Below are 144,179 nucleotides of genomic sequence, written 5' to 3'. Positions count from 1 at the left end.
AGATCACCTACCTACCTATATATATATATATATACATTCAAACCTTGGTTTTTGAACATTAGTTCCAAAAATCTGTTCTAAAACCGAATTGTTCGAAAACCAAATCATAGTTTCCCATTACAAATAATGTAAGAGACTAATTCGTTCCCAAGCACCAGATGAATGCTTATTTACCTAATTACACTTTATATATATAATAAAACATAAAAGTGTAAATCAAACAAAAAACATAACAGAAGTAAATTTAATGACAAAGCAACACTGTACAGTTATTATGTATGTACTGTACATTAAATACCTGGTGGGGGAGAAAACCTTCTTTCTTTATAAAGTCACCAAACTCAACCACAATTTTTTTCATAATTTCCTTGTTTGAACTCACCACCTCACCATGCCTAACTACACTGTGAATTTCATTTCTATTCTTAAATTTTGCAAACCATCCTTGACATGCTTTAAATACAAAATCATCAGAACTTGTACCAGAGCTTTCCTTTACTAGATCATTGTAAATTGCTAACACTTTCTCAAATATAAATGCTTGAGATACTATCACCTGCTGTTCCTCATTTATAAAAACAAGCAAAAATTTTTCCACTTCCTCAAGGATTTGCAGTCTTTGTTTACTAATGATGGTCACTCCTTTTGCAACATCAGCAGACTTTATCATGTCTTTATTCTTAAGAATAGTGCAAACTGTAGACTTTGCCATACCATACTGCACAGCAAGATCAGATACATGAATGCCATTTTCATGTTTTTCGATAATTTCTTTCTTCACTTCGATTGTTTTTCTCACTTTTCTTTTTCCTTGACCAGTATCACTTTTTGCTTTCTTTGGAGCCATGACTGAGGGCTAATGTAGGAAAAATAAATGCTGAATGCAATAAAATTGATAAAAAAAAAAAAAAAAAAGCACAGCGCAACTATTCAACTCGGCTGTCAAAAGAGAACTGTTTATGTTTCGTCAGCAGCAATGTGTCAGCATCGTTTGAGAACCAAATTTTTTTTTTTAAACAGGTATTTCTAGCTCGAATTTTTCATTCGAAAACTGATTTGTTCGAGTTCAGAGATGTTCGAGAAATGAGGTTTGACTGTACATATATATATATATATATATATATATATATATATATATATATATATATACACACCATAACCTTCACAAATTTGGATATGATAATGCTGACATCAATACTTTTGCCACAAATTGGAAGTCCCTCACCCTCGATATCCCAAGCGACCCAGATATTTTTTCGCATGTCTGGCAGCGAGACCAAGGTTGGCTGCCACCAGGGCATGCAATGTTTCCAGGTTCATTGTTGAGATTTGACAGGGGGAGTACAGTATTATGTTTCTGGGGCTCCACGCTTTCCCTTCAATCTAACGTAAATTCTCAGTGGTTTGGCGTCCATGTTGCCGGCTATGGGTAGTGGACATGAAATCGAATGTGACAAAATTGCTGCCATAGTAGCCCTGTTTAAGGCGGGGCATTCTGTAAAGGAAATCTCTGAAAATACAGGAGTTACAGTGCGTTCAGTGCAACGCTGGTTGTCACATTTCAAGGAGGGTGGGAGGGGGGTAGCATTGCACTACGTGAAGAGACACACCACCTAATAACCTACGGTTTTCCTGCTGAATTTGTTTAGCAAATTTATGGGGAGACTTGTCTATCTCACATTTAATAACATTTAAAGTGCACGGTTTGAGTTTTCTGAGTCTGCCACAGTGATGACATGGGGTAGGTAGTGATGCCCCCCCACCATCCTAGAAACATAACAACCAGCATTGCAATGAACGCATTGTAACTCCTGTATTTTCAGAGATTTCCTTCATAGAATGTCCTGCCTTAAACAAGGCCACTATAGTAGCAATCTTGTCACATTCATTTTCATGTCCACTACCCATAGCCGGCAACACAGATGCCAAACCACTGAGAATTTATTTGAAATCGAAGGCAAAGCACAGAGCTCCAGAAACATAATCCTTATAGCATGCAGCAATGTGTTGGCTTTCGGTCTGTTAATAAAGCAGTGAGTGATATGATTATGGATATGCTTCTGGAGGCTGGTGTCTGGTGGTTGTGGAGGAAGAGTAGACAGTATTTATGTGTGATATTAGGTATTTGGGTGTTGTTTTGACGTTTCTTGGCATATGTGGGTGTTCTGCTATGTAGTGTAGTTGGTGGGCTATGTATGTGGAGGCTGTGGCAAGTGTTTTTGTGCCTCTCATGTCAAGATGATCCTTAACTTTGAGGACTTTTGTTTCATGGTGTGGATGGTCTCTAAGTATTGTATTTTTGCAGCCTGTAATTATCTTTTGGGCTTTGTTCTGTGTTTTCTGTAGTGTTGTGGAGTATCTTAGTGAAGTTAGGGGCCCATGCAGGACTCTCATAATTCAAAACTGTACATATATATTATTTGTATGCACCTATGCCACTTGCCAACTGCCACTTGTGTACATGGGCCCAAGACATAAATCTACTTCAGGAATTGGTAGTGTTTTATGTCCTGGGCCAATTCCTAAAGTAGGTTTATGCTATGGGCCCAAATGTCTGCACAAGTGTCAGTTTGCAAGTGTTGGTTTAAGAGACCTAGGTGTACTGTAGTGGTAGTTTCTCTGTTGTGTCCAAATGTTGTACTTGTAAGTGATTTAAGTGCTTTGAGTCTAGGTATGCATTTTGTCTTTATGTTTGTGATGCATTCTTTGAATGACATGTATGTATCATATGTTATGCCAAGAATCTTTGGTGAGTGTGTGTGGTATGAGTGTGTTGTTGATAAAGAGGCATATGTATTTGTGGTCTGTTGTCTAGTTGGGGAAACGTGTGGCTGTGGATTTGGTTGGGGCTATTTTGAGTCCATAACGAACCAGGTGTTGAGTGTGATGAGGTATGGCTATAGTATTTCTATAGCTCTATCTGCTTTATGGTGTGACCATGTAAACCTTGGTCTCTTAATCCAACACTCGCCAAATGCCACTTATGCAGGCATTTGGGCCCAGGACATAAACCCGCTTCATAAATTGGTGTTGTTTTATGTCCTGGGCCAACTCCCAAAGTGGGTTTGTCATGGGCCCAAATGTCTGCACAAGTGGTGGTTGGCATGAGTTGGATTAAGAGATGTTGGTATAACTGTTAAGCCCTCTGGGTAAGAAGAGAATCATATAACTGTGGTGTGAGGTGTGAGTGTTGTTTTATGTCCTGGGCCAACTCCCGAAGTGGGTTTATGTCATGGGCCCAAATGTCTACCCAAGTGGTGGTTGGCACAGGTTGGATTAAGAGATGTTGGTGTAACTGTTATGCCCTCTGGGTAAGAAGAGAATCATATAACTGTGGTGTGAGGTGTGAGTGTTGTTTTATGTCCTGGGCCAACTCCCAAAGTGGATTTATGTCATGGGCCCAAATGTCTGCACAAGTGGTGGTTGGCACGAGTTGGATTAAGAGATGTTGGTGTAACTGTTATGCCCACTGGGTAAGAAGAGAATCATATATCTGTGGTGTGAGGTGTGAGTGTATCATGTATAGATTAAAGAGTGTGGGGGATAAGACAGAGCCCTGAGGCACTCTGTCCCTAAAGTTTCTGATGTGCGATGATTGGTCATTATATGAAACATGAATTTCTACCTGCCAAATAAGTGGCCAGCCATCTTTTGGTATTATTGTGCATGTTTGTTGTGTGGTTTTCTGTTGCCTCTGGGGTGTATTGTGTTTTGATGGTAATGACAACTGGAAGCTGTTTGGATTGGATCCAAGGGCTCCAACCACTTTCCAAGAAGTTGTTGGGGTTAAACAGGGGGAACAGAAGGTGATGTCAGGAGAGGAGGGGGTATAGAGGGCTTAATGAAGGATATGTATGTGATTATGGGTGTTGTTTATGATTATTAGTGGGTCAACTATGTCTGTAACTCAAGCCCTCTGTCTGTGTCAGGGTTGTTGACATACCAGGTCGATGACCTGGCATATAAGTCATCGCCCAGGATAAGGTTGAGGATAGTGGTAAGATGGTTGAGAGTGTGCTTGAAGTTGCTGGGAACTATGAGAGATGATTGGTGGGAGATGTATATGTTCACTACACCATCTCTTGAGCCAACACTCACCAACTACCATTTGTGCGGATGTTTGGGCCCAGGACATAAACCCACTTAACAAATTGGTGGTGTTTTATGTCCCGGGCCAATTCCCGAAGTGGGTTTATGTTGTGGGTGCAAATATCCGCACAAGTAGCGGTTAACAAGTGTTGGATTAAGAGACCTAAGTGTATTGTGATTGTGGATTTGTTACCTGTTCAGATTTGGACTGACTGGGTTTTGGTGGTGCTGTCCATGGGAGGGAGTTTCGGTGGAACTTGCATCCACATCATCAGCAAATAAACTTGCATACCCAGTAGATGTTTATTCCTTTCATCATATATATATATATATATATATATATATATATATATATATATATATATATATATATATATATATATATATATATATATTGGTGAAGCGTGGCAGGAGATTCTCTCTGAGGCATATTCTGTTAAAAACAACAGCAAAAGAATGATTAACTTTTTCTGTGAGCTCTCAAGCTTGCGAAAAGTAGATTTTTGGTAGGGGGAAAGGGAGAAAATCAAATTTCCAAAACTCATAGGAAACATATATATATATATATATATATATATATATATATATACACACACACACACAAGGAACATTACAGAATCCAAAACTGAGCCCTGTAGTACATGGCTGGTTATTTTAAATTCTGAAATTTCATTTCTCACTACTGTTCTCATATATCTATCTTCTAAGAAATATTCTATCCATTCCAGTAATATTTACTCTGAAGCCTGTTTTCCAATTTCCATATAAATTTCTTATGTGACACTTTGTCAAAAGCTTTTTTGAAGTCCAGATATCAGTCCATCCATCTCTCTCATATCACTCTTAAGTAAAAGTTTGGCAGATTGGTTACACAGGATTTTCATTCTTTAAATCCAAATTGAATGTTAATATTCTTTGCTTCTCAAGATGTTTCATCAATGTTTTACAATTTCTTTATATCTTAGCTATTGTACTAGTCAAGGACACCATAGTTTGGCAGTACTATGTTACCTTCTCTGAAATCTTGTATCACATTTGCAAAATTTCCAGTTCATTGGTGCCTTTCCTTCCAGCCATCTTGTTCTTAGATTTTTTTTTCCAATTGTTCTTTGCATTTTCTCAGTATCCAATTGGAGACCTCATCAGGTCACAAGGCCTTTCTTGTTTCCAGTTTTACTAGTAATCTGTCCACATCTTCTATTTCCACTGCTATGTTATTTATAGTGTCTATATTTTCTTCATTCTTTTCCCTCTCAAATTCTTCATCCATATTGAGAACTTGTTTGCATTTTTACGTCTTCATATACAATTCCTTCAACTCATAATTTTGATATTCCTTCTTTATGTTTTAGCTTACCATTTACAAGTCTATAAAATAGCTTGGGTTGGTTTTTGTATTCATCAACATCATCCTTCTGAAAATTCCTTTCTTCTTTTCATTCCTGTATATTCATTTCTGGCTTTTTTTGTAATTTTTTCCCTTCACTTTCCCTATGTCTCATCCTTTTCATTTTGTGCCAGTGCACATCTATTGAACTTTTTTCTTTTCTTTTTGGTATGTATGCACAACTGCCCAGACAGTGGGAGGGCCTGGGTTTGATTCTTGGATGGTTCCAGCTTTTCAGTGGCACTCCCTATCACACATGGCACATTGAGTAGGATCCCTGCAGCAGTGCACATTCCCAGACTAGAGGAGGCCCAAGGAAGGAAGATGTGCAAGTGGTCACTGGAGGCAACAATGGTGTAACTGGTAAGTACACCTGCCCAGACATTGGAAGGTCCTAGGTTTGATTCCCAGGCGGAACCAGCTTTTCAGTGATACTATCACATGGTCCATATTTTTCTTCTCATATGTTCTATCCTTTTTTAAGATAATCTAGTTCTTCTCTATACCCGTAGTTTCATAAAACTTCCTCAAACTACATTTTTAAAATATTTTGTTAATCTAACAAAGTCTGCCTATGAATCATTTACATCTTCCTTGCCTTAATACATTTCCTTTCTTCATTCTGTCTTCCCCACTTCCAGTACAAATGACAGAACAAGAGGATCACTTGCCTAATGGACAGTGCAAATTCAGCAATACAATCACTTCAGGTTCTCTTCTTAAAATCAGGTCCAGTGTTATGGGTATCACCCCCTCTATATCATCTTGGTTCCTTCATCCACTGGGTCATTATATTGTTCATTGCTATGTTCAGTAATATGTTGTTCTATGATTACTCAATGCCTTCTGTTGTCAATTCTTCCCTAATTACATCACAGTTGAAGTCACACATAAGTTATATTTACATTTTTCTTAATAATCCTTTCTAAAAGTTCATTTGTTATGTATATTATCTGTATTCTACCTCTTTTCACAATCTTGTTTTGAAATTATCATATTTAGATTTCAATTTATGTATTATTCAACATTTACTAAATTACCTTCTAAGTCATTCCAAGTATTTATGCATCTGAATGGAAAACTGTATTTTTTCACATTCTTTATACATGTAGTCTTTCTTAATTTGATTTCATGTCCTCTTAAATCCCTCCCATCCCTATTCAAGAAATATCTTCTGTCAATGTAGTCTATCCCCTTTAGCAACCTTTTGCTCCCCCTGCCTAATCCCAACAACATCATGGAGAGTGGTCGGAACCCTTGGCTCTGACCACCTTCCAATCATCATCACCACCAAAACAAGATGCACCCCAGTCGGCCACAGACACACTTACACCAATTACAAGAGAGCTAACTGGGAAGCTTTTACTGAAGAGACAGAACAACATTTTGAAACACTTAACAGTACACCAATCACAAACATAAACAATGCTGTGCACACTTTTAATACAATCATACAAAATGCAGACAAGAGATACATCCCTAGAGGCAACAGAAAATCACACAACCCCAACTTCACACCAGAAATCCAAAGCCTCATCAGACAACGTGACACACTTAAACACGGTACCCCCACACCTATCCCTCAAAACATAGCAGACCAAATACAAACACTAAACACTGTGATTGCCAATAAAATACATGAACAAAAAACACAAAATTGGCAAAACTTTATCAATACACTTGATCACAAAACAAACACCAGCAAATTGTACAAAACACTCAACAGCATTACACTATCCAACAGTAACACTACATGCTCTCACACAGCAATAATCACAACAACAGATAATCTACCCTCAAACAGACAACAAGCAAACGCACTCATACGTCATTTTGCACAGACAAGCCATCTCACTTCTCACCCTGACGACCGACGCACCATTCGACGTAAGAAAGACTTTCGCACAGACTCAGACTATATACCCTTCATAGACAGTCAGACAAAACTCATAATACATAGTCTCAAGCACTCATCTGCCTGTGGCCCTGATAACATAAGCAACATCCACCTAAAACACATTGGACCACAAGGTATACACGCACTCACAAACATTGCAAACTACAGCTATTCACACAACACTATACCCGACATCTGGAAGCATGGTAAAATAATCACCATTCCAAAACCGAACAAAGACCCAACAATCCCAACATCGCACCGTCCAATCACACTTCTCTGCACCCCCTCTAAAGTCATTGAACGCCTAATACTTAAACTTGTCACACCACATATTCCCCTTGCTGACTCACAACACGGTTTTAGGCCACTACACTCCACAAACACTCTTCTGACAAACCTCACACAAAGAATTTTAGATGGCATCAATTCAGATAGGCCCCACCAAAGAACACTTCTTATAACATTAGACATTAGTAAAGCATTTGATGCTATCCCCCGCCACAACCTAACAAATAAAATATATAACACAGACATGCACAATAACACCAAAAGATGGCTGGCCAATTATCTGGCAGGTAGGAATGCTTACGTGTCATATAATGGCCAATCATCGCACATCAGAAACATTAAGAACGGAGTACCACAGGGCTCGGTTCTATCCCCCACACTATTTAATCTATACATGCATGACTTACCCACGCCAGACACCTCAGAAATACAAATCTCTTCCTACGCAGACGACATAACAATCACATGCACACATCGTAACACAGACAAAGCTGCAGAAATAATCCAGCCATACCTTGACACACTCAACACATGGTTCATCACAGACTCAAAATAGCTCCAACCAAATCTACAGCAACACTTCTCACCAACTGGACAATAGAACACAAATACATACCTCATCTCTACATCAACAACACTCTAATACCACACACAAACACACCGAAAATTCTTGGTGTAACATACGATACATCCATGTCTTTCAAACAACACATCACAAACATAAAAAACAAATGCACACCCAGACTTAACGCACTTAAGTCAATCACTGGAACAACATTTGGACAAAACAAAGAAACTAATATAACAATATACAAACAATGCATACGCTCAGTGTTAAATTATGCGAGTCCTGCATGGGCTCCTAATCTCAGTGAGACACGCCACAACACCCTTCAAATCATACAAAACAATGCCCTAAAAACAATTACAGGCTGCACAAATACAACACCTACAGACCATTTACACCATGAAACAAAAGTCCTCAAAGTCCAGGACCACCTCGACATGAGAGGCACACAAACACTTGCCGCAGCCACCACAAACACATTACACCCACTACACTACATAGCAGAACACCCACACACACCAAGAAACATTAAAACAACACCCAAAGACCTTTATCACGCACAGATACTCTCTTCTCTTCCTCCACAACCACCAAATACCAGCCTCCGGAAACATATTCATAATCATATCACTCACCGCTCCATTAACACACTGAAAGACAACACACTGCTGCATGCCAGACCCCCTGATATCCACCCTTCTGAATCCTCTCTCCCACGAAAGGACAGAGTCCACTTGGCCAGACTGCGGTGCGGTCACCACCCAGCACTTCTAAGCTATCAGAAGAGGCTGGATGACCGCGTTGTGAACAGCTGTCCAGGATGTAACACTTCACCCCATACCATACAACACATAATGGAAGACTGCATTATACACAATCATGCACGCAAACAACACAACATACGCTCTATAAAGGATTTGTGGGAAAACCCAGTTTCGGCTATGGCATTCCTTGGGGAGACGGGACTGCTCGGACAGACAGTCTAGGGAACGACAACAACAACAACAACAACAACCTAAATAATGTAACCATGACACCTTTCTCTTCAATTTTTCAATGTTGGTAGAAACAGTGCTTTATGTCTCCTCATATGGTTCATCTGCCAGGCTGGCAACCAGTTTGATTGCTGTCCTTTGTATTTTTTCCATCTTGCTTATATCCTTCACTCTGTGTGGGGACCACATTACTGATGCAGTCTTGGACAGATTTGGGTTTCTACGAGATTTTCCCATCATCTCTTCATCCATATAGTGAAAAGCCACTTTAATCTTCTACAAGACTCTATATGTCTCTCCCACCACTTCTGCTGATATGTCTATAAGATAACAGGTTGTCTTTCATCAACATTCCCAAATCTTTCTCATTATTTGCTTTTGTAATAAGATTCACTTCCATCAAAAACTCTTTCTACTATTCCCCTGGTTACCATCATATAGTCCATTAAAGCCCTATCTACCATCCTTTAATCAATCACCCTCTCCCATGTGTACTTATGCTTGACTGTCTTCCTAAATGTTGTATTTGCTATCATCAACTCTCTAGACACATCTCCACCATCAACTCTCCACTACCATTTATTCCTAGAGCTCCGCACTTCCCAACCACTCCATCTATTGGTTCATTTCCTACCCTAGCATTAAAATCTCCCAATACCACTACATTGACATTTCTCCCTAAACAATATATGCATTCATTTAAATCTATCCAAAAAGCCTCCCCTCTACAATCTTCTCACTACCAGGCCCATATGCACTTACAAAAACCCACATCTCCTTTCCTAGTTTCACCTTCATCCACATTAACCTTGAAGAAACCTCCTTCCACTCCAACACACATTTACACATCTCTTCACTTACTAGTATAGTCATTCCTTCTCTCCCTCATCCTCTCTTCACTCCTGACACCCTCCCAACTACACTACCAAACTCAAACTTGCCCCTTCCTTTCAACTTAGATTCACTCAATGTCAACACATCCATCTTCTCACATGCATACTGTTTCCCTTTTACTCTTATCTGTACCACATCAATGCACATTAAAAAACCCAAACTTTAGGGTTCTGGTTGGATAACTCCCAGACCCTCTTATGCCTTTGCTTTTTTTTTTTTTTTTTTTTTTTCTTTTAGGAATGTCCCCTTTGAGGCTACAGAAAGAATGATGCCTAGTCCTATTTCCAACCCCCTTTTGTTGCCTTTTATGACTCAAGTGGGAATCCTTAGTGGCAGCATTCTTTTCCCCCACTACAGGGTTTGGCAAAAAAAAAAAAAAAAAAAAAAAAAGGAAATGAATATTCAAATAAGTGGTACAGGACAGTATCAAGAGTGGGGAGCCAGTATAATGGAGGGACAGTCGCAGTATAGATGGAGGAGGAAAAGGAGAGAAGGTAGGGAGGTGCTTACAGTAGACTGCTTAAATGAGAAAGAAAAGGAGATGGGGTATAAGAAGCTGAAAGAGGAGTGGGAGGGAGCAAAGGATAGAGTAGAACTAGGAGTGGAGGAGGAATGGGGATGGTTCAAGGAGGGAGTCACAAGGTGTGCAAAGTTGGTGTGTGGAACAAGGGGAACGGGAGGAAATAGAAGGACGGATAGTGAGTGGTGGGATGATGAAGCAAAGAAGGTTGTAGAAGAGAAGAAGAAAACATTCACAGATTGGTTACAAAATAGGATGAGAGAATCATATGAGAGGTACAAAGAAAAGAGAAGTAAAGCATAAGATAAAGGAGGCATAGAGGTGAGCAGATGTGAAATGAGGTAGGAGTATGACAGGAATTTTTTTAAAGTAATAAAAACGTGCTTTGGAAAGAAATTAAGAGAGGAAGAAGAGGCAAATCAAGTAGAGAAGAAAATGTATAAGGTGCAGATGGAGAGATGATAATGGAAGAGAAAGCAGTAAGAGGAAGATGGGCAGAATATTTTAGGGAGTTGCTCAATATGAAGGATAGGGAGGGAAAGGTAGTTGCAGTGGAAAGTGCTAAGAAAATAACAGTGAGGAGTGAGGAAAATGGAGGAGAAATAAGGAAAAATTAGGTGAAAAGTTAACAAAATGATGAGAGCAGGTAAGGCACCTGGGTTGGATGGGTGTCATGCAGTGTCAAAAAAGGGAAGTACAGTGATGGTGGACTGGCTGGTGAGGTTGTTTAATGTTTGTCTAAAGGTGGGTAGAGTGCTGGAGGACTGGAGGAGTACTTGTATAGTTTTACAAGGGAAAAAGAGGACAAGTGTGAGTGTAGTACTTTGTGAGGGATCAATTAGCTGAGTGCAATTGGGAAGGCTTATGGGAGGGTTTTGATTGAGAGGATTAGGAGATGAACAGTGTGGGTTTAAGACTGGTAGAGGTTGCATGGATTAGATTTTTGTGGTAAGGCAGATATGTGAGAAAGCTTTGGGAAAAAGTAAGGATGTTTTTTGGGCCTTTATCGATCTGGAAAAGGCTTATGACAAGGTAAACAGGAAGCCACTGTGGGAGGTATTGTAGATATATGGGATAGGAGGAAAGCTGTTAAGAGTCAAGAGTTTTTACAAGAGTAGTAGAGCCTGTGTTAGAATTAGAAATGGAGAGAGTGGTTTGAGGTAATGATGGAAATTTGCCAGGGATATGTTATGTTACCTTGGCTGTTCAATTTATACATGGATAGGGTGGCACAAGAGGTAAATTCAAGGGTAATAGGTCAAGGATTGGGGATGGTTAAAGAAATTGGAGAAAAGTGGGAGAAAAGACAGTTGTTGTTTGCTGACGTCACTGTGCTTGTGGCAAGATCAGAGGAAGGATTAAAGTTAGTGACAGAGTTTGGGAAGGCGTATGAAAGAAGGAAGTTGAAGACAAATGTGGGTAAAAGTAAGGTGATGAGATGTACAAGGGGAGAATGTGGTGACAAATTGGAAGTGAGTATTAAGGGAGAGAGACTGGAGGAAGTGGATAGTTTTAGGTACTTGGGTGCGAATGTGGTGGGAAAGGAGTGGAGGTAGAGGTAGAATGTAGATTGAGAGAAGCAAGTAAATACCTTGGGGGATTAAAAAGTGTAATGAGAAATAGACATTTGGGAATCAGTGCTAAGAGGAGATTGTATGAAGGAATGATTATGCTGACAGCACTGTATGGGGTAGAACCATGGCACATAAGAGAGGAAGAGAATAGGAGTTTGAATGCATTTGAGATGAAGTGTCTGAGAAGTATGACAGGCAGGGCAAAGTGAGAAATGAGGAGGTGAGGAGAAGAGCAGGGGTGGAAAGGGAGTTGGGAGACAGGGTTGATGAAAGAGTATTGGGATGGTTCACATGGAAAGAGTGAAGAAAAATAAGTAAAAGAGGTGTGGAAGGCAGACGTGGAATGAGTGAGCATGAGGGGGCAACCAAGGATGAGATGGATGGATGGGGGTAAAAGGGATGTTGGGAAAGAGGGGAATATCTGTTGAGGAAGGAAAAAGACAGAAGATATGGGTGAGTGGAGAATGGTTCTGCATGGATGATGCTGTCATGCATGGAAGGGAGTAGGTTGGGGATGGGGGGGGGTTTGGGAGTATTTCTCCATGTCTTCTCTTTTTCTGCATGAGGGGCCGGAGAGGGGGGGGGGGTCACCTATTAAATGAAGTGGCCTTGCTGTGGATGTGCTGTATTTTGCCACACTGCTTCTGACTCAAGGCAGTGAGTGAGATGCAGGGGTGACCCACCATCCAGGAGGAGCCAAGAGGGAGGGAGGGAGGGAAGGAGGGGGGTGAATAGGAGTGGAGTATGTGGGGATGGAATGAAAGTGGATTTTATGCCTTTGTTTTTGGCTACCCCCCTTGTAAGGTGGAAATAGCCATTGGTAAATATATACATATGTATTATAAGATTCACTTTCCTTTACTGACTCCATGCAAAAATAGAGTATACATTTTTTTTTGCAACAGCCTACAGTCCTCCCTGTTATTTACTCATGATTTTTGCATCATCTGCAAACATGTTGGCATATTTTGTTGTATCTTTCATTGTGTCATAGATAAGAAACTGTATTGGTGGAAGCACTGATCTTGCAACATTTATTGGGAAGTGACCAGATGAACGATCTTGAGAACATTGTTATATCAGGTATGTTGGTTGTCGATTGTGCTGGAGAGGTTGACTGGTGGGATTTTTGCTGACATTAACTATGTTTAGGCTAGGGAGTTGTTCAAATCTTTTGTGACTTTTTAGATCTGCTGTTTCTGTGTTAAGCCAGACTGGATTATGTACATTCAGATCATCTGCTAGTATGTGATTTGTTAATAAATTAATCGGTTGGGGTTGAGGGATGAAGCTTCATGGGTTTGTAGTTGGTGGGTGGTAGGTGGTGGGGTGTATATGTTTGTGATAGTGATGGTTGCTTTCTTTATCCCTAAATTGTGATTATTTCAGTGACAGTATCTGAGAGTAATTCTCTGGTATCTCTTGTTTTGTTACAGAAGAGTGTGTTGTTGTGTACTAATGCTATGAGGAATTAAAGTACAATCCTATTGTGTCAGAGTTGGATGATCCAATGACATCACTCATGTGGATGACACTGCTACAGTAAAGTTAGCAAAGGTGGAACTTTAGTCCACTGCTGATAGATAGAATGATGTCCTACTTAGATATAACATGAAAATCAACACTTCTCAATCAGAATTCATGCTGATAGCAAGAAAACCAGCAAGCATAAACATTTTTATTGATGAATATTAGGTTCCCCAGGTGGAGGGGATTAAGAATTTAGGTGCCACAATATGTACTGATGGAAAAAATTATCATTAAATTAATTCAAGGATCTGACAATATTCCGATAACTTTAATTTTTTTTATCCTCTACTACATAATGAATATACCCCTTGTTATGTAACAGTTTTAATATACAAAACAATACTATGACCTATTCTATAGTTCTGAAGCCTGGACTACTATGACTAAAAATAAAAAATCCAAGCAACTGAGATGCTGGCCCTAAGGTTGATTTCTGGTATAATGCAGGTGGCTTCCCTACCTGCAGTGCACATTTGCATTCTGTTGGGTCAGGTCAGCCAGCTCTGGAGGCAGTGTCAGGTCATGCCATGCATATGACCTCAGGGAATCTGTTCAGCCAGCTCCACAGGCATTGTCAAGTCACGGAGTCCACATATCCTCACCAAATATATACAATCTCACTGAACTCCTGGATACCACAGCCCACCACACTACCTACTACAACTCTGTAGCCAATGGCATTGGTCAAACAAACCCAATAATTCTTAGAGGCATCTCTTATAAGACAGAGATGTATGACATAGACATGCACAATAATACCAAAAGATGGCTGGCCAATTATTTGGCAGGTAGAAATACATGCTATATACCTGTAATGCCCAATCACTACACACCAAAAACTTTAGGAATGGAGTACTTCATTGCATTTTTTGGTATTGAATTTCATTTTCCATTCTTGGCTCCATGTAAAAATAGTATCTAGATCTTTTTGCAATATTCTTTCATCCTCATCTTTTACTCTTCTCATGATTTTTGCATCATCTTAAACATGTTGGGATCGCTTGTTGTTCCTTCCATCATGTCGTTAACATAGAAAAGGAACATTATTGGTGCAAGCACTAAACCTTGTGCAGGAACAGTTTCCCACACAGAGCAATAAATACATGGAACAAATTAGACAACAAAACAGTATGTGCAAACACTATACAAGATTTTAAGATAAAACTTGATGCGGAGAGATACAAAGACGGGTCACCACGAGCATAGCTCCCCACCCGTATATTACAACTAGGTAAATACAACTAGGTAAAAAACTCCACTCATTACTGCTCTCCAGCTTGACATCTTGTCCTTTACTAGTGTCCTTATATACCTTTCCTTCAAAATGTCTCAGTCCTCTAACATGCTCCAATTTCCACATAAGTCAAACTATGCCAAGGAAACATAGAATACACAGAAGATTTAGAGATGGCCGAAGTCATGAACAATCACTTTAAATCTGTTTTCACCAGAGAGAAAATACCGAATTGTGACATAGACAAAAACAAGAAATCTCCCCTCATGAATGAGTTTACAGCATCACTAAAGGAAATATCAGAACATTTATCAAGGCTGGATGTCAGAAAATCACATGGCCCGGACGGTATTGCAAATTGGATTCTAAAGGAGTGCAAAGAAGAACTAACAGACAAAATACACATCTTAATAAACAGCTCACTCAAAGAAGGAAAGATACCCGAGGACTGGAAAAACGCTAACATTGTACCAATACACAAAGGAGGAAACAAAGAAGAACCCACCAACTATAGGCCAGTATCACTAACAAGCACCATTGCCAAAATTTGTGAGAAAATAATCAAGAATAGATGGGTAAAACATCTGGAAGACAATGACATATTAAACCCAAGACAATTCGGATTCAGACAAGGAAGATCATGCTCCACAAACTTAATATGCTTTTACTCAAGACTAATAGACATAGTGCAAGAAAGAAATGGATGGGCTGATTGTGCATTCCTAGACTTGCAAAAAGCCTTTGACAAAGTACCACACAGAAAACTACTAAAAAAACTGGAACACATAGGAGGAATACAGGGAAACCTACTAAAATGGATAGAGGACTTTCTGACTGGTAGAAAGATGAGAGTAGTGCTCAGAGAAAAATATTCAGACTGGAAAGAGGTGATCAGTGGAGTACCGCAAGGATCTGTGCTGGCACCAATAATGTTTGCTATCTATATGAATGACATGGATGAGGACGTGAACTGCTACATGAGCTTCTTTGCCGATGACGCCAAACTGCTAAGGAAAATAGAAACTGATGAGGACTGTGAAGCACTGCAAGAAGACCTAAATAGGGTATGGAACTGGAGTCAGAAATGGGAAGTGGACTTTAATACTAAGAAGTGTAGCATAATGGAGTTTGGAAAAAGCAAAAACAGAATATCAGGAAAATATACAATTGGAACCAAAGAAGTAAAGAAAGTAGGATCCGAAAAAGATTTGGGAGTAATTATCACGAACGACTTGTCCTATGATATACAGATTAACAAAATTGTCGGGGAGACTTACAACTTGCTAAGATCAATAAAAGTGGCGTTTACATACTTGGACGAAGACATGATGAAAAAAATATTGGTTACATTGATAAGGCCTAGATTAGAGTATGCAGCGACATTGTGGTCCCCCAGTACCAAAAAGAATATAAAGAAAATAGAAAGAATCCAAAGAGCAGCTACAAAAATGGCACCTGCACTTGCAAACCTATCATACGAAGAGAGATTGGCTAAACTGGAGTTACCGACACTGGAGCAAAGAAGAGAGAGAGGTGACCTATTGACCATCTACAGAATCATGAAAGGCACAGAGGTACTCGATAGTGAGAACTTACTTAACTGGGACAAAAGAAACACAAGAGGACATGGAAAGAAAATAAAAAAACATAGCTATAGAAGAGAACTGAAGAAAAACAGTTTTCCTCATAGAGTTTTGGACACTTGGAACAAACTGGACAATGAAATAGTATGCGCAAAAACCATTCATGAGTTTAAAAACAAACTAGACACTGCAAGATACAAAGGCGGGACAACACGAGCATAGCTCCCCTTCCCGCAAAATACAACTAGGTAAATACAACTAGGTAAATACATAAAAGCTTAAAAGGTTCAACACACACGACTTTCCAGATCTAAAGCCAAACTGACTGTCAGAATGTTCATCTTTTCAAAATATATGGTCCATCAATCTTTCACAATCCTTTCATATAATTTCATATAATGTATTTACCTAGTTCTATTTTATGGATAAGTGTGCTAAGCTCGTGGTGTCTCGTCTTTGTACTTCTCAGTGTCTAGTTTGCTTTTAAATTTGTGTTTGGTTTTTGCACACACTATTATTTTGTCCAGTTTGTTCCAGATGTCTACTATGTGTGGAAAACTTTTTTTTCAGGTCTTTTCTATAACTATCCTTTTCAATTTTTTTTTTTTTTTTTTATGTCCTCTTGTGTTTCTCTTGTCCCAATTTAGAAAGTCCTCTCTATCAAGGACTTCCATGCCCTTCGTGATTCTGAAGTCAGTAGGTCACCTCTTTCTCTTTGTTCCAAAGTCCTCATTTTCCTTCCATACAAGAAATCCTCCATCTAGTTCAGTAATTCACATTGTATCCCTCCTAGGGTTTCCAGTTTTCTTAATAATATTTTATGTGGTACTTTGTCAAAGTAAGTCTAGGAAAGCACAATCAGTCCATCTGTCCCTTTCTTATATTATATCTACTAACCTTGGGTAGAAACAAATCAAATTTGTAACATATGATCTTCCCTATCTAAATCCATACTGTCTTGGGTTTAGTATATTGTTTTCTTCCGGATGTTTTATCCATCTGTTCTTAATCACTTTTTTACAATAGCGTGTGTGTATTTACCTAGTTGTATTTTATGGGAAGGGGAGCTATGATCGTGGTGTCCCATCTTCATATCTCATTTTATCTAAACTGTTTTTAAATTCATGTATTGTTTTTCCACACACCACTTTCTCATCTAACTTGTTCCAAATGTCTATTACTCTGTGAGGAAAGCTGTTCTTTTTTCAGATCTCTTCTATAACTGTCTTGATTTTCTTTCCGTGTCCTCTTTTATTTCTATCATCCCATTTTATTAGATCCTCTCTATCAATAGTTTCTATGCCTTTCATGATTCTATAAGTAGTTATCAAATCTCCTCTCTCTCTTCTTTGCTCTAGTGTCTGTAGCTCAAGTTTTGCTAGTCTCTCTTCATATGATAGTTTTGAGAGTGTTGGTGCCAATTTTGTAATTGCTCTTTGTATTCTTTCAAGTTTTGTTATACATTTTTTGGTACTTGGTGACCACATCATTGCTGCATATTCCAATCTTGGTCTTATCAAAGTGATTAGTATTTTCTTCACCATTTCTTCATCCAGGTATGTAAATGCCACTTTGATTGTTCTTATTACATTATAAGTTTCTCCAAAAATCTTGTTTATATGTTTCTCAGGTGACATATTATTCATAATAATGACTCCCAGGTCCTTCTCATTTTCTACTTTTTTATTCCTTCTTCTCCCAATTTATATGATCCTGCTATTCTTTTTTTGCTTCTTCCAAATTCCATTATACTACACTTCTTAGTATTGAACTCCATCTCCCACTTCCTACTCCATTCCCATACTTTATTGAGATCACTCTGTAGTGACTCACAATCTTCTTCCGTGTTCACTTTTTTCAACAGTTTTGCATCATCCGCAAAGAAGCTCATATAACTTTCAATTTCTTCATCCATATCATTAATATATATAGCAAACATTATTGGGGCCACAACTGTTCCTTGTGGAACACCACTTATCACTTCATCCCAATTACAATATCTCTTATCACCACTCTCATTTTTCTTTCTTGCAAAAAGTCTTCCATCCATTTAAGCAGTTTGCCCTGTATTCCTCCTTCAGTTTCTAATTTCTTAAGCAACTTCTTATGTGGCACCTTGTCAAAAGCATTTTTTAGGTCTAGAAATGCACAATCAGCCCATCCATTTCTTTCTTGTATTATATCTATTAGCCTTGAATAGAAACATATTAAGTTTGTGATGCATGATCGTCCTTGTCTGAATCCAAATTGTTTTGGGTTTAGTGCATTGTTTTTTCTAAATGCCTTACTCATCTACTTCTGATAATTCTTTCACAAATTTTTGCTATCGTGCTTGTTAGAGAGACTGGTCTATAGTTTATAGGGTCTTTTTGTTTCCCCCTTTATACATATGTACTATATTTGCTCTTCTCCAATCTTTTGGAACTTTTCCTTCTTTCAATGAACTGTTTATTATGCTATGTATTTTGTCTGCCAGTTCATTTCTGCATTCTCTCAAAATCCAGTTTGCTATTTCATCTGGTCCATGCAATTTTCTGACATCAAGTGTTTCATTATTTCATTCCTTGTTACTTCTATTTCTTTCATAGGAGGGACTTTCTCCTCCCATTCAATATCACTAGGTTGTATGTTCTCCTTTGTAAACACTGATTTAAAATGTTCATAATTTCTGCTATTTCTATTTCCTCTGTGTATTCAACTCCTCCTTGTCGTAGTTTCTCCAAATCTTGTTTGTTTTTCACTTTGTTATTTACAAATCTGTAAACTAGTTTTGGTCTTTACATTTTTCTGACATCTTTTTCGTATTTTCTTTTTTCTTCTCTGCACACTTGTACATATTCATTTCTATAACTAGTATATATTTTCCATTTTTCAGGTCTTTTGTATTTTTCCATTTTGTCCAAGCTTTGTCTCTTTTGTCTTTTAACTCCCTACAACTTTTGTTGTACCAGCACTTTACATATTCTTTTTCTTGCTTTTGTCTTGGGACATACTTTTCCACTCCTTTTTAAATTATTGTCAAAATATTCCATTTCTCTTCCACTGTTGTTTCCTCTTTGTATATTCTTTCCCAATCTTCTTTTTGAACAAATTCTCTTATTTTCTAAAAAAAAAAATAATAATAATAAATAAAAAAAATAAATAAAAAATCATACATCAATTTTCCTTTTCTATATTGTTCATTTCTTTTTATGTATTTTTCCTCATTTAGTTCCATTTCAACCAATATGTGGTCACTTTTACTTATTGGTGTCTTATATTCAATCTTTTCCACTATTTCAGGTTCTGATGTGATTATTAGGTCCAGTCTTGATGGTTCTTCATTTCTATACCTAGTGTTCTCTTGAATCCATTGCGTCATTGTGTGGTCAATAATCATATCAAATAGTACATTTCCCCATGAGTCTTCTCCGCTCTTTACTGTCATCTCTTCCCAGCAGACTTCTTTACAATTAAAGTAACCCATTATAACTATTATTCCTCCATCTTCCATTATCTTATTTAATGTTATCCTTGTGTCTTCTAACATACTTTTATGTTCTCTATCATCCCACGAGGCTGTTTTAGGAGGCACATAATTTATTACAAACTTTCTGCTCTTCTTATCTTTGTCTTCCACTTCCACCATAATCATCTCTACTCTATCATTTCCATATGTGACATTCTTCACATTTATATCCTTCTTAGTCAGGAACATAACTCCACCCCCTTGTTTTACCTCTCTGTTTCTAATCCAACAATTATATGCACCATGTCCTACACTGTTGGGTGGTAGTGGACCTTTCAATTTTGTCTCTACAATTCCCATTATGTCCGGTTCTTTTTCTTTCAGGTAATCATTCAGTTCGTTCAAGCCTGTTATTAAGCCATCTATATTTGTGTAAGACATTTTCAATTTTCTGCTACTTCCATCGTGTTTTCTGTTCCCCTTCCATTTTTCTCTGTTATGTACCATTTTCTCACTTTCATATTCACTACTTTCCAATAGAATTTCTCTTTTTCTGTCTCTGTTCTTCTCTCGTTTTTTTCCTTAGCTTCTTGTCTTTTTGCTTTCTCATCCTCTCTTTCCTCTTTGTTCATTTCTCTTTTTATCCATATCTGTTTAAATTGCTCGCTGTTTGCTAGTTTCCCTGTTTTTGCTAAAATATTCTCTGCTGTTGTTTGTGACCTGAATTTGATCTTAATTGGTCTGGTCTTATCTGTATTGTATTTCCCTAGTCTATATATTTCTTCTATTTCTTTCCCTGTTTCTGCTCCATCTTCTTGAACTACTTCCAATATCTTATTTACTTTCTCCTTCTCCTCCTTTATTCTTGTAGTCCAATTTGTATTATATTTCTCTTCCATTCCCAATATAATTATACATTTCTTTTTATCCGCTAAGTCTCTCACTATATTCTCTTCCTCCCTCATCACTTTAATAATTGTGTCTTTAGTTTGATCTTTCATCTGTTGTGCTACTATATCCTTAAATACAATTTTGTTATTCTCTTGGACTTTTTTTCCAACCCTGTACTTCTTTTGCTATGGATTCTTTATTCTCTTTATTATTCCTCTTTAATTCTTCATTCTCATCTTTTACTTCTTTTAACTGTCTTTTTAATTCTTCTATTGCCTTAGGGTTTGGTTCTCCTTCTTTAACTCTTCCAATTTATCAACTCTCTGTGCTATCCTTGTAAGCTGACCGAACCTACTCTCCCAATGTTCAGTCATTTTCTCTAGTTTTTCTTCTAGACTTGCTAATCAGGGGAGGCTGGCATCCCCCCCCCTCATTAAATCCATGGAAATTATTATTTTCATTTTCCATTGTGTTGTTCTTATCTATATTTCTAGCATTAATGCTTTTACTGATATTTTCGATTTCCCATGTGTCATCAGCAGACCTCTTGTTTACATTTTTTCTGCTGTAAGGGGGAGCCCATTCATCTCCCTCCTCATTTCCTTCCATTTCCCTCAGTAATCCCTCCCCTTCTCCCCTTTCATTACCTTTCTACTACACCACGAGCTTTCCCCTTCCCTAATACAAAAAGGTACTTCCTCGTAGTTGAAATCCACGAAAATTGCGTGTTTTTTTTCAGAGTTCCAATCTTCGCCGTCAATCCGACGATTGTATTTACCTAGTTGTATTTTATGGGAAGGGGAGCTATGATCGTGGTTTCCCATCTTCATATCTCATTTTATCTAAACTATTTTTAAATTCATGTATTGTTTCTCCACACACCACTTTCTCATCTAACTTGTTCCAAATGTCTATTACTCTGTGAAGAAAGCTGTTCTTTTTCATATCTCTTCTGTCTTTCTTGATTTTCTTTCCGTGTCCTCATGTATTTCTATCATCACATTTTATTAGATCCTCTCTATCAATAATTTCTATGCCTTTCATGATTCTGTAAATAGTTATCAAATCTCCTCTCTCTCTTCTTTGCTCTAGTGTCTGTAGCTCAAGTTTTGCTAGTCTCTCTTCATATGATAGTTTTGAGAGTGTTGGTGCCAATTTTGTAATTGCTCTTTGTATTCTTTCAAGTTTTGTTATACATTTTTTGGTACTTGGTGACCACATCGTTGCTGCATATTATCTTGGTCTTATCAAAGTGATTAGTATTTTCTTCACCATTTCTTCATCTAGGTATGTAAATGCCACTTTGATTGTTCTTATTAAATTATAAGTTTCTCCAAAAATCTTATTTATATGTTTCTCAGGAGACATATTATTCATAATAATGACTCCCAGGTCCTTCTCATTTTCTACTTTTTTTTATTCCTTCTTCTCCCAATTTATATTACTATTTTTTTTTTCTTTCTTTTTCCAAATTTCATGATACTACACTTTTTAGTATTGAACTCCATCTCCCACTTCCTACTCCATTCCCATACTTTATTGAGATCACTCTGTAGTGACTCACAATCTTCTTCCGTGCTTACTTTTTTTAATAGTTTTGCATCATCTGCAAAGGTCATATAACTTTCAATTTCTTCATCTATATCATTAGTATATATAGCAAACATTACTGGGGCCACAACTGTTCCTTTTGGAACACCACTTATTACTTCATCCCATTTTGAGTGTTTGTCTCTTATCACTACTCTCATTTTTCTTTCTTGCAAAAAGTCTTCCATCCATTTAAGCAGTTTGCCCTGTATTCCTCCTTCAGTTTCTAATTTCTTAAGTAACTTCTTATGTGGTACTTTGTCAAAAGCTTTTTTTAGGTCTAGAAATGCACAATCAGCCCATCCATCTCTTTCTTGTATTATATCTATTAGCCTTGAATAGAAACATATTAAATTGGTGATGCATGATCGTCCTTGTCTGAATCCAAATTGTCTTGGATTTAGCATGTTGTTTTTTCCAAATACATTACCCATCTATTTTTGACAATTCTTTCACAAATATTTGCTATTGTACTTGTTAGAGAGACTGGTCTATAGTTGGTAGGGTCTTCTTTATTTCCCCTTTTATATATAGGTACTATATTTGTTTTGTTTTTCCAATCTTCTGGAACTTTTCCTTCTTTCAATGAACTGTTTATTATGCTATGTATTTTGTCTGCCAGTTCATTCCTGCATTCTTTCAAAATCCAGTTCACTATTTCATCTGGTTCATGCAATTTTCTGACATCAAGATTTCTCAAGTGTTTTATTATTTCATTCTTTGTTACTTCTATTTCTTTCATAGGGGGGACTTTCTCTTCCCATTCAATCTCTCCAGGTATGTTCTCCCTTGTAAACACTGATTTAAAATGCTTGTTCATAATTTCTGCCATTTCTATTTCCTCTGTGTATCAACTCCTCCTTGTCTTAATTTCTCTAAATTTTGTTTGTTTTTCAGTTTGTTGTTTACAAATCTGTAAAATAGTTTTGGTTGACCTTTACATTTTTCAATGACATCTTTTTCATATTTTCTCTTTTTCTCTCTGCACACTTGTACATATTCATTTCTATAACAAGTATATATTTTCCATTTTTCAAGACTTTTGTCTTTCTTCCATTTCGTCCAGGCTTTATCTCTTTTGTCTTTTAACTCCCTACAACTTTTGTTGTACCAGCACCTTACCTATTCTTTTTCTTGTTTTTGTCTTGGGATTTAATTTCCACTCCTTTTTTATCAATTTTTGTCAAAATATTCCATTTCTCTTCCACTGTTGTTTCTTCTTTGTATATTCTTACACAGTTTTCTTTTTGAGAGAATATTCTTATTTTATAAAAATTTGTTTTTTCATACATCATTCTTCCTTTTCTATATTGTTCATTTCTTTTCATGCATTTTTCCTCGTTTAGTTCCAGTTCAATCAATATGTGGTCACTTTTACTTATTGGTGTTTTATATTCAATCTTTTCCACTATTTTAGGTTCAGATGTGATTATTAGGTCTAGTCTCGATGGTTCTTCTTCATTTCTATACCTAGTGTTCTCTTGTATCCATTGTGTCATTGTATGGTCAATAATCATCTCGAGTAGAACATTTCCCCATGAGCCGTCTCCACCCTTTACTGTCATCTCTTCCCAGCAGACTTCTTTGCAATTAAAGTCGCCCATCATAACTATTCTTCCTCCATCTTCCATTATCTTATTTAATGTTATCCTTGTGTCTTCTAACATACTTTTATGTTCACTCTCTTCCCACGAGGCTGTTTTAGGAGGCACATAATTTTTCACAAACTTTCTGCTCTTCTTATCTCTGTCTTCCACTTCTATCATAATCATCTCTACTGTATTCTTTCCATATGTGACACTCCTCACATTTATATCTTTCTTAGGAACATAATTCCACCCCCTTGTTTTGTCTCTGTTTCTAATCCAATAATTATATGCATCATGTCCTACACTGTTGGGTGGAAGTGGACATTCTAATTTTGTCTCTACAATTCCCATTATGTCCGGTTCTTTTTCCTTCAGATAATCATTCAGTTCATTCAATCCTGTTATTAATCCATCTATATTTCTGTAAGACACTCTTAATTTTCTGCTACTTCCATTGTATTTTCTGTTTCCCTTTTCTTTTTCTCTGGTATGGCCCATCTCCTCACTTTCATATTCACTACTCTCCAATAGAATTTCTCTTTTTTTGTCTCTGTCCTGTTTTCGTTTTTTTCCTTAGCTTCTTGTCTTTTCATTTTTTCCTCCTCTCTTTCCTCTCTATTAATTTCTCTTTTCATCCATACCTTTCTATATTGTTCACTGTTTGCTAGTTTCCCTGTTTTTGCTACGATATTCTCTGCTGTCGTTTGTGACCTGAATTTAATCTTAATTGGTCTGGTCTTATCTGTACTATATTTTCCGAGTCTATACATCTCTTCAATTTGTTTCATGATTTCAGGTTCATCTTCCTGAACTAATTCTAGTAAACTGCTTACTTTTTCTTTTTCCTCTTTGATTCTTGTGGTTCTATTAAGATTATACTTCTCTTCCATTCCTAATATAATTATACATTTCTTTTTATCTGCTAAGTCTCTTACTACATTCTCCTTCTGTCTCATCACTTTAATAACTGCGTCTTCAGTTTGTTCTTTCATTTGCTGTTTTATTATGTCAGTAAATGCAACTTTACTGTTCTCTTGGATTTTTTTCCAACCCTGTGCTTCTTTTGCTATGGACTCTTTATTCTCTTTGTTCTTCTTTAATTCCTCATTCTCATCTTTTACTTCTTTTAACTGTATTTTTAATTCTTCTACTTCTTTAGTTAGGTTTTTGTTCACCTTCTCTAATTCTTCCAATTTTACAGCTATCTGCACAATCTCTGCCATTTTACCGAACCTACTCTCCCAATGTTTGGTCATTTTCTCAAGTTTTTCCTCTAGTCTTGGTAATCGGGGGAGATTGGTATCCCCCCCCTCATTAAATCCCTGGAAATTATTATCCTCACCTTCCATTGTGCTGCTCTTATCTATATTTCTAATCTTTACATTTTTGTTAATCCCTTCTCCAAAATCATCGGTCCTTTGCTTGTTTACAAGACGCCTGGCCTCCTGGACCAAGTCCTCCCCTTCCTCATTTCCTTCCATTTCCCTCAGTAATCCCTCCCCTTCTCCTTTTTCCTCACCTTCCCACTACACCATGAGCTTTCCCCTTCCCTGTAAATACAATAAGGTACTTCCTTGATGTTGAGATCCACGAAAATTTCACTTTTTCTTTGGAACTCCAATCTTCGCCGTCCATCTGACGAATGTGTGTGTGTGTATTTACCTAGTTGTGTTTTACAGGAAGGGGAGCTATGCTTGTGGTGTCCCGCCTTTGTATCTCGCAGTGTCTAGTTTGCTCTTAAATTTGTGAATGGTTTTTGCACACACTACTGTTTCATCCAGTGTGTGTGTGTATTTACCTAGTTGTATTATACAGGAAGGGGAGCTATCATGGTGACCCATCTTTGTATCTCACAAAATCTAGCTTGTTCCTGAATTCTTGTATGGTGTTTGCACACAATATTGTTTCATCCAATTTCTTCCAGACATCCACTACTCTGTGTGGAGAACTGTTTTTTTTTCAGATCTCTTCTATAACTATCCTTTTGAGTTTCTTTTCACGTCCCCTTGTTTTTTTCTAACCCACTTTAATAAGTGTGTGTGTGTGTGTGAAGGGCATGTACATTGGTGTTCTTAAGAGTGTGCATCATCTCTTTTGTGTAATTCATTTTAGAGTGCACTTTTACAACTTTTTAATTTACTTTCAGTCAAAACTCTGTCAATTCTTTCATACATATTTATGTCATTATACTTTAACCATAAAACTCCTATTAAGTCATTACTAAATATTATGAGATGCACTGGAGTGAAATTTGGATTTCTAAAACCTATTTCTGCAATCTGGCCACATCCAAAGTACCTGGAAAGAAAAAATCAAGTCAACATAGCAAACTTTCTTTTGTGATCAAATAACAAACTGTTCAACAATTCAAGATCAAGTCAACCACACAATGTGATACTTTCATAACTACAATATTATGTTGTATAAAATTAATAAACATCTTATGATATACTGGATTATGTGTCATTTAGACTTGCATTTTTAGACACCAAAAATAGGCAGTTAATATAAAACTGAATCTGTACAAACCACTTTTTTTTTTTTTTTTTTTTTTTTTTTGCCTTGATGTTGTTGCAATGTACATAAAAGTGGTAGAATGGCCAACTAGGGGAGGACAGATAACCAAAGGAGGAATCTATACCCCAAGGAAGACCCAGACACCTCCCAGCCACAAAGTGTCACTTTAGGAAAGAGGCCAAATGCAGAGTATGGGATCCAATATATTTGACGTTTTGCCCAGCAGGGCTTCTTCAGAAATAACACAGTTGAGAGACATTTTACTCCTTATATAGCCCGAGCTTGTTTTTCTGAAGAAGCCCTGCTGGGCGAAACATCAAATATATTGGATCCCATACTCTGCGTTTGGCCTCTTTCTTACAGTGCTGTTGCAGTCGTTGCTGCTTTTACTCATAAAGTGTCACTTTCTCATAAACCAATTCCACAAGCAGGTGCAACCCAAAGGTAACTGGCTTGGACCCAGCAACTCACTCTACTATTTTCTCACTTCCTACAGGCAAGTTTATAAACAAAACATTCGGAGAAGCCTACAATTTACTAAGATCAATAAAGGTGGCTTTTAATTACTTGGATGAAGTACTGGTAAAAAAAATATTAGTCACACTGATAAGACCAAGATTGGAGTAAGCTGCAACACTATGGACACCCAGCACAAAAAAGAATATAAAGAAATTAGAAAGAATCCAAAGAGCAACAACATAGATGGCCCCAACCCTTTCAAAATTGACATACAAAGATTGGCTAAACTAGAATTACCAACCCTGGAACAAAGAAGAGAAAGAGGAGATCTATTGGCCATTTACAGAAACATGAAAGGCATGGAAGTCCTTGACAGAGAAAACTTATTAATGTGGGATACAAGAAAATCAAAAGGACATGAAAAGAAACTCAAAAAGGATAGTTATAGAAGAGATTAAGAAAAAAAAACAAAAAAATCCAGAGTGGTGGATGTCTGTGACAAATTGGACAAAACAATAGTGTGTGCAAAAACTATACAAGAATTTAAGAACAAACTAGATGTTGAAAAATACAAAGACGGGTCACAACAAGCATAGCTCTCCCTTCCCGTATAATACAACTAGGTAAATACTTCACTCCATACTACACAACACATTATGGAAGACTCCATTGTACATAATCATGCAAGCCAACAATATACTCTCTTTGAGGGATTTGTGGAAAAACCCTGTTCCAGCCATGGCATTCCTAAGGAAGATGGGACTGTTTGGCTAGACAATCTAGGGAATGAGAACAACAACAACCTCCCATCTGCACCACACAAAACATTCACTCATATCACAAAACAAGCACTTCTAAACTGACAAACAAACCACCTACTCTTCCAAACCCTCTAAACAATAGAACTTGAAGAAAAATAAAATTCCAAAAAAAAACAATAGCCACACTAGCATAACTATGTCCAGGTTACCATCCAGCACTAAAACAACACCACTTAATAGGCCTTGCCATAGAAAAAGAAGAAATGCCCCAAATGTAACCACCACACATAGCTGTAAAAACTTCACTAATCGCTGCACTGCAAGCTGGTACTCCAACTCTAGTGGGCAAGAGTTGGGTGTGTAAGGTCACAGCTATACCTATATATTAGGCCATGTATGAGCTATGAGCTCTCATCTGGGAGGGTAAAAGCTGTTGATCAGAAGTTCAACATGTAATCCAAGGCCATGGTGAATCACACAGAAGACACCAAAGACCTCATTATATAATGCTCTACCCAAGCCATACCTAGACATGAAAACAATATTTCATCCTTTAATAACTTACAGACCCATCCAATGACTGTTACTACCTGCCAAGGAGCTATGGGGCTCCTGCAAGAGAGAATTGGGGCAACAGATTGATTGGTTATTTTGGGCCATTATGTAAAGAAGTTTGATCAGTACTTTTACAATTAACCCCTTCCATACGGTGCCGCACACGTAGGCGTCATGGACTTAGATCTCGGTGGCAGCAGCCAATGCCAGCCGTACGACGTGTCGTAATAATACTCTCATCATAAAATATAGTCACCGCTTATATCGATCGTTCTCTCTTCACCCGTGAATTTTGATAACCATAGAAAATGCGATTACAAAAGAATTAGAAAGAATGTCATTATGGAGGGGCGACTACAATAAATATAATCAAGACGCCGATATGGCAGCCTCGCGAATACACTCGCTCCCCCATGACGCCTACGTGTGCGGCCCCATATGGAAGGGGTTAATGTTTCCAACAGTACCACAAAGCTAAAGAAGAGACTTGTCTAAAGTTATTTTTCAATGTCATTCACATTCTTTCATTGTTTTATGTCTATCTCTACAATTGAATGGAGAAAAAACATAACTTTCTAATGTAATGGTGGTAAATTATATTGTATTATATCATAATGTTGTATATAAATGTGTGATTGTGTAAGAACCATGTTATGGATTCCCGTCAATGGATTGTATTCCCGTGCAAATGGGAGCACCTCTGACACTACGCAGCATCCAGTATCCCAATAACCATTGGGATGAACACATGTTCGCTCTACTTTGTGCAGTGTTTTTTGTGATAATATAACTTCAGCGAGAACGTATTAGTCTTTATTTACCCACCATTATATGACGCCAACATATTAAGCATGTTCTCTATTTTTCTTCATATAATCTCAAGTGCAGTAATGTCACTGGTATTGCTAAAATATACTGAAATTATACAAAGAACCTATTCACTTTCCCATTACTATAAAGCAAATCAACTAACTTACCCATCTTTAGAAATCTGTTCCACTAAAGTATGATCAATTGCAACATTTACTTACTACATTTAATCAATGATAAAATAGTATTACGGTTACTGAACCAAGTACAGACGCTCCTCAACTTACGTTTTAGTTACGTTCCGAACGGCCGAACGTAAGTTGAAAATGAACGTAAGTTGTTACTGTACTATACATCCGTAAATTCTATTACTGTATCTTACAAAACACCCCTAAATCATTAATTATACACATAACATTGTAAAATAATAACATTAATTTCAAATAAATTAAATTCAAGCAGCATAAATTGAGATGGTGGAGGAGGAGGGGAGGAGGAGGAGGAGGAAGAGGAGGCAAGGCACTTTCAGTCTGTCATTTGTGCAATGTAAACAATGGACGCAGCGTCATGTGTAAGTATCGTTTGAACTACGGAAAGCGCGCTAAACTAAAAAATTCACTCAAAAATATTTTTTTTTACAGTCAGTTCAAACGTAAAATCGAAAAAACGTAAAACGAATGAACATAAGTAGAGGAGCATCTGTACCAAGTTATCTGCTTAATTCCTTTTTAATTCTCCTTTCAAAGACGGGGAACATTGAAAGGCTTAAGAAAAAGAAAATACTTGTTTAAAAACAGGTAAGTAGAACTGAAGATTAATCCACATGACAATTTTTTATCATTCTTATTTGTGGATAGGAGGTAAAGGGAACACGGGCTGAGGGAAATACTTTTATTCCTGAGTAGTTTTGCCTGAGTGGCTTCTTCAGACGAATATAGTTTGAAGTCAAGTTGGTCAATATATATGGCATAAAAAGGAACGTGGCAAAGTGTCAGGTTGGTCACTTTGCCACGTTCCTTTTTATGACATATATATTGACCAATTTGACTTCAAACTATATTCCTCTGAAGAAGCCACTCAGGCAAAACTAGTCAGGAATAACAGTATTTCCCTCAGCCCGTGTTCCCTTTACCTCCTATCCACATTCATCACAATGTATACACATTCTTATTTGCATTTTATTTCACTGGCCTCTTCACTGCACTATGGTGGTGTGCAGGATGACCCTTTATCTCCAAGGTGCTGAAATAAGACTGGTTGACTTAGTATCTAAGTATGAGTTTTACTATGATTTAGCCATCTCCTTTACAAAGAGGAATAGTTTCACTTACAGTACTACCTCTCATTAATGGACGTTAATTAGCTGTATTTACGGTGTTTTCGCTGTGTTTTCGGTGTTTTTGGTGCTGTTGTTTACAAATAATTACAAAGGTGGAGCATGCCGACAGGAGACCTTTTGGTCCATATCTAGGTCGGATGCGAAAAAAAAAAAATAATAAAATAATAAATAAAAACTATAATAATGTAAATAACAAATAAAATACATAAATAAATGCATAGGTATAGTTAAATAATAAACAAACGGGTAAATAGTAAATAATAATAAATTAACATATAACTAATAATAAATGAAAATCAGACAGACAAATGATAATAAAACAAAAACAAATAATATAAAATAAATTATAATCATTACAGCATCTTGCTTAGGTGTTTATCTAAATGATTCTTAAAGCTTCGAACTGAACTACATTCCACTACCTGTGCAGGAAGTTTATTCCATTCATTAACTACACGGTTGGCAAAGTTGTTTCTACCCGTATATTCCGGCGTATAGTGCGCGACTTTCTTCCGTTGGAAGGGCCTAAAAATGGGGGGTGCGCGTTATCTGGTGGTGCGCATTATCTACGGCCTACGATAAAAATTCTGCGGCTGTGTGTGTAACTTTTTTTCACAACAACGTGACGATGTTGGCCGTCACAAAGTCGGGAGGCACACTTCTCTGTGACGGTCCGTGAGGACAAGAAGAACAGCCATGGTGACATGAAAGAATACGCCAGCATGGGCTACCGTATATAAATATTTGGTATAGGTAGGTATCTATTGAATCTTATTTTTCATGTTTAAATAGGCCTAAACACCATGAAACATGATCAATATTCATGATATTTGCCCATGTTCACAGCATCCTAGTTTGAATTTTTATGTTGGCTTTGTTGCTTCACTTTAGGTATGGTACAAATTCCGTTGCGGCCGTTCATAAACTCGTGTCAAACACCTGACTACAACACCCTCTTTCAGGAGTTATATTAACTAAACATCACCTCGATGAGAGACTGTCCTATTTCACCACTGTCATTGCAGGTTCAAAGCTAAAATGAAACAGTCTGTAGTTTGTTTCAGTATTAAATAAAAAATGGTAAAAGACGAATTATTTCCTCAAGATATAAAATGAACACTTTTCTGTAAAAATCCCGAAATTTTTCTGTATATTTTACTTTCAATAAACTTTTTTTAGATCATATTTCCTACAAACTATGTAAGCTACAAAGTAATAAGGGACCAACGCACAACATGAGTCATATACCGGTACATGTAGTTCCGACTTTTTCTTAGTTGTGTCCTGATTGATGTCTAAACTGACACTTAATTTAGTGACAAATTAACAGATTTCCCAGTGGTGGCTCTAGCCAATGAAAAATACTTCTCCATGTAACTTCGTTCACATGATATAAATACCGATGTAAAACTGCGTTATAGACAAATGCGATCGGGCATGCGCATTATACGTCGGTGCGTGCTATCTGTGTACTGAGAAAACGAAGTGCAAGGGTGCGCAGTATAACCCGATGCGCATTTTAAGCCGGAAAATACCGTACTTCTAAATTGAATCTATTTCCGGACAGTTTGAGACCACTTTCTTGTCCGATTCTCATTCAATGTGAAAATTTGGTCACTTTTGATGTTAATTCCCTTTAGAATTTTAAAGACCTGTATCAAGTCACCTCTGAGTCTACACTTTTTTAGGGAAAACAGATTCATATGTTTTAATCGATTTTCGTATGATTTATTTTTGATATTTGGAATCAGTTTTGTGGCTCGCCGTTGTACTTTTTCCAATCTGTCAATGTCTTTAATGAAATTCGGTGACCATACGGAAACAGCATATTCCAAATGTGGACGAACTAACGATTTATATAGCTGGTTAATGAGTGATGGACTTTTGAAATCAAAAGATCTCGCAATCAGTCCTAGAATCTTATTTGCTTTCTCAGAGGCTGAAATACACTGCCTAGATGATTTGAGGTCGTTACTGATAATTACGCCGAGATCTTTTTCACTATCCACTTTTGTTAATGAATTTCCAAATAACTTGTAATCGTACTTACTGTTATTTTTACCTATGTGCATTACTTTGCATTTACTTGTGTTAAATTTCATTAGCCACTTTTCAGACCATTGCTGTAATTTATCTAAATCTTCTTGAATATCTAATTGGTTTGAGTGATCATTGGCCACTCTGCACAGTTTTGTATCATCAGCAAATTTGGAAACAGTAGATTTTAGTCCATGGTCTATATCATTTATCTATACTATGAATAGAAGTGGCCCAAGAATGGAACCCTGAGGAACTCCACTTGTAACATTTTTCCATCTACAAGTTTTTCCATTTAAAACAACTCTGTTTTCGACCATTCAACCAATTACTAGTCCAACCTAATAGGCTACCACTTATTCCGTGTAAAGCTAATTTAGTAAGTAGTCTTTCGTGTGGGACGGTATCAAAAGCTTTTGCAAAGTCTAGATATATTAAATCTATATTGTTTCTTTTGTCATAATTCGAGATAACTGTGTTGTAGAATTCGAGTAAGTTAGTCATGCAAAAATGTTTCCGTCATTTATCAAACGGTTACTTTCTAAATGATGTTCGATAGCATCTCTGATGATAGTTTCCATTATTTTTCCTACAATTGAAGTCAAACTTATAGGCCTATAGTTATTTGGCTTCTTTTTGTCACCTTTTTTGAATATGGGAGTAACGTTAGCTAGCTTCCATTCTCTTGGGACATCTGCGGATATGATGGATTTCTTGAAAATAATTTCTAATGGAACAACAATCTCATTTTTCATTTCCTTTAAGATTCTTGGATGCCAATCGTCAGGCCCTGGTGTTTTATTAACTTTGAGTTTATCTATACACCTTTTAATTTTTTCTTTTGTTATATTTACCGTAGTAAGTTTACCCTAGACTTTTCACAAGTTTCAAAGTTTAGTGCTGTGCAATCACTATGCCACCCAAAAACCACTCCAAATCAAAGAATTATTCACATTAATGGACACTATTACCCCCCTTTTAGTCCGTTGAGGTAGTACTGTAATCAGTAAGCCTTACCTTGCCGAACATCTTGCTGGCACTGGGTAACCTTCGGTATCACAGTTTTCTGGCATGAAAAACGGCATTATTCCGTTACTGGTTACCCCTTTTCTATAGGGTTTCGGCTTCAGCTTTCGAAGAAAGGTTAGCGATTTCTGTTCTTGATCAGTCAAGGTTACCGGGTGTCTGAGGCCAGCTTTAACTGTAATCTGACTTGCACACACATTAACATCCCCTGTAACCTTCAAAACACAAATATTATTAGAGAAATCAGACTAATGGAAAAGAATTAACAAGAGAGGTGGCAAATTTAAGTGACTGGTTTGATCCTTAAATTCAACTACTCAAACAAAATCATCATATGACTTGCCTTAATCCCATGGATTTCTTTTTCATTTTCATATTTAAACATGATTATCTCAATGCCATGTAGTCCATAAGAACTTTTAAATAATCCTGGAGCAAATATTTGATCAGGAAGTTTGTCACCATTTGTAAGAAGACTGCCTGGAATGTTTTGGTATCCAGGTATATGGAGCAGCCTGCATTCTATACCTGACCTGTCAGTTAAATCAACAATAAAATACATTAGATAGATAGATAGATAGATAGACTTTATTTGGCAATGAATCAATGTACATGAAGTGCAAATAATGACAAGAACACATAGTTCGGAATAATAAATGCAAATTGCCGAGGATAACACAAAAAGCATGTACGCTTATTTCCATTGTGGTCCTCATCAGATTGTTATTCTACACTAAGTCACACTGACAACATATGTAGGGGGTTAAGGGGACCAGAGACAATCATGAGTAATACCAGTCAGAACACATATGACACATAAACATTGTTATAGTTTAGCTGATATCATTAAAATGTTTGTACACATAGGAATATTGAGACCAAAAATTTGAGCACCATCACAAAAAGGAACATTGCAATAAGCAAAGGAACAACAAAATAATATCAAACTGTAACAAAACCGTATGAGTGAGTACTATATCAGAGTAGTACCATTAATGATATATTGAGACCAAAAATTTGAGCACCATCACAAAAAGGAACATTGCAATAAGCAAAGGAACAACAAAATAATATTAAACTGTAACAAAACAGTATGAGTGAGTACTATATCAGAGTAGTACCATTAATGATATACTGTATTGCATTATTCTACAGCTGTATCAACATGTATGAGTACTATATCAGAGTAGTACCATTAATGATATACTACAATATTCTACATCTGTAACAACATGTAGTTATAGTGAATGCTACACTGCAGCTAGGGTCACTTATTAATTAAATCTAACATTTAACCTGAATCTCAGGACGGAGTGTGCAATTAGTATGAGCATTAGGGAGTAGTACATTATAACCTGAAGCATCAGGGGTAGGGTACAGGGGACCAGTACTCGAATGAGTAAAACAACAAGGAGAACGAGGAAAAAGGTCAGATCATAACTGTTCTCGGACCCTACCTGAGACATATGCCATATTATGACTGGTAAAACAAAGGTGGAAACCAATTTGTAAACATCATTGTTATACTAAACTAAACTTCTGAAGAACAAAAAAAGGGGGGGAGGTCAGAACAGTTATGAGTGAACATAGATTTGGATGGTATTACTCATGGAATCAGGTATCCCTCACTAAGCTAGTAGTACACAAAATCAAGGCTGTTCTCTGTCCATAGCTGAGACATATAGTAACCCTTGACTTTTTTCTTGAAGGTAACCTTGCTATTTGACTTCTTAATGGACACAGGTAGTGAGTTACATAGTTGAGCACCTGTGATGTGAAAATTTTTTTTGGTGAAGGGACCTGCATGAGGTACAATAAGAGACTCTTGACTGTTTCGGGTTCGGTTCTCAGCCGATAATGTAAAATTACAGCTCATATATGAGGGAGCAGAATTATGAACGACATTGTAAACCTGGTTTAGTTTCAACTGCTGGACACAATATTTCACAGATAACATTCCTACCTTGCTAAATTCTTCAATACCAATATGACTACATTGAGGTAAATTTAGTATGACTCTAATTATCTTATTTTGTGTAACCTGTAGCCGGGACTGGTTTTTTTTGCTCAGACTACTGTACCAAGAGCTACAAGCATAATCAAAGTGATGTTGTAACAAGGCTGAGACCAGAAGCTTCTTTGTTTCCAGATCAAAATTTCTGGCTTTTCTGTACAAAAATTTGACTTTATGTGAACACTTGGATACAATCTTATATCACTATAAAGTAATGTCGTAACACATTCGTAAAGATTCAACAAAAACCCACTGTGTTGGATAAGAAGAAATGAAATAAAATGAATTCCATATATTTCGATCACGGACTGTGATCCTCTTCAGTGGAATACAGAAAGGTAGAGCAAATGGCATGTCTTATATACAATAAAAATAAGGGACAAGGGTAGGACTCAGGTAGCATCTAGTACTTTGCGGGGCAGGTCACCCGCCTTCACCAACGATGGTAACAATTTGTTGACTGCCCAGGTGGTAATGCAGTCAGGTGACCACTGTCCATATGACATATTAAAATTTGGAAATTTGTTAATCAGGGATGATTCTATTATTTTTCTTTTAAAACTGCATTTTGAATTAAAGATAATCTTTGCCTCATTCCAATCCATATGATGGCCTTCCTTGTCTACATGTTGGAAGACAGCGGAATTATGTTGTGCGTATTTAATTGAATTTTTATGTTCTTTCATCCTAGTATATAAATCTCTACCTGTTTGTTCCCAATATACATTGTTACAATCAGAGCAAGGGAGTTTATACACACCTTGATGTATTTCTTCTCTAGGTCTTTGATGTACATTGACTATTTTCTTAAACAAATTATTGGGATAACTAAAAACAATTTTAATATCTTCCTGTGGAAGAAATTGAGAAATGTCATTTAAGGACCTATTATAAGGCAATTTAATACAGTTTTTGTCCCAACTGAAGTTCTTACTGGAATGGGAAGTGGATCCAAAGTAACTAGTTTTGGCTTTACTTAGGGCTCTATTTAGAAACCAATCAGGATACCCTATTCTTTTTAATTGATTCCTGATGGTTGTTATCTCCATTTCCAAATAATGTGGACTACATAATCTAAGTGCCCTCAGGAAAAAACCTGAGGCAACACTATATTTAATTTTATCAGGATGGTGACTGAAAAAGTGCACATAACTCCCCGTATGTGTGGGCTTTCTGTACACAGTGAAGGACAATTGGTCCTGATGCCGTATTAATAGGATATCTAAAAATGGTAGTCTATTATCATTCAACTTTGAATTTAATATTAGTGGCTAAGTTGTTTATTTGTTCAAAGAAAGCATCAAAAGATCCCCATTCGTCATCCCAAATCGTAAAGATATCGTCCACATACCTATACCAAAACATTCCTTGTGGCTTAATGTCTTGTAAAAGCACTGTCTCGAAATACTCCATATATAGGTTAGCTAACACTGGGGAGAGATTAGATCCCATTGAACATCCGAACTGCTGTTTATAATATTGATCTATTAATACGGCATCAGGACCAATTGTCCTTCACAGTGTACAGAAAGCCCACACATACGGGGAGTTATGTGCACTTTTTCAGTCACCATCCTGATAAAATTAAATATAGTGTTGCCTCAGGTCTTTTCCTGAGGGCACTTAGATTATGTAGTCCACATTATTCGGAAATGGAGATAACAACCATCAGGAATCAATTAAAAAGAATAGGGTATCCTGATTGGTTTCTAAATAGAGCCCTAAGTAAAGCCAAAACTAGTTACTTTGGATCCACTTCCCATTCCAGTAAGAACTTCAGTTGGGACAAAAACTGTATCAAATTGCCTTATAATAGGTCCTTAAATGATATTTCTCAATTTCTTCCACAGGAAGATATTAAAATTGTTTTTAGTTATCCCAATAATTTGTTTAAGAAAATAGTCAATGTACATCAAAGACCTAGAGAAGAAATACATCAAGGTGTGTATAAACTCCCTTGCTCTGATTGTAACAATGTATATTGGGGACAAACAGGTAGAGATTTATATACTAGGATGAAAGAACATAAAAATTCAATTAAATACGCACAACATAATTCCGCTGTCTTCCAACATGTAGACAAGGAAGGCCATCATATGGATTGGAATGAGGCAAAGATTATCTTTAATTCAAAATGCAGTTTTAAAGGAAAAATAATAGAATCATCCCTGATTAACAAATTTCCAAATTTTAATATGTCATATGGACAGTGGTCACCTGACTGCATTACCACCTGGGCAGTCAACAAATTGTTACCATCGTTGGTGAAGGCGGGTGACCTGCCCCGCAAAGTACTAGATGCTACCTGAGTCCTACCCTTGTCCCTTATTTTTATTGTATATAAGACATGCCATTTGCTCTACCTTTCTGTATTCCACTGAAGAGGATCACAGTCCGTGATCGAAATATATGGAATTCATTTTATTTCATTTCTTCTTATCCAACACAGTGGGTTTTTGTTGAACAATCTTATTCGTTATGGCATTCCCTGAGAGGGACTGATCTAAGGGTATTCCAAGGTAGGTTACCTCTTGTTTTGACTCCAAGACATTAACCCCACATCTGACCTGTACATCGCTGTGTTTCCTGAGGTTGGGTTTTGATGCGAAGACAATACTTTCCATTTTACCGAGGTGTAAAGACAGCCTATTTTCTATGAGCCAGTCCTGGACCGATGACAGTTCGACACTCAGTTTCTCCTCTACTTCAACTGGGTCCCTACCTGAGACAATTAGAGCGGAGTCGTCTGCAAATAGCAGTAACTTACAGTTCACCGCACCTGGCATGTCGTTAATATAGACCAGGAACAGTAGCGGTCCTAGAATTGAACCTTGTGGTACACCACAAGTTCTCTCTCTGTCATCTGAGCAGGCTTCATTTACCTGTACTAGTTGTTTGCGACCTGTAAGGTAGGACTTGAACCAGCCAATATTCGCCACTCCTATCATGGTCCACTGTATCAAATGCCTTTTGTAGATCCAACAAGACTAAACCCGTGTAATTACCTCTGTCGCATTCCTGTTTTATCAGATTGTAAAGGTATATTAAGCTGGTGTCTGTTGAGTAATTGGTTCTAAAACCAGATTGCATACCGTATAGTAGATTACGTTCCCTGAGGTAGGTATCTAACTGATTGTATACGGTACGTTCCAAAACCTTGGAAATAATACCTAGAATTGAAACAGGCCTGTAGTTACCTGCCTCAGTTTTTGCATTTTTCTTATAAAGAGGTGTTACCTGAGCCCTTTTCATGTCGCTTGGGATAGATCCTGAACTAATGGACAAGTTTATTATGTGGGTTATTGGGGGAGTAAGAATTGTGGCTCCATCCTTAACAAACCTCGCAGGAACGTCGTCTAACCCTGTAGCTTTATTGGCACTTATGCTAGCCAGTAATTTAAACACTTCTTTTTGAGTGGTCTTATGTAGTTTGAAACACTTTGTGGACTTGTCTTTATAGTACTGAACGTACCCCAGCCCAAACTTCCCAGAACCCGTTGGGAGGGATTTAACTAGTTTTGTGGCTATGGTTGTGAAATAGGCATTGAAGTGGTTGGCTATGGTGTTCCTATCAGAGTTAAGCTCACCGTTTATCATGAGTCCTATCCTGTCTACTTTGTTACTAGGCTTTGTGTGAACTTCTAGGGTCTTAAGTGTTTGCCAAAGCTTCCTTGGATCATGTTTGTTCTGGTGCACCATCTTAGTACAATAATCAGCTTTGGCTTTTTCCTTCCAATATTTCACTTGATTCCTATAGTACAGAAAGCCATTATAGTCCTCCTGATTTCCACTTATCCTAAATCTGGCAATGAATCTGTCTCTATCTCTAATTAAACCCAGTACTTCGTTAGTCATCCATGGCTCCGTCCTCTGTTATATTCGTATCTCTTTGAGAGGTGCTACTCTGTCTATAATAGTAAGAAATGTGTACTTAAAATTAGACCAAGCCTTATGAACATCGGTACAATTTAGAACTGGTGACCAGTCTGTCCTACCCAGTTTATCTACAAAATGTTCTCGTGAGTAATGCTTCATGGAACGAAGCTTCACCATGTTGTGCTTGTTGAAAATCGTCTTCCTAGCTTTCCTAGTACAATATATGAGCTTGTGGTCACTAAGACCATAATCACAAGCACCAGCCTGTGTTATCTTGTTACGATCGGAGACCAGGATAAGATCTATGATGGACCTGGATGTGCCTGTTATTCTAGTAGGCTCGTCAATCAGTTGTGTCAGGCCATGAGATATTAGCAAGTCTCTCATTGCCTTAATAAGGTTGTTATTTGTACTTGTCAGATTCGTATTAAAATCACCTAGGATAATAATTTCTTGGTCATGCATATTGACCCGATTGAAACAGGTAGATTCTAATGCGCTATAGAAGGACATCTGTTTCGGTGGTCTGTAACAGACCCCGCATAAGATGGGATGCGATTTAGGTAACAATATTTCTATCCACACAGCTTCGAGCCCATCGTTACTCATAAGGTCTGTACAGGGGTTGAATGCTAAATCGTTGTGTATAAATGAACATAACCCTCCTCCGGTCCTCTTTCTATCATTACGCACAACACTATAACCCGGAATCGCAATTTCCGAGTCGGAGATGGTACTGTCTAGCCAAGTTTCGGTGACACCGATGACTGCTGCCCTGGTCCGCCGCGCAAGTAGACGGAACTCGTCTATCTTAGGTAGAAGGCTTCTGGCATTCAAGTGCACAAAGTGGAGGCCCCGCTTGTTGAAGCAGTTGAAATCGCCCCCGGGTGTTGACTGGGGCGAGGCACAGCGATCGGGGTTAACAGGTGAAGGGTCAACCTCACCATCGGACAAGGGGGCTCCTGGTAGTTCATTGAGTGTACACCCATTGCAAGTGAAGTGGAGAATGTCCTCATTCACCAAGGCAGCATTGTAGGTTTCGAGAGAAATTCCACAACACTTGATGTGAGTCCATTCCCCACATGATTTGCAGCTGATGGCTCTGCTATTGCGACGGACTCCTTTTAGACAGCTTACACATGGGTGTTTTGGGACTCTCGTTGCAGCTGGGCCAGGACAGGGATGTATATCACCACAGAGAAGGAGGGCATAGGACACCAGAAGCTTGGAAGTGTTGATTTTTCTCTTCGGTGTTATATAAGAACTTCCCCTTTGTTTAGCTAATCGAATCTGATGCCACTTTCTGACTTCTGTTGTTGAGGTAGGCGGGGGAAGGAACTGACACAGAGTATGGTGGTTAGAAGAGATCCTAGAGCTTCTGTCTCTCACCCCAATGTCAGAGAGGAGCGGAGGGTAACCAGGAATGCCCACTGCAACGTATGAAGGTTGACCACTTGCAGCTACGTTAATCATCAAGACCGCTCCCAGCATGGCTAAAAGCATAACCGGTCATCCCTGGTGCCATGTTGTAAATTTTCACGTGTATACACTATTCACGGCACCGATTACAAGCTCTTGAACTGGAGACACTTAAACACGCGTACGTGCAACAACACTTCGGCCCCACTCAGGGATTTAAACAAGTCGTTTAAGATTTTTTCTCTGTGTCAGGTTTATCCTTTCTGCCTTTACCACGATAAGCATTAAAGTCAGGATGGTTAAAAGTTCGGGAATAAAATCGGAAGGATAAGAAAGAGAAGGAAATAAGATCGGAAAGAGAAGAAAGAAAAGGATACGAAGGAGGGAGGAGCAGGGAGGAGGAGAAGGAGGAGGGGGAGGAGGAGACTTGGCGAGGGGAGAGCAGGGAGGAGGAGGAGGAGGTCTAGCCGTCCAAAGCCGTTTACTCCGGTAAGCCTACAGTCTCACAGTACCTTTGGCTAACCTTAACAGTACCAGTAAACTCCTTTAACCTGCCTCCCTTAACCTACATTCTTCCCATGAATATCAGGACTTCATTCACTATGTATACATTTTAATCTACAAAAACCTTATATAAATGAAAACTTCACAATGTTTTTTCCTTTCTCCAATCTGTATTTACCTAGTTGTATTTTATGGGGAGAGATCTATGCTTGTAATGACCTGCTTTTGTATCTTTCAGCATCCATTTTGATCTTAAATTCTTGTATAGTTTTTGTATTCACTGTTTCCTCATTCAATTTGTCTCAGATATCTACCACTGTGTGGGAAGCTATTCTTTTTCAGATCTCTTCTGTAACTATCCTTTCTAATTTTTTTTCATGTCCTCTTGTTTTTCTTTAATCCCACTTCAGTAAATCATCTCCATCAAGGACTTCCATCCCTTTCATAATTCTGTATTCAAAAGCTAGAATCGCATTATACATGAGGTACCTATCTGAAAAATATACATTTTTTATGAAAAAAAGGGGGGCCACACTATACATGAAGTTGGTTTATATACGAGTATATTTGGTACTAAATGTTTTGAACCAACCCCATCCATAAGGCAGTTGAAGCAACTTAAGGAAAAATATATACACATACATACATATACCACAAAGCACTTTCTCAATTACAAGGGAAGTGGCCTGCCAAGGCAACCCACCTTCACTCATTCCGCTCTCATCCAACAATCAACTGTTCTCCATACCATCACCAAAACCGCAGTGCAACAAGACTAATAAGCACTTCTCGAAAACAAGTTTCAAACCCATAACTCAAGAAATGAGAAGGAACCAAACAAAGATTGGACAAACTAAACTTATTAACCACTTCCATACGGTGAAGCCTACGTAGGCGTCATGAGGAGCAAGTGGGTGCGCGATGATGCTGACGTCGGCGTCTTGATTATATTTATTGTAGTCGTACCTATGTAACCTTCATTCTCTCTAAACTGGCTTCATCATATTTTCTATGGTTATCAAAATTCATGGGTGAAAGAGAACGAACGATTGAGCACTGACTATTTTTTATAATGCCATTATTATGACACAACATCGCACATCGGGCAGCTAATGCTGTCAGACGTGTGATGTACCCCGGAGTGAAGAGGTTAACTCTGGAGCAAAGAAGAGAAAGAGGCAATTTGATAACCATCTATAGAATTATGAAAGGGATGGAAATCCTTGATAGGGGTGATCTACTTAAATGGGACAGAAGAAATACAAGGGGACAGGAGATGAAACTTAAGGACAGTTACAGAAGAGATCTGAAAAAGAACAGCTTTCCACACAGAGTGATAGATATATGGAATAAATTGAAAGAGAAAACAGTGCGTGCTAAAATTATACATGACTTTAAGAAAGAACTGGATGCGGAAAAATACAACTGCGGGTCTCTATGAGCATAGCTCCTCTCCCATAAAATACTAGATAAATACAAAACTAGACACATATGTCAGCCACCCCTCCCTTCAGAGAAGGAGAAAGTACAATAAAGAAATTGAAAAACTCATGCAGAAGGCTCAGACAAGATTTCAAGCATTAATATAAACACCTTGGCCCAAAAGCAATAAAGACCTTGACTGATACATTCAACCACTCCTAGAAGTACAACAAAGGTCTAACCATCTGGAAAACACTACATTTAATCCTAATCTTAGAACCAAGCAAAGCAGGAACCTCAACATCTCATAGATCAATACCCATACTGTCCACCATTACAAAACTGATGGAAAGAATTATCACAAAAAGAACCAAAAACAAAACTTCCCAAATTCCCTAACCTATGAATGGATGACTAGTTCATGGACAGCTGGTCCAGGAGCTTGTCCATCAAAATGTGCCCTGAGCCATTTCATCCATGGAATCAAGGGCAGCTTATCCAAGTAATTAATATTTATGTTTTTGTGTACTTAGGTGGGAGTGTTTTCTATGCCTTTTTCTTTTTGGCTACCTCCCGTGTAAGGGGGAAAAAAGCCTTTGGTATATGTATGTAATTTCATTAACTACTTTTATATATTTATATACACTTAGCAACTTTTTTTTTTACATCCAACAGAAATAACAAGATAAAAAAAATTGAAATATGACTTACATATTAAACACACCCAGTACAAAAAAGACTATAAGGAAAATAGAAAGAATCCAAAGAGCAACAACAAAGATGGCCCCAACATTTTCAAAATTTACATATGAGCAAAGATTGTCTAAACTGGAATTACCAACCCTGGAACAAAGAAGAGAAAGAGGTGATCTGTTGGCCAATTATAGAATTATGAAAGGCATGGAAGTCCTTGATAGAAAAGACTTATCAAATTGGGAGAGAAGAAAAACAAGGGAACATGAAAAGAAACTCAAAAAGGGCAGTTATAGAAGAGATTTGAAAAAGAACAGCTTTCCACAAAGAATGGTGGATGTCTGGAACAAATTGGATGAAACAATAGTGTGTGCAAACACCATAAATGAATTTAAGAACAAAGTAGATGTTGCAAGATACAAAGACAGGACCCCATGAGCATTGTATCCCTTCCCATGGAATACAATTAGCTAAATACAAACACTCCTCAACTTACGTTTTAGTTACGTTCCGAACGGCCGAACGTAAGTTGAAAATGAACGTAAATTCTATTACCGTATCTTATAAAACACCCCTAAATCATTAATTAAACACATAACATTGTAAAATAATAACATTAATTTCAAATAGATTAAATTCAAGCAACATAAATTGAGATGGTGGAGGAGGAGGGGGAGGAGGAGGAGGCAAGGCATTTTCAGTTTGTCGTCTGCGCAATGTAAACAATGGACGCAGCGTCGTGCGCAAGTATCGTTTGAACTACGGAGAGCGCGGTAAACTAAAAAATTCACTCAAAAATTTTTTTTTACAATTTTTTTTTTTACCGTCAGTTCAAACGTAAAATCGAAAAAACGTAACACGAATGAATGTAAGTAGAGGAGCATCTGTACATCAATAAATAGTCTTGATTGTATGAGAAATACATTCCTGAAACACTAATACTATTCAAGTTTGTGCAAAGTAAAATACACGAGGCTACATATCATGTCAGGGGTTTCTGTTTCTGTGACTTAAAAGAGTAACCACTTTGTAAATAAAAGGTGTCCAATTTTACAGCAATTATTTTCTAGTACTGTGCAAAGTCAGTAATAGCTAAATAAATTAGAAAAAAAATACTTTCCTTTTTTTTTTTTACTGCAATTTGAAATCACTGGTCCTATCCCCAGAGTGTTATCCGCTTCAGCCATTCTCCCAAAACTTACCCATGGTGGCACCAACTCTGCAGTGACATTATGAGTTATATTCATTCTTCATACATTGTCATTGTAATTGATGAATGGTGATCATGTTCAGTGCTGCAGTCTATCTAATATCAAATTTAGCAATTATGAAAATGAAGAAAGAACTATTGAGTAAAAAATATACAATTGTGATGAAAAGAATAGAAAAAAACAAGTGGAGAATAATAACATATTAATAATATGTAGAACTCAGAAAGGCTGAAGAAAATTCACAATAACAGCTCAGCAATAATGATATTCACATACAGAACATACATAGGGAACTAAATGATGGGGATAACTTCTATTACAATAATGCTAAATGGCCTTTTTTAAAGCATATGCAAAACAAATGATAAGAGTTATTACTTTTGGATGTTTTTATTAAATTTATCAGGAGAAGTGATAAGTGAATAACAAAGAAATTACATACTGAAAATAAATGTAATAAAACAAAAATTAAAACAAAACAAGACAGGAGATAGCTTAATTAGGAAGACAAGGTGTTATTAGGGCTTCTGACATCACTGATAATCATGTGATTCAGGTTATGTAAAGCCATATTCTTGTACAGGCAGACACAGTTCAACTTTCTAATTTTTCAACCTGCACAACTTATTTTTTCTGAATTCAGAGAAACAATACTAAATAATATTTTATGACATATTCACTATCACAATTAGCTGACGAAATAAAGATGTGTCATATAGGAATAAAAGCAAAAAATACTTGTCCTGCTCAACATGACCATCAAATACACAATGACTCAGTGGATAAAGGAAAATACCAGATACAGATGTAGTGAAGAACCATCAAGGCTGGATTTAATACTTACAACAAAGCCTGAAATTGTTGATAAAATTGATTACAAAACTCCGATACGAAAGAATGACCATGTACTAATAGAATTTTAGTTGAAAGAGCAAATGGACCAAAGCAGAAATGACAAACATAGAATAGGAAGACTAATGTACAACAAAACAAATTTTGAGAAACTCAAAAAATTCTTTCGCAACGTGAACTGCAAAAAATTCCTAAATGAAGAAACAGGGATGGAAGAGAAATAGAATATACTAAAAGAAATTTATGATGAGGGAGTGAATAAATATGTACCACAACAAAAAACAGAAAGAACATACATAAAAAGCTGGTACAACAAAAGGTGTAGTGAGGCTAAGGATAAAAGAGACAAAGCTTGGAAGAAATGGAAAAGAGACAAGAAAACAAGCAAATGGCTAATGTACATCAAACTAAGAAATGATTATGTAAAAATATGCAGAGATGAAAAGAGAAACTATGAAAAGGAAATAATAGAATAATGCCAGGAAGAATCCAAACTATTTTACAGGTATGTAAATGGCAAACTGAAGAACAAACAAGAAATAGAAAAGCTCCACCAAGGTAAATATAAATATACAGAAGAACTGGAAATGGCTGAAATTATGAACCACTTCAAATCAGTATTCACAACAGAAAACTCACCTAACTGTGAGGAAATAGAGAGATATCCCTCTCAATGAAAGAAATAATCATAACACAGAAGGAAATCAGCGACCAAATCAAAACCCTTGATGTCAGAAAATCACATGGTCCAGACGGAATTGCAAATTGGATACTGAAAGAATGCATGGAGGAATTAACAGATGAAATATACAATATAATTAAATTCTCACTTAAAGAAGGAAAAGTGCCACAGGACTGGAAGAATGCAAACATTGTATCAATTTATAAGGGAGGAAACAAGGAAGAACTATCAAATTACAGACCAGTCTCCCTGACAAGCACAGTAGCAAAAATTTGTGAAAAGGTTGTCAAAAATAGATGGGTTAACATTTGGAAGAAAAAAAACTATACTGAATGCCAAATCAATTTGGATTCGGACAAGGAAGATCATGTACAACAAACTTGATCTGCTTCTACTCAAGATCAATAGACATAATACAAGAGAGAGATGGTTGGGCAGACTGTGCCTTTCTGGACCTACAAAAGGCATTTGATAAGGTACCACACAATAAACTAATAAGGAAGATAGAGTCAATAGGTGGCATCAGAGGAAAATTATTGGAATGGATGAAAGACTTCCTAACTGGGAGGAAAATGAGAGTAGTAATTAGAGATAAATTCTCAAATTGGGAAGAAATGAAAAGTGGTGTCCCACAGGGATCAGTACTGGCCCCGATCATGTTTGCCATATACATAAATGACATGGATGAAGGAGTAGAGTGTTGTATCAATTTCTTTGCAGACGACGCAAAAATACTAAAGAAAGTAAAAACTGGGGAGGATTGCAACTCATTACAACAAGACTTGGACAAGATCTGGAAATGGACTCAAAAGTGGGATGTAAAATTCAATATCAAGAAATGCAGTATAATGGAATTTGGAAAAAGTAATAACAGAATATCGAGATTATAAAATTGGTAAAGAGGTCAAAAAAGTAAACTCAGAAAAAGACCTTGGAGTGATGATCAGCAAAGACTTGACACCAGATAAGCATATTAATAAAATAGTCAGAGAAACCTACAATTTATTGAGGTCAATAAAAGTGGCATTTGCCTATTTGGATGAGGAAATGATAAAAAAAAAATTAACTACACTAATAAGACCAAAACTCAAGTACGCAGCAACACTATGGACACCCAGTACCAAAAAGAATATAAAAAAATTAGAAAGAATACAAAGAGCAACAACAAAACTGGCACCAACTCTTTCCAAAATGACATATGAACAAAGACTGTCCAAATTAGAATTACCAACTCTGGAACAAAGAAGGGAAAAAGGAGACCTACTAACTATCTATAGAATTATGAAGGGAATGGAAATCTTAGATAAGAATGATTTATTGAAATGGGGACAATGGAAATATGAGAGGACACAAAAAAAAAAAGAAAAAAAAAAAAAAAGATAACAGAAGAGATCTAAAAAAAAAAAAAAAAAAAAATAGCTTCCCACACAGAGTGATAGATACTTGGAACAAATTAGACAAAGAAACAGTGTGTGCAAACACTATTCAAGATTTTAAGAAAAAATTTGATGCTGAGAGATACTAAGACGGGTCACCATGAGCATAGCTCCCTTCCTGTATAATACAACTAGGTACAACTTGGTAAATGTGCTGGAATGGATTGGTATGTTCTTATCAATACTTGTTGTCATGTTACATGACATGTTACACAATGGACGCAGGCATCGCACACACAGATGACGTTGAAGACTTGGAAGCTGGCAGCAGAGGACTACAAAATTGGGGCCTCCTGCCATCAGAGGTCAGAGGGCACGTAAATCAAATAACAAATATAAGTAGGACCCTTATTTCCATGCCCCGTTGCTTATATGTTTTAGATAAGTATTAGTGACTATATTGTAAGCCCTCTTCAAACAAAAATAACAATACGGGTAAATTGTGTGGAGCTGGGTAAATAGAAATAGGATAGGTTATATTGGCATACAATGGCACCTGTGCCATGGCACTGGTGTTGTATGGCTGTAGTATAAAAAAGATGCGTGGTCACTTTTGAGCTCTCCTGATTAACGCACTCGCACTCTGTTCACATTGACTTAATTGTAAGTACAAGGCATAGTGTGATTAGATTCACGTATTAGATTAAGTGAATACACTCTACACTTTCCTTATCCGATGAGGTAAAAATTTATCATAAGAGGCTAAGTGTTACCCTAGGACTTGGATTGCAGAAACCACTCAAATCACAGCTTATGATTTGATGTACCAACTCAAATACAGGGCCTAGCACGTGACATTGTAGTCAAACTTTTTTTATACAATATGTAAACATTTTAAATTAATATATTTAACTTGTGTAAAGAATAATTAGTTTTATCTTGTAGTAACAAATCACCATAATTAATGTTTAACTGTACTGGCACACTTGGGCAGAGATGAAAAAATATCTGTATTATGTAGTAGACATCATTGTCTACAAAGCTTCTGGCATCCAGGAGGTGTAGTATGTGATGCATGATTTTGTGTTGGAGCACACTGCAAAAATATTAAATGTGTCACATATACTACCCTTGTTTTTTTGAGTGCCCAAAGACAGCACTGCAGAACAAACATGCACACAGGTAAGCTCCAATGATGTGCCAATATGAAAACTTCTTCAGAGAAATACTCCAATTCACATTGATAACCCATAATCATGCTGTCTATCCACAAATTTTGACTGTTGTCAAGAACATAAGAACATAAGAATAAAGGAGACTGCAAGAGACCATAAGGCCTAAACTAGGCAGTTCCATGTCTATTACCACCTGTCATCCCCATCCATAAAGTTGTCTAACCATTTCCTAAAACAACCAATAGTGTCTGCACTAACTACATGCCCTATTAGTAAACCAATTCTTTCCTATTTCCCTCTTAAATCTGAATTTGTCCAATTTAAATCCATTACTGTGAGTCCTGCCATGTTGTCTTTACATGATGACCTTGTTTGTGCCACCTTTGTTAAAGCCTTTGATCCACTTGAACTCCTCTTTTAGATTGCCCCACACTCTATATCTTTCCAGAGAGTGCAAGTTTAGGTGCCTAAGTGAAAGGTAAAGTTCTGAGCCCATGTATCATTTTGGTCATTCTCCTCTGTACTGATTCTAGTGAATTGATGTCCATTCTATAAGATGGAGACCAAAACTGTATCACATAGTCAAGGCTAGGTCTAACTAATGCTAGAGTTTGATAATTACCTCTGGACTTCTATTCATAACCATCCTAGCACCAACCCTTGCTGGACACCATTTATCATTTCTTCCCATTTCAAATATTTGTCTCTAATTACTACCCTCATTTTTCTCCCAGTCAGGAAGTCTTCCATCCATTCCAATAATTTTCCTCCGATGCCACCTTTTGATTCTATTTTTCTTATTAATTTCTTGTGTGGTACTTTATCAAATGCTTTTTGTAGGTCTAGATAGGCACAGTCTGCCCATCCACTCTCTTCTATTATTTCTATTAGTCTCAAGTAGAAGCAGATCAAGTTTGTTGTACATGATCTTCCTTGTTTAAATCAAAATTGATATGGATTCAGTATAGCTTTTTCTTTCAGATGTTTAACCCATGTACTTTTTATCACTTTTTCACATATTTTTGCTTCTGTACTTGTTAGGGAGACTGGTCTGTAGTTAATTGAATTTTTGCTGTTTCCTCCTTTATATATTGGTACAATATTTGCATATTTCCGGTCTTGTGGTACCTTCCCTTCCTTGAACGAGCATTTGATTATATTGTACATTTTATCCGTTAACTCCTCTACGCATTCTTTCAATATCCAATTTGCAATTCCATACAGACCATGTGATTTTCTGACATCAAACTTTTTTATTTGGTCGCTGATTTCCTTCTGTGTTATAGTTATTTCCTTCATTGGGGTGATTTCTATCTCTCTATTCCCTCAGAGTTAGGTGAGTTCTCAATTGTGAACACCAATTTGAAATTATTGCTCATAATTTCTGCCATTTCTTGTTCTTCTGTATATTCATAACTTCCCAGGTGCAGCTTTTCTATTTCTTGTTTGTTTTTTAGTTTACCATTCACATATCTGTGAAATAGTTTAGGTTGTTCCTTGCACTTTCCTATTATTTCTTTTTCATAGTTTCTCTTTTCTTCTCTGCGTATTTTTACATAACCATTTCTTAGTTTGATGTGTTTGCCATTTGCTCATTTTTTTGTCTTTTTCCATTTTTTCCATGCTTTGTCTCTTTTATCCTTAGCTTCACTACATTTTTTGTTGCACCAGTTCTTTATGTATACTCTTTCTTGCTTTTGTTGTGGTACATATTTGTTCACTCCCTCATTATAGATTTTTTTTAGTATATTCCATTTCTCTTCCATCCTTGTTTCTTTCTTTAGGAATTTTTCCCAGTTTGCATTACGAAAGAATATTTTAAGTTTCTCAAAATTCATTTTGTTGTACATTGGTCTTCCTATTCTGTTTCTGATTTCTTCTTAGGTCTATTTGCTCTTTTAGTTCGAATTCTATTAGTACATGGTCACTCTCTCCTATTGGTATTTTGTAATCTATTCTGTCCACAATTTCAGGTTCTGCCGTATTAAATCCGGTCTCGATGGTTCCTCATTGTTTCTGTATCTGGTATTTTCCTTTATCCATTGAGTCATTGTGTAACCAATAGTCATATCGAGCAGCATGTTGCCCCGAATGTCTTCTCCACCCTTTACTGTCATTTCTTCCCAACATATTTCTTTTGAATTAAAATTATCCATAATTACTATATTTCCTCTTTCCTTCAGTATATCAGTCAGTTCATACTTAGTATCTTCCAAAAATTTGGAATGATCGTTTTCTGTCCAGGACTGTGTTTTGGGGGGTACATACGCTACTACAAATTTTCTACTTTTCATGTTGTTGCTTTCAACTTTTATCATAATTGATTCTACATTGTTTTTTTCTTCTGTTATCTCTGCCACATTTAAGTCTTCCATAGTCAAAAATAATATTCCCCCTCCCGGTTTTTCCTTTCTATTCTTCATCCAACAGTTGTATAGACCTTGTCCCACAGTATTTAGTTTCTACTATTCCCATTATGTCTGGTCCTTCTAATGCCAGATAGTCATTTAGTTCATTCAGTCCTGAAATAATTCCATCTATGTTGGCATATGCTAATTTTAATTTTTTTCTTTCTCGTCTTTTTCTGTCTGCTTCGTTTCCTTTTTCCTGATATACCATTTTCTCAGCCTCAGGTCCGCTTTCCAAAAAGAAATAAATAATAATAATTCTTTTCAGTCTCAGTTTTTTTTTCATTTGCTTCATTTCTAAGCTCCTTTTCTTTTTCTTTTTCTTCATTGCTCATTTCTTTTTTTATCCATACATTTTTGTGTTGTTCACTGCTTGCTAGTTTTGCTGTTCTAGATAGTACTTCCTCTGCAATCATTTGTGACCTAAGTTTTACTTTTAGTGGCCTATATTGTTTTTCTTTTGAGTATCTACCTATTCTATATGTTTCTTCAACTTCTTTATCTAAACTTTGTCCCTCCTCTTGAATCTCTTTCAGAATTTCTTTAGCGATCTCTTTTTCCTCTTTTTCTCTCTGATATCTAGGAACATCATGCTTTTCTTTAATACCATAGATTACAATGCATCTTTTTTTGTCCACTGTATCCCTAACCAAATTACCTTTCTCTTTAATCACTTGGATTACCGTTTCTTTAGCATTCTCCTTGACTTGCTATTAACCACTTCACTCTGGGCCAAAATCTCGCGGGCAGCATTAGCTGCCAGACATACGATGTTGCGTCATAATACTCGCATCATAAAAAATAGTCACCGCTTATATCAATCGTTCTCTCTTTCACCCGTGAATTTTGATAACCATAGAAAGTGTGATGAAGCCAGTTTAGAGAGTATGTCAGTTACGCAGGGACAACTACAATAAATATAATCAAGACGCCGATATGGCAGCCTCGTGTATCCACTTGCTCCTCATGCCGCCTACGTAGGCGGCACCGTATGGATGTGTGCACAAATATTTGACTCATATTAAAGATGTCAAAGAGTGTGGGGTAATAGAACTGAGCCCTGTGGTACTTCGTTCTTAAAGTTTTTGGTGTGTGATGATTGGCCATTACATGACACACAGGCATTTCTACTTGCCAACTGGCCAGCCATCTTTTGGTATTATCATGCATATTTGTGTTATATATCTTGTTTGTGAGATTTAGAAGGGGGGTGGCATCAAAAGCTTTACTAATGTCTAACATTATGAGAAGTGTTCTGTGTGGGGGCTTTTCTGAATTTATGTCAACAAAAACTCATTGTGCGAGGTTTATTCGAAGAGTGTTTGTGGAGTGTAGTGGTCTAAAACCGTGTTGTGATTCAACAAGAGGGTTATTTGGTGTAACAAATTTTAATATGAGGCATTCTATGACTTTGGAGAGGGTGCAGAGAAGTGTGATTGAGTGGTAGGATGCTGGAACTGTTGGATCTTTGTTGGGTTTGGGGATGGTGATATAATTTCCCCCATGCTTCCAGATGTCAGGTATAGTGCTGTGTGAATAGTTGTAATTTGTAATGTTGGTGAGTGCATGTATACCATGTGGTCCGAAGTATTTTAGGTGGATGTCACTTGTGTTGTCAGGGCCACAGACAAATGAGGGCTTGAGGTTATGGATTATATGCTTCGTCTGATTGTCTATGAGGAGTGTGTAGTCTGGGTCTGTGGGGAAGCCTTTCTTACATCAGGGTGAGGGGTGAGATGGCTTGTCTGCAAAATTATTTATGAGTATGTTTGCATGTCCTCTGTTTGAGGGTAAGTTGACTGTTGTTGTGGTTATTTCCGTGTAAGAGCGTGTTGTGTTACTGTTGGATAGTGTAATGCTGTTCAGTGTTTTGTACAGTTTTCTAGTGTTTGTTTCATGATTGTGTTGACAAATGTTTGCCTTTTTTTCATGTATTTTACTGAGTCAAGTTGTGTCTGCAATTTAAACCCTCTGTCCATGTAGGGGTTGTTAACATAACAGGCTGATGACTTGGCACTGAAGTCACCACCTGGGGATGGTAGCAAATTGGTTAAATTTAGACCTAAATTTGTTTAGAACTGTGGAGGGTAACTGGGGGGAGGATGTACATATCAACTATTGTAACTGTGGATTTGTTACCTTTTGGATTTGGACTGACTGGGTTTCAGTGGTGTTGTCTCTGGTAGGTAGGAGGGCTTTGGTGGTGTGGTGGCACTTGTGTCCACAAAATAGATGGACTGGTGGATCAGGGTGATGAGTTCACTACCATTGCCCTTGGTCCAGTCTTGTCTGATGGTGGTGAAATTATGAAATGTGGGTGTTTTTGGGATTGTCGTAGTTTTGTTTCTTGTATAATGGTAATGAGTATGTTATGCTGTTTGAGGAAGTTTTCAAGTTCATGTTTTTTTGTGTTGACAATCATTGTTATGTTGTCTGATGTTGATATTGTGTATTCTGTACATGTTGTAGATTACTGTACAGGGTTTGGGTACTGGTGGGGGGATCAGAGTTTGAAGGAGGAAGAGTTTGGGGAGGAGGGTGGGGGGAAAAGGGATGTCAAGGGTGGGGGTGTGGGCTAGGATGAAGGCTGGAGGTAGGATGGTAGGAGTGAAGTTATGGGTGGGCAAATATTTACCTAGTTGTATTTACCTACTTGTATTATACGGGAAGGGAGCTATGCTCGTGGTGATCCGTCTTTGTATCTTTCAACATCAAGTTTTTTCTTAAAATCTTGAATAGCATTTGCACACAGTTTCTTTATCTAAGTTATTCCAGGTATCAAGCACTCTGTGTGGGAAGCTATTTGTTTTCCGATCTCTTCTATAGTTATCCTTTTTGAGTTTCTTTTCATGACCTCTTGTTTTTCCATTGTCATTTATTAGTAAGTCATTCCTATCAAGGATTTGCATTCCTTTCATGATTTCTATAGTCAGTAGATCACCTCTTTCTCTTCTCTGCTCCAGTGTTGGTATTTCCAATTTCGAAAATCTTTGTTCATATGTTAATTTGGAAAGAGCTGGTGCCAACTTTATCGTTCCTCTCTGTATTCTTTTTAGTTTCCTTGTAGTAGAGCTTGTGTCACGATTAGAAATGGAGAGAGTGAGTGGTTTGAAGTAAAGGTGGGACTTCGTCAAGGATGCGTTATGTCGCCCTGGCTGTTCAACTTATACATGGATGGGGTGGTGCGAGAGGTGAATGCTAGGGTAGTGGGTCAGGGATTGGAGATGGTTAAAGAAAATGGAGAAAGGTGGGAGGTGAGCCAGCTGTTGTTTGCGGACGACACTGCGCTTGTGGCAGGGTCGGAGGAGGGATTGAGGAAGCTGGTGGCAGAGTTTGGGAGAGTATGTGATAGAAGAAAGCTAAATATAAATGTGGGTAAAAGTAAGGTGATGAGATGTTGTCACGTCTTCACATTGCGATGTGACATAGATGTTCATTATGCTTACCTATGTTAATATGTGACCCTTAGTGATTTTATGCTTAAGTGTATTTTAGTGTGCAATCCGCGGGGAGCCCTACAGTGCGACTCCAATTATGGAGTGGCGCCAAGTTGACGGTACCTCCCCCCCTCCTTCTCCTGGCCCTCTCTCGCCCATAGCCCTATGGGTGGGCGTGGACGAACAATGGACCTCTTGTGTGCGGCTACGCTTCACGGTGATGGATGCCCGCGAAAGGCGTTGGACCTGTATCGAGGCGGGGCCGCTAGTACAATGGGTCCTTGTACTCCGAGACCGTTGACCTAGAACGCGCGCGAAACCCCGCGCGGACAAGCGGCGGAGGACTACAGAAGGGACGCCGTCTTCCAGCCGAGGTTAAGGGGGTAACATTAATCAAGAAGAAGATGGCGAAGTAGTGCTTTCCCCTTTTCGTTACCCCATTGCCTTGTAGGTTAAGATGTTAGTTAGGGAATTTATTGTGAGCCTTCTCCACGCATGAATAAAGGATAAGAGTGGTGTGTGGAGTTGTGCAAATAAAGATAGGATAATGTCTAATAGTTAATTTGGCACTCGAGCTGTGGCACCGGTGTTGTGCGGCTAAGGTATAAAGTCGGGGGTGCAGGCACCCACGCCACATATTCCCCGCAGCCGCTCCTCTGTCCATTACTTCGTGAGTAATAAGTGTACATATTCATATCAGTAAATATTCTTATGTGTACGTGTGCAAATTCTTTTTTTATCCTGGTGCAGTAGATGTGTCTTTAAAGAGGCGATTGCAACCTGAGGTATCATATTGTAGGAACTATATAAACACTCTGTTCGATTACAGTGGGTTTAATATATCAACTCAAGTGGAACCTCATCTGTGACAGATGTACAAGGGGTGAAAGTGGCAGTAGACTGGAAGTGAACATTAAGGGAGAGCGACTGGAGGAAGTGGATAGTTTTAGATACTTGGGTGCAAGTGTAGCAGGAAAAGGTGGAGTGAAGGTGGAGGTAGAATGTAGATTGAGAGAAGCGAGTAAATGCCTTGGTGGATTAAAGAGTGTAATGAGGAATAGACATTTAGGAATGGATGCGAAGAGGAGACTGTATGAAGGAGTGATTGTGCCAACAGCACTGTATGGGGCAGAAACGTGGAACATAAGAGAAGAAGAGAGAAGGAGTTTGAATGTGTTTGAGATGAGGTGTCTGAGAAGTATGGTGGGGGTTACTAGGCTGGATAGAGTGAGAAATGAGGAGGTGAGGAGGAGAACAGGGGTGAAAAAGGAGCTGGGAGATAGGGTTGATGAAAGAATATTAGGATGGTTTGGACACATGGAAAGAATGAGTGAAGAAAGACTAGTAAAAGAGGTATGGAAGGCAGATGTGGAGGGAGTGAACATGAGGGGACGTCCTAGGATGAGGTGGATGGATGGGGTGAAGGGGGCTTTGGGGAAGAGGGGAATGTCTGTTGAGGAAGGAAGGGAGAGGACGGAAGACAGAAGTGAGTGGAGAATGGTTGTATATGGATGATGTTGTGATTGCATGAGGAGGAATGGGCGGGGGGGTGGGGGGTGAGGTAGTATGTGTGAGTAAATTTTGACGCAGCCCGAAGGGATTTCTCCCCGTCCTCTCCTTATATACAAGGGGGGACGGAGAGGGGGGGTCGCCGATTAAATGAAGCGGCCTTGCTGTGGATGTGCTGTGTCTTCCGACACTGCTTCTGACCCAGGGCGGTGGGCAAGGTGCAGGGATGACCCGTCATCCAGGAGGTGCTCAGATGAGAGGGAGGGCGGAAGGGGTGTGGAGTGTATTTAGGGATGAAATGGGTGGGAGTGTTTTTATGCCTTAACCTTTTTGGCTACCTCCCTTGAAAGGGGGAAAAAGCCTTGGTATATGTATGTATGTATGTATGTATGTATGTATTCTTTTTAGTACTGGGTGACCATAGTGTCGCTGCATATTCCAGTTTTGGTCTAATCAATGTAACTAATATCTTTTTAATCATTTCTTCATCCAAATAATCAAATGCCACTTTCATTGACCTTAATAGGTTGAAGGTTTCTCCATTTTGTTTATCCAGTGTCATGTCTTTGCGGATTATTACTCCAAGGTCCCTTTCCGAGTGCACTTTCTTGATTTCTTCTTCACCAATTTTATAATTTTTTGAAATTCTGTTTTTACTTTTTCTAAACTCCATTATGCTACACTTCTTGATATTGAAGTTCACTTCCCACTTTTGAGTCCATTTCCAGATTTTGTCCAGGTCTGATTTCAATGAATGACAGTCCTCCTCTGTTCTTATCCTCTTCAATATTTTTGCATCATATACAAAGAAATTCATATAACCTACAACTCCTTCATCTATGTCATTTATGTATATGGCAAACATGATTGGAGCCAGCACCGACCATTGTGGAACACCACTTATCATTTCTTCCCATTTCAAGTATTGGTCTCTAATTACTACTAATTACCCTCATTTTTCTCCCAGTCAGGAAGTCTTCCATCCATTCTAATAGTTTACCTGTGATGCCACCTATTGATTCCAATTTTCTTATTAATTTCTTGTGTGGTACTTTGTCAAATGCCTTTTGTAGGTCCAGATAGGCACAGTCTGCCCATCCATCCCTCTCTTCTATTATATCTATTAGTCTCGAGTAGAAGCAGATCAGGTTTGTTGTACATGATCTTCCTTGTCTAAATCCAAATTGGTTTGGGTTTAGTATAGATTTTTCTTCCAGGTGTTTAACCCATCTACTTTTGATCACTTTCTCACATATTTTAGCTACTGTGCTTGTTAGGGAGACCGGTCTGTAGTTAGTTGGATTTTCTTTGTTTCCTCCTTTATATATTGGTACAATGTTTGCATTTTTCCAGTCTTGTGGTACCTTTCCTTCTTTGAGCGAGCATTTGATTATAGTGTGTATTTTATCTGTTAATTCTTCTACGCATTCCTTCAGTATCCAATTTGCAATTCCATCCGGACCATGCGATTTTCTGACATCAAGGTTTTTTATTTGGTCGCTAATTTCCTTCTTTGTCACAGTCATTTCCTTCATTGGAGGGGATTTCTGTCTCTCTGTTCCCTCACAGTTAGGTGTGTTCTCAATTGTGAATAGCGATTTTAAGTGGTTGTTCATAACTTCTGCCATGTACTGTTCTTCTGTATATTCATGACTTACTAGGCACATCTTTTCTATTTCTTGTTAGTTTTTTAGTTTACCATTCACAGGTCCAGGTGTTTGTGTATTGTTTTATGTCAGCAAGTGTTATGCAAGTGACATAGGCTCAGTTTTTCAAGAGTTGCACTGAACTGAGCCCTCTGTCCATCAGCTCAAGTTGATGGGTTTGGAGCATGTTGGACACGTGTATTTTGTTGTGGGGCCAGGATTAATCTCCATCACCAGCTAATAATTGGAGAAGAGGGATGATCGCAGAAGAATAACCCCTCAGTGCAGAAAAAATGTGAAGGTGCATTGCTGTAAAATGGGTTGTAGTACTCGCTCAGGTAACCAAAGCTGCTCCCAGGAATCAATGCCACCAGCATAAGAACAGGTGGCAGGGGTGTGCTGTGGCAGTTTGGCCCGTAATTTTGGGATTGGGGGGTGGTCTCACAACGCAGATGATACCACACCTGGACCTTCTTGAGAGTTGTTGAATGTGGAGGAGGATAGGGACTGATTGTGTTAGTATGACACAATAAGAAAATAACTCTGATGGGAAAGGAAAATGGAAGGAGAACCTTTGGCAGGAGCCTATGAGTATTGATAAGTTTCCTCCATGCTTTGATATTATGACTCAGTGACACCATAAGCAAAGTTTTAAATCAGTGAGTGCCCACTTCTTCTCCCTCTTCCTCCTCCTCTTTTAACTGCCTGGTGACACATAAACATTCCTACAGCAACACAACATAAACAAAATTCTAATGATTCTTCCCAGAGAGATCTATGGGAGGGCTAGAGGCCAACTGATGGCTAAAATGAGCCGAGTTGCCAGTCTATAAAACTTAAGGTAACAATACACAACCATCTATATATCCTCTACAGCTATTGCCTATCTACATTTTCATATCAAGTGCTATACTTACACTCTCTGACCAAATTAATATACAAGAAAAATTGTATTTCTAACCTTAAAGCTCCTTCATATGCTCTGAATTTGTCTGCTCCCAGTTCATCGTACATGGTGGTTGCATGTAACTCGGGATCTTGACAGTAGAAGAACCACTTTCCTTTTGACTGATTGCATGTGCAAACCAATAAATACAATAATAGCTTCAGAAATGAACACACTAAACCATTATCACATGTTAATTAATCAAAGAAAATAATTAACATAATTTTTCCAAGACAAGGGGAAAAAATAGCATTACCATCTTCATGTACATACTAGGGTGTTTCTTCAAAATAATTATTAAAAATAGTCATTCCACCAAATGATATACAGCCCTTTGTTATAAATACTATTTAGTCCAATGAAACTGAAAACAAAAATCCATACAAATTTCACTTATTATGCATACACCTCTCAAAAATATAAGTTGAAAGTATGTGGAACTGTGTATGATGATGTAAAAGCATTAGCAGAACTAATGAGCAGTGATTTCCAGTCCATGTTTACCAAGAATTACCTTGAGGGTAATAAGGAAATTTCCCAAAGTGGGGGGTGTATGACATGAAAATGGAGATATGAGAGGTGCTAAAATAGTAGAGGCACTCGACATGAGGAAAGGAACAGGGACTTGCAGGATCTCAAGTTTAATACTCAAAAATTGTTGGGAACAAGTAGTGGATAGATTTTTTTTTTTTTTATTTATTTTTTTTTTTTTTTTTTTTTTTTTTTTTTTTTTTTTTTTTTTTTTTTTTTTTTTTTTTTTTTTTTATTATTTTTTTTTTTTGTTAAGAGAAAGGAAAGTGCTACATAATTGAAAACTAATATTGTGCCAATATATAAAGTTGGGGACAAAGAGTTTCCTCTAAATTATAGACTAGTGTCTTTGGTCAATATAGTAGCTACATTGAGTGAAAAAATAGTGAAAAACAGATGGACAAAATACTGAAAACGGGAAAAAAATCTCAGTGGATAACAAAGTTTCAGAAAAGGAAGATCAAGAGTTTTATGCATTAGTAATCAATGTTCTTCAAGAGATGGATGAGATAATGTGCAGGTGGTCACTAAAGTCAACTGGTGTAATCAGTTAGCATGCTTTCCTAGACTATAGGAGATCCCAGGTTGAATTCCCGGGCGGTGCCAGCTTTTCAGTGATGCTCCCTATCCAACATGTCACAGTGAGTAGGATCCCGCAGCAATGCACATTCCTGAACTAGTGGAGGCCCAGGGAAAGGTGATGTGCAGGTGGCCACTTGACGTGACCATTGTGTAATCAATAAGCACATGTGCCTAGACAGTGGGAAATTCTGGGTTCAATTCCTAAGCATTGCCAGCTATTCAGTGATGCTCCCAACCCAACAGATAACTGTGGTTACTTTGATCTAAAAAAAAAGTTTTGATAAGGCACCTTACAACATATACATACATATACCAAACGCTTCTTTCCCCCTTATAAGGGAGGCAGCCAAAAAACCAAGGCATAGAAACCACTCCCACCCATTTCATCCCTATCACATTCCACTCCCTTCCACCCTCTTCCCTCTCTTTTATCTTGGCACCTCCTGGATGATGGGACATCGCTGCATCTTGCCCACTGCCCTGGGTCAGAGGCAGTGTCACAAGACACAGCACATCCACAGCAAGGCCACTTCATTATATCTGTGACCCCCCCTCTCCATTCCCTCAAGCAGAAAAGGAGAAGATGGGGAGAAATCCCTTCGGGCTGCATCAATTTTTTCTCACACATACTCCCTCACCCATTCCACCTCACATCATCCATATACAACCATTCACCATTCACCCCTATCTTCTGCCCCCTCCCGTCCTTCCTCAACAGACATTCCCCTCATCCCCAAAGCCTCTTTTACCCCATCCTTCCATCTCATCCTGGTCACCACCTTATGTTCACTCCTTACACCTCTGCCTTCCACACCTCTTTTACTAGTCTTTCTTCACTCATTCTTTCCATCCCAATACTCTTTCATCCACCATATCTCCCAACTCCCTTTCCACCCCTGTTCTCCTCCTCACCTCCTCATTTCTCACTCTATCCAGCCTAGTAACCCCTATCATACTTCTCAGATATCTCATCTCAAACACATTCTAACTCCTTCTCTCTTCTTCTCTTATGTTCCATGTTTCTGCCCCATACAGTGCTGTCGGTACAATCACTCCTTCATACAATCTCCTCTTAGCATCCATTCCCAAAGGTCTATTTCTCATTACACTTTTTAATTAACCAAGGTATTTACTTGCTTCTCTCAATCTACATTCTACCTCCACCTTTTCCTGCCACATTCACCCCCAAGTATCTAAAACTATCCACTTCCTCCAGTCACTCTCCCTTAATACTCACTTCCAGTCTGCTGCCACTTTCACCCCTTGTACATCTCATCCCCTTACTTTTACCCACATTTATCTTCAACTTCCTTCTTTCACACACTTTCCCAAACTGTCACTAACTTCCTCAGTCCCTCCTCTGATCCTGCTACAAGCACAGTGTCATCCACAAACAACAGCTGGCTTATCTCCCACTTTTCTCCATTTTCTTTAACCATCTCCAATCCCTGACCCACCACCCTTGCATTTACCTCTCACACCACCCCATCCATGTATAAATTGAACAGCCAGGGTGACATAACACATCCCTGACAAAGTCCCACCTTTACCTCAAACCACTCACTCTCTCCATTTCTAATCCTGACACACGCTCTACTACTCTCATAAAAACTCGACAGCTCCTAAAAGCTTTCCTCCTATCCTGTATATCTGCAATACCTCCCACAGTGCCTTCCTGTCTACTCTGTTATAAGCCTTTTCCAAATCCATAAAAGCCCAAAAAATATCCTTACCTTTTCCTATAACTTTCTCACATATCTGTCTTACCACAAAAATCTGATCCATGCAACCTCTACCTGTCCTAAACCCACACTGTTCCTTACCAATTATTCCCTCTGTTCCTCTCCTAATCCTCTTAATCAAGACCCTCCCATAAGCCTTCCCAACTACACTTAACAAGCTAATCCCTCTGAAACTACTGTACTACATTCATATATACATTACATATACATATATATATATATATATATATATATATATATATATATATATATATCAACTAACACCATGGTCAGACAAAAGAGAGTAAGCAAAAATATATATTTTGATTGCTAACTGCAATCCTCTTTAGTAATACAAAGTGGAAGAAGGATGCTGTCTTAAATAGCAACCTCTTACAAAGGGAAGGGAACTTGGAAATTAATATATATCACTTCCCCACCCTTATGTGACCTGAGGATGACATGAAGTCGGGTCAGGGGGAGGGGGGGAACTTGTTAACAATTTGTTTGGTGATAATCCAGATATTATGTCTGGGGTCTATTGACCTTTGGAAATGATCATCAATTAAAGTAGATTCTACCATTTTCCTTCTGAACCCATAGCCAGATTTATAAATAAGATTGGAGTTTTTCCAGTCCATCCGGTGATTTAATTTATTCACGTGTTGAAACACAGCTGAACTTTCTTGACCATACTTGATAGACCTTTTGTGTTCATTCAATCTTGTCCCTAGGTCTTTCCCTGTCTGGCTGTGGATTCTTTCAAAATGCAAATTGGGAAAAAAAATTCAAGGAACCGACACAAGTGGAAAGGAAATGGATGATTTTGATGGAAATTTATAATGAAGGAGTGAATAAATAAGTACAAAAACAGAAACAAGAAAAGGTGTACATTAAGTGCTGGTTCAACAGAAGATGCAGTGAGGTGAAAGATAAATCATGGAAAACATGGAAAAAAGATAAAAAACCTGGAAAGTAGCAAATACATATCAACCATAGAAATGAATATGTAAAAATGCACAGAGAGGAAAAAAGAAACTATGAAAAAGACATCATAGAAAAACGTGATCAGCCCAAACTATTCTATAGATATGTGAATGGTAAACAGGAATAGGTGAATGGTAAACAGGAATAGGTGAAACTATGCCACAGATATATAGAATATAGAGAAAATTTAGAAATGGCTGAAGTACAACCACTTCAGGTTGGTTTTCAGTAGAGAAAAAGTATAGCATTGGGATGAAGGAACTGAAGTGCAATCCTCCCCCCCCCCATGAGGGAAATAACAATAATACAAAAAGAAATAATGGATCAACTAATGAACCTTGATGTCAGGAAATCACACGACCCACACAGAATTGCTAACTGGATACTAAAAGAATGTAAAGAATTAATGGACAAAATATGTAGCATAAGTTGCTCACTCAAAGAAGGAAGAATACCAAAAGACTGGGAAAATGCCAATATTGTACCAATATATAAGGGAGGAAACAAAGAAGAACCAACAAATTATGACTAGTCTCCCTTACAAGCACTGTAGCCAAAATTTGTGAAAAATTTATCAAGAATAGATGGATAAAACACCTGGAAGAAAACAGAATAATAAACCCAAGACAATTTGGATTCAGACAGGGAAGCTCATGTGTCACAAACTTAATCTGTTTCTACTTAAGACTACAAGGGACAGATGAGCTGATTGTGCTTTCCTAGACTTACAAAAAACCTTCGACAAAGTACCATACCACAAATTATCTAAAAAAACATAGGAGGGATACAAGGTAAATTACTAAACTGGATGGAGGATTCCTTGCATGGCAGAAAAATGAGAGTAGTGCTCAGAGAAAACAGTTCAGCTTGGGAGGAGGTGATTAGTGGAGTTCCACAGGGATCAGTATTGGTTCCAACAATGGTCACTATTTATGTGAATGACATGGATAACGATGTGGAATGTTACATGAGCTTCTTTACCTATGATGCTAAATTGTTGAGGAAAGTGAATACTGAAATGGATTGTGAATCACTACAGAGAGACCAAAACAAGGTTTAGAAATGGAGCCAAGAAATGTAGCATAATGGAGTTTGAAAAAAGTACAAAAAGAATATCAGGACAATATAAAACTGGACCAAAGAAGTAAGGAAAGTGGGATCTGAAAAAGACCTGGAAGTAATGATCTCAAATGACATGTCCCCTGATAAACATATAAACGAAATTGTCGGAGAATCTTACAACTTGCTAAAATCAATAAAGGTGTCTTTTACCTATTTAGATAAAGAAATAGTTAAAAAAAAATATTAGTCACACTAATAAGGTAAAAGTAAGGTGATGAGATGTACAAGGGGTGAAAGTGGCAGTAGACTGGAAGTGAACATTAAGGGAGAGCGACTGGAGGAAGTGGATAGTTTTAGATACTTGGGTGCAAGTGTAGCAGGAAAAGGTGGAGTGAAGGTGGAGGTAGAATGTAGATTGAGAGAAGCGAGTAAATGCCTTGGTGGTTTAAAGAGTGTAATGAGGAATAGACATTTGGGAATGGATGCGAAGAGGAGACTGTATGAAGGAGTGATTGTGCCAACAGCACTGTATGGGGCAGAAACGTGGAACATAAGAGAAGAAGAGAGAAGGAGTTTGAATGTGTTTGAGATGAGGTGTCTGAGAAGTATGGTGGGGGTTACTAGGCTGGATAGAGTGAGAAATGAGGAGGTGAGGAGGAGAACAGGGGTGAAAAAGGATTTGGGAGAGAGGGTTGATGAAAGAATATTAGGATGGTTTGGACACATGGAAAGAATGAGTGAAGAAAGACTAGTAAAAGAGGTATGGAAGGCAGATGTGGAGGGAGTGAACATGAGGGGACGTCCTAGGATGAGGTGGATGGATGGGGTGAAGGGGGCTTTGGGGAAGAGGGGAATGTCTGTTGAGGAAGGAAGGGAGAGGACGGAAGACAGAAGTGAGTGGAGAATGGTTGTATATGGATGATGTTGTGACTGCATGAGGAGGAATGGGCGGGGGGGTGGGGGGTGGGGTAGTATGTGTGAGTAAATTTTGACGCAGCCCGAAGGGATTTCTCCCCGTCCTCGCCTTATATGCAAAGGGGGACGGAGAGGGGGGGTCGCCGATTAAATGAAGCGGCCTTGCTGTGGATGTACTGTGTCTTGCGACACTGCTTCTGACCCAGGGCGGTGGGCAGGGGGCAGGGATGACCCGTCATCCAGGAGGTGCTCAGATGAGAGGAAGGGTGGGAGGGATGTGGAGTGTATTTAGGGATTAAATAGGTGGGAGTGTTTTTATGCCTTTCCCTTTTTGGCTACCTCCCTTGGAAGGGGGAAAAAGCCTTGGTATATGTATGTATGTAATAAGGCCTAGACTGGAATATGGTGCAACACTATGGTCACCCAGTACCAAAGAGAATATAAAGAAAATTGAACAAATCCAGAGAAGAGCCACAAAAACAGCCCCAACACTTTCAAAGCTGTCATATGAGGAGAGACTGGCTAAATTGAAATTACCAACTTTGGAACAAAAAAGAGAAAGTGGTGACCTGATGACCATTTACAAAATCATGAAAGGCACAGAAGTCCTTGATGGAGAGGATTTACTAAATTGGGATATGAGAAATACAAGGGGACATGATAAGAAACTCAAAAAGGATAGTTATAGAAAAGACCTGACAAAAACACAATTTTCCACACAGAGTGGTGGATATCTGGAACACACTGGACAAAATAATAGTGTGTGCAACATATATACATGAATTTAAAAGCAAACTAGACACTATGAGATACAAAGACAGGACACCATGAGCATAGCTCCCCTTCCTGTAAGATACAACTAGGTAAAATACTAGGTAAATACATATATATACATTTTAATGGCGTACATGGGAAGGAGATTTTCTCTTATGTATATTTAATTTAAAGGCTAGTTGTGTGCTTATTATTTTCTTAAAGATATTTATTTATGAAGCAGCCTTGCTGTGGATGTGCTGTGTCTTGCGACACTGCTTCTGACCCAGGGCAGTGGAAAGGATGCAGGGATGACCTGTCATCCAAGAGGTGCCAAGATAAGAGGGAGGGAGGAGGGTGGAGGGGAGTGGAATATATAGGAAATGGAATGGGTGGGAGTGGTTTCTATGCCTTTTTCTTTTTGGCTACCCCCCGTGTAGGGGGAAAAAGCCTTTGGTATATGTATGTATGTAAAGGTGTTTTCCATATGCCTTACTAGTCTTATTCTCTTTTCAAAGGAGGTTTATGACATCATGATAGGTAGTCATTCTTGCTAAATCATTTCAGGTACAAGACCTTTCCTCAGTACATACATACATACATATACCAAGGCTTTTTCCCCCTTCCAAGGGAGGTAGCCAAAAAGGGAAAGGCACAAAAACACTCCCACCCATTACATCCCCAAATACACTCCACACCCCTCCCACCCTTCCTCTCATCTGAGCACCTCCTGGATGACGGGTCATCCCTGCACCCTGCCCACCGCCCTGGGTCAGAAGCAGTGTCGCAAGACACAGTACATCCACAGCAAGGCCGCTTCATTTAATCGGCGACCCCCCCTCTCCGTCCCCCTTTGCATATAAGGCGAGGACGGGGAGAAATCCCTTCGGGCTGCGTCAAAATTTACTCACACATACTACACCACCACCCAACCCCCCGCCCATTTCTCCTCATGCAATCACAACATCATCCATATACAACCATTCTCCACTCACCTCTGTCTTCCGTCCTCTCCCTTCCTTCCTCAACAGACATTCCCCTCTTCCCCAAAGCCCCCTTCACCCCATCCATCCACCTCATCCTAGGACGTCCCCTCATGTTCACTCCCTCCACATCTGCCTTCCATACCTCTTTTACTAGTCTTTCTTCACTCATTCTTTCCATGTGTCCAAACCATCCTAATATTCTTTCATCAACCCTATCTCCCAAATCCTTTTTCACCCCTGTTCTCCTCCTCACCTCCTCATTTCTCACTCTATCCAGCCTAGTAACCCCCACCATACTTCTCAGACACCTCATCTCAAACACATTCAAACTCCTTCTCTCTTCTTCTCTTATGTTCCACGTTTCTGCCCCATACAGTGCTGTTGGCACAATCACTCCTTCATACAGTCTCCTCTTCGCATCCATTCCCAAATGTCTATTCCTCATTACACTCTTTAAACCACCAAGGCATTTACTCGCTTCTCTCAATCTACATTCTACCTCCACCTTCACTCCACCTTTTCCTGCTACACTTGCACCCAAGTATCTAAAACTATCCACTTCCTCCAGTCGCTCTCCCTTAATGTTCACTTCCAGTCTACTGCCACTTTCACCCCTTGTACATCTCATCACCTTACTTTTACCCACATTTATCTTTAGCTTTCTTCTATCACATACTCTCCCAAACTCTGCCACCAGCTTCCTCAATCCCTCCTCTGACCCTGCCACAAGCGCAGTGTCGTCCGCAAACAACAGCTGGCTCACCTCCCACCTTTCTCCATTTTCTTTAACCATCTCCAATCCCTGACTCACTACCCTAGCATTCACCTCTCGCACCACCCCATCCATGTATAAGTTGAACAGCCAGGGCGACATAACGCATCCTTGACGAAGTCCCACCTTTACTTCAAACCACTCACTCTCTCCATTTCTAATCCTAACACATGCTCTACTACTCTCATAAAAACTCTTGACAGCTCCCAAAAGCTTTCCTCCTATCCCATAAATCTGCATAACCTCCCACAGTGCCTTTCTGTCTACCCTATCATAAGCCTTTTCCAGATCCATAAAAGCCCAAAAAACATCCTTCCCCTTTCCTATAGCTTTCTCACATATCTGTCTTACCACAAAGATCTGATCTGCACAACCTCTACCCGTCCTAAATCCACACTGTTCCTCACCAATTACTCCTTCTGTTCCTCTCCTAATCCTCTCAATTAAGATCCTCCCATAAGCCTTCCCTACTACACTCAACAGGCTAATCCCTCTGAAATTACTACATTCACACTTGTCCCCTTTTCCCTTGTAAAGAGGAACTATACAGGCACTACTCCAGTCCTCCGGTACTCTACCCTCTCTCCTCAGTAACTTAGGATATTCTTTCTGTATGGTTAGGGTAAGAATGTTTCTGGTGAATGATGTGATGCTATTTCATTTTATATGTTTGTATTTATACTTGCTCTTCACCGGGGGAAGTTACCAGGTAAATGGGAGATACCAGGTAGCTGGGAAAGGTTATGGGGTAACTCAAGTAGTGACGAATTTTATGTTTGGGACAGCCTCTGGATTTGGGTTATGGTGTAATATTGCATGCTTGGGTTTGTGACATTTTGTCCTATACTTGGATATGTGGTGTTTTGTTGTATCCTTAGGTTGTGATGTTTCATTGCATGCTTGGGAGGGCCTTGAGGTCCTATGCTTGTATGTTTATGTATGGGCTCGACTCTTTGATTTACAATGCCAAGATTGGGAGGCATCTATCTACTATACATATTTCCAAAATCTTGGTGTTTTCTTCTAAGATGTTTCTCATCTGGGCTATGCCTACCCCAAGGCCCAATATTCCCACTGTGTCACCCCCTGTTCATCAGTCATATCATCTACATTCAAAGGTTACAATGCCTTGATGGTCAAGTAAGAGTATTGTGTACATATGTGTTGCTGTGCAATTTGTTGTCTTTATTACCACTATTAGTATCTATTAAGGTTGTAAACTATAAGCAGCCTCGGTTATGCTTGGCATAACTGAGGGGGATGTGATCTGTTTTCAACAACTAATTTGTACTTGTCTACCAAATGTATGGTTATTGTATTTTCCCACTGTCCTATGTATTATTGTATATTTCATATGTACATTGTATCATGTCCTGGAAATCAGACAATTTATGTCATGTTCTTTTACTTACTGCTGTAATTTACATGCCATTGTGTTTGTCTCCTCCTTGCCACAAATGTAGTTTCCTCGGTGAGGGCACTGAGAGGTGGTGGGAGCTATGTTGTAGTTGGAAGTATTGTGATTACAATATTATATGGTGTATTGTGCATGTAACACTATGTAAATATAAGTATGTACCTCTGTATGAAGCCATCTAGTGGGTTTGTGCTAATGGAATTGTATTTCCCACATGATTGAGTGTGCCCAGGCTGTGTAACACAGTATTGTTCCTGCTTTGGTTGAAGGCATACATTCTGTATTTTGCCTTAATTTGGTATAAATAACAACTGTGTCAATGTGCTAAACCTTAATTAACCCACCATTATAGGAGCAAACATCATGATGTCTGCCAATGTTTACTCAATCACTACATCAATGATGGTGAGGAATATTTTAGCAGAATAGTCCCAGGAGATGAAATGTGGGTCCATCATAATGGGGCAGAATCCATGAGACAGAGTATGGAGTGGAAACATCCTGGCTCACCAGCAACAAAGAAATTCAAAACTCAGGCTTCCATGGGAAAAATTATTCTAACCCTTTTTTGGGACTCAAAAGGGCCTATACCGGAAGACTACCTGGAAAAGGGTTGTATGATCAACAGTGCAAGATACAGTCCTGTGGTGGCCAACAAACTGAAGCCAGTAATTTGCACCAAACGCCGAAACCCATTGTCAAAGACTGTTTTGTTGCATGATAATGCATGCTCACATAAGGCCACCTAGACCAAAGAAACCATTAACCAATTGGTTTTTGAGGTGCTGGAACACTGCCTACAGCCCAGGTCTCACCCCTTCTGACTACCATAGCGTTGGACCATGCAAAGATAGTTTACAAGGTCATCGATTTCCTATGGAAAAAGATGTGAAAGAAGTGGTGCATAAATAGTTGTATGACCAACCATAAACTTTCTTCATGGAGGGCATATGCAGGTTTATGGATTGCTGGACCAAGTGCAATGAAAAACAATATATATATGTATCCCTAATGTGGAATGCCTCCAGAAGTTTTAACCTTCTGGGGCCTTTATTGTGTGTAATGATTCAGTGCACCAAAATCACTGCACACAATAAAGGACCCAGAAGGTTAAAACTTCTGATGCCATTCCACATTAGGGATACTGTCCCCACAATAAAAATACAATCCAACATGGCATCCAGTATTTTTGCTGTACACAGACACTTACTTGAGGCAGTATTATTTCAAGGTCCTCTCTTCCCCATCCCCCTCACCCCTGCCCCACCCATCCCCACTGCACCTGCCAGGCCACCTAAGTGGTCAACTCAGCACCAAGCTAGAAACTCTGAGAACTAGCAATGCATTTAAACTCTTCTCTTCCCCAATCATTCGTACTTTTCCCTTAGATATAAGTGATAACATTGTGTTAAACATTTTATTTTGTGACTACTTTCCACTTGTATATTTGTTTTGATTTTTGTTATTTACTTGATTTGTACCAACATTTATATTTATTATCAAAGAAATTTTGTCAATCCTGATGATCTCTTTGAAGACAAAAGCTCAAAATATTACATTGAGACCTATGGAGATCTTGTGTTAGCTCACTCTCCAGCAGGAAAAATACTGATAAGAAAAATAGAAAATATCAAGAAGTTGAACAACTGTCAAAATGCTGTCATATTCAATTCAGTATGCATATATGTACAGGCATTTCTTGATTTATGCATTTTTAGAATATACGGTTTTGGAACAACACGAGGTAAAAAACCTAGTCATTTTTAAATATTACACAGATTCTTTGGAATAAGACTATGTAAAAAATCAAGTAAGCAATAGTAAAACTTAACTATTCACATCATACAATTTTCAAATTACATGATCCCTTCAGGAATGTATCCCTTCCATAAATTGAGAAATCCATATATATATATATATATACACATATATATATATGAGTCTAGAATAGAAAGGGGAAAATGCTGTAATCATGTGTAAGTCATTTTACCTCTTCATGTCAACACTCTAAGAATCATATTTTGTACAGAGGTGTGGCATATACCCTTTTTTTCTAGATGACTCGTATATATGTGTGAAAATATATATATATATATATATATATATATATATATATATATATATAAATTTGTAAAGAGCTGCAGTCTAGGAACCATTGTATAGATGAAAAAAGTAAATGCTGGACTTGTCGAAATAAGTTTATTTCTACATTTCAAACCCTTTCCAGGGTTTGTCTTCAGGGATATACAAAGATAGCAAAGGGAATCAGTATAAAGGGAGCATGTGTGCCACCCTGGGAAAGGTCTCCAAAGTGACCATCACTCACCAGACAGTACATTCATCACAAGGTAGGACACCAGTTCACAAAAAACCCATATCACTAAATACACATAGATACACACACACACACACACACTTCAACGAACGGACGGCTTAGAGGACGTTCTGAAGAAAAAGTGAAATTTCGTGGATCCCGAAGCAAAGAAAATACCTATTGTATTTACAGGGTGGGGGGAAATTGCTCGTGGTGTAGGGGAAAGTGAGGAGAAAGGAGAAGGGGAGGGATTGCTGAGGGAAATGGAAGGAAACGAGGAAGGTGAGGACTTGGCCCAGGCAGGCAGACGAAATCTAAACAAAAGCGGTCCGGACCAATTTAGCGACGACGAAATGTCTAACAAAAATGTAAAGATCAGAAGTATAGATAAGAGCAATACAGTAGAAGGTGATGAGAATATCTTCCAGGGATTTAAAGAGGGTGGGGGGGGACACACGCCCCACCCCCGATTAACAAGACTAGAAGAGAAGCTCGATAAGATGATCGAGCACTGGGAACTTAGGTTCGGTCACGTTAACAACATTGTGCAGAGTGTTGAAAAATTGGAAGAACTAGAGAAGGCGAACAAAAACTTAACTAAGGAAATTGAAGAATTAAAAAAACAGTTAAAAGAAGTAAAAGAGGATAATAAAGTCTTAAAGGAGAATAATAAGGACAACAAGGAGGGTTGGAAAAAAATTCAAGAAAACAGTAAAGTTGCATTTACTGACATAATCAAACAGCAAATGAAAGAACAAACTGAAGACTCAGTTATTAAAGTGATGAGACAGAAGGAGAATATAGTAAGAGACTTAGCAGATAGAAAGAAATGTATAATTATATTAGGAATGGAAGAGAAACATAACCCAGATAGAACCACAAGAATCAAAGAGGAAAATGAAAAAGTAAGAAATTTACTAGAATTAGTTCAGGAAGATGAACCAGAAATAATGAAACAAATCAAAGAGAAATTCAGGCTTGGGAAATATAGTACAGACAAGACCAGACCAATTAAGATTAAATTCAGGTCACAAACGACGGCAGAGAATATCTAATCCAAAACAGGGAAACTAGCAACAAGTGAACAATATAAAAAGGTATGGATAAAAAGAGAAATGAATAAAGAGGAAAGAGAGGAGGAAATAAAGAAAAGACATGAAGCTAAGAAAAAAACGAGAAAAGAACGGAGACAGAAAAACAAGAATTCTACTGGAGAGTAGTGAATATGAAATTGAAGCAATGGAAAATAACAGAGAGAAACACAAAAGAAACAGAGAATACAATGGAAATAACAGAAAGTTAAAAGTATCCTACACAAATATAGATGGATTAATAACAGGACTGAATGAACTGAACAAATATCTGAAAGAAAAAGATCCAGACATAATGGGAATTGTTGAGACAAAATTAAAAGGTCCACTACCACCCAACAGCATAGGACACAATGCATATAATTATTGGATTAGAAACAGAGAGAAAAAACAAAGGGGTGGAGTTATGTTCCTGACTAAGAAGGATATAAGCGTGAAGAGTGTTACATATGGGAACAATAGAGTAGAGATGATCATGATAGAAGTAGAAGATAGAGATAAGAAGAGCAGAAAGTTTGTAATAAACTACGTGCCCCCAAAAACAGCCTCGTGGGAAGAGAATGAACATAAAAGCATGTTAGAGGACACAAGAATAACACTAAACAAGATAATGGAAGATGGAGGAAGAATAGTTATGATGGGCGACTATAAGTGCAAAGAAATATGCTGGGAAGAGATGACCGTAAAGGGTGGAGAGGACTCATGGGGAAGTGTTCTACTTGAGATGATTACTGACCACACAATGACACAATGGATCCAAGAGAACACTAGGTATAGAAATGAAGAAGAACCATCGAGACTAGACCTAATAATCACATCAGAACCTGAAATAGTGGAAAAGATAGAATGCCAGGCACCAATAAGCAAAAGTGACCACATACTGATAGAACTAGAACTAAATGAGAAAAAATACATGAAAAGAAATGAATATAGAAAAGGAAGATTGATGTATGAAAAAGCAAATTTTGATAAAATAGGAGAATTCTTCCAAAATGAAAACTGGGAAAGAATACACAAAGAAGATACAACAGTAGAAGAGAAATGGAATATTTTGACAAAAATCTATAAAAAAGGAGTAGAAAAGTATGTCCCAAGACAAAAACAAGAAAAAGAATATGTAAAGTGCTGGTACAATAAAAGTTGTAGGGAGATAAAAGACAAAAGAGACAAAGCCTGGGCCAAATCGAAGAAAAACAGAAGACCAGAAAAATTGAAAATATATACTTGTTATAGAAATGAATATGTACAAGCGTGCAGAGAGGAAAAGAGAAAATATGAAAAAGATGTCATAGAAAAATGTAAAGATCAACCAAAACTATTCTACAGATTTGTAAACAACAAACTGAAAAACAAACAAGATTTGGAGAAATTAAGACAAGGAGGAGTTGAATACACAGAGGAAATTGAAATGGCGGAAATTATGAACAAACATTTTAAATCTGTGTTTACAAGGGAGAACATACAACCTGAAGAGATTGAATGGAAAGAGAAAGTCCCCCCTATGAAAGAAATAGAAGTAACAAAGAATGAAATATTGAACCACTTGAGTAATCTTGATGTCAGAAAATCACATGGACCAGATGAAATAGCAAACTGGATTCTGAAAGAATGCAGGAATGAACTGGCAGACATAATACATAGCATAATAAACAGTTCCTTGAAAGAAGGTAAAGTTCCAGAAGATTGGAAAAAAGCAAATATAGTACCTATATATAAAGGGGGAAATAAAGAAGACTCTAACAACTATAGGCCAGTCTCTCTAACAAGTACAATAGCAAAAATTTGTGAAAGAATTGTCAAAAATAGATGGGTAAAATATTTAGAAAAAAATGTGCTAAATCCAAGACAATTTGGATTAAGACAAGGACGATCATGCGTCACCAATTTAATATGTTTCTATTCAAGGCTAATAGATATAATACAAGAAAGAGATGGATGGGCTGATTGTGCATTTCTAGACCTAAAAAAAGCTTTTGACATAGTACCACATAAGAAGTTGCTTAAGAAATTAGAAACTGAAGGAGGAATACAGGGCAAACTGCTTAAATGGATGGAAGACTTTTTACAAGAAAGAAAAATGAGAGTAGTGATAAGAGACCAACACTCAAAATGGGATGACGTAATAAGCGGTGTTCCACAAGGAACAGTTCTGGCCCCAATAATGTTTGCTATATATATTAACCACTTCAGTACGGAACTTAAATCTCGCGGGCAGCAGCCAATGCCAGCCGTATGACGTAACGTAATAATATTCGCATCATAAAATATAGTCACCGCTTATATCGATCGTTCTCTCTTTCACCCGCGAATTTTGAAAACCACAGAGAATGGGATTCAGGGCGCATTTGGGAGAATGTAAAAACACAGGGGCGACTACAATAAATATAATCAAGACGCCGATATGGCAGCCTCGCGAATACACTCGCTCCCCATGACGCCTACGTGTGCGGCACCGTATGGAAGGGGTTAATGATATGGATGAGGAAATTGAAAGTTATATGAGCTTCTTTGCAGATGATGCAAAACTATTAAAAAAAGTGAACACGGAAGAAGATTGTGAATCACTACAGAGAGATCTAAATAAAGTACAGGAATGGAGTAGGAAGTGGGAGATGGAGTTCAATACAAAAAAGTGTAGTATAATGGAATTTGGAAAAAGTAAAAACAGAATAACAGGATCATATAAATTGGGAGAAGAAGGAATAAAAATAGTAGAAAATGAAAAAGACCTGGGAGTCATTGTTATGAATAATATGTCACCTGAGAAACATATAAATAAGATTTTTGGAGAAACTTATAATTTAATAAGAACAATCAAAGTTGCATTTACATACCTGGATGAAGAAATGGTGAGGAAAATCCTAATCACCCTGATAAGACCAAGATTAGAATATGCAGCAACAATATGGTCACCAAGTACAAAAAAATGTATAAAAAAACTTGAAAGAATACAAAGAGCAATTACAAAACTGGCACCAACACTCTCAAAACTATCATATGAAGAGAGACTACAAAAACTTGAACTACAGACACTAGAGCAAAGAAGAGAGAGAGGAGATTTGATAGCTATTTACAGAATCATGAAAGGCATAGAAATTACTGATAGAGAGAATCTGATAAAATGGGATGACAGAAATACAAGAGGACACGGAAAGAAAATAAAAAAAGACAGCTATAGAAGAGACCTGAAAAAGAACAGCTTTCCACACAGAGTAATAGACAGTTGGAACAAGTTAGATGAGAAAGTGGTGTGTGCAAAAACAATACATGAAATTAAAAATTGTTTAGATAAAATGAGAAATGAAGACGGGACCCCACGAGCATAGCTCCCCTTCCCGTAAAATACAACTAGGTAAATACACACACCACACACACACACTTCAACGAACGGACGGCATAGAGGACGTTCTGAAGAAAAAGTGAAATTTCGTGGATCCCAAAGCAAAGGAAGTACCTATTGTATTTACAGGGTGGGGGGGAAATTGCTCGTGGTGTAGGGAAAGTAAGGAAAAAGGAGAAGGGGAGGGATTACTGAGGGAAATGGAAGGAAATGAGGAAGGTGAGGACTTGGCCCAGGCAGGCAGACGAAATCTAAACAAACGAGGGCCGGACCAATTTAGCGATGATTAAATGTCTAACAAAAATGTAAAGATTAGAAGTATAGATAAGAGCAATACAGTAGAAGATGATGAGAATATTTTCCAGGGATTTAAAGAGGGTGGGGGGGGACACAACTAGAAGAGAAACTCGATAAGATGATCGAGCACTGGGAATTTAAGTTCGGTCACGTTAACAACATTGTGCAGAGAGTTGAAAAATTGGAAGAACTAGAGAAGGCGAACAAAAACTTAACTAAGGAAATTGAAGAATTAAAAAAAACAGTTAAAAGAAGTAAAAGAAGAGAATAAAGTCTTAAAGGAGAATAATAAGGAGAACAAGGAGGGTTGGAAAAAAATCCAAGAAAATAGCAAAGTTGCATTCACTGACATAATCAGACAGCAAATGAATGAACAAACTGAAGACTCAGTTATTAAAGTGATGAGACAGAAGGAGAATATAGTAAGAGAATTAGCAGACAGAAAGAAATGTATAATTATATTAGGAATGGAAGAGAAACATAACCCAGATAGAACCACAAGAATCAAAGAGGAAAATGAAAAAGTAAGAAATTTACTAGAATTAGTTCAGGAAGATGAACCAGAAATAATGAAACAAATCGAAGAGAAATTCAGGCTCGGGAAATATAGTACAGACAAGACCAGACCAATTAAGATTAAATTCAGGTCACAAACTACGGCAGAGAATATCTTATCCAAAACAGGGAAACTAGCAACAAGTGAACAATATAAAAAGGTATGGATAAAAAGGGAAATGAATAAAGAGGAAAGAGAGGAAGAAAAACAGAAAAGACTTCAAGCTAAGGAAAAAAACGAGAAAAGAACGGAGTCAGAAAAAGAGAGATTCTATTGGAGAGTAGTGAATATGAAACTAAAGAAAGTCGACATACAAGAGAAAAACAAAAGGGAAACAGAGAACACAATGGAAGTGGCAGAAAACTAAGAGTGTCTTACACAAATATAGATGGATTAATAACAGGATTGAATGAGCTGAATGATTATTTGAAGGAAAAAGAACCAGACATAATGGGAATTGTAGAAACAAAATTAAAAGGTCCACTACCACCCAACAGTGTAGGACATGATGCATATAATTATTGGATTAGAAACAGAGTGAAAAAGGAAGGGGGTGGAGTTATGTTCCTGACTAAGAAGGATATAAATGTGAAGTGTGTCACATATGGAAAGAATACAGTAGAGATGATAATGATGGAAGTAGAAGACAGAGATAAAAAGAACAGAAAGTTTGTGATCAATTATGTGCCCCCAAAAACAGCCTCATGGGAAGAGAGTGAACATAAAAGTATGTTAGAGGACACAAAGATAGCATTAAACAAGATAATGGAAGAGGGAGGAAAAATAGTTATGATGGGCGACTTTAATTGCAAAGAAATCTGCTGGGAAGAAATGACAGTAAAGGGTGGAGACGGCTCATGGGGAAACGCTCTACTTGAGATGGTTACTGACCATACAATGACACAATGGATACAGGAGAACACTAGGTATAGAAATGAAGAACCATCGAGACTAGACCTAATTACATCTGAACCTAGAATAGTGGACAAAATTGAATATAAAACACCAATAAGTAAAAGTGACCACATATTGATTGAACTGGAACTTAATGAAGAAAAATATATGAAAAGAAATGAACAATATAGAAAAGGAAGAATGATGTATGAAAAAACAAACTTTGATAAAATAAGAGAATTCTATCAAAAGGAAAACTGGGAAGAAATATACAAAGAAGAAACAACAGTAGAAGAGAAATGGAATATTTTGACAAAAATTTACAAAAAAGGAGTGGAAAAGTATGTCCCAAGACAAAAACAAGAAAAAGAATATGTAAAATGCTGGTACAATAAAAGTTGTAGGGAGTTAAAAGACAAAAGAGACAAAGCCTGGACCAGATGGAAAAAAGACAGAAGACCTGAAAAATGGAAAATATATACCTGTTATAGAAATGAATATGTACAAACGTGCAGAGAGGAAAAGAGAAAATATGAAAAAGATATCATAGAAAAGTGTAAAGATCAACCAAAACTATTCTACAGATTTGTAAACAATAAATTGAAAAACAAACAAGACTTGGAGAAATTAAGACAGGAGGGAGTTGAATACACTGAGGAAATGGAAATGACGGAAATTATGAACAAACATTTTAAATCAGTGTTTACAAGGGAGAACATACAACCTGAAGAGAATGAATGGAAAGAGAAAGTCCCCCCTATGGAAGAAATAGAAGTAACAAAGAATGAAATATTAACACACTTGAGTAATCTTGATGTCAGAAAATCGCATGGACCAGATGAAATAGCAAACTGGATACTGAAAGAATGCAGGAATGAACTGGCAGACAAAATACATAGCATAATAAACAGTTCCTTGAAAGAAGGTAAAGTTCCAGAAGATTGGAAAAAAGCAAATACAGTACCTATATATAAAGGAGGAAATAAAGAAGAACCTACCAACTATAGACCAGTATCTCTAACAAGTACAATAGCAAAAATTTGTGAAAGAATTATCAAAAGTAGATGGGTAAAATATTTAGAAAAAAACAAAGTGTTAAATCCAAGGCAATTTGGATTAAGACAAGGACGATCATGCGTCACCAATTTAATATGTTTCTATTCAAGGCTAATAGATATAATACAAGAGATGGATGGGCGGACTGTGCATTTCTAGACCTAAAAAAAGCTTTTGACATAGTACCACATAAGAAGTTGCTTAAGAAATTAGAAACTGAAGGAGGAATACAGGGCAAACTACTAAATTGGATGGAAGACTTTTTGAAAGAAAGAAAAATGAGAGTAGTGATAAGAAACCAACACTCAAAATGGGATGAAGTAATAAGCGGTGTTCCGCAGGGAACAGTTCTGGCCCCAATAATGTTTGCTATATATATTAATGATATGGATGAAGGAATTGAAAGCTATATGAGCTTCTTTGCAGATGATGCAAAACTACTGAAAAGAGTGAAAACTGAAGAAGATTGTGAATCACTACAGAGAGATCTAAATAAAGTACAGGAATGGAGTAGGAAGTGGGAGATGGAGTTCAATACAAAAAAGTGTAGTATAATGGAATTTGGAAAAAGCAAAAACAGAATAACAGGAGCATATAAATTGGGAGAAGAAGGAATAAAAAATATAGAAAATGAGAAGGACCTGGGAGTCATTGTTATGAATAATATGTCACCTGAGAAACATATAAATAAGATTTTTGGAGAAACTTATAATTTAATAAGAACAATCAAAGTTGCATTTACATACCTGGATGAAGAAATGGTGAAGAAAATCCTAATCACCCTGATAAGACCAAGATTGGAATATGCAGCAACGATATGGTCACCAAGTACAAAAAAATGTATAAAAAAACTTGAAAGAATACAAAGAGCAATTACAAAATTGGCACCAACACTCTCAAAACTATCATATGAAGAGAGACTACAAAAACTTGAACTACAGACACTAGAGCAAAGAAGAGAGAGGAGATTTGATAGCTATTTACAGAATCATGAAAGGCATAGAAATTACTGATAGAGAGAATCTGATAAAATGGGATGACAGAAATACAAGAGGACACGGAAAGAAAATAAAAAAAGACAGCTATAGAAGAGATTTGAAAAAGAACAGCTTTCCTCACAGAGTAATAGACAGTTGGAAAAAGTTAGATGAGAAAGTGGTGTGTGCAAAAATAATACATGAATTTAAAAATAGTTTAGATAAAATGAGATATGAAGACGGGACCCCACGAGCATAGCTCCCCTTCCCGTAAAATACAACTAGGTAAATACAACTAGGTAAATACAACTAGGTAAATACATATATATATATATATATATATATATACACATATATATATATATATATATATATATATATATATATATATATATATATAATCCATAAAGCTATAAATAGAGGAATAAATAAATATAAAAAATAAATACAAAAATGGAAGAGACAAAATAGTCCAATGGAGTAAATCAACAATCACATACAAAGGAGAAGCAGCATATAAGTGTCAATAGATAAACCTAGGAGGCAAAATTGCCCAGCTAGTGCATTGTAGCACTTTGTTCACCAAAAAAAATAAAAAATACAGGATGTGGTGGTCCAGAGACAAGCATAAAGACAATGATCAAGCCCAGAGGGGTGGAGGAAAAAATGTCAAAGTGTTGCATCACCTATTAGAGGGCCAACACATCACCACCGGGTCGGATGCCTTCTGTCCAGCCTGTCCCTAGTACCTTCATAAATGGAGTTCAAGTTGATGCATCTATTAACACTAGCCTGATCACTTACCCAAGCTTCTAAAAATAGCCTCACACCTTTATCAGCCCCTTTATACTTGATACTTGCATTCTGCCAATCCATCTCATGTTGTTGGCCTTTGCAGTGTCTCAGTTTTGCTGAGCTCATTTCCCTCCTATTCACTGCCCTCCAATGTTCTTGTAATTGTGTTGCCAACTTCTTGTATCTCCTACATAATGGGTCTCATAATTCTTGCACTTTATATTGTAAACCATCCCCATCTGATTGGCTACACTTTCTACATCTTTCACCTTTGTCAAAGCCCCATGCAGTGGGTTCATTGGTTTGTGTGCCACTTCTACCCCGTGTTTTCTTAGCAGTCTCGCTGTTACTTCTGATCCCCTTTTCACATACGGTATTGTAATTCTCGACGTGTTATGGTTTCTCTCGCTCACTCTGTTATTCTCCTGTGTCATCGTCCACCTCTTCACCACCGACCTGGGGCCCATTGTCTCTGAAGACCTTTCTAAGGTGGCTCTTCTCCTTCCTGATGTTCTCACTCATGGAACACACTTTCTCCACTCTTGGCCACAATGTTTTAACTACAGGTAAACATCGACTTACGATGGCCGTATGCTTCATTTGTGTTCCACCAGGTGACAGCTATCATAGTCAAGAAGCTGGTCTATGTGTGTAGCCTTCCTGTGCACTCCCATGGTCAAAGTGGAACCAACTCTCGTAACCATGATGTCAAGAAAAGTAAATCTTCCATTTTCCTCCTTCTCCATCTCAAATTGGATGGCCTCATTCCTCCCATTCAAGAAGTTAAAGAAGTGTTCCACCTCCTCTTTCTGCATTACAACAGAAACGTCATCCATGTATTGGACCTACAGTTTCAGAGATGGCGGTGCAGCTGCCATTACCTCCTTCTGGTACCGCTGCGTCACCATCTCTGTCAGCACCACCGAGATGGGTAAGCCCATGGGCGTTCCTAACTTTTGATGATAAACCTTGTCCCTGAACCTGAAAAAGGCGGAGTTCAGGCACAAACTCGTTAACTCACGAATTCCTCTGATGACAATTTCTCATTGTCCATGAAGTCCCCAGACCCTCAGTCATGGCCAGTGCAGCTTGCTTTAACAAATCTTGTGGTAAGGAAGTAACCACCGACTTAACATCAAATGACACCATACAATCCCCTTCTTCCAGGCTCATTCCATGTAGTCTTTTAACGAAATCTGAAGGCTTTGTTGAAAGACTACACTGAATGAGCTGGACAAAAGAATAGTGTGTGCAAAAACCATACACGAATTTAAGTGCAAACTAGACACTGTGAGATACAGAGATGGGACAACATGAGTGTAGCTCCCTTCCCCATAAGATACAACTAAGTAAATACAACTAAGTAAATACTGCATGGGGTTTTGATGAAGGTGAAAGATGTAGAAAGTGTAGCCAATCAGATGGTGGTGGTGTAAAATGTAAAGTGCAAGAATTGTGAGGCCCATTATGTAGGAGAGACAGATAAGAATTTGGCAACATGTCTACAAGACCATCGGAGGGCAGGGAATAGGAGGCATATGAGCTTAGCAATACTGAGACACTGTGAGGGCACAATTACAAGAACATCAGAGGGCAGTGAATAGGAGGGATATGAGCTTGGCAGTACTGAGACACTGCGAAGGCCAACAACACAAGATGGACTGGCAGAATGCAGGTATCAAGTATACAGGGGCCAGTTAAGGTGTGAGGTTATTCTTAGAAGCTTGGGTAAGAGATCAGGCTAGTGTTAATAGGTGCATGAACTTGAACCCCATTTACGAGGGCACTAGGAACAGGCTGAACAGAAAGTACCCGACACAGCAATGATGTGTTGTCCCTCTTATAGGTGATGCAACACTTTGGCCTTTTTTTCCCCACCCCTATCATGATGGTATCACTTCTGGGCTTGATCTTTGTCTTTTTGCTTGTCTCTGGACCACAACATCCTGTATTTTTGTTCTTCAGGCGAACAATGTGCTACAATGCACAAGCTGGACAATTTTGCCTCCTAGGTTTATTTATTGACATTCATATGCTGTTTCTCCTTTGTATGTGATTGCGGACTTACTCTATTGGACTATTTTATCTCTTCTGTTTTTGTATTTATTCTTTATATTTATTTATTCCTCTATACAGTACTACCTCTCATTAATGGACTAAAAGGGGGGTAACGGTGTCCGTTGATGTGAATAATCCATTGATTTGGAGTGGTTTTTGGGTGGCATAGTGATTGCACACACTAAACAACAGCACCAAAAACACCAAAAACACAGCGAAAACACCACAAATACATCTAATTGACATCCGTTAATGAGAGGTCTCACTGTATTTAGTTTTATGGATTATGTATATATGTGTATATATGTATCTATGTGTATTTTAGTGATATGTTTTTTTATGAACTGGTGTCCTACCTGGTGATGAATGTACTGTCTGGTGAGTAATGGTCGCTTTGGAGACCTTTCCCAGGGTGGCACACATGCCCTTTACATTGATTCCCTTTGCTATCTTTGTATATCCTTGAAGACGAACACCAGACAGGGTTTGAAATGTAGGAATAAACTTATTTTGACAAGTCCAGCGCTTACTTTCTTTGTCTATATATATATATATATATATATATATATATATATATATATATATATATATATATATATATATATATATATATATATATATATATATATACTGTATTACTGAGAGCCTCTCTTTTACAAATATATATATATATACTATATATAAATATATATATATAACACTCAGCTCTGCCCTGCAATACTAAAATAAAAGAGGATCTTTACTCCATAAGGAGTACTGACTGCACGAGTTTTATGCAGTCAATATCTCAGTGACTGTGTGACACTTACATACCTAAGCTACACAGCCTTTATGATTAGACAAATCTCCACTAAAAAAAGAATGTTGATAACTTTTAAATTCTAATGTCCCTCCTTTCTAATACCTTCTTTAGATATCCCTTTTACCACCTCTTTGGCACAATATTGTCCTCAAAGATTGAAACACTGGTTCTTGGTGGCAAATTACAACAATTTTGTTATCAATTTATTCAAAACTAGGGCTAGCTTCAACTTATCCCTACCTGATCCATTCGGATAATACATTCTTGAGGATGACTAGCACACATACACCGAGGAGGATTCATCACTGCATCTATTGTGAAAAGAAGAAACTCTTCCAAGGGCTTTGTCATGTCATTGTCTTCAGAGGGCCTCAAGTCAATGCACAGCAATTTTCCGTTCTCATACTGTAAAGATACATTAAAATAAATTAAAGATACATTAAAGTAAATTAAACTCATACTTCATACTGGGGTATTGACTGCATATTATCAAGTTATGCAGCAGTGATTGCATGGTAGCATGCAGCAAATAATTTAGAGACTGTTTTGTGGCTCCCCTATAGATTGAAGCCACACATTACTTGTCTATATTAAAGTAAAACCTCTACTCATTGAGGAATGTTGCTACTCTTGTATTGCACTTTGTCCCTATTTTATGCTACTCCCTTGAAACTGTCCTTTACCACTTCTACGATTCTTCTTCTTTCATCCAACGGTTGTGGCACAGGGGGCGGGGGCAGAGGAAGAATTATACAAGAGTGATTCCCATACAAGTCATAAAAGGCAACAAAGTGGGACAGAATGATGGTACTAGGGATCCTGCTCTCTGTATGCTTACCCTACTTGAAGTCAAGAAATAGGAAGAACTGGAAGGAAAACTAACAAGAATCCTAAAAATGAGGTCATTAAATGTTCATGATTGTGGGGAAGATGAGAGTAAAAGGGAAGAGATTGACAGCTTGTATGCAAGAGGGAATATGGATGTGTTAGCATGAAGTGAAACTAAGTTGAATGCAAGGAGTGATTTTGAGTTTGGAGGTGTGGTGGGTAGAATGCCAAGAATGATGAGAGTCAGGGATGGAAGGAGTGGCTCTGCTGGTATGTATTTACCTAGTTATACCATACGAGAAGGGGAGCTATGCTCATGGTAACCAGTCTTTGTATCTCACAACATCTAGTTTGTTCTTAATTTCTTGTATGGTGTTTGCACACACTATTGTTTAATCCAATTTTTCCAGACATCCACCACTCTGTGTGGAAAACAGTTTTTCTTTTCAGATCTCTTCTATAACTATCCTTCTTGAGTTTCTTTTCATATCCTCTTGTTTTTCTTTCATCACACTATAATAAGTCTTCTCTGTCAAGGACTTCCATGCCTTTCATGTTTCTATAAATGGCCAATAGATTGCCTCTTTCTCTTCTTTGTTCCAGGGTTGGTAGTTCCAGTTTAGACAATCTTTGCTCATATTTCAATTTTTATCGTTGCTCTTTGGATTCTATTTTCCTTATATTCTTTTTTGTACTGGGTGACCATAGTGTTGCAGTGTACTCCAATCTTGGTCTTATCAGTGTGACTAATATTTTCTTTACCATTATCTCATCCAAGTAATTAAAAGTCACCTTTATTGATCTTAGTAAATTAAGAGGGAGGGTGCAGGGGTGTGGAGTGTATTCAGGGATGGAATGGGTAGGAATGATTTTATGCCTTTTCCTTTTTGGCTACCTCCCTTGTAAGGGGGAAAAAGCCTTGGCATATGTATGTATGTATGTAGTAAATTATAGTTTTCTCAAACTATTTTGTTTATCTGCTTGTCTGGGGACATGTCTTTGGTGAAAATCACTCCAAGGTCCTTTTCAGAACCAACTTTCTTTACTTCCTTTGCACTAATATTATATTGTCCTGATATTCTTGTTTTACTTTTTCCAAGTAATCGGATCAGAGGAGGGATTGAGGAAGTTGGTGACAGAGTTTGGGAGAGTGTGTGATAGAAGAAAGATGAAGATAAATGTGGGTAAAAGTAAGGTGATGAGATGTACAAGGGGTGAAAGTGGCAGTAGTCTGGAAGTGAGCATTAAGGGAGAGCGACTGGAGGAAGTGGATAGTTTTAGATACTTGGGTGCAAATGTGGCAGGAAAAGGTGGAGTGAAGGTGGAGGTAGAATGTAGATTGAGAGAAGCGAGTAAATGCCTTGGTGGATTAAAAAGTGTAATGAGGAATAGACATTTGGGAATGGATGCTAAGAGGAGACTATATAAAGGAGTGATTGTGCCAACAGCACTGTATGGGGCAGAAATATGGAACATAAGAGAGGAAGAGAGAAGGAGTTTGAATGTGTTTGAGATGAGGTGTCTGAGAAGTATGGTGGGGGTTACTAGGCTGGATAGAGTGAGAAATGAGGAAGTGAGGAGGAGAACAGGGGTGGAAAGGGAGTTGGGAGATAGGGTTGATGAAAGAGTATTAGGATGGTTTGGACACATGGAAAGAATGAGTGAAGAAAGACTAGTAAAAGAGGTATGGAAGGCAGATGTGGAGGGAGTGAACATGAAGGGACGTCCTAGGAGGAGGTGGATGGATGGGGTGAAGGGGGCTTTGGGGAAGAGGGGAATGTCTGTTGAGGAAGGACGGGAGAGGACAGAAGACAGGGGTGAATGGAGAATGGTTGTATATGGATGATGTTGTGATGCATGAGGTGGAATGGGCGGGGAGATGGGGGGTGAGCAATTTTTTACGCAGCCTGAAGGGATTTCTCCCCATTTTCTCCTTTATGCATGGGGGGACGGAGAGGGGGGGTCGCCGATTTAATGAAGCGGCCTTGCTGTGGATGTGCTGTGTCTTGCGACACTGCTTCTGACCCAGGGCAGTGGACAAGGTGCAGGGATGACCCGTCATCCAGGAGGTGCTAAGATGAGAGGGAGGGTGGAGGGGTGTGGAGTGTATTCAGGGATGGAATGGGTGGGAATGATTTTATACCTTTTCCTTTTTGGCTACCTCCCTTGTAAGGGGGAAAAGCCTTGGTATATGTATGTATGTACTTTTTCCAAATTCCATTATACTACATTTTTTAATGTTGAAGTTCACTTCCCACTTTTGACTCCATTCCCAGACCTTGTCCAGGTCTCTGTAGCAATTCACATCTTTTTCCGTACTTACTTTCTTTTGACGCAGCCCGAAGGGAATTCTCCCCATCTTCTCCTCTTCTGCATGAGGGGACGGAGGGGGGAGGTCGCCAAATTTATGACACAGCCTTGCTGTGGATGTGCTGTGTCTTGCGACACTGCTTCTGACCCAGGGCAGTGGACAGGATGCAGGGATGACCCGTCATCCAGGAGGTACCAAGGTAAGAGGGAGGGAAGAGGGTGGAGGGGAATGGAATATATAGGAAATGGAATGGGTGGGAGTGGTTTCTATGTCTTTTTCTTTTTGGCTACCCCCCTGTGTAAGGGGGAAAGAGCCTTTGGTATATGAATGTACTTTCTTTAGTAGTTTTGCATTGTTAGCAAAGAAATTCATTTAACATTCTACACCTTCATCCATGTCATTTACGATGGAGGACAAAAACTTAGGTGCCAGAGTAAAAATAAAAAATTTCCTCAAATAACTTACATTATCAGGTACTTACCAGCTCTCTAGTACTTTGTTGGACACCCCATTCTCTTGATACATTCTTGGAGACTTTTGGAGACAGATGCTGCAAGATTTTGAAGCCACACAGGGTCCATATTCTTCCAAATAAGGGCACTTTCAAGACCCCATTTGGAATGAAAAATAGTGGGGCATTTTTTCAGCACCTCGTAAATTGGCTAATCAAGGGATTGCCAGGTGTTAGAGCATACTCAGATGATATAGCTGTGTTCGCTGATACATGAAGTGATCACATAAATAGGCTCAAAGGTTTACTTGACAGACTAAAACAAGCCCAGCTTATTGTAAACCTGAAGAAGTGTGCCTTTGGGAGGAGTACCATTGACTATCTAGGACATTAATTCGGCTAAAATTGTATCACACCATTAGAAGCCAGGGTGAAGGACATGATGGAATTCCAGGTCCCAAAAACAAAATGAGGTATCAGAAGATTCATGGACATGCTTGGATTCTATCAGAGGTACTGTCCATACCTTGCAGAGATAGCTGCTCCTTTAACCCACATGCTCTCTTATAATCATTTCAGGTGGGATAAAGGAGCAGATGCAGCCATTAAGGAATATAAAAAGCTTCTCTCAGATCATCCTGACTTGATAGCTCCAGATTATACATACATATACCAAGGCTTTTTCCCCCTTACAAGGGAGGTAGCCAAAAAGGAAAAGGCATAAAATCATTCCCACCCATTCCATCCCTGAATACACTCCACACCCCTCCACCCTCCCTCTTATCTTAGCACCTCCTGGATGACGGGTCATCCCTGAACCTTGTCCACTGCCCTGGGTCAGAAGCAGTGTCGCAAGACACAGCACATCCACAGCAAGGCCGCTTCATTAAATCGGCGACCCCCCCAGATTATAGTAAGACTTTTTATGTTTTCTATTATGCCAGTCATGTAGCAATAGGTGCTATGCTTGCTCAGGAAAAGGATAGTGTCATGAGGCCTTTGGGCACCTGTGCACTGGGAATTTAGTGGTGCTGCCAAAGAACCTCACAGTGAACAAAGAACATTATCTTGAGCTTCCTCATAACCATTTAGAGAAGTGTTTCACATCCTGCAAAAGTGAAATATTTATGCAGGATGGTGCACCACCTCACACTGCAAAACTGATCTATGAATGGTTTGAATGGGTGGATATTGACTACATTAAGGACTGGCCAGGTAATAGTCCTGATCTAAATGCCACAGAAACTCTAGAGCTACATTAAGTGACAATTACAGGGCTGCAACTTATCCACAATGCCCAAGCTTATTGCCCACCAAAACCTGGCTTTGATCTGTACCAAAAAGTCTCCAGAGCTGCCTTCAGTAGGCCTATGCTGTGCTGTAAAGCAAAAAATATACTCAGCTACTCTGAGCACTGAGTGTAAGGTGAAGGGTGTGTGGTGTTTAGGGTTCTAGCACAGAATTATACTCCTGTCATTTTCATGTGGTGTTTCTATGGTAAGGATTTTGGTTTCTGTATGCAGGTGTCCACTAAGAGTGGATTTGGTGCATCCTGTTATTACTTTCATGAAGTTTGTAAATTGTTTGTGTTTCTCTTGTTGCTTGTTGGGAACCATGCTGTGGAGGCACTCTCATGGGTGTTTTTTTTTATAAATTGTTTGTTGATAGCTGTTGTTGTTCCCTAGACCGTCTGGCCGAGCAGTCCTGTCTCACTAAGCAACATCATGACTGGAACAAGGTTTTCCCACAAATCCCATATACATACATACATATACCAAAGGCTTTTTTTCCCCTTACAGGAGAGGTAGCCAAAAGACAAAGGCATAGAAAGATATATAGAGAGTATATTGTGTTGTTGGCACCATGGACTCCACAATACTATCCAGCCTCTTCTGGGAGAACCTTGTAGATAGTTATTACTTTCTGTTGTCCAAAATCAGTGCTTGCAATGGATTTAAGTAGGATACATATAATCAATAATACACAACCTAAAGAAAAGTAAAATCAGAATTATATGTACTGTCAACATTACAGGTAATTCTTAACACCAAAAGAAAAAAAGACGGAAAACTTACTTTAACTTCAAAAAGGGCTCCATACAAGCCAATTTGTGCTTGAAATAGTCCAAGTAAGTCACCATATCTCCATAACACTGGAAAGAAAAACAAATGTGGACAAGGAAAACATATTATAAATACAATCTTTAGAATACAACAACCTTGAAACAAATCTCATCTTGAGCTACTCTGGTTGATAACAGCCAACTTAATTTATAGTGAAAATAATGACAATAGTAACAACTGCTGCCTCTAGCTTCACTCACTGGAAACCTGCAGCCCCACATTAGCAGCATTGGTCCTCGAGTCCAACAACAGATCACTCAAGGAAAAATCTTTGAATTGTTGTCTATCTGTGTTATATTGGTGTGAGTCAATTTCTGTATCAATGGCCATGAAGAGAGAATGGAGGATGATGAAAAGGAGAGGAAAAAGAAAAGGAAGAAGAAGAGGAGAAGGAGGATGGGGTAAGAGTATGACAGAAAATTTTGAAAGTAATAAAAAGATGTTTTGGAAGAAAATTAGAGAGAAAGAGTTGGTGAATCTAGTAGAGAAGAAGAGGTAAAAGGTGCAGATGGAGAGATGATAATGGAAGAGATGACAGTAACAGGAAGATAGGCAGAGTATTTTAGAGAGTTGCTAAATGTGAAGGAGGATAGGGAGAGAAAGGTAGTTGCAGTGGGAAGTGCTAAGAAAATGACAGTTATGAATGAGGAAAATGGAGGAGAAATAAGGAAAGATGAGGTGAAAGCAGTTATCAACATGATGAGAGCAGGTAAGGCACCTGGGTTGGATGGGTGTCATGCGGGGCATCTAAAAAACAGAGGCACAGTGATGGTGGACTGGCTGGTAAGGTTCTTTAATGTTTGTCTGCAAGAGGGTAGAGTGCTGGAGGACTGGAGGAGTGCATGTATAGTTCCACTTTACAAGGGAAAAGGGGACAAGTGTGAGTGTAGTAGTTTCAGAGGGATCCATTTGTTGAATGTAGTTGGGAGGGTTTATGGGAGGGTCTTGATTGAGAGGATTAGGAGAGGAAGAGAGGGAGTAATTGGTGAGGAACAGTGTGGGTTTAGGACAGGTAGGGGTTGCGTGGATCAGATTTTTGTGGTAAGGCAGATATGTGAGAAAGCTTTAGCAAAAAGTAAGGGTGTTTTTTTAGGCCTTTATGGATTTGGAAAAGGCTTATGATAGAGTAGACAGGAAGACACTGTGGGAGGTATTGCATATATATAGGATAGGAGGAAAGCTGTTAAGAGCAGTTGAGAGTTTTTACGATAGTAGCAGAGCTTGTGTTAGAATTAAAAATGGAAAGAAAGAATGGTTTGAGGTAAAGGTGGGACTTCACCAGGAATGTGTTATATCACCTTGGCTGTTCAATCTATACATGGATGGGGTGGTGTGAGAGGTAAATGTAAGGGTAATGGGCCAGGGATTGGAGATGGTTAAAGAAAATGGAGAAAAATGGGAGATAAGCCAGTTGTTGTTTGCTGACAACACTGTGCTTGTGGCAGGATCAGAGGAGGGATTAAGGAAGTTAGTGATGGAGTTTGGGAAGGTGTGCAAAAGAAGGAAGTTGAAGATAAATGTGGGTAAAAGTAAGGTGATGAGATGTACAAGGGGAGAATGTGGCAGCAAATTGGAAGTGAGTATTAAGGAAGAGAGACTGGAGGAAGTGGATAGCTTTAGATACTTGGGTGCAAATGTGGCGGGAAAGGGAGGAGTGGAAGTGGAGGTAGAATGTAGATTGAGAGAAGCCTTGGGGGATTAAAAAGTATAATGGGAAATAGACATTTGAGAATGGATGCTAAAAGGAGATTGTATGAAGAGGTGATTGTGCCAACAGCACTGTATGGGGCAGAAACATGGAACATAAGAGAGGAAAAGTTTAAATGTGTTTGAGATGAAATGCCTGAGAGGTATGGCAGTTATTAGGCTGGAGAGAGTGAGAAACGAGATGAGTGGGAGAGTGGAGGTGGAAAAGGAGTTGGGAGATAGGGTTGTACACATGGTAAGAATGAGGGAAGAAAGATTGGTAAAAGGGGTGTGGAAGGCAGAGGTTGAAGGAGTGAACATGTGGGGGCAACCAAGAATGAGATGGATAGAAGGGGTAAAAGGGGCATCGGGAAATAGTGGATGGTCTGTGGAGGAAGGTTGAAGACAGAAGATAAAGGTAAGTGAAGAATGGTTGTGTATGGATGATGTGATGCATGGGAGTGGGTGGGGGATTGAGGGTGAGGGAGTATGTGTGAATGATATTTTGACACAGCCCAAAGGGATTTCTCCCCATATTCTTTTTTTCTGGGTGAGGTGACAGAGAGGGGGAATCACCAATTAAATGAAGCAGCCTTGCTGTGGATGTGCTGTGTCTTGCTACATTGCTCCTGACACAGGACATTGGGAGAGATGCAAGGATGACCCATCATCTAGGAGGAACCAAAATAAGGAGGGAGGGGGGTGAATGGGAGTGGAGTATGTAGGGATGGAATAGGTGGGAGTGATTTTATGCCCATGTTTTTTGGCTACCTCCCTGGTAAGGGGGAAAAAGCTGCTGGTATATATATGTACTTGATTTTCCTTCCAAACATTTCTAAATTTATGGTCAACAAAATTTTATCATATTTATAAAAGACAGAGTTCTTATAGCACCTTTTAATACATTTTAACAAAAGAAGTTACCAAAAACAACAAATATAACTTCAACAGGTACAATCTTGAGTTATTAGTGTAAAGCACCAGTAAAGCGAACTGTTATAGGAATTTTTTTGCAGTGATGATGGTCAAGGAAGACTGAAGATATTATTCAAAACAGTTTTAATGACTGTGTGGAGATCTCTGAGGAATAAAATCACCTAGCATTATCCATATACTACACATGCATATATCAAAATGATTTTCCCCTTTATAAAGGGGTGACAGAGGAAGAATTAAATCATATGCCCACCCTCCATTCATCCTAAACCCTGTTGTAATCCCTCCCATCTTAGCATTTCATGGATAAAGGGTTATCCGTTCCCTGCAACACTGCTAATATCAAAGGGAATACTGAAGACACAAGACACTCAACTATAAAGTAATAAAGCCACACAGAAGCTTTCTTAAATCAAGTCTGAATATCTTAGTGGATACTTACGTTCAGTATACAACTTTTGGAAGGATTCGACAGGTCCTAGATGTGACACTCCATAGTCTGAAACAAATGCCGAAAATGAAGTTACCAGCATACAAGATTGTCATAGTATACAAGATTGGAGTTGTGCTCATGGGGTCCTGTTTCTTTGCCTCCACTCGACAAACTTTGTATTAAATTCATTTATGCTGTTGGCCTAGATTATGTTTTCACCCAAACTGTCCTGTAAGTCTTCACATCTACATGGAAACCTAAACTTCCTAACATCTATCAAACCCATTTGCTTTACTCAGTTTTTTGACTATGACCTCTTACTGATCTTTCATCCCATACTAGCAAATCCTCTGTACATTTTTTAATACCTTTCTTTGATCTAGATATCTTTATCATGTATCTACCTAGTTTAACTAGTTGTATTATACAGGAAGGGAGCTGTGCTCGTGGTGACCCATCTTTGTATCTCTCAGCATCAAGTTTTTTCTTAAAATCTTGAAAAGTGTTTGCACACACTGTTTCTTTGTCTAATTTGTTCCAAGTATCTATCACTTTATGTGGGAAGCTATTTTTTCAGATCACTTCTGTAATAATCTTTTTTTAGTTTCTTTTCATGTCCTCTTGATTTTCCATTGTCCCATTTCAATAAATCATTCTTATCTAAGATTTCCATTCCCTTCATAATTCTATAGATAGTTAGTAGGTATCCTCTTTCCCTTCTTTGTTCCAGAGTTGGTATTCTAATTTGGACAGTGTTGCCTGCCTCTCTTTGCTCTTCCAATATAAAAGCCTCAGTTTTCTCAATCCTTCCTCATATAACTTGTCATTCAGACTTGAGATCACCTTCAATGCTGCTCTTTATATTTTTTATATTTTTTCTAAGAATATCATTTAGAAATGATAGGCACACAGTTCTATGCAATAACCCTCAATTTCACTCACATATCTTGTTATATCACACAAGCACTACTACCAGTCAAATGAAAAAAATATATATATATATATATGTGTGTATACATATATATATATATATATCATATATACATATATAGTATATATATATATATATACTGTGTATATATATATATACATATATATATATATATATAATTATTTCAACAAGAATCCACTGTGTTGGATAAGAAATGAAATAGATGATATCCATATATTTCAACCACGGACTGTGATCCTCTTCAGTGGAATACAGAGTAGTGGAGCAAAAGGCATGTCTTATATACAGAGAAAGAAGGAACATGGGCAGGGCTCAAGTGGCGTCTAATGCCACTGAAGAGGATCACAGTCCGTGATCGAAATATATGGATATCATCTATTTCATTTCTTCTTATCCAACACAGTGGGTTCTTGTTGAAATTTACGAGTGTGTTACGACATTACTTTGTAGCTATATATACATATACAGGTAGTTCTCTTTATATGCGGGGGTTCCGTTCCACGGACCCCCCGCATATAACGAATTCGCATATATCGAACTATTGAACCTATGGGAAAAAGGGGGATACGTTCTCAACTCGGATTGAATTTTTTTTTTTTTTTTTTTTTTTTTTTTTTTACATATTTTATTTTGGCAAAGGGCTTACATACTGCATCTCATATATGTTTACATACATTTTAGCACAAGGCAATGGATTAGGGGCTGAGTGGTGCAGGCTCATCGGGGTCTTCTTCATCATGTGAAGTTTGTAACAATGCTTCAGGAGAGAAAACCTCATGTGAAGAGGACCCCGGTAGGTGCAGTGACATCTCAGAGCTGGCAGGTGAGGTCGGGACAGGGGTTGAATGGAGAGGTGTAGGAGTTCCTGATGGCGTGGGTGACTTATTTCGCCAAGCGTATTTTCTTCAGCTGTTTGAAAAATCAGTCTGTTTACAATTCACATTTCAGACTGCTTGCTACGCTTAAACTGACTGTTGATGTGCTCTGGAGATACACAGGCAGGCTTACTGCTTAGAGTTTATCCAGTGCGGAGAATAAACGATAATTCTTGCAGAGAGTGAAAATTGACGAAATTAATTGGGGCAGTAATAAGTATCAAAAATTAATTTGTTTGTGAAAAAAATAATTAATTTGTGTATCAAAAAAGCTTAATTACCTGCAGAAAGACAATGGTTTGGCCTATGAAACAGGAAGGATGCCTAAGACGATGCCATCTGTACAGCTGCCGGTGTTGTTGTTGTGATAACGCCGCAGTGATGCCAGCTCTACCTAGCTGATGCAGCCAGTGTTACCACACGGCTTTATGCGCACCAACTTCAAATATATAATAGGTATTTTGAAAAAAAATAATCGGCCGCGACTATTTTTTTTTTTTTTTTTAGGTCAAATCGCATATCTTCGAATATATCCCCGCACATATCGAAAAGTGGTGCAAATTCTTGAATCGCATATACGCGAATTCGCATATATCGAAGTCGCATATATCGAGAACTACCTGTATTCGTAAAAGTGGGCAGTAATTCTTCTTTTATACATGTTGAGTTAAATTTGATCACAGCTTGAGCTAGAATCAACTTCTTGTTGATAGACTCAAGTTTTCTTATCAAAGATCTCAGGTCACTGGGGAGGCAAAATAAAATGCTACCATAGAACATTTTGCTCATCTTAGAGCATTTTCAAGTACAAAATATATTTGGTACAAAGCAGTTACAAGTTAAATACAAACTAAAGTAAGAATTGGGAGAGGTTACAAAAAGTTAGGGGGAGATTTTGTCCATAGGTGGACTTGGTGGGACTCTCTCCCTAGTTTTTCTGGTGTTGTTTGTAGTATGGGCCTAATGTCCATGGACTGACTTGGTGATATTCTGTCTGTTCTTCTTCTGGAATTGTATGTACTTACCTAGTTGTACTTTCATGAAAGGGAGCTACACTCATGGTGTGCCTTTGCATCTCACAGTGTCTAGTTTGCTCTTAAATTCGTGAATGGTTTTTGCACATACTATTGTTTCATCCAGTTTGTTCCAGGTGTCCACCACTCTGTGTGGAAAACTGTTTTTCAGATCTCTTCTCTAACTAGCTTTTTGAGTTTCTTTCCATGTCCTCTTGGGTTTCTCTTGTCCAAATTTAACAAGTCCTCTCTATTGAGTATTTCTGTGCCCTTCATGATTCTTTAGATGGTCAGTAGGTCGCCTCTCTCTCTTACAAAGGATTACAAAGGATTATAAAGGCGAAGCATGCCAACAGGAGACCTTTTGGTCCATATCTAGGTCGGATGCAAAAAAAAATCATAATAAAATAATAAATAAAAACTATAATAATGTAAATAACAAATAAAATACATAAATGCATAGGTATAGTTAAATAATAAACAAACAGGTGAATAGTTAAATAATAATAAATTGACATATAACTAATAATAAATGAAAATCAGACAAATGATAGCAAAACAAAAACAAATAATATAAAATGAATTATAATCATTACAGCATCTTGCTTAGGTGTTTATCTAAATGATTCTTAAAGTTTCGAACTGAACTACATTGCACTACCTGTGCAGGAAGTTTATTCCATTCATTAACTACACGGTTGGCAAAGTTGTTTCTACCTAATCCAAATTGAATCTATTTCCGGACAGTTTGAGACCATTGTTTCTTGTCTGATTCTCATTCAATGTGAAAATTTTGTCACTTTTGATGTTGTCAATTCCCTTTAGAATTTTAAAGACCTGTATCAAGTCACCTCTGAGTCTACACTTTTTTAGGGAAAACAGATTCATATGTTTTAGTCAATTTTCGTATGATTTATTTTTTATATTTGGAATCAGTTTTGTGCCTCGCCTTTGTACTTTTTCCAGTCTGTCAATGTCTTTAATGAGATTCGGTGACCATACGGAAACAGCATATTCCAAATGTGGACGAACTAACGATTTATATAGCTTGTTAATGAGTGATGGACTTTTGAAATCAAAAGATCTCGCAATCAGTCCTAGAATCTTATTTGCTTTCTCAGAGGCTGAAATACACTGCTTGGATGATTTGAGGTCATTACTGATAATTACGCCGAGATCTTTTTCACTATCCACTTTTGTTAACGAATTTCCAAATAACTTATAATCGTACTTACTGTTATTTCTATCTATGTGCATTACCTTGCATTTACTTGTGTTAAATTTCATTAGCCACTTTTCAGACCATTCTTTGCTCCAAAGTCAGTAACTCCAATTTAGCCTGTCTCTCTTCATATGACAAGACTGAAAGTGCTGGAGCCATTTTTGTGGTTGCTATCAGGATTCTTTCAATTTTATATTCTTTTTGGTACTGGGTGACCACAATGTCGTCACATATTCTAGTCTAGGCCTTTTCAGTGTGAATGACATTTTTTTAATCATTTCTTGGTCCAAATAGGTAAATGCCACTTTTATTGATTTTAGCAAGTTATAGGATTCTCCGATAATTTTGTTTATTTGTTTATCAGAGGGCAAGTCGTTTGAGATAATTACTTCCAGATCTTTTTCAGATCCCACTTTCTTTACCTCCTTAGTTCCAATTTTATATTGTCCTGATATTATATTTTTACTTTTTCCGAACTCTTTTATGCTACACTTCTTAATGTTGAAGTCCACTTCCCATTTCTGACTCCACTTCCAAACCTTATTCAGGTCTTCCTGTAGTGATTCGCAATCCATTTTGGTTTTAACTTTCCTCAACAATTTAGCATCATCTGCAAAGAAGCTCATGTAACATTCCACATCATCATCCATGTCATTCACATAAATAGCAAACATTATTGGAGCCAATACAGATCCTTGCGGAACTCCACTAATCACCTCCTTCCAACCTGAATATTTTTCTCTAAGTACTATTCTCATCTTTCTACCATTCAGGAAGTCCTCCATCCAGTTTAGTAGGTTGCCTTGTATCCCTCCTATGTTTTCCAATTTCTAAAATAATTTTTTGTGTGGTACCTTGTCGAAAGCTTTTTGTAAGTCCAAGAAAGCACAATCAGCTCATCCATCACTTTCTTGTATTATATCTATTAGTCTTGAGTAAAAACAGATCAAATTCGTGGTACATCTTTCCTGTCTGAACCCAAATTGTCTCAGGTTTATTATATTATTTTCTTCCAGGTTTTTTACCCATCTATTCTTGACAATTTTCTCACAAATTAAGGCTACAGTGCTTGTTAGTGAGACTGGTCTATAATTAGTTGATTCTTCCTCGTTTCCTCCTTTATATATTGGTACAATGTTGGCATTTTTCCAGTCTTTTGGTATCTTTCTTTCTTTAAGTGAGCAACTTATTATGTTACATATTTTGTCCATTAGTTCTTCTTTGCATTCTTTTAATATCCAGTTTGCAATTCCATCCGGGCCATGCAATTTCCTAACATCAAGGTTTGTCAATTGCTCCATTATTTCTTTTTGTGTTATTATTATTTCCTTCATGGGGGGACATCACACTTTGCTTCCTTTGTCCCATTACTGTCCCTTCTCTCTAGTGAAAACTGACTTGAAGCGATTATTCATGACTTTGGCCATTTCTAGATCTTCTGTGTATTCTGTATTTCCTTGGCATAGTTTCACCATTTCCTCTTTATTTTTAAGTTTATCATTCACATATCTATTGAATAGTTTGAGTTGCTGTTTGCATTTTTCTATAATGTCTTTTTCATAGTTCCTTTTTCCTCTCTTCACACTTTTACATACTCATTTCTATAGTTTATATGTATTTGCCATTTTCCAGGTTTTTTATCTTTTCTCCATCTTTTCCAAGTTTTGTCTCTTCTATCTTTTGCCTCACTGCATTTTCTGTTGAACCAGCATTTAGTGTACTCTTTTTTCTATCGTGGCAAATACCTATTCACTCCTTCATTATAGTTGTCTATCAAGATCTCCCATTTCTCTTCCACTTTTGTCCCTTCCATGTAGAATATTCCCCAATTTGCATTTTGAAATAATTTCTTTAGTTCTCCAAGGTCAGATTTGTTGAACATCAATCTTCCTTTTCTATACTTTCCATTTCTCCCCACATATATTTCTTCTTTTAGTTCAGTCTTTATAAGTATATGGTCACTCTTTACAAGTGCTGTCTTGTATTCAATTTTATCCACAATTTCAGATTCTGTTGTTAATATTAAATCCAGTCTCGATGGTTCTTCATTTCTTCTGTATCTGGTGTTTTCATTGAGCCATAGTGTCATTGTATATTCCATGTGATTATAAATCTATGCTGGTTATGGGAAGCAAGTAATTTTGTTTTGATTCTTCCTGCTACCAGTCTTTCCATCAGCTTGGATATTGTGGTTAGTATTGAAAATTGTCTCTATAATATGAGCTTTTCTGAAGGTTTGTTCAGTTTTGATAGAGGAATTATGTGACCTAATTTTCAATTAAATGGGTTTTTATGTAAACTACAGTAGTTGAATAAGTTCATTAAAGTTCTTGTAGCTATTTTCTTCTAATATTTTCTAATTGTGATGTCTGTGAGTATCTGTCTGGTGTTTCTTGTTTTGTAAGAGAAGGGAATGCTGTTGAGTGTGTTATGAATCCACCCTTGTGTCTTGTGTCTTCTCTTTTTTGTTGTGTAGTCCATGAATGAGGGTGTTATTATTTGTGGTTTTAGATTTGTTTCTTGAATTAATACTATAGGTCAAAGCTCCCAAACCTAACACCTTTGAGACTGGTGCTGAGCTGAGTAATAGAGTTTTCCAATTTTTAGAACATTAGTTTGGGATGACCCTCCCTTGATGTTTTTTGATGTATCTGGTGTTTTCATTGACCCATTGTGTCATTGTATATTCCATGTGATTATGAATCTATGCTGGTTGGGGGAAGCAAGTAATTTTATTTTGGTTCCTGCTACCAGTGTTTCCATCAGCTTGGATATTGTGGTTAGTATTGAAAATTGTCTCTATAATATGAGCTTTTCTGAAGGTTTGTTCAGTTTTGATATAGGAATTATGTGAGCTAATTTTCAATTAAATGGATTTTTGTGTAAACTACAGTAGTTGAATAAGTTCATTAAAGTTCTTGTAGCTATTAATTTTCTTTTAATATTTTCCAATTGTGATGTCTGTGAGTATCTGTCTGGTGTTTCTTGTTTTCTTAGAGAAGGGAATGCTGTTGAATGTGTTATGAGTCCACCCTTGTGTCTTGTGTGGTCTTCTCTTTTTTGTTGTGTAGTCCATGAATGAGGGTGTTATTATTTGTGGTTTCAGATTTGTTTCTTGAATTAATACTATAGGTCACAGCTCCCAAACCTAACACCTTTGGGACTGGTGCTGAGCTGAGTAATAGAGTTTTCCAATTTTTAGAACACTAGTTTGGATGACCCTCCCTTGATGTTTCTTGATGTTTGGGAGCCATAATAGCAATAACAGGGCTATACAGATACAGTAGATACAAGAAATAACAATGGACTCTACACCACAGTACTATCACAGACATCTAGAATGAGATCTGGAGTGCAGTGCTTTTTCGATAAGTTTGAAGTAAACACCTAGTTTTGTATTTCAGAATAGGGAGCTTTGTTTATCAAGTGACAGAAATTATAGAATAATTTCACTTAGTGATCAATACACAAAATGGAGAATGAGGACAAAAATATGGTGAAGCAGTGAAGACTGGATGTAAGCAGGGTTGAATCACCATTAGGTGTCATCCCAAAAAGAAGTTGCAACATGGAAATGCCAAAATCCAATCTAAGGTATGAAAACATTGCATTTTTAGGGTTTGTAAAAGGGAATACTAGACAGAGATATAGAATTGGAAAGAGAATCAAGGTATAAAAACATCCTAAGAAATCAGGAGATTACAGAATCAATAAATTAAATTATAGATATGAGAGCAGAATACAGGGCAATGTATAAAGAAGTGAACCAGTTGAAAAGACAAAATGCTGAAACCAACAGAGAGCTTAATGATCTAAAAAAAAGGGAATTAAACATAATCAAAAGTGAGAACAAAAGAATGAAAAATTAAGATACAAACAAAAATGAGGCTTTGAAAAAAGAAGTAAAAGAACAAATACAAGCGGTGACCAAGAAAGTAAGGGAAACCATAAAAGAGACAGATCTCCAAGAAATAAAAAATCAATGGAAAGTGGAACAAAAGAAAAAAAAAAAAACTTTTAAAGAAATAGTATAACAAGTGAAAGAGAATGTAAAAGAAACAGTCATTAAAGTAATCAAGAAAAGATAATTAGGTCAGAGACACAATGGATAAAAAAAAAATTGCATAGTAGTTTATGGTATTAAAGAAAAACACAATGTAGCTAGATACCAAAGAGAAAAGAAATTGCAAAAGAAATTCTGAAAGAGATACAAGAGGAGGGGCAAGAAATGGGAAAAGAAATAGAGGAATTGCATAGAATGGGACTATACTCTAATGAAAAAAATAGACCACTAAAAATCAAACTAAGGTCTCAAATGATAGCAGAAGTACTATCTAAATCAGCAAAGCTGGCAAAAAGTGAAAATTACAAAAATATATGGATAAAAAAAAGAGCAATAAGAGAGGGAAAAGACACTAAGAAATTAAGCAAATTAAAAGCCGAGAAGAACAGAGACCAAAAAGAACAAGTGTTTTTGGAGAGTACTAGACCTGAGGCTAAGAAAATGGTATATATATATATATATATATATATATACATATATATATATATATATATATATAATATATATTATATATATACATATATATATATATATTATATATATATAGACATATATATATATATATATATATATATATATATATATATACACACACATACAAAGGGAACACAAGATACAAAAAAGAAGAAATTAAAAATAATGTATACCAACATAGTTGGCATGATTTCAGGACTAAATGAATTAAACAACTATTTGGTGGAAGAAAAGCTGGATATAATGAGAATTCTGGAGATGAAACTAAAAAGTCCACTACCACCAAATACTGTGGGACAAGGTTTATATAATCACTGGATAAAAAATAGAAAGAAGAAACAGGGTGGAGTAATGTTTTTTTACTAAGAAAGGCTTAAATGTGACTAAGATAACAGAAGAAAATAATGTGGAATTGATTATGATAAAAGTTGAAAAAAATTACATGAAAAACAGAAATTTTTTTGTGATATATGTGCCTCCAAAAACATATTCTTGGAAAGAGAGTGACCATTCCAAAATGTTGGAAGACACAAAGCATGCATTAAATGAATTACTGAAAGGAGGAAATATAGTAATTCTTCTTCTTTTCCTGTTGACATTTCCCATTTTCATATGGGGTCACCATTCCTCGCTAGCCATTTCCATTGGTTTTGGTCCATCACCTGCTCCTCCTCCAGCTGTTTCTCCTTAAGGTCCTCTCTCAGTCTGTCCTTCCAGCGCAGCTTGGGTCTCCCTTGCCTGCGTCTGCCCCTGTACCACCATCTCCATCATTCTCTTTCCCACATAGTCTTCATCTCTTCTCTTGACATGGCCAAACCAATGTTATCTCCTTTCCTGCACTTTCACAGTACCATGGATCCTATCATTTTTTTATCCTATCCAACCTCATCACCCCAAACATCCACCTCAACATCCTCATTTCTACAACATCCAGCTTCCTTTTTGGTACCTTTTTCAGTGCCATGTCTCCGCTCCATACAACAACACTGGTCTCACTACTGTCTTGTACACCTCTCCTTTTACTCTGGCACTTATCTTTTTGTCACATAGCACCCCTGATACTCTCCACCAATTGTTCCACGCCAACTTGATCCTGTAGTCAATCTCTTTTTCTAGTAATTATGGGTGACTCAAAAGAAATATGTTAGGAAGAGATGACAGTGAAAGGTGGAGAGGACCTTTGGGGAAATATACTACTGGACATGACCACTGAATACACAATAACTCAAAGGGTAAAGGAAAATACCAGATATAGAAACAATGAAGAACCGTCAAGACTAGACCTAATATTTACATCAGAGACTGAAATTGTGAATAAAATGAAATATGAAAATTAAATGAAAAATGAGAGTGGTACTTAGAGACAAAAACTTGACCTGGGATGAAATGATAAGTGGAGAACCACCCGATAATGTTTGCCATATATACAAATGACATGGATGAAGGTGCAGAATGTTATATGAACTTTTGCAGATGACACAAAACTACTAAAGTACAGAAAAAGACTGAATCACTACAGAGAGACCTGGACAAAGTCTGGGAATGGAGCCAAAAGTGGAAGGTGAACTTCAACATCAAGAAATGCAGTATAATAGAGTTTGGAAAAAGTAAAAATAAAATATTGAGACAATATAAAATTAGCACAAAGGAAGTAAAAAAAAGCTAGCTCAGAAAAGGACCTAGGAGTAATTTTTAACAAAGACATGTCACCAGACAAGCATATTAACAAAATAGTCAGAGAAACCAACAATTTACTAAGATCAATAAAGGTGGCCTTTAACTACTTAGATGAGGTAATGGTAAAGAAAATATTAGTCACACTGATAAGACACTATGGACACCCAACACAAGATAAGAGGGAGGGAAGAGGGTGGAGGGGAGTGGAGTGTGATAGGGATGGAATGGGTGGGAGTGGCTTTTATGCCTTTGTTTTTTGGCTACCTCCCTTATAAGGGGGGGGAAAAGCTTTTGGTATATGTATGTAGAAAGAATCCAAAGAGCAACTACAAAGATGGCACCAACACTTTTAAAATTGACATATGAACAAAGATTGTCCAAACTGGAACTACCAACCCTGGAACAAAGAAGAGAAAGAGGAGATCTACTGGCCATTTACAGAATCATGAAAGGCATGGAAGTCCTTGACAGAGAAGACTTATTAAAGTGGGATAAAAGAAAAACAAAAGGACATGAAAAGAAACTCAAAAAGGATAGTTATAGAGGAGATCTGTAAAATAGTTTTCCACACACGGTGGTGGATGTCTGGAACAAATTGGACAAAGAAAAATAGTATGTGCAAAAGCCATACAAGAATTTAAGAACAAACTAGATGCTGAAAGCTACAAAGATGGGTCACTATGAGCATAGCTCCCTTCCCATAAAATACAACTAGGTAAATGCCACTCTCATTTTCCTTTCATGCAAGAACTCTTCCATCCACTTAAGTAGTTTGCCCTGTATTCCTCCTACAGTTTCTAATTTCTTTAGCAATTTCTTATGTGGCACCTTATCAAAAGCTTTTTTCAGGCCTAGAAATGCACAATCAGCCCATTCATCTCTTTTCTGTATTATATCTATTAGTCTTGAATAGAAACACATCAAGTTTGTGACACATGATCTTCCTTGTCTAAATCCAAACTGCCTCAGATTTAGTACATTTTTTTTTTTTTTTTCAAATGTTGTACCCATCTAATTTTGACCATTCTTTCACAAACTTTTTGCTATCGTACTTGTAAGAGAGACTGGTCTATAGTTTGTAGGGTCTTCTTTGTTTCCACCCTTATATATTTGTACTATATATGCTCTTTTCCAATCTTCTGGAACTTTTCCTTCCTTCAATGAACTGCTTATTAGACTATGTATTTTGTCTGTTAGTTCGTTCCTGCATTCTCTCAAAATCCAGTTTGCCATTTCATTTGGACCATGCGATTTTCTGACATCGAGATTACTCAAGTGATTCATTATTTCATTCTTTGTTACTTCTATCTCTTGCATAGGGGGACTTTCCCCTCCCACTCGACATCTCTAAGTTGTATGTTCTCCCTCGTAAACGCTGATTTAAAATGCTTGTTCATAACTTCTGCCATTCCTATTTCCTCTGTGTATTCTATTCCTCCTTGTTGTGGTTTCACTAATACTTGTTTTTCACCTTGTTGTTAACAAATCTATAAAATAGTTTTGTTTGATCTTTACATTTTTCTATGACATCCTTTTCATATTTTCTTTTTTCTTCTCTGCGCACTTGTACATATTCATTTCTATAATCAGTATATATTTTCCATTTTGGTTTTTTTTTTGTCTTTCCTCCATTTTATCCAAGCTTTATCTCTCTTATCTTTTAACTCTGCATCTTTTGTACTAACATTTTACATATCCTTTTTCTTGTTTTTGTCTTGGAACATACTTTTCCACTCCTTCCTTATAAATTTTTGTCAACATTTTCCATTTCTCTTCTACTGTTGTTTCCTCTTTGTATATCCTTTCCCAGTATGCTTTTTGGAAAAAATAATAATAATAATAATAAAAAAAATCATAAAAAAAAAAAAAAAAAAATCCATACATCATTCTTTTCATTCTATATTGTTCATTTTTCTCATGTATTTTTCTTCGTTTAGTACCAGTCCTACAAATATGTGGTCACTTTTACTTTGTGGTGTCTTATATTCAATCTCGTCCACTATTTCAGGTTCTGATGTGATTATTAGGTCTAGTCTCGATGGCTCTTCCTCATTTCTATACCTAGTATTCTCTTGAATCCATTGTGTCATTGTATGTTCTATAATCATATCAAGTTTTACATTTCCCCATAGGTCATCTCCACCCTTCACTGTCATTTCTTCCCAGCAGATTTCTTTACAATTAAAGTCACCCATTATAATTATTCTTCCTCCATCTTCCATTATCTTATTTAGTGTTATCCTTGTGTCTTCTATAACATATTCTTGTGTTCACTCTCTTCCCACGAAGCCATTTTAGGAGGCACATAATTTACCACAAACTTCCTGCTCTTCTTGTCCCTGTCCTCTATTTCCATCATAATCATTTCCACTTCTTTCCATATGTAACATTCCTCACATTTATATCATTCTTAGTCAGGAACATAACTACCCCCTTGTTTTACTTCTCTGTTTCTAATCCAATAATTATATACACCATGTCCTACACTGTTGGGTGGTAATGGACCTTTCAATTTTGTCTCTAATTTCCATTATGTCAGGTTCCTTTTCCATCAGGTAATCATTCAGTTCATTCAAGCCTGTTATTAATCCATCTATATTTGTGAAGGACACTTTTAATTTTCTGTTACCTCCATCCTGTTTTCTGTTTTTCTCTCCTATGAACCATTTCCTCACTTTCATATCCACTACTCTCCAATAGAATTTCTCTTTGACTCTGTTCTGTTCTTGTTTTTTCCCTAGCTTCGATTCTTTTTGTTTTCTCTTCCTCTCTTTCCTCTTTATTCATCTCTCTTTTTATCCATACCTGTTTGTACTGATAACTTTGTTAATTTTCCTGTTTTTTATCATGCATTCTCTGCTGTTGTGACCTGAATTTAACCTTAATTGATCTGGTCTTGTCTATATTATATTTCCCCAGTCTATATATATTTCTTCAATTTCTTTCCCTATTTCCTGTTCACCTTCTTGAAATATTTTTAGTACCCTGTTCACTCTTTCTCCTCTCTTACTCTTGTAGTCCTATTTGGACTATGTTTCTCTTCCTTTCCTAACATAATTATACATTTCTTTTTATCTGCTAAGTCCCTTACTATATTTTCCTTCTCTCTCACTTTAATAACTGTCCTTAGTGTATTCCTTCATCTGTTGTTTCACTATATCTCTAAATTCAATTTTGCTATTCTCCTGAACCTTTTTCCAACCACTTACCTCTTTTTCTATGGAATCTTTATTCTCTTCATTATTATTCTTTAATTCCTCATTCTCATCCTTTACTTCTTTTAACTGTCTTTTTAATTCTTCTATTTCTTTATTTAGGTTTTGGTTCTCCTTCTTTAGTTCTTCCAATTTATCAACTCTGTGTAATCAGTTCAAGTTGACTGAACCTAACCTCCCATGATTTGTTCATTTTTGCTAGTTTTTCCTCTAGACTTTCTAATCGGTGGAGGTTGTCATCTCCTCCCTCATTAAATCCATAGAAATAATCATCTCCACTTTCTATTCCACAGCTCTTATCTATATTTCTAATTTTTACGCCTTTGCTAATTTCTTCAACTTCACCTCTGTCATCTGCACATCTCTTGTTGACATATCTTCTGATGTCCGGGGCCCATTCATCCCCTTCCTCATTTTCTTCCATCTTCCTCAGTAATCCCTCCCCTTCTCCTTTTTCTTCACCTTCCCACTACACCACAAGCTTTCCCCTTCCCTGCTAATACAACACAGGTACTTCCTCGTCATTCAAATTTGCAATTTTTTTCCCCCCAGAGTTTCAATCTTCGCCATGAATCCAACAATCGTGAGTGTATGTGTGTATATTACATATATATATATATATATATCATACATACACCAAAGGCTTTTTTTCCCCTTACAAGGGAGGTAACCAAAAAACAAAGGCACAAAAACCACTCCCACTAACCCTATCCCCATCACACCCCACCCCCCTCCACCCCCTTCCTTCCCTCTTATCTTGGCACAGCACATCCACAGCAAGGCCGCTTCATCAAATCTGTGACCTCCCCCCCCCTCTCCGTCCCCTCATGCAGAAAAGGAGATGGGGAGAAATCCCTTCGGGCACCATCAAATATTTCTCACACATACTCCCTCTCCCCCACCCCCACCTATTCCTCCCCAATATATATATATATATATATATATATATATATATATACATATATATACATATATATATATATATTATATATACTGTATATATATATATACATATATATATATATATACTGTATATGTATATATATATACATGTATATATACATATATATACATATATATATATATATACATATATATATATATATATATATAATGTATGTATACACATACAGAGTAAAAGGCCCTTTCCCCTTATACAGGGGGTGGCCGCCCAAGACATACACCCACCCTTCACCCATCCCACACCTATCTGTTGTTCCTTTTTTCTTAGTTCCTGGATGAAGGGTTACCCTGGTTCCCTGCTCACTGCCTGGGTCAGAAGCAATCCTAATGAGTAACGGAAGTAAGCAAATGTCTTGGGGAAATAAAAAGTATTATGAGAAATAGCTATCTGGGGATGATCACAAAGAACAGACTATACAAAGGGGCAATTGTGCTCACAACACTGTTTGTACACTTGGACTTTAAGAGAGGCAGAAATGACGAGTTTAAATGTATTTGAAATGAGGTATCTATGAAGTATGATGGGGGTTCCATGGATGAATAGAGAAAGGCTGTGCAGCATAGAGTCTGGGTGGAGAAAGAGCTGGCAGATAGAGATGAGCATAGAATACTAGGAGTGAAGAATGACTAGCAAAATGTGTGGGGAAGGCAGAGGTGGATGGAATGAACTTGAGAGGAAGACTAAGAACAGAATGGGATGGATGGATGAATGGGGTGGAGTGGGCCTAGGGTACAAGGGAATTGTCTGTCAAGCAGGGATGGGAGAGAGCAAGAGATGTGTGGAGAGTGGTTGTGCATAGATGAAAAACTGATATTGCCTGAAAGGATGTCTTCTGGTCTGTTCTGTATATTCAAGAGTGGACAAGTTTCCAGGTAATGAAATGCTGAGAGTAAATTAGCTTTGGCTGCTGGGCCTCTTATGGATATGTGTATATATATATATATACATGATATATATATATATATATATATATATATATATATATATATATATATATATATATACTTATATACATATAACATAAATCCGTACAAACTTTGAAGAGGTTTTAAGCACTTAAAAAGTAACATATGGCAATTCTGATTGTTTCCAGATACTTCCATTTGTCTAATAATTTAGCCAGTTGTATACTAGCACCGGTGCAATAAACATTAAGCAATGGAACAAGCCAAACGTTCAGCCATATGCGAACTTCGTCGCGCGGGTCACACTCCTAGCGCCATAATAAGGATGCTAAAGTACTCCAGACAAACTGTTTACGATGTTTGTAAACGTTTTGATGAGACCGGTGAAGACCAACGAGCTGCTCACAAGCCCAGAAGGGGCAGAATTCTAACACCTCGCTTTTTAGCTGGTCTCAAGAGAAGTGTCAATGCAAATCCAGCCTTACCATTATCGACATTGGCAAAGAAGAGAGGTGTCAGCACAATGACAATTCACAGAGCATTAAAGAAATTGGGATTAACCTCATTCTCACAAGGAAAAAGACATCTTTTGACACAAAAAATGAAAGAAATCCGCTTGACCAGGTGCCAAAAGCTGTTGAACTGGATGAAATCGAATGGCTCAGTCATCAAGTTTTTTTCCGACAAGAAGATTTTCACGGTTGATGCGACTTTCAATAGCCGGAATGATCGCTGGATAGCCTCCTCATCCTCAGAGGTTCAACACAAGACAACGACGAAGAAACCAGCAAGTGTCATGGTGCTCTGTGTGGTGTCAACTGAGGGGGACGTCTTCACTCACTTCTTCAACAACAAGGAGAAAGTCAATGCCGTTGTCTATTGCAAAGTTCTAGAAGAGAAAATAATACCCTGGATGAAAGATAAGGCTAGTGGCAACCAGTTTGTCTTCCAACAAGACTCGGCTCCAGCCCACACAGCGAAGAGGACCACCAACCTTCTCAAAGGGTCAAATGTGCAGTTCTGGAACAAAGAGTTGTGGCCCTCAAATTCGCCAGACCTAAACCCTTTAGATTATTATTTTTGGGCGCGAATTGAGGCCAAGGCATGTGACAAGCCACACAGAAGTATAACAACCCTGAAGACAGACATCAAGAAGGCTGTGGGTTCATTATCAAAGTCTGAGATCATCAACGCTGTATCCAAGTTTTGTAAACGCGTTGAAAGCGTCATAACAGCTGAAGGTGGTTACATTGAATGAAATCATTGTTCTTATTGCCTTTTCTAAATATACTGAAAATTTCATAACTGTTTATTATAACCCGAGATATTAATCTTAAAACATGTGATAAGAAGTTGTACGGATATATCTGTTAGACCCTGTATATATTATTATTATTATCATCATTATCATTATTATCATTATTATTATACTTGAGGATGGAGGAAATAGAAACATGAGAAGAGCTTTAAGTTTTATTACCGACATTTCAACACTTGTCTTTTTCAAGGTACTACATCTAGAGGATACACAGTTATATATTTTGTGTATGTTGTTTGCTCCTCCTTCTTTTCTTTTTCATCTCCTCCAATTGTTGATTGCTAGTGATGCCACTGGGAGCGACCATGTGATAAATCCTCCTCGGTTGTTAATGGAAATATATTTACTAATTTCTACAGCTTCTATAACTTTTCTCATTTTCTTGTTGAGTCTTTGGTGTAATATTTCTATGTTTTTCCAATTAGGTGTGTCCTGTTTTGTATATGTGTGTTACAAGCAAGTTGCTGGTTCTATGTAATCTAATGTCATTTTTGTATTGTGTCCATTTTATGAAACCTTGTCCACTCTCTCCATAGTGCGATTGATCGCAACTGGACCAGAGGATTTTGCACACAAAGCTATTTTCATTTTTAAAGTCTATTATTTTGTTTGTTATTATTTTTCCTATTCTTTGTCCTGTGTTTGTAATTATTTTAATGTTGTTGTTCTACACATTTTCTTAGTTTTGCAACTACTGTAGAGTTTGGGATTACTAATATATTGTTCTTATCATTTTCTTCTTTTTCTTTGTTACTAGTTGCCCGTTCCATTATTTCTTGTGTTTTCAATTTTGACTGTATAATCAATCTCTTAGGATATCTTAAGTTTTGAAATATTGAAACTGTTTTATTTCATCTTTTATATTTTCTGTGCTACATATTATGTGTGTAGGAAGAATACAATGATTATACTTTATTTAATTCTTTCACTGTGACCTGATAGTAGATATAATCTTCTTTGCTGTTTTGTTTTCTGTGTACTTTACATTTTGGGCAGGAATCTGTTCTAATAATGGCTGGGTCTAAGAATGATAAGCACCCTTCTTGTTCTTCTTCTAATGTGAACTTTATCTTTTCGTGTACATTATTTAATAATCGGACTTTATTTGGGATGTTTGTTGTTTTAGGTGTTATGATTAATATGTCGTCTACATACCTTAGCCATGTGGTTTGTCTGCCTATTATTCTTTGTATGTTGTCTATTTCTAACGTCTTCAAGAGAAAATTAGCAGCTATTGCACTAAATGGTGACCCCATAGGGAAGCTGTAGTGTTGTTATATTCTTCTTGGTTGAATACAAAGGGATTGAAGTTAATGCATAATGAGATTACTTGTAAATAATTTAGTTTTGGAATGGGTAGTTTATTTTCTTCTATCATTTCTGTTACTCTTTTTATAGTGTTGAGAGCTCCATTTCTTGGAATATCTGTAAAGAGCAATATTATGTCTAGGTTGTATAGTTTCTTGTCTTTAAATTGTATATCTTTTAATCTATTTATCATATCTCCTGAACTCTTTACATGGGTTCCACACTTATTGTTCCTAACATTTGTGAAAGTGTTTTGGCTAACTGTTTGGTTAATCTGTGTGGTGCACTACCAATTCCTGATGTTATGAGTCTCAGTAGGATGCCTGGTTTATGCACTTTAAGGATTCCACGTATATGAGGGGGGCGGGGGGCATCTTCTAGTAAATGTAGCAACTTCTTTCCTCTCTGTCCTCAAATTTGTCATGATGAATAATCACCATATATACATATATATGAATATATGTATATGTGTATGTATATATGTGTATGTATATATACATGTATATATACACACACACATATATGTATATATGAATATAAATACATAAACATATATATATACATATATATATCTACAAAGTAATGTCATAACACATTCGTAAATTTCAACAAGAACCCATTGTGTTGGATAAGAAGAAGAGGATCACAGTCCATGATCGAAATATGTGGATATCATCTATTTCATTTCTTCTTATCCAACACATTGGGTTCTTGTTGAAACATATATATATATATATATATATATATATATATATATATATATATATATATATATATAATATATATATATATATATATATATATATAAATAAATAAAGTGGCCGCAAAAAAAATGTTGACATTTAGGATTTTAGGACAATAAAAATAAAAAGTAGTACTTACTGGCCTTTTATTTCCACTTTGGTGTTACACTTAATATTTTGACATGTTACCCTTATTCTTGATAACCATCTGGATCCTTCTGGGCATTGAATTGGCAAGTTCAGTAAAGTAGGTGGCATCCATTGTCACCCACATGTTTTTCAGCTCCTCCATCAGGACAGGGATGCTTGTGGGTCGCGACTTTTCCAGCTTGTTTTTCATCTGGTTCCAGGCATTTTCAATAGGGTTTAGGTCAGGGGAGTTACTGACCACTCCAAAACACTAATGTTATGGTCAGAAAGGAACTTCTTCACAGCCTTAGACCTGTGAGAGGGAGCACCATCATACAGGAAGTGGTCACACTCATGAATATCCCAGAAAGTGAGCATGTGATCCCTCAAAACCTCAATATAGTAACTTGTTTTCATTGTCACATTTGTGAGGAGAAATTAGAGTCCACCCCTGCCCTTTTTCAGTGATCTGTCTGAGCTCGGTGAGGGAGGTGGCCCTGTATGCTGCTCCTCAGCACCACTTTTTTTTTTTACTTCTCCAAGAACTTTGGTGCCCTTCAACTAGCCTTCCAGAGCTCAAGATGGGGCGTACCAAGCTTGCTCTGGAAGAGAAGAGCAGGGAATCTGAAGGTGTCAAGGATGGCCATCTACACCCTCAAGAAAGCTGCTGCCGCCCTCCCTCCCAGTACCATTCCACCAAGAAAACTGGGCTCTGGGGCACCAAGGAAGACTTCTGCATGCACTGACAAGGTCCTACGACGAGAAGTACAATCAGACCCATCCATTACAGCCATTGGACTAAAGAATTAGCATACGGAACTACTGAAAAACGTCTCTGTCAGGACCATTCAACATCAGCTCCAAAAAGACCTAAGTTACCTGTTTAACATGCTGCCAAGAAGCCGCTGTTCATGGAGCCCATGAAGAAGAAAAGACTAGCATTCTGCAAGAAATACAAGGACTGAACACCACAGCAGTGGCAGAATGTCATGTTCACTGATGAAAGCACCTTCAGGCTGGTTAAGGGAGGCTCCAAGATCATCCATTGACCAAGTGATGTGTCAAAATACAACCCGTGGTACACAGTCTAGACAGTAAAACATCCAGACAGTGTGATGGTGTGGGGTCCCTTTAGTGGAAAAAAGGACAGGGGTGGACTCTACTTTCTCCTCACAAATGTGACAATGAAAGCAAGTAACTATATTGGGATATTCATGAGTGTGACCACTTCATGCATGATGGTGCTCCCTCTCACAGGTCTAAGGCTGTGCAGAATTTCCTTTCTGACCAAAACATTAGTGTTTTGGAGTGGTCAGTAACTCCCCTGACCTAAACCCTATTGAAAATGCCTGGAACCAGATGAAAAACAAGTTGGAAAAGTTGCGACCCACAATCATCCCTGTCCTAAAGGAGCTGAAGAAGATGTGGGTGACAATGGAAGCCACCTACTTTACCGAACTTGCCAATTCAATGCCCAGAAGGATCCAATGGTTATCAAGAATAAGGGTAACATGTCAAAATATTAAGTGTAGCACCAAAGTGGAAATAAAAGGCCAGTAAGTACTACTTTTCATTTTTATTGTCCTAAAATCCTAAATGTCAACAATTGTTTGTGGACACTGTATATATATATATATATATATATATATATATATATATATATATATATATATATATATATACCTATAGATATAAATATATATATATAGATATATATATATATATATATATATATATATATATATATATATATAGACACAGTATATATATATATATATATAAATATATATATATATATATATATACACAAATATATATATATATATATATATATATATACAGTATATACATATATATATATATATATATATATATATATATATATATATATGTGTGTACACACATATATATGTTATTGTGGCTAAAAAAAGCATGCAAATGATGCTTTAGGGTCTATATGGGGTGCCCCTATGGACCAGAACCATGCATCATTTTGTCTGTGATAGAGGAAATCTCTGTTCCTCAAGTCCTTGTTACTGTCTTGTACCATTTCTCTGAATATTCATTTCCTTTTTTTGCCAAACCATGTGGTGGGGGAAAAGAATACTGCCACCAAGTTTTTCCACTTGAGTCATACGAGGTAACAAAAAAAACAGAATGGGGATAAAACTAGGCATCCTTCTCCCTGTAGCCCCACAAAAAAAAGTAAAGGCATAAGAGGGTCTACGAGTTTTCCAACCAGTACCCTAAGGTTTGGGTCTTGTAATGTGCATGGATGTGGTACAGATGAGAATAAAAGGGAAGAGATAGGCAGTAAGATTGTGAGAAGAAAGATGGATGTGTTGGCATTGAGTGAAACTAGGTTGAAAGGGAGGGGTGAGTATGAGTTTGGAAGTGTAGTTGGGAGGTTCTCAGGAGTGAAGAGAGAATGAGGGAGAGAAGGGGTGGCTACACTAGTATGCATTTTACCTAGTTGTATTTTACAGAACAAGAGCTATGCTCATAGTGACCCATTTCCATATCTCTCTGCATCTGGTTTATTCTTAAAATTGTGTATAGTTTTGGCATTCACTGTTTCTCCATTCAGTTTGCTCCAGACATCAATCATTCTATGTGGGAAGCTATTCTTTTTCAGGTCTCTTCTATAAGTGTCCTTCTTTAGTTTCTTTTCGTGTCCTCTTGTTTCTCTTCTGTCCCACTTTAATAAGTCATCTCTATTGAGGATTTCCATCCCTTTCATAATTCTGTAAATGGTCAATAAATCACCTCTTTCTCTTCTCTGTTCCAGTGTTGACAGATGTAGTTTCTCCAATCTTTGTTCATATGTCAGATTTGCCAGTGTAGGTGCCATTTTTGTCACTGCTCTTTGGATTCTTTCTAATTTTCTTATGTTCTTCTTTGTGCTGGGTGCCCACAATGTTGCAGCATATTCTAGTTTAGGTCTTATCAGTGTAACCACTATTTTTTAACCATCTCCTCATCGATGTAGTTGAAGGCCACTTTCATTGATCTTAATAAGTTAAAAGTCTCTCCAAATAATTTGTTTACATGTCTGTCAGGTGTCAAGTCACTTGGGAGGATTACTCCCAGGTCCCTTTCTGAATTGAATTTTTTGACTTCTTTGTTTCCAATTTTGTATTGACCTGGTACTAATTTTTGCTTTTTCCAAATTCTATTATGCTACATTTCTTAATATCGAAGTTCATCTCACATTTCTGACTCCATTCCCATATTTTGTCTAGGTCTTCTTAGAGTGATCTACAATCTTCTTCTGTTTTTACTCTCTTGAGTAATTTGGCACTGTCAGCAAAGTTCATGTAACAATTCACTCCCTCATCCATATCATTTATATAGCAAACATTAAAGGAGCCAAAACAGAGCCTTGAGGGACACCACTTTTCACATCTTCCCTGTTCGAATTTTTGTCTCTAAGTACCACTCTCATTTTTCTTCCAATTAAGAAGTCCTTCATCCATTCCAACAGCTTACCCTGTATTCCTCCTATTATTTCAATTCTTATTAATTCTTATGTGGTATCTTATTGAATCCAGTAATACATTTCCCCATAGATCCTCTCCACCCTTCAGTCATCTCCCAACAGATATCTTTGCAGTTAAAATCCCCCATAAGTACAAGGTTACCTCCATCCTTTAGTGTCTCATTTAATGAATGCCCTGTATCATCTAACATTTTTGAATGCTCGTTCTCTTTCCAAGAGCCCATTTTTGGGGCACATACACCACCACAAACTTTTTACTTTTCATGTTGCTGTCTTCAACTTTTATCATGATCATTTCAACACTGTTTTTACCCTCAGTAACCTTCGTTACATTCAAGTTATTCTTGGCCAAGAACATGATTCCTCCTCCCTGTTTCTCATTTCTGTTTTTAATCCAATAATTGTATAACCAGTGTCCAACACTATTGGACCCCTTCACTTTGTTTCCACAATTCCCATTATGTCTGGTTCTTCATCTGACAGGTAATCATTTAGTTCATTCAATCCTAAGATTAATCTCTCAATGTTAATGTAGGCCACTTTTAATTTTTTTCTTTCTCCATACTGTTTTCTGTTTTTGTTTTTCCCACTCTGTTGTACCACTTTCTAAGCCTATGATACTCCAATAGAACTCCTTGCTTTTGGGCTCCATTCTCTTTGCATTTTTTCCCCTTAGTTTCACCTTTTACTGTCTTCTCTCTATTTCCTCAACACTCATTTCTCTTTTTATACATATCTTGTTGTAATGTACATTTTTTGCCAACTTGCTTTTTCTAATATGACTTCTACTACCATTTGCAATCTTAGTTTTATTTTTAGGGGTCTATTTCCTTAAAATATTGTTCCATTCTATACACTCCTATATCTTTCTCTACTTCCTGGTCACTATCTTGTATTTCTTTTGGAATTGATATCGCTGTTTCTTTTTCTGCTTTTTCTCTCATGCATCTCACCAGACTATGTTTTTCCTTTAGTCCATATATAATACATTTTATCCTATCCACTGTATCTCTAACCCAATTTGCCTTTTCTTTAATTATTTGAATGATTGTATCCTTTGCATTTTCCTGCATCTGTTGTCGTACTATTTGTTTAAAAGCAATTTCTTCATTTTCTGTTTTCATTCCATTTCTTAATCTTTTACATACTTTCCTCACCTAAGTTTTCTACAATTCTTTCAGACATTGCCTGTATTTTGTTATTTACCTCTTTTTCAAGTCCTCACTATTGGCATTATCATTAATTTTCATCTTTTCATTTTCACATTTAACTTTCATTATATAATTTTTTAATCCCTTGAACTCATCTTTAGTTCAGAATTTGATTTCTTCAGATCAGGTATCTCACTGTTAGCTTGGGTTAAGCATTCCATTAATTCTACAATATCCTTCCTTAGTTCTTTGAATTCATTCTCCCACCATTTTCCATTATTACTCATTACCCTTTCCATGTCTAAGATTCAACCCAAATTTCTTCTTTCATATTTACCAAAACCAGAAAAGGAATCATTATACAGTCAAAATCTTCCTGGAATTTCATATCCTCTGTTTACATTAGACCTTGGCATGGCGCCCCTAGATGGCTCTGCTTTCAAGTCAACATTGAGCTCAAAATAATTGTTTTTATTTTCTTGCATTTTCTCTTATTAAATAAATTTAACACCGCAGAGAAATCATTCAATATTAACCAGTCCTCCTGTTTCCCTTGCCCTATTGAGAATTTTCATCTTATTCGGCAGCCTTCGGAGCTCAAGTTCATAGATGTTGACAGCTCGAAAGCTCAGGTGTGTATTTTTTATGATTTGCAGCTGCTGCAATGCAAATAGAAATATACTTGTTTATGGGTGAATTCATTCATACTCAGCTAGCCCTGTAATCTGAATTACTAAGCTAGCTGTGCCTCTGAAGTGCCAATACAAAAACACGCACCTATAATGTACGTGCATGCACTTGTACAGACTGCCAAGCCACACACTCCATGCATACTCCCAGCATGCACTATGCTGTACTGCACACTAACCACACAGTTCTACACACATGTACACAACACACTAGTGGCTGTACTTTGACCATTGTAAGTATTGTTTTGATGAGTGCAGTGATGTGACAATGTATGCATGCATGTGGTCAATTACTTATATCCTTACATGTGCGCTGTAGCTGCATCGTTGCTTTCTACTCATGAACTGATCATTCAATGCTGTGGCCATGGGAATATTATGAATTTGTCATGGATTTTATTGAGACACTGGTCTTATTGTGACTTTGGATTCATTTATGTTTACATGTGATTTAAATTTTACTCTACGTGGATTTATTGTGGAATAGCTGTATCTGGATTTATGTAGACTGGATTGTTTAATTTTGTCACAGTGTTAAAAATTTCATTGATTTGTGTAGTTACTAGGAAGGGTTGGACTACAGAGATAGACCAGAACAGGGAATGGATCAAATATGAATAAAGTGCTGGGAGGTTAATAACCATTAGGTGCAAGGTATGTGTGGCACATCAAGCATGACAGATGGCCACATAATTTCAACCAGCTCCACATTAGCAATCTGATTGAGTCTTTTAAAATCTGAACTGGTTAGAGGTACTGCAGCCATACTCCAAATTTTCAAGGCTATGAGTATGGCACACTTCTGTACATGATCAAACTGAGTTCCACCTCCGTGGCTCCGTCCACCTCAAAATGGCTGAAGCTGATGAGCCCCTCCTGGTGAAATTTGAAGTTAATTCCAAATCTATTTAATTTGAAAAGTTGCAAAATGCATTTCAAACTTATGAACAAGAACATCATTGTAAGCTGTATAGTAGATTAATTTAGGTTAGATTATGTTTGGTTAGATAGGTTAGGTTAGGTTAATAGGTTAACAGTTGATCATAATGGCAAATACCACACAATGGATACAATGCTGTATTTGCTATTATGAATGGCTATGAATATGGCAGTGACTTTGCATTTGCACATGCTCAGGATACGGCCATATTCCTAGCCAAGAAAAATAGTATGGGTGCTGTACCTATATCATGCGTGTTTAAAATTATCTGAGGGAATTATGATGAGGAATGCTTTGAGGGTCTCTTCACCTTGAGAGGTAATACCACCATCAGAGAACATGATTGGAAGATCTTAATGAAGCGAGGAGGAAATAATTTAAGAAAAAAAAATATCCATTATGAGTAACCAATAATTGCGACACTCTACCCAAGTGGGGCATAGAAGCTGCAACTTGATAAGGCTAGATAAGTTATGGGAAAATCAAGAACTAAAATATAACTATAAGGCACAAATAAAGACCACCTCACACAATTACCATTGTAGAGAGGCTTTAGAACTGGAGTCATAGGCTCAGAAGAATTGTCTTCCAGAGGAGGACTGGAAGTAACCAAGACAGTCGGGGTGCTTGGGTTTGTGGGGGTAGGGATAGGGGTTATGGGGTGGTTATCCCATGCACAAGTTTAAAGAAAAAGAAAAAGAGAGAGAGAGAGAGAGAGAGAGAGAGAGAGAGAGAGAGAGAGAGAGAGAGAGAGAGAGAGAGAGAGAGAGAGAGGGGGGAGACAGAGGAGAGAGAGATAGGGGGAAAGAAAGGAGAGAGAGAGAAGGGGAAAGGAGAGAGAGAAGGGGAAAGGAGAGAGAGAGGGGGAAAGGAGAGAGAGAGAGGGGGAAAGGAGAGAGAGAGGGGGGAAAGAGAGAGAGAGGGGGGGAAAGAGAGAGGGGGGAAAGAGAGAGGGGGGAAAGAGAGAGGGGGGGAAAGAGAGGGGGGGAAAGAGAGAGGGGGGAAAGAGAGGGGGGAAAGAGAGAGAGGGAAAGAGAGAGAGAGGGGGGAAAGAGAGAGAGAGGGGGGAAAGAGAGAGAGAGGGGGGAAAGAGAGAGAGAGGGGGGAAAGAGAGAGAGAGGGGGGAAAGAGAGAGAGAGGGGGGAGAGAGAGAGGGGGGAAAGAGAGAGAGGGGGGAAAGAGAGAGAGGGGGGAAAGAGAGAGAGGGGGGAAAGAGAGAGAGAGGGGGGAAAGAGAGAGAGAGGGGGGAAAGAGAGAGAGAGGGGGGAAAGAGAGAGAGAGGGGGGAAAGAGAGAGAGAGGGGGAAAGAGAGCGAGAGAGGGGGAAGAGAGCAAGAGGGGGGGAAAGAGAGAGAGAGGGGGGAAAGAGAGAGAGAGAGGGAGAAAGAGAGAGAGAGAGGGGGAAGAGAGAGAGAAAGAGAGAGAGAGAGAGAGAGAGAGAGAGAGAGAGAGAGAGAGAGAGAGAGAGAGAGAGAGAGAGAGAGAGAGAGAGAGAGAGAGAGAAGAGAGAGAGAGACAGAGAGAGAGAGAGAGAAGAGAGAGAGAGAGAGAGAGAGAGAGAGAGAGAGAGAGAGAGAGAGAGAGAGAGAGAGAGAGAGAGAGAGAGAGAGAGAGAGAGAGAGAGAGAGAGAGGAGAGAGGGGGAGAGAGAGAGAGAGAGAGAGAGAGAGAGAGAGAGAGAGAGAGAGAGAGAGAGAGAGAGAGAGAGAGAGAGAGAGAGAGAGAGAGAGAGAGAGAGAGAGAGAGAGAGAGAGAGAGAGAGAGAGAGAGAAACATAGGGAAAATGTAGTAATATCAGATAAAAATTTAATCAAAATTTATTAGAGATCTACATTGTTCCAACCTAGCAATACTGTCTACTGAGATCCGACCTAGATATGGACCAAAAGGTCTCCTGTAGGCATGCTCTGCCTTTGTAATCATCATAATATGTACTTCAATACTGTTCTTGGAACATTTGCAAGTTAAGACCATACCACTTGTTATTGATTTAACTATACTAGAATTGAACATATTTTACTTAATTTGTATCATTATTTTCTTAAAGTACAACACATGTCCTTAGGAGGGACATGGTAGAGTACTAACATGTTGTGAACAACAATCTTGCCTTGTCGCAGGTAATGACAAGCCACATTACACCGCTGCTAAGACAGAATAAGTAAACTGACAACAGTAACCAATTCAGTAACTTCTAAGCATCTCCAAACATGACCTCACTCTCTCTCTCAGCAGTTAGCTGGTTACCAGCTCCTGATGGTGTTACAGAGTGGTAATTTGTGAGTTCAAATGTATAAATATTCTCCTAATAAAAACTAGGAATGAGATGGTCTTTCTGAATGCTTTGTCAATATCCTTCAAGAAGATTAATTTCCAATAATTTCTGGGACTTGTGGATATCTAAAGTTTATATACATATATTTGTCTTTTCTACTTGGAATTTTGTATTTTCCCTGATCAAAACTAGTCAAAATGTCACAAAAGGAATATTGGATATAACAACCTAGCCTGAATTTATATAGATAGATAGACTTTATTTGGCAATGAATCAATGTACATGAAGTGCAAATAATGACAAGAACACATAGTTCAGAATAATAAATGCAAACTGCTGAGGATAACACAAAAAAGCATGTACGCTTATTTCCATTGTGGTCCTCAATGCAATCTTATTAACACATTACATTTATTGTATAACAATGAGACATTTAATGATTTAACTACAAGGGTATATAAGGGTATTACTTCAGTAACACGCAAGTACATTTTTAATTTTTTTCGTTTTTGCATTTCAAAGGTCTATTTTTTTCTATGGAATTGTTACACTAGGTTAGGATATATTAGATTGGTTGCTATATCTACAATATTAGACAATGTTAATTTCGTGTTTAATTAATATTGGTGCTTGCGTGATTCTGGAATTTTACCCACACTGGAAATCTGACATTATCTGAAACTAGGCTTGGGATTTAAAAAATAAATGAAAATGTTAATGTACAAAACCAACTGCTAATCTTCAAAAGAGACGAAACACTATTACACTATAATAAGGTATTTCTAAAGCCCTAAGCTCTACATCATTCTCTTCTATATCCTATATGCTGTTACCTCGGACACAAAAATATTTCCATAACGCATCGTCATTTTGCAGTTCCAGGAATCGTTTGCAAACCAGCTTCAAATCTTTGCTGTCAACAGAGTCACATTTCTTGAAAATGAGGTGAAGAATTTCATCAGGCAAACACAAAACTGACATTTTGAATCTTGTGCACTGTTTTCAATGTTTTCTAAGCCGAGTTCCAAGTAGACTCACAACGATTCGAAACAACAACACCAATCTATGTACAGTGTTGTCTTGTTGACACTTCGATTCACTGGAACTGGAGCTAAGAACGTTGCGTTAACCATAAATTCATACGGTACCTAGAAAATGGCTCTAAAATATATGAAATAGCCTGGTAGTAGCCACAGTAAAGGGATACATGCCATAATGTACGGGAGCTATTAATTGGGCAGTCTATAGGCCCCTTAGGCTTAGAACCAGTATATCACCAAAATTATTATAATTATCTGACAACAACCAGAATCAAGGGTAAAGGACACTAGAATGGAAAGGGTTAATCTTACTGGTATCTTATCAGCGCCACCTTAGTAGTATTGCTATTGAGATGGTCTTCCTAGTGTAGTAGTTTTAGTTCGGAACAACGGCAGGACAAATGAAAATATCTAATCTCTTTCTTTTGGTAATTAGCCACAAGGTGCGACACTAGAAGTGTCACATGAGAAATATTGGTGAAGCTCGGACTAAGGCCACAGCTTTGTGGAGCCTATGGTTGTAGCTGGACGTGGAGCCTAACATCAGCGAGGCGGTAGCAGATGATGACGGCGAGGCTCGATGGGACGGCTAGAAGATTGGACGAGGAGATGTTGTTGTGTGTGCTGGCCGGTACTGTTCTGCCCATCTCGGCGAAACGCCGACCTTTTAAGGGAGGCTGGCGGGAACGTGAGGAGCTTTCCAAGTTCCTGATTGGCTGACCGCTGGCTGGCAGGGACACCCTTGCGAACTACGCTTGCCAACTACAGGAACTTGAAGATTTATTTGATCAGTGTGTGACCGGTCGTAGGATGCATCACGTCACTACACTAGGATCGGGACAGTGAGCCTTCACTGGCTCATGTGCCCCCCCCCATTTGCCTTAATAACGGATCAATTTTGGCTTTGAATCCATTCACTGTGTTTGTCAAGTCGTGGTCGTTGTTTAAGTATTTTCAGTGGATGTCCTCTATTTGATCCATGATGAAGACCTCGACTCTCAAATCCTCCAGTCCCTTCATTATTATACTTCAATAAGGTTGCCTCTAACTCTCCTCATTTCTAGTGTCACAAGCCCAATTTTCTTCAGTCTCTCTTCGTAGGGATCATTCTTGATATTGTGCACCATTTTTTGTCATCCTTCTTTGCACCTTTTCAGTATTGTCAATATCGTTTTGCATATAAAGTCTCCATACTTGATGACAGTACTCTAAATGGGGTTTTACCAGGGATTTATACAAATTTACATTGTTGTATTTGATCTATTGTTCTTTTCAGGTTCCCATTACCTGGTTGGCATTTGAAAATACTTCAGCAATGTCAAATGTGGGTACTTGGACAGCGCGATGTACTTTTTCACCCCCAAACATTTCTCCTGTTCTGCATTCATAATTTCTTGCTTTCCTTGTTCGTTAATTTGACTGATGTTTCCATGGCCAATATGGAGACACTTGCACTTTTCCACATTAAATAACATTTGCCACGCATCTGACCAATTATACATTCTGTTTAAGTCATCCTGTAAGAGTTTGGCATCTTCCTGAGTTACTACTTTATCAAAAATGTTCATATCATCAGCAAACTTGAAGATCTGAGAGACAATATTATCATCAATGTCATTTATAAATATAGTGAACAATAGAGGCCCCAATACTGATCCCAGGGGTACACTGCTCTTAACAAATCTAGTTAATTAAATCAAATGCACTGGTCAGTGTCTCAGGAGCAGTAGGATAGGGCGCCTAGTCCCTACCAATAATATTCTTGAGAATGGGCCCACTAATTTCGCATAAATATTAAAAATTATAAAATTACATCACAGTGCCTAAAAGTCCTACTTACGTGGCCTCTATAACAATGATTCACTGGGCCGTAATTGATTTATTTTTTCTCGTTTTTTTTTTTTAACGGTTCTCACATTTTGTATGCTGAATTCGGAAATGTATCTCATTTTTCTCCAACAGATATTTTTCACAATAAAAACTACATTATTCCTTTAATTCATTTTGATGTTACCAATAAAATTTACATGAACAGAAAATGTACAAAATCTATATACAATGATACACAGGTACAGTTAATGTGGAATTCAACATTAATAAGACAAGGAAAAAAAAAACAGTGTGGAAAAATGGCTTTCGCAAACTTTAGTCTATGTTTTGCATCTACAACATCTCTTGGAATCTCCCGGACCGCCTCGCCGCAAGCTTGAAGTGTGGACAGGTGACAGCCTTCTTCCTGAGTGCTCTAGACCCAAGGTTCTCAACCTATTTTCACACGTACCCTGTACTTATGAATTACTATTGTTTAGCCTCCTGGAGATGACTTCAACACTAAATTTAATCGTTTCGCATCCACTAACTGCTAGTGACTTTCGCCTGGTGGATCCACTAATGAACCAACGTGGACCACTAGGGTTCCATGGAGCATAGGTTGAGAACCACTGACGGTCTAGACGTCGAGCAAGACCACCGGTCACTCCTGAAGGGCACATACCGTGAATGCGATCGGCGCCTTTGAACTCCAGGAATTTATTCCGCTAATCACTCTAAACAGATCTCATCCAAATCATACTCCCCTTCCCCCGTAGCGATCTAATTGCGCCAGCTTTCAACTTTTCCACTTAAACGGCACGGATGTGACCCATGATCCTTGAAGCCATAAGGTCCATCACCCCATCTCCCTCAGCGAACTTGTAGGGTCGGCTTTGGGGACCTCCTCATTTTTTTTTTTTTTTATCGAATTGTTACGCTCAGTGATTACGTCTTCATATCTAATTTGTCCTGTTTGTATTTTGTTTTTGCTGTATTTTTGTATTTATTTCTTGTACTTTGTTGTGTGCTGTATTTTTATGTATATTATAATTTTTGTGTTTCCTATGAGTTTTGTAATTTTTTTTACTCCCTCTCCCCCTACCAGAAATCTACTTTTCGCAAGCTTGAGAGCTCACGGAAAAAGTTAATCAAGAATTCTTTTGCTGACGTTCTCAACAGAATATGCTTTAGAGAGAATCTCCTGCCACGCTTCACACACACACACACACACACACACACACACACACACACACACACACACACACACACACACACACACACACACACACACACACACACACACAAACACACACACACACACACACACACACACACACACACACACACACATATATATATATATATATATATATATATATATGTATATATATATATATATATATATATATATATATATATATATATATATATATATATATACATACATATACCAAGGCTTTTTCCCCCTTCCAAGGGAGGTAGCCAAAAAGGGAAAGGCATAAAAACACTCCCACCCATTTCATCCCTAAATACACTCCACACCCCTCCCACCCTTCCTCTCATCTGAGCACCTCCTGGATGACGGGTCATCCCTGCACCCTGCCCACCGCCCTGGGTCAGAAGCAGTGTCGCAAGACACAGTACATCCACAGCAAGGCCGCTTCATTTAATCGGCGACCCCCCCTCTCCGTCCCCCTTTGCATATAAGGCGAGGACGGGGAGAAATCCCTTCGGGCTGCGTCAAAATTTACTCACACATACTACCCCATCCTCCTCATGCAGTTACAACATCATCCATATACTACCATTCTCCACTCACCTCTGTCTTCCGTCCTCTCCCTTCCTTCCTCAACAGACATTCCCCTCTTCCCCAAAGCCCCCTTCACCCCATCCATCCACCTCATCCTAGGACGTCCCCTCATGTTCACTCCCTCCACATCTGCCTTCCATACCTCTTTTACTAGTCTTTCTTCACTCATTCTTTCCATGTGTCCAAACCATCCTAATATTCTTTCATCAGCCCTATCTCCCAAATCCTTTTTCACCCCTGTTCTCCTCCTCACCTCCTCATTTCTCACTCTATCCAGCCTAGTAACCCCCACCATACTTCTCAGACACCTCATCTCAAACACATTCAAACTCCTTCTCTCTTCTTCCCTTATGTTCCATGTTTCTGCCCCATACAGTGCTGTTGGCACAATCACTCCTTCATACAGTCTCCTCTTCGCATCCATTCCCAAATGTCTATTCCTCATTACACTCTTTAAACCACCAAGGCATTTACTCGCTTCTCTCAATCTACATTCTACCTCCACCTTCACTCCACCTTTTCCTGCTACACTTGCACCCAAGTATCTAAAACTATCCACTTCCTCCAGTCGCTCTCCCTTAATGTTCACTTCCAGTCTACTGCCACTTTCACCCCTTGTACATCTCATCACCTTACTTTTACCCACATTTATCTTTAGCTTTCTTCTATCACATACTCTCCCAAACTCTGCCACCAGCTTCCTCAATCTCTCCTCTGACCCTGCCACAAGCGCAGTGTCGTCCGCAAACAACAGCTGGCTCACCTCCCACTTTTCTCCATTTTCTTTAACCATCTCCAATCCCTGACTCACTACCCTAGCATTCACCTCTCGCACCACCCCATCCATGTATAAGTTGAACAGCCAGGGCGACATAACGCATCCTTGACGAAGTCCCACCTTTACTTCAAACCACTCACTCTCTCCATTTCTAATCCTAACACATGCTCTACTACTCTCATAAAAACTCTTGACAGCTCCCAAAAGCTTTCCTCCTATCCCATAAATCTGCATAACCTCCCACAGTGCCTTTCTGTCTACCCTATCATAAGCCTTTTCCAGATCCATAAAAGCCCAAAAAACATCCTTCCCCTTTCCTATAGCTTTCTCACATATCTGTCTTACCACAAAGATCTGATCTACACAACCTCTACCCGTCCTAAATCCACACTGTTCCTCACCAATTACTCCTTCTGTTCCTCTCCTAATCCTCTCAATCAAGATCCTCCCATAAGCCTTCCCTACTACAGTCAATATATATATATATATATATATATATATATATATATATATATATATATATATATTATATATATATATATTTTCTATGTTACGCACGTGTGAACTCGTGATCGACAGCTATTTCCCTCCCGGAAGAGAGCTCAGAGTCGTATGACCGATCTATGGGTAATGCTATGACCATATTCTACGCAGCACCATCCAAAACCAACTACGCACAAGCGTTGGACGATATCTTCATCGAGGCGCAGCGATACTGAAATACTTTCAGCCCTGGACAGGATTCGGACTAGGTACCGCCAGAATGTCCGAGCTAACAGTCTGAGACTCTACCAACTGTGCCACCGCATATTAGCGAGTTAGAGTGTGTGTGCGTTTATTGAATAACTGCTGGGCGCAGATTGTATCTGGACACACCATACCTTGATGAAACACCCCTAGAAAAAATACCCCCTTATATATATAATTCCCATTCTGTTTACCAGTAGTGGTGATGTGGTGGTTATGATTGTGGTGATGCGATGGTGATGATGAGTAATGTGATGTTGGTGATGGTGATGTTGTAGTGGTGATTGTGATTATATGATGTGGTGATGTGTAAATGGTGGCGATCTGCTGCTGGTAGTGATGTGATGGTGGAGCTGATAAGATATTGACATGCTTAATACCAAGTGATGGTTGTTATGTAGTTACTTATTGCTTTCCCATCTTGTTATTTTTTCTTACTACATATAAGATATACTTTTACCGGTAACCAAACTGGTTGAATATATTAGGGGATGTTTTGTCCAGGGGGTGCTTTGTTTGGGGGATATTTTTTTCCAGGGCGTGTTGTTTCTGTTGCTGCTGTTTTCACTTTTCAAGGAATAACCAAAATTTTTAAATTACGAGACTACTATTACTACTAGACAGGATAGGTAAGATGGAGGAGAGGGGGGGGGGGGGAGGGGGCTGTGTGTAAAGACGTAAAGGAGGAAATGGAAGGAAATTAGAGTTACAATAGATGTGGGGCAGACCCACTTGCTACTTTGAACATATATATATATATATATATATATATATATATATATATATATATATATATATATATATATATATATATATATATATATATATATATATATATATATATTAATGAATTTTTGTGCTGTGAAGCTAGTGCCTAGTTATTCTTGTGATGTTTGGAGGCTGGTCTCCGCAGGATCGGTGGTCTGTTCTTCTTGAGCTGTTATGATTGTTTATGACTGTTATTTTGTTATTATTATTTTTTTATTTAAAAATGTATACAATTATTCTTGCCTATTTAAAGGTCTGATTTTTTTTAGGGTATGTGTCCTTTTTTATCCTCCTTTTTTTATGGTGGTGGGTGTCTTAATTCTACACGTTGTATACATTTTTTTTTCCTTGTTCAATGAGTATGATTTTTTTTTCCCATTGGGATGACGGATAATGATTTTTCTTGGTATTAATACATTATAATGTTAGGGGAGGGTAGTGACTCCTATGCCATACTCATTGATTTTTTTTTTTTTTTTTATGATATCACGTGCGATTGGTTTCGCACGTGTTATCATTTTAAAATAGCAATAATAATGATAATAACAATAATGATAATAATAATAGTAATAATAATAATAATGATAATAATAATAATAACAATGTTAGTGATAAATAGAAGTTATAGTGTTAGGTTAATATGGTTAGTAGAACAATGAAGGATAAGTGGTGCATTTATTGTGTTTTTAAAGTATGTATTTAGGTTCGGGTGGAGGGCCGTTGATGATTGGGGACACTCTAGGCCACCAGTTGTGATCGTGTCCGTCTTCTGTGTCTATGTTTTCACTGTTTTGTACTAGTTCTGGGTTTGTGATTGTACGTCTGTTCCATGTTCTGTAAGCTAGTCTTTGGAGTCTTGTGTCAAGTGGTTCGAGTTTACGTTGTGTGTGTGGTTCTTCTACTGTGTTAAGGTATGGGGGTATGGAGTGTGTGCCGAATCGTAGTATTTTGTTTTGTATTGACTGTAGTTTTTGGAGTTGGCTTGGTTTTAATGTGATAGTTGTTATTGGTATGTATTCTAATTGAGGTTGTATGAGTACTTTGTACAGTCTTAATATTAGTTTGGTGTCTAGGTTTCTGAATCGTCTTAGTGTCTGTAAGGTTTTTTCTGCTTGTAGTTTCCTGTTGTTTGTGTGTGTTTGTAGACCTCTGTTTCCAAGTGTTAGTCCTAGTATTCTTATGTTTCTTTGTTTTTGTATATGCGTGTCTTCTATCCATATTTCTGCTGGTTTCTGTGTTGATATGTTTAGTAGTTGGAATTTTGTTGTGTTTGTTTGTATTTTCCATTTTGTTCATATGTGTTTATTGTTTCTATTGTTCTGCTTGTTTTTAGTGCTAACATGTTTTTGCCTTTTTTGCTCGGGTATGTGATTATCTGTGTCAGGTCATCTGCAAATTGTACGTGTGTGACTCCGTGTGTTGGGTTGGGGGTGTCGTGTGTGTAGAGGTTGAATAGTGTTGGTGAAAGGATGCTTCCTTAGGGGACTCCACTGTATATGTTGAAGGGTCTTCCTGTGTAATGGTGTATTCGTATTTGTGCTTGTCTGTTGTCTAGGTTATTGCAAAGTATCCTTGTTAGTATGTCTGGGAGGTGTGTTTGGTGTAGTTTGTATTTTAGTCCTGTGTGCCGTATTTTGTACTGGGGAGTCAGAAAGAATTTTTGTAGAGAAGGGAGGCAAAATTAAAGATATTATGTATGGTTAGTGGTACAAGGATAATATCAAGATACACATTTCAGATTGACTGTATATTTTCACTTTCATCAATCGAACACTGATTTTTATAACTTAAGAATTTAAAAAAATAATATATTAAGACCGACAAAGTTTGAAATAAACACCCTGGATTTCTAGTGGAGAGGGGTGGGGGCTGCCTCTTCCCCTCCGGACTGCATTTAAATTTCTCGAATGCAGTCGGGTTACACATGGGAAAACTAGAGCGGTCACACTGGATGTGAACATTCTGCCGAGAGCGAACTTTTGAATGTTATGTGAGCATCTACAAGATTTTTAGATGGGATATATGTAAATGAAAAATGTACACCATTTACCTGTTGTCTTTATGTAAAATAAAGTTTCAGTTACCGTACTTTTTTAATCGGAATATTGTACCCGTTTAGAAATATCTCAAACTTGTTTGCACAATAGACATCTTGCATGTAAAACGTATGAACTACGCAACAAATTATAGCTATAAAACGACATCCAAATTTTGCAAACCCAAGGCAGAGAAAGAAATTTGCTTAGCACTTCTCAGAGAAAAACACAGCGAATAAACTTGATACAGTACAAAGCAAGATCTATATACACCAGGTCTAACAGTTTGGGCCGTTCTGCGCAGCTTCTGACGTCATCTGGCTGCTTCCGTTTTCTCTTTGTGAAACACTGAAGAAAACTGTGAAGCGCTAAGGAAGACGGAATTATTATATCCCCCCCCCCGTTATCTCTCTAGCTCATTGCTATTATCAGTGTGTGTGTGTGTATTTATATACTTGTATTTTACGGGAAGGGGAAATATCGTCGTGTGTGCTTATATGTGTACACGTTCACATGTGTGTGTGTATTTATATACTTGTATTTTACTGGAAGGGGAGATATCGTCGTGTGTGCTTATATGTGTACACGTTCACATGTGTGTGTGTGTGTATTTATATACTTGTATTTTACGGGAAGGGGAGATATCGTCGTGTGTGCTTATATGTGTACACGTTCACATGTGTGCGTGTGTGTGTGTGTGTTTATATACTTGTATTTTACGGGAAGGGGAGATATCGTCGTGTGTGCTTATATGTGTACACGTTCACATGTGTGTATGTGTGTGTGTGTGTGTGTGTGTGTGTGTATTTATATACTTGTATTTTACGGGAAGGGGATATATCGTCGTGTGTGCTTATATGTGTACATGTTCACATGTGTGTGTGTGATTCATCTTGGTCTTTTGGATCACGTATTGGACTCGTGATCGACAGCTATTTCCCTCCCGGAAGAGAGCTCAGAGCTCGTATATCCGATCTATGAACTTACACGCACACACATCTCCAACTCCCCGCCCACGAGAGTTGGAGTAACGACTCGAAGCGCAGCGATACTGAAAAAAAAATCAACCCTAGGCAGGATTTGAACCAGGTCCCGCCGGTACCTCGTCAATATAATTCTAAATCCCCACCAATCACGCCACCGAGTCGTATATGTCTGACGAGGTGTGTGTGTATTTATATACTTGTATTTTACGGGAAGGGGAGATATCGTCGTGTGTGCTTATATGTGTACACGTTCACATGTATGTGTGTGTTTATATACTTGTATTTTACGGGAAGGGGAGATATCGTCGTGTGTGCTTATATGTGTACACGTTCACATGTGCGTGTGTGTATTTGCAGGGAAACGATGAAAATTAACATTTGGCTTAATTCCTCTTTGGTTTAAGCCACAACCCTTAATGGCACAATAAGCCATATTGTCAAGATCTATATATACCGGTATATATAGATCTTCATTGTCAGAATATAACTAATTGCGTGGAGCGGTGCGAGCGGAGGCAGCAACATGTCCGTGCAACACACGAGCTACAAGTAACAGCGATGGGACGCGCGAACCCCACTTTGAGTAGCCAGGTGACGTCACGGACCTGCTGCGCCAACACTCTCGAAATTCTGTCGGAAGTGGTTAGACCTGGTATATATAGACCTTGGTACAAAGAATATTTGTGTGCGTGGAAGCGACCATATTCAAGCGGTTTTTTTGTTTTGTTTTTTCGCTTTTTTATGTAGGTTTGCGGAGATGGTGTCCATGTGATGCCACTGATAAGAGTGGCGGTACCAAGAGGAGATTATGAAGGGAGGGTACCTCTCGACTTTAGATAGTGTCAGGGGAGAGTGTGCCTTCAGGAAGCTGAGGGTTGCTTTGGAAGGGGAGACGGTGAAGTGCCGTGCCACTCCTTCCGAACTGAGTGGTGGGCTGAGGCCTACGTGAAGAATAGTAATGTTTCTGCACTCTAACAGGTGAGTGGTGGAGGGCCTATTGCACTGTGGCCCTACAAAGTTTGCAGTGCTCGTGATTGTCTCAAGCCACACATAACACTTGGCGGATCCTGTGGAAGATAGATTCCACCTTTCTGCCAGGAGGCAGGTGGATGGTCTCGTACCTGGTGATGAGGTAGCACCACCGTGCTGAGTTCAAAGTAACAAATGGCTGCTATTGTTGCCCCTAGCCATCAATCTGGCCTTCTTGTTAATGATGTCCTTGACTGTGTGATCGTGGATGCCAGGGGCAGTGGGATCCTGCTAAACCTTGCCTCGGCAGCAGCATCCGCAAAAACGTTCCTTAGAATCCCAATATGACTGGGATCCAGTGAAACATTGCAGACCTTTCTTGCTGGTGTAAGAGGTTCAATGAATACTGGATTGACGTCGTTAAGTAGATGTCAACCATTGTCTTCCCCGACTGGATGACATCAATAGCACTCCCTGAGTTTGTATGGACCACAAGTGTCCCCTGCCCAACAGACAGAACCTTGGAGATGGTAGCAAGTTCCGTCTGCAGAGTGGAACTGCTGTCACTCATTCTCTATTGGTCACCCCATCGGCGCTTACAAAAGCCACCCCACGTCCACCTGTGAAGGGATCCACAGAGCCGTCAGTGTAGTATGACGAGGGGCATAGGGCGCAACCGTGCTGGGTCTCAGTCATCTTTCCTCCTGGTGAGGTGGAGGTGTTGGAAACTGGTGTAGCGAGATTGCCACGTGGGGAGGGAGGGTATAGTTTGGGTGAGGTTTGTCCAGAGCTCGACGCCGAACCAATTCCCTGAGTCCGAATGCGCGGATCGCACTCACCGAATGGGCCTTCCAGGAGTAACCGATGGGGTTTCCCTTGCCGTCCAGGGCACCCAGAAGGAATGCCTTAGCTTCATTCTTCCTTGGGCCGGTCAGAGGTCGGACCAGACGACAGGAGGAGAGCCTCTCCGCCCGTGGGCGAAGGGGGGTAAATCCCACGTAATGTCTATGATTCACCACACTGGTCCATAAAGAGGCATTAGTGATGGTGCGGAGAGCCTATTTTGGAGGACCTCGAGCTTATCCCACGATTTGAGGCTGAGTGAAATGAGAGCCACAGCCACATAGTCCACCACCGAACGTACCGTTTGAATATAGTACGCCCGGAGGACCTTGTGCCCGGCAACCAGCTGGGGCCTTGTCATGGCTCTGTGGAGATTTAATCTCGTCTTCGTGGTTTCACAGAAGTACCTGACCTCTGGAGTGAAGGAGAGGCTGGAATCGATCCAGATGCCCAAGTATTTATAGGTGGGTATCCAGGTGAGTATGTTGCCTCGAAGAGTTAGAGGAGGACGTTGTTTCCGTGTCCTCAGGCTCATTGCTCTGGTCTTGGTCGTTGAGATCTTCAGTCCAAGCCGTTCGCATTCCTAGGAGAGGCAAATAAGTGTCTGCTGAGCCCTATGAAGAAGGCAGCCGCCCCTAGTGACCACCAGCGTGAGATCGTCCGCATTTATACATTTTTGGGTTACCATTAGGTGAATGATAACATCCATTGAAGAAAAATTCTTTTAACATTGTTTAGCCAGTTTATGCTGAAATATTTTAATTACTAATCTAGTTCCATGTATATAGTATTATGAAATATTGAATTCCATGATAATGTAGTATGCCAAAGACCTGTAAGAGGGCAGTAGAAAATGGTTGGTCGGGACGACGAAGTGGTAGCTGCCGAGCTCTGTAAGAGGCTGGTAGAGAGACGTGGATAGAAAGAGGTGTAGATGGCGAGGGCTTCATTTTCATGAGTTCGGTGTTTGGTAAACAACAATTCGTAGTCAAAGGTTTGCACAAGCTCGCTCTCCGCCTTGCGTCATAAAAAAGGCCGGGATCCTGTATGACGTATTTTGCTGATGTAACTTAAGTTATGCAGTGATTCGAGATTGCTTAAATAAACAATATTTCATATAGACTTGTAACAACGAATCTGAATGGAGAAAGAGTAGAGAATGAGAAAATTCAATTGGTTCCTACCAACATAGAAACATTAGACACAGTATTTCATTCTGTCGTCAAATTCCTTGACAGAAACAGAACAAACATATGGAGCTCAATTGCCAAATTTCAGGAATATCAAGATGCAGGTGGAACCAGTTTTTTCACAGACAATTGGAAGAAAAGTTGATAGATTACTTTAGAGGAGACTTGATCATAATTACTTCCCCTGGAATAGCAGCAATACTTGCTTTCAAAGATAATACAGCAAATTTGCTACATATGATTCCTAAAGACAATGATGACTCTGAGATAGTAGTTGATAAAATGGCTAAGAATTTTTTAGAGATAAGAGCCAATGAGATTGACAGAAAAAATTATCACACCCACATCAACAAGGATATCTGTTCCAAGTTCTAGAGCACCTTTGGTGACCTTCTGTCAAAAATAAGTAAAAAATTGCATTGTTCACTGCCTGCTCTAATGATCACAGCAACAACAAAAAACCTAGCCACTCCTCTGCAAATTACCTTAGCTGTTTTACTCAGGGACTCGAAGGAACACGTGAAGGCCTTTCACGACTTTGGTGTAACTTGTTCAAATGATGAACTTCTCAGATTTAAGAAAATCAGTTGCTTCTGGTGCAAATGCTGATATGGATCTGGCTGGATTGTCAAAAGATGTAAATGAATTGGTGCAGGATATAGGAGACAATTATAACCAGGATATTTTCTCCCAAAATGTTGAAATACAAACTCATGCAATGACCTTGCTACTTATTCAGAATGACATCAGAGTAGACTCTGACCATGATGCCCTAATGTCAAGGATAACCAAATCAGAAATGAGCACAGATATACCCTATGACTTAGAAATTACAAGGTATGGGGACCAAGGAAACCTACACCACTTGAGTCCTTGATGAAGATTCAGGTGCAACCATTACCTGTTTTAGCAAGGGGAGCAATTTTCTTGAACAAAGCAAGGGAAAGAGATGTTGAGTTTTTGCGAGACATCTTCAAAGGTGGACCAGATTATAATGGTTACAATACTAAGAAGACGAGAGAGGAGGGTCAGTCCTCAAAGCCAAAGACAAAGGCTATATATCTTCCTCTCACTGACATGCCTCTAGCAACTGACTGAAGAAACTGGTCAAATGTTTTCAATTTTCATTTGATCAACAGTTTTATAACTATGATACACAGATTTAATGGACACTGTCAAATACTTTCCCGTTAAAAAAAACTACTTTGTCCGCCTTGGAGGGATGCATACACTCATGAACTTTGTTGGCGTTACAGGAAGTCTGATGGCAGACACAGCGTTCGAAGAGATCTTGTCTTCTGTATTTGGTGAGGTTAAGAAAATGCTTACTGGCATCACACCACATATTCCCCTTGCTGAATCACAACACGGTTTTAGGCCACTACACTCCACAAACACTCTTCCAATAAACCTCACGCAAAAAATATTAGATGACATCAATTCAGATAGACCCCACCACAGAACACTTCTTATAACATTAGACATTAATAAAGCTTTTGATGCTATCCCCCGCCACAATCTAACAAACAAAATATATAACACAGACATGCACAATAACACTAAAAGAATGCTGGCCAATTATTTGGCAGGCAGATATGCTTATGTGTCATATAATGGCCGATCATCAAACATCAGAAACATTAAGAATGGAATACCACAGGTCTCTGTTCTATCCCCCACACTCTTTAATCTATACATGCATGGTATACCCACACCAGACACCTCAGAAATACAAATCTCTTCCTACATAGACGACATAACAATCACATTTACACATCGTAATACAGACAAAGCCGCAGAAATAATACAGCCATACATACGCTCAACACATGGTTCATTACAAACAGACTCAAAATAGCCCCAACCAAATCGACAGCAACACTTCTCACCAACTGAACAAAAGAACACAAATACATTCCTCTTCTCTGTATCGACAACACTCTAATACCACACACACACACACACACACACACACACACACACACACACACACACACACACACACACACACACACACACACACACACACACACACACACACACACACACACACACACACACACACACACACCGAAAATTCTCGGTGTAACATAAAATACATCAATGTAATTTGAACAACATATCACAAACATAAAAAATAAATGCACACATAGACTCAACGTATTTAAATCAATCACTGGAACAACATTTGGACAAAACAAAGAAACTAATACCACAATATACAAACAATGCATACGCTCAGTGATGAATTATGCGAGTCCAGCTTGGGCACCTAATCTCAATTAGACACACCTCAACACCCTTCAGACCATACAAAACAAAACCTTAAAAACAATTACAGGCTGCATATATACAACATCTACAGAACATCTATATTATGAAACAAAAGTCCTCAAAGTCAAAGATCACCTCAACATGAGAGGCACACAAACATTTGCTGCAGCCTCCACAAACACAGCACACCCGCTACACTACATAGCAGAACACACACACACACCAAGAAATATAAAAAAAACACCTATATCACACACAAATACTCTCTTCTTTTCCTCCAAAACCACCAAATACCAGCCTCCGGAAACATACTCATAATCACATCACTCACTGCTCCATTAACACACCACTAAAAGACAACACATTGCTGCATGCCAGACCCCATGATATCCATTCCTCTGAATCCTCTCTCCCATGGAAGGACAGAGTCCACCTGGCCAGACTGCGACGCGACCACCACCCAGCCCTTCTAAGCTACCAGAAGAGACTGGATGACCGCATTGTGGATAAATGCCCAGGATGTAACACTTCACCCCATACTATTCAAAACGTCATGGAAGACTGCATTATACACAATCACGCACGCAAACAACACAACATACACTCCATAAAGGAATTTGTGGGAAAACCCAGTTTCGACCGTGGTATTCCGTGGGGAGACGAGACTACTCGGACAGACAATTTAGGGAACAACAACAACAACAACGACAACAACAACAACTTTCCACAAAACCTCAAAGATCAGTCATTGACATAACAAGCGACAGTAAACAAGCTTGGAGAGTTATGCATTGAACTCATTCCAACTCATGCTCTTAGTGGATGCGACCAAGCTGCAATGCACTATGGTATAGGTACAATGAAAATGTGGAAAGTCGTTAAAAATGGCAAGTGCAGGCTTAGTCTGCTCGGTGATTTAGCTGCTGATATGGAAGTTCTCGTTAGCCAAAAAGGTAGAATCTTTGACTGCTGCCAGAGTCAAAGCAAGGACATCAAGGACAGGGAGGAAAAATGCAAGTTAAATGCCAACAAATCTGCTCTCTACCTCCAACATTAGAGGCCTTCAGGGAAAATGTAAAGAGAGCCCACCTTCATTGTGTCATCTGGAAGATAGCTCTTCAGGAGCCCCCAGATGCAGATCCTACAGAACATGGGTGGGAAAGGATTGAAGAAAATAAGTCACTGGAGCCTGTCACACTCCCGGGAACACTACAACCACTACCAGATTTCATCATGAGGGCAGTCTGTTGTTCTTGTGTTGCAGAAAAGCCATGCAATACCAGGCCCTGTGGATGTGTCTCAGGCAATCTTGCTTGTACGATGTATTGTCACTGTCAAGGTTGTTCAATTTGTAACAATCAGTAAATAATGCAAGTGCCAGGTGAACTTTCTGATCAGGAATCCTGACGAGGAAGAAGAAACCGATTATTAATTTAAGTGTGGGCTAGTATATCTTTATCACAGAGTTCTATTTCTTTATATTCTATATTGTAAAGCAATACTTAAATTAATAAATTCAGTTAAAATTACCTTTTTTGTCAAAAGAAATTAACAAATAAAGATAAATGATCTTGTGAAGGAATAAATGTGTATATTCACATGTTTACGTGGAGAAGCCCTCTTTTGAAAAAAAAAAAATGCTCAATGCAGAGGAAGGGTCAACAATCGAGCAAGTGGGTCTGCCCCACATCTATCATATCTCTAACTTCCTTCTATTTCATTCTTTCCTTCCACTAAGCCCCCAATTCCCCCCTCCCTCTCCCACATCTTATCTACCCTGCCCTCTAACTAAAGGTAGAAATGTATCTAAATGCAGAATGACCCAAAATCCACCTTTGAAAAAACTTAGGGTTCTGCCGGACTACTGGAGAAGCACGCAGTGTAGCCGGTATTTAAGAAAGAAAATAAAATATTTAAACACTTTATTCCCCCTATACAGAAAATATAGTGAAGGGAGACGTAGAAGGCTGACAGTGCAAAATACCAAACTAAGTGAAAATAACTTTCAGAACTTGAATAAGTTGGTTCATCGGAGGCATTGGGCCTACCGACTAAGGGAATGAGGGACAAATAAAATTTTTGAAAGTGGTGGAAATCGAAAAATGAAAGACGTACGAAACGAAAGTAAGCGCGCGAAAGTGGCGGCTTAGAACTATAATTATCATTAATCAATCCTGTGCCCCAGGTCTCTCTTGTGGGGGACCCACGATTCCTAAGTAACCGTCAACGTCCTCCTGTTTGGCTCAAAAGTACCTCTGGATATTTTTTGCGGTATTGTCTAGGTAAGGTGAGAGAGGGGCGGTGAAGGAAGCTCAGAGTCTGTGTGATAGTATCATCTTTGACAGCTGATACCGTTTTATTGCAGATCGGTGGCCTGAACCCAGCCATGCCAATGGTCCTTACTTGATTTGGGAGTGATTTCTTTGTTGGGTTGAAGTCTGGGGGTGTCTGGTGGAGTATAGGATTTGGGGTTAGTTTTGGACTGGCGTTTCTAGCACTCAGAAACTAGGGGTTTAGCGTGGGGCCAAGGTAAAGGTAAGGTCAAAACCAAATTTTGATTTACAGATGTGAAACGACGTTTCTCGTGACACCATTAAATTGTGATAAATGCTTGATAATTATGTGCAAGATAGTTATTATCTCAGATATAAAATAATCTAAACAACAAAGTTAAATATTTTAAGAGAAATTAATTATAAATCAGTAACTTAACCAAAGATAAGCACCGGTTCCCAAAGGGAGCTTCACATTAAGAAACACTGAAATAAAAAACAAACAAGAAGTGGAACAATAGAAAAGCGAGGAAGCATGAATATTGGTAAGGTGCAAACAGGTTCAGAATCTAGTGAAGAGGTTATTGGGGGCGGATCTGTTTAAGGTTTCTTGGTAAGAGAAAACGGGAAATCGAGCAACCGTTGTCTGAACAAATGTCGGAACGTAGCTGCAGGGCCGTCGCCTCTAAATTGACCAGTGAACTTATCTGGTTTTACCTCGGGGACTAACTTCTTGAGGAGGGGTGACTTTATTTCGCCACCGATTCGTACGTTTCGACACGCAGTTCGAAGCGTCCTCAAAAACTAGCAAATATTTATTCAACTATTAACAAAGAAATGAGGACAGATACGACAACATCGGTGAATTAAAAGTATAAATTAATCAATATAAATTCTCACTGGAGGTGAGAAATCGAGGTTCATAATTAAATATCACTAATTACATAAACAATTATGATCACACCCTAGCCGATCAAACAACTAGAATATTTCTTTGTCGCGGCTCGAGCCGCTTAAATTGTTTTTATCGGCTTAAGAAACCTGCACAGCGAAGCTATAGCGATAATCCCATACCACACTCCTGGTCATATGGCCACTTCCCGAAGGTTGAGTGTGGTTGGAATTTTCCGCCAGAATCATCGGAAAATTAAAATTCCCGGCTCTGTGCAGGCATGCGCATTGACGACCCCACCTCCCCCTCCCTACCCCTCCCTTCTTAGCCGGCTCGCCCGAGTCCTCACTTCAATGAGAAATAAAGGCTTCGCCTGTGGGAGGAGGGAGGGACCCTAAATCTATGCAGGTTTTTTAAGCCGATAAAAACAATTTAAGCGGCACGAGCCGCGACAAAGAAATATTATCGGCTGAAACAAACCTGCACAGCGAAGCTATGCATGACACGAGGACAGGTGGGAGGAGAGGTGAAGCCTGATTTAAACCGTTATTACGTGTGTCTTTTCTATGGGAGACTTATTCAATTTATCACTCAGTAGAGGTGAGAAAAGAAACGTCAAGTACCCACACCGAATAATATGACATGCACAACATTGCACTGTTCACACAATGCGTAAATTATACGAAAATCGTACCCTGTTCAGCGGTTCCTGGTCCCCTCCCCACTCCTCGGTCGCCCTTTGCCCACTCCACCTTTTTTTTTTTTTTTTCCGAGATGAGAGTGGTGGAACCGTTTCCATGGCGACACATGGGACAGGGGCGACCGAGTGGAAGAGACACCGTGTCCCCAAGGGAGTCGTCGATGTCAAGCCCCTAGGTCCCGCACCCGCTCCACAGAGTGGGCGCGGAGAAACGCCAGCGATGCCACGATGTCCCTGATGCTGTGGGCGTGCGGGGCATGGCCCGGGTCGGCTCTCTCCAAAATGCGGCAAAGCAGGTGCGCCCGGGACCTCGGGGTTAGGGGGATCCTAGATTTCGAGTTGTAGAAGAGACGATCTTCAGAAATCTCTTCCGTGTGCTCCACGTAGTCTTCGAACGCACGGACCGGGCGCAGCGGTTGTGGGCGTCCTCCCTCCAGGAAGGATTGTATTCTGAGTGGGCCAATCATGTCGACCGCTCGGCCGTTCCTGGCCAGGAATGTTGGTGATGGAGAGAGGGTTAGGGCCGAGCTGTCCTCCTCCAGTTTGGAGAAGGACGGGTGGCGGGTGATTGCCGCCAGCTGTGAAGCCCTGTAGTCCGTAGTCAAGGCGAGCAGAAAGACGGCACGTTGAGGGAAGTGTTCTTCCTCCATAATGGCCCTTTCGAACGCCAGGTACTGCAGAAGACGATGCAAGGACCAGGCCAGGACCGGTTGATGTCTCGGCTCTCTCGAGGCGCTGATCCCCTTCATTAGGAGGGTTCGCGCCCTCTGTGGCACTCGGATGTTCATGCCAAAGCGTAGCGGATCACTGAGGGCTGTATAGTGAGCCGAGATCGTCGCCGGTGCCCTGTTGGTGGAGTCAGCCAGCCAAATCAGGAAGTCCAGAACCGTGCTGGCGGATATGGTCACCATCGCGTGTCTCCGAAGGCAGTTCCGGAATCTCCGTCAGCAGGACCCACACTGCCGCACTGAGGACGGAAGGTGAGCTCTGAGCATTTTGTCTGCTGCCTCTGTAGAGAAGAGTTGGCTGAGAGCTCCCCGTAGAAACTCCAAGTATCAAGTTGGAGTGACGCTTGGAGAGGTGCGGTAAGGCTGTTGGCTAGGCAGGCTGGCCCCAGTAGAAGGGGAGAAGGGCCCCATCTCATTAGCTCCCCGAACCACGGCTGGGTTGGCCAGTAGGGAGCTATCAGGAGGACCTGACCCTTGAAGGACCTGAGGGTCTGCATCGCCTTCAGGAGGACCGGTGTCGCTGGAGGAGGAAAATGTATACGTACTTCCAGCTGTTCCAGTCCTCCGTGAAGGCATCTGGGCCTCCTGTGCGTGTCCTTTGGATGTAGGTGAGGTAGAGGGGGAGCTGGGTCGTGTTTGGGGGGACAAACAGGTCCACCTCTGGGGTGCCGTGGCGGAGGGAGAGCGACTCGAACACTTGTGGGCGTAGTTGCCACACCACGGAGGTCTCCTGAAACCTGGATAGAGCGTCCGCTCAGTCGTTCTCCCGGCCCGGAACATACTTTGCCGAGAGTGATATGGCCCTGCGTGATGCCTCGTCGAAGATGTCTTCCGACAGGGCTAGGAGTGGACCTGGTCGGGCCGTACCTTGCCTCTGCACGCACTGTACTGCCGTCACATTGTCTATGTTCAAGCGGACGCTCATGCAGGAGAATTCGGGGTGTCGCTCGAGTCATTCTTTCACCACTATCAGCTCCCGAAGGTTGATGTGTAGTGACCTTCTATCTTCCGACCATCCCCGGCAAGCTTGATGTCTCCAGCTCGACTGGAAGCCCCACCCCATGTCTGAGGCGTCCGCCGCTCCTGCCATTCGAGGTGGGGGCGGGGACTATGGGACCGGCCGGCGTAGGGCCCCCGACCGAAGCCAGGGACGCAACAAGCCGTGGAGTGCTGAGGGTACCGGCCCGGGCAGGTCGCGCGGGAGGAGCAGTATGCTCCTGTCGACCTCCCGTACCAGCCGTCGGCGCCCCAAGCGGCTCAGTGGAAGGGCCGGGGTCGCGAAGTTGAGGCAATCCCCCCACCACCACCACCACCGAAGGCGGGAGAACGTGTGAGGGAAGCACGCTCTCTTGGCGCAGTGGAGCACCCGAAGAGCGCCGACTGTGTCCCACTCAATCCCGAGCCAATAAAGTCTCTGTGTGGGAGCGAGGGCAGACCCGTCCCAGTGCACCCCGAACTCCACGTCCACCAACACTCTCAGAGCCACCGAGATGTCGGCCGATGCACCCTCCCCGGTGGGCAAATGCATCAACTAGCCGTCTAGGTACATGAGTGTGGAGACGCTTGCTTCCGTCCAGCGTACGCCTACCACTCTCACTAGTTTCGTGAAGATCCTCGGGGTAAGCGAGAGTCCGAAAGGGAGTCTGGTAAAATGATATGTCTCCCTCCTTACCTGGAACATCAGGAAACGGCGATATCGGGGGTGGATGGGGAAATGCCAATCTGCGTCCTGAAGGTCCAGGGACGCTAACCCAACTCCCCTCCCAGAGTGCTGACCGGACCTGAGCCACCGACACCATCTTGAATCGGAGGGCTTTCAAGAATTTGTTCAGTGCGCTCAGGTTCATAGCCAGTCTCGTTTTTCCTGGGCCTTTCTTTGGTATGGTAAAGAGAATCAACTTAGTAGGGCAAGGTGGATTCCGATCCCTGGAGGGTGTAGTGAAGTCACAAAATCGATTGTAAAACGTATAACAACATACATGCGAGGCCGAGGTCGTTTCCGAGCGACCTCGTCCGTGGGCGTTAGTCAAGAGGCTTCGTCCTGGGTGAAGACGTTCCCTGAGCGTCTCCCGCTAAGACGGGCCTGGACCCTCGGTATGTATTCAACTCACCCCAAGTCTTCCCGCGGAAGTCCTCGAAGCCCGTGGCGAGGGTCCTCATCCAATAGTGTGCTATGGCAGTTTGTGACGTCTCATAACCCACAAGCTGACTTCCATATGTTTAATACCTAGTAACATCATGTGATTATACTGTGACGTCACCGGATTTAATTATGGCGTCATAGGATTGCCTCGTGACGTCACAGGGCCACAAACTGACGTCATAGGACTACATCGTGGCGTCATTTTATCACATAATGACGTCATCTTATCACATCGTGACATCACTTTATCGCATATTGACGTTGCCTGATCACATCGTGAACTAATATCACATTGTGGCATCATGTAATCATATCGCGACACCAACAAAATGACGTCACAGGACCCCCATCGTGACGTCATATGTTTTCATTGTAATTCCACTGGACCATACAGTAATGTTACAGAATTAGTGATGTCACGTGGTCACATCGTGATGCCACAGGGTTACATCACGACGTCACAGGGTCACATTGTGATGTCACAGCATCACGTGACGTCACAGGATCACATCACGACGTCATAGGATCACATCGTGACGTCACCGAAACACATCGTGACATCAAAGAATCATATTGTGACTTCAAAGGATCACTGACGTCCCAGGATCACATTGTGATATAGCGAGGTGTCATTTCCTGGGTGCCTGGACAGCCTAGTAGGGCGGAGTCCAGATCGAGACGTCAAATGATGTCATTCAGGTGATGACAGGACCCCGTACTGAAGAACGTTTCCACTAGGCGAGACCCCATCTTTGCTGAATAAAATCCCTCGCCGCTACACAAGGGGGATGTATGTAAGGTCATACCATGAGAAGGGGCGGATCTCGTAAGAGTTCTTTCGTGGTAGGAGGATAAGGTAAAGATGAACGGAGGTGGTCCTCCACCCCGTCCCCCAACCCGACGGTCGTCTGATGGGGGGGGGGGGTCCCCATGAGAGGGGCCTTTCAGTCCTATACCCGCCGCCGGCGCGGAGGGGCGGAGGGAAGGACCAGGAGGGAGTGTGGGAGAGGGGCCCAGAGCCGGAGGTTCGTTAGAAGGCTGCTCTGGAGGTGGGGGGGGGGGGATGCTCTGGTCTGCGCGGCCTGAAAGGCCGGATAGCGAGATAGGGCAGAGTCGAAGACGGGGCCTATCAGGGACGGAAGGAGGGTGGTGCCGTGACCGGGATGTGGAGGGTGTGGACGAGCTGAGCGTCCTAGGCCTCTTGAGAGAGATAGAACTCTTTCTCGAGCGGGACTTCCTGTTGGGTCTACGTGAGCGGCTCCGGGAGGAAGGTGGGCTCACGGACCCGCCCGAAAAGGCAAGCCGAAAGGTGCCAGAGGGCCACGACGGTCGGGGGCACGGGGGCCGCCGACCCCTAGGGGCGCCACCCTGCGCACCACCCGACATGTCCCCCCCCCCCGTCCCCCAAGAGTCCCGGGCCGCCCACCCACGGGCGACCCGGAGACGTCGGACGACAAAAGAGGTCAAAGTCCACGCCTAGGGTCTGACGAAGCAAGCCGTGAGGCGTTAGAGGACCATTGATGGTCGGAGGTATGGGGCTGCCGAGAGGCCTGATGACCCTCAGGAGCACCACCCCCCGTATCATAAGACACGTCCCCCTGTCCTCCGAGAGGCCCGGGTTCTTACCACTGACGGCCCGGAGACGTATGGGGGAGTGATTACGAGCTGAAAAGGTCGAAGTCTACGCCTAGGGCCTGACGAGGCAAGCCGTGAGGCGTTAGAGGACCATTGATGGTCGGAGGTATGGGGCTGCCGAGAGGCCTGATGACCCTCGGGGGCGCCACCCTCCGTACCATAAGGCACGTCCCCCTGTCCTCCGAGGCCCGGGTTCTTATCACGGACGGCCCGGAGACGTATGGGGGAGTGATTACGAGCTGAAAAGGTCGAAGTCTACGCCTAGGGCCTGACGAGGCAAGCCGTGAGGCGTTAGAGGACCATTGATGGTCGGAGGTATGGGGCTGCCGAGAGGCCTGATGACCCTCGGGGGCGCCACCCTCCGTACCATAAGACACGTCCCCCTGTCCTCCGAGAGGCCCGGGTTCTTACCACGGACGGCCCGGAGACGTATGGGGGACTGATTACGAGCTGAAAAGGTCGAAGTCTACGCCTAGGGCCTGACGAGGCAAGCCGTGAGGCGTTAGAGGACCATTTATCGTAGGAGGTATGGGGCCGCCGAGAGGCCAGACGACCCCCCAGGGGTGCCCCCCTCCGCACCACCAGACTCGCAGCAATGGGCACAAACCGGACCAATTAGATTTAAGAAGGCAACAACTGGTTCACTAATAGGGTGGTCGAAGAATGGGACAAACCGGTAACCATGCAGAAAGCGCTGAAACTATCAGTTGAATAACAAGCAGGAAACAGACTTACCGGCAAAAACCTAAGGCCGGCAGCAGGGAGACCGCTCAGTCTGATTCCGCGTTTAGAAGTGAGGACTCGGGCGAGCCGGCTAAGAAGGGAGGGGGAGGTGGGGTCGTCAATGCGCATGCCTGCACAGAGCCGGGAATTTTAAATTTCCGATGATTCTGGCGGCAAATTCCAACCACACTCAACCTTCGGGAAGTGGCCATATGACCAGGAGTGTGGTATGGGATTATCGCTATAGCTTCGCTGTGCAGGTTTCTTTCAGCCGATAACAACTATCATAAAATTAAACATACGAACAAAAATTGGGAGCGGTAGCCCATGGCCAGCCCATATCTATGGGGTGGGGCATGGACACCCCTAGTCATCCCATAGAAACACCACTGGTCTTAGATTGCTTATGTGATCTGAGTGTGCATTTTTTGTGTGTGGTGAGGTACTAGGGTTAGTATATTGCAAATGATTACTATTATTACTGTTATTGCTATTATAATTATCATTATTATTATTATTATTATTATTATTATTATTATTATTATTATTATTATTATTATTATTATTATTATTATTATTATTATTATTATTATTATTATTATTATTATTATTATTATTACTATTATTATTATTATTATTATTATTATTATCATTATTATTATCATTATCACTTATATTTCTACCATTATTGTTATGTTTTCCACTGAGAGACACATCCCTACTTAACCCGTTTCTTCCTCGATTTTTATCATTATTTTATTTCTTACTTCTTACTTCTTACTTCTGCTCCCAGGTAGGCTTACAGCCTGTCAGTCGGGCCAGCACACTTCTCCAGATTGTCCTCTCAAAGCTTCCCTCTTCTCTCAAATCCTCTATTTTTCCTAATCCATTTGCCTCTAGGATTTCTTGAACGCCATCTTTCCATCTTTTCTTCGGTCTACCTCTAGATCTGCTACCTTCTGGTCTCCAGTTCCATCTTTTCTTATTTTATTTC

At 38.9% G+C, this 144,179-nt stretch overlaps 1 protein-coding gene across 1 annotated transcript; it reads right to left on the bottom strand.

The window, feature by feature from the left end:
• Window positions 1-26,184: 26,184 nt before the first annotated feature.
• On the bottom strand, window positions 26,185-120,652 carry LOC143038123 (F-box only protein 31-like). The gene is made up of 8 exons (XM_076207121.1): window positions 119,672-120,652; window positions 91,438-91,494; window positions 88,326-88,402; window positions 82,901-83,065; window positions 58,770-58,876; window positions 33,928-34,117; window positions 33,576-33,799; window positions 26,185-26,378 (listed from the first exon to the last, which is right to left on the bottom strand). The coding sequence occupies exons 1-8, from the start codon at window positions 119,817-119,819 to the stop codon at window positions 26,189-26,191; spliced, it is 1,158 nt and encodes a 385-aa protein (XP_076063236.1). The 5' UTR covers window positions 119,820-120,652; the 3' UTR covers window positions 26,185-26,188.
• Between the last annotated feature and the right edge of the window lie 23,527 nt (window positions 120,653-144,179).

This window comes from Oratosquilla oratoria, chromosome 23 (assembly GCF_046742065.1).
Source record: "Oratosquilla oratoria isolate Oo_2021 chromosome 23, ASM4674206v1, whole genome shotgun sequence".
Classification (NCBI taxonomy): domain Eukaryota; kingdom Metazoa; phylum Arthropoda; class Malacostraca; order Stomatopoda; family Squillidae; genus Oratosquilla; species Oratosquilla oratoria.
This window is presented reverse-complemented; position numbering and strand designations above follow the sequence as displayed.

Coding starts and splice junctions, on each gene's coding strand:
- LOC143038123 (XM_076207121.1), bottom strand. CDS start 119,819: ATGTCAGTTTTGTGTTTGCCTGATGAAATTCTTCACCTCATTTTCAAG. Junction 58,877..82,900: donor GTATTATCCGAATGGATCAG/GTAGGGATAAGT, acceptor ACATGCAATCAG/TCAAAAGGAAAGTGGTTCTT. Junction 26,379..33,575: donor CCAGCAAGATGTTCGGCAAG/GTAAGGCTTACT, acceptor TTTTCTTTCCAG/GTACTTTGGATGTGGCCAGA.